Consider the following 122,332-nt stretch of genomic DNA (forward strand, 5'->3'; position numbering starts at 1 on the left):
CCGGTTCGCATGGTCTCAGTGGCAGTCGCCGGTTCGCATGGTCTTAGCGGGAGAGTTACTGGTTTGCATGGTCTCAGAGGCAGAGTTAATGGTTCACATGGTCTCAGCGACAAAGTTACTGCTTCACATGGTCTCAGCGGCAGAGTTACTGGTTCACATGGTCTCAGCGACAGAGTCACCGGTTCACATGGTCTCTCAGCGACACAGTCGCCGGTTCGCATGGTCTCGGTGGCAGTCGCCGGTTCACATGGTCTCAGTAGCAGTCGCAGGTTCGCATGGTCTCAGTGGCAGTCGCCGGTTCGCATGGTCTTAGCGGCAGAGTTACTTGTTCGCATGGTTTCAGAGGCAGAGTTAGTGGTTCACATGGTCTCAGCGGCAAAGTTACTGGTTCACATGGTCTCAGCGACAGAGTCACTGGTTCACATGGTCTCTCAGCGACACAGTCGCCGGTTCGCATGGTCTCGGTGGCAGTCGCCGGTTCACATGGTCTCAGTAGCAGTCGCCGGTTCGCATAGTCTCAGTGGCAGTCGCCGGTTCGCATGGTCTTAGCGGCAGAGTTACTGGTTCGCATGGTTTCAGAGGCAGAGTTACTGGTTCACATGGTCTCAGCGGCAAAGTTACTGGTTCACATGGTCTCAGCGACAGAGTTACTGGTTCACATGGTCTCAGCGACAGAGTCACCGGTTCACATGGTCTCTCAGCGACACAGTCGCCGGTTCGCATGGTCTCAGTGACAGTCGCCGGTTCACATGGTCTCAGTAGCAGTCGCAGGTTAGCATGGTCTCAGTGGCAGTCGCCGGTTCGCATGGTCTTAGCGGCAGAGTTACTGGTTCGCATGGTTTCAGAGGCAGAGTTAGTGGTTCACATGGTCTCAGCGGCAAAGTTACTGGTTCACATGGTCTCTCAGCGACACAGTCGCCGGTTCGCATGGTCTCGGTGGCAGTCGCCGGTTCACATGGTCTCAGTAGCAGTCGCAGGTTCGCATGGTCTCAGTGGCAGTCGCCGGTTCGCATGGTCTTAACGGCAGAGTTACTGGTTCGCATGGTTTCAGAGGCAGAGTTAGTGGTTCACATGGTCTCAGCGGCAAAGTTACTGGTTCACATGGTCTCAGCGACAGAGTCACCGGTTCACATGGTCTCTCAGCGACACAGTCGCCGGTTCGCATGGTCTCGGTGGCAGTCGCTGGTTCACATTGTCTCAGTAGCAGTCGCCGGTTCGCATGGTCTCAGTGGCAGTCGCCGGTTCGCATGGTCTTAGCGGGAGAGTTACTGGTTTGCATGGTCTCAGAGGCAGAGTTAATGGTTCACATGGTCTCAGCGACAAAGTTACTGCTTCACATGGTCTCAGCGGCAGAGTTACTGGTTCACATGGTCTCAGCGACAGAGTCACCGGTTCACATGGTCTCTCAGCGACACAGTCGCCGGTTCGCATGGTCTCGGTGGCAGTCGCCGGTTCACATGGTCTCAGTAGCAGTCGATGGTTCGCATGGTCTCAGTGGCAGTCGCCGGTTCGCATGGTCTTAGCGGCAGAGTTACTGGTTCGCATGGTTTCAGAGGCAGAGTTAGTGGTTCACATGGTCTCAGCGGCAAAGTTACTGGTTCACATGGTCTCAGCGACAGAGTCACCGGTTCACATGGTCTCTCAGCGACACAGTCACCGGTTCGCATGGTCTCTCAGCGACACAGTCGCCGGTTCGCATGGTCTCGGTGGCAGTCGCCGGTTCACATGGTCTCAGTAGCAGTCGCAGGTTCGCATGGTCTCAGTGGCAGTCGCCGTTTCGCATGGTCTTAGCGGCAGAGTTACTGGTTCGCATGGTTTCAGAGGCAGAGTTAGTGGTTCACATGGTCTCAGCGGCAAAGTTACTGGTTCACATGGTCTCAGCGACAGAGTCACCGGTTCACATGGTCTCTCAGCGACACAGTCGCCGGTTCGCATGGTCTCGATGGCAGTCGCTGGTTCACATTGTCTCAGTAGCAGTCGCCGGTTCGCATGGTCTCAGTGGCAGTCGCCGGTTCGCATGGTCTTAGCGGGAGAGTTACTGGTTTGCATGGTCTCAGAGGCAGAGTTAATGGTTCACATGGTCTCAGCGACAAAGTTACTGCTTAACATGGTCTCAGCGGCAGAGTTACTGGTTCACATGGTCTCAGCGACAGAGTCACCGGTTCACATGGTCTCTCAGCGACACAGTCACCGGTTCGCATGGTCTCGGTGGCAGTCACCGGTTCACATGGTCTCAGTAGCAGTCGCAGGTTCGCATGGTCTCAGTAGCAGTCGCCGGTTCGCATGGTCTAAGTGGCAGTCACCGGTTCGCATGGTCTTAGCGGGAGAGTTACTGGTTTGCATGGTCTCAGAGGCAGAGTTACTGGTTCACATGGTCTCAGCGACAAAGTTACTGCTTCACATGGTCTCAGCGGCAGAGTTACTGGTTCACATGGTCTCAGCGACAGAGTCACCGGTTCACATGGTCTCTCAGCGACACAGTCACCGGTTCGCATGGTCTCGGTGGCAGTCGCCGGTTCACATGGTCTCAGTAGCAGTCACCGGTTCGCATGGTCTCAGTGGCAGTCACCGGTTCGCATGGTCTTAGCGGGAGAGTTACTGGTTTGCATGGTCTCAGAGGCAGAGTTAATGGTTCGCATGGTCTCAGCGACAAAGTTGCTGCTTCACATGGTCTCAGCGGCAGAGTTACTGGTTCACATGGTCTCAGCGACAGAGTCACCGGTTCACATGGTCTCTCAGCGACACAGTCGCCGGTTCGCATGGTCTCGGTGGCAGTCGCCGGTTCGCATGGTCTCAGTAGCAGTCGCAGGTTTGCATGGTCTCAGTGGCAGTCGCCGGTTATCATGGTCTTTGCGGCAGAGTTACTGGTTCGCATGGTCTAAGAGGCAGAGTTACTGGTTCACATGGTCTCAGCGACAAAGTTACTGGTTCACATGGTCTCAGCGACAGAGTCACTGGTTCACTTGCTCTCTCAGCGACCGAGTCGCCGGTTTGCATGGTCTCGGTGGCAGTCGCCGGTTCGAATGTTCTCGGTGGCAGTCACTGGTTTGCATGGTCTCAGTAGCAGTCGCAGGTTCGCATGGAGTTACTGGTTCACATGGTATCAGCGGCAGAGTTACTGGTTCACATGGTCTCAGCTCTGTGCTGAATTGATGCGCCGTGCTCCATCGTCCGTCAAAAATAGAAGCTCTGCAAAAGTTTTGCCAGGGCTGATGGATGGCGGTGCGACGACGGACTCACCACGCAGCGGATCTGGAGTCGGTGGAACCTCACACAGTGATTATAATGAATGCGTATTCGCTCCGCCGACGGATCTGAAGCCATTATGCATGCAGTGGAATTTAGGGGTAACAGGATACATAATTTTGTTGGTAAGTGACTTGGACACCCTCTCTTCTGTAAAGTTCAACGGAATGGGTGTAATACTCCATAAATACAACAGAGTACACATTACCTCTGGTAGTCTATGGGAAAGAGCCCATGAAATCAAGGGTCTTTCTGAAGCTGCAATTTCCCTGCTTTTCTTAATTTGTATTATTAGCAGAGCTGAGCCCAATCAACACCATATACCAAAGCACTGTTTTATAGGTCTTGTATTTTTCGAAGATATCCTGATATTGAATTCTCATTAAACATTCCAGGACGGAGTTCTCAGAGACATCCTGGTATGTAGACTTGCTAGAATGTTTCATCTGAAGGAGTTCCAAGATGGCACAGTGGATGGCAGCTTCAAAACATGGATCACCTCGTTCCACGACGCTGGACTGCACTATGAGAGGGCACGAATATCAAGCCTTTGTGGGATCACTATGAACGCCCTAAGGCGAAAAGCTGGGACAGATCTTTCCGACAATATAGCGGGACATTTGCAGGATGGCACTATGAAAGAGGCTTCTTTGCCTTCTGTGATATCTGACTTCCAGCACCGACAAAGTGACCGATATCTGTAAGTAAATACCCCAATCCTCATGTCTTTGCACTGGCTCCCTGTTAATTTTCGTATTGATCTTAAGATTTTGTTGTGTGTTTTTAAAGCTTTGAATGGACTGACCCCATAGTACATCAAGGACCTCATCCAAATCTATACTCCATCGCTCAAATTGAGTCACCATCACATAAATAAATATCAATCAGAGCCATTGTGTTTGAGCGAACCTTTCATTCCCGGGGTCTGAAGAATTCAATATGTTCTTCTGGCTACCACCACAGGGAGCCTGTTGTCCAGGGCAGCTATTCTCAAACTTGGGGTCCCGACCCCAATTGGGGTCGCGAGATGATTTCTGGGGGTCGCCAAATCATTTTGGAAGTCAGCTCTGTCTCCACTGTGTTAAAGTGTTCATGTGTTTTAGTCTTTTTGGTAATTTTGTGTTTTTTTTAGTCATTTTGTGTCCTTTTTTTTGTCATTTTGTGTCTTTTTTGGTAATTTTGTGTCTTTTTTGGGGTAATTTTGTGTATTTTTTAGGTAATTTTGTGTCTATTTGTGGTCATTTTTTGTCATTTTGTAGTCAATTTGAGTCCCTTTTTGCTTAATTTTATGTAATTTTTTGGTCATTTTATGTCTTTTTTATGTCTTTTTTTTATCATTTTGTGTCATTTTGAGGTCAATTTGATTCTTTTTTGGGTAATTTTGTGACAAATCCCAAAGTAACAAGTTATTACTTTCCAAGGAGTCTCTGGCTTGAAGCTGACTGTTGCACACTCAGGAGGTCAGAATGGACCTTTAAACTTATAGCAAAGGACTTAGATTAAAACTAACAATAAAATATAAAAAAATATATAAATGCACAGACAGAGAGATGTTTTAGTTGTTCTCTGCTTCATTATTTGTCCAAAATTTGTAGCATCAACTGAGTTTGTATGATCTGAACTGTGAGATTCTGTTCAGTGAGGGGGGGTCACAGACAACATGCATGTTAAATTTGGGGTCGCGACTCAAAAAGGTTGAGAACTTCTGGTCCAGGGTATGGTAAATTACACAGCTATCTTTTTTTGCCGAGTATTTAAAGAAGAAAGTCAATGAATGCCAGATTCCTATTGGCTTAGCAAGGGAGAGTTGACTGGGGTGTGGATTTTGAACATTAAAATATAGACTCAAATAAAGCAGACAATTTTTATGGCAGATTGCCACACAACATGGGCTACTGCAAGCAAAAGTGGCCCAAATCTGTTTTGATTTTTTTTGCTTATATGTATCTGGTTTTGTTTTGTTTTGTACAGTATGCAGCACAGATCACATGGAATCAAATTTTTTTTCAAATCAGAACCGGGTCTCTTTGTGATCCTAAATCGGATATATTTCTGATGTTTTCCAATGCGACCTCAGGCTGAACAGTCATGTCGCATTTCACAGTGGTCACAATTCAGGACTGTAAGTTCACAAGCAGTCTGATATGAACGACATTTATAAAACAATGTGAACACGGCTGTGAACGGCTGGCGGCTCAATCTTAAACAGTACAAGTTAACACTGGCGTGAGACAACAGAAAGTCTAAAGGCCGGTGTTGTGTCCTTACTGGTTTCCACACTAACTGGTTGCCGTAGGCTATGATCTGCGCATTTTCTGTTACGCATGAGCTGTCCGTGGTACTGAAACCACTTGCTGTTAATGTGAGAATTGTGTCTGATGCAGGCCTATGTTATGCTGTGCGTTGACACCTTATCTACCGTTTAATACTGTAAGAAATAAAGCATGAAAATCATAAAAATCTAAGTGCAATCAGCACTTGTAGGAAGGTGGATGGCACGGCATTTCTGTGTCGTGCTATAGTTGAGCCGCAAATATAACGACCACCCATGTCCGACTGGTCCCTCCTCCGCCCTACATCATCATAAACAACGCAGAGTTCCAGGGTGTGGAGAGGCTCATCCCACATGGGCTGGGTTACAAATACAATTATACATTTATTTCCTTTGTTACATACATGTTTACATTTTTTTGTAATAAAATATGTTTTTATCATACTTGGCTGGGTGGGCCAGTGAGTAAAATGGGCGGGCCCTTTGCTGGCTACGTGTCTGGACTACAGATCTCCAGAAAATTATCTCGAGAAAACAAATGAAATTAACTCGTTATCATGAGAAAAAAATATATGAATGCATGGCCGTTCACCTAATAAGATAAGATATCTATCTACCCACCCTAGAAGAAGCAGCAAAAACTATGTAAGACAACCTGTTATTGTCTAGGGCAGGGATTCTGAAAGTGTGGTGCATGCACCCCTGGGGGTGCGCGAGCTGCCGCTAGGGGGTGTGTGAGATGAAAAATGTAATGGCGGTCTGATAACACAATTAAATTTTTTCCCCCTACACAATAAAGAAGTGAAAATTAACATTTCCTTTCTAAAATGTAAAATCAAAAACTGTAATATTAATAAATAAATAAATGCAGGCTATTCTAAATGCACTTCATCTTCAAATGAAGTGTAGAAGAAGTTATCTTCTTCCATTTTTCCAACCTGTGTTATGATTGATGATTATGATGATGATACGATTATGACGGGTTGTTCAGCTCCACGCTCATTTAAACTTGCTGCAATTTTTGTTCAACGCAGCTCAAAATATTATAACATTTTCCCCAACTTATGTGCTTTCTGCCTCTGATCCTGAGCCTGTCATCATCCTCTTTGCTCTTAAAAGTGTAAGCTTGCGCATAACTTTGTTGCATTATATTGAAACTGTGTTCAGGTTAATTCAAATGCGAGACCGCATTGTTGTGATGGTGATTATTTTATTATATGTGTTCTCATTTAAGCATGATTAAACATGCCGCCTTTAATATGGCTATGAAAAAGCTTATTGCATTTTGTTTTTTTTGAAGGTGTGGGGGATTGGGGGTGCGTCAACACGGTTGGGACATAGAAGGGGGTGCGCAGCTAAAAACGTTTGGGAACCGCTGAGTTAGAGTAAAGATGTCTGTGTTGGAGGAGGGGGGGGGGGCTTTGGTAGTTAAGCAACCAGGTGGCCAGGTGGAGTCGACCAATCAGAGCAGAGCAATCAACTGAAATTAACTGACGGTGGAGACAGTTCCGCCACACTGAGCAGCCAGAGGTCGACAAACTGGAAATTCTGGCCTCGAACAGAAAGCATTTTTGGCAAAACCATAATACCTATCATTGATTCGACTTCACTTTGAGCGTCCTGAGTTCTTCCTGAACATCTACATATGTTTTTTTTTATGAAAGATGAAAAAATAGCTTTGTTAGAGCGATCTAAAAAAACTGTTAGATCTCCTTTTTCAGAAATCTTCCTGCGTTTTTAATATGGAAGCCAATGAGGCAGTTGGTGCGTGTTGGTGGCGCTTTTGTGTGTCCTACGCCCAAACTATAACTCTGACAGCTTTACCAGAGGATTGTGAGTGAGATGACAAATTTTCCATCGTTTCTATGTATAAATTATTTCTGTAGAGTGAAATTTGCGGCCTGGAGCGCAGTTTTCAAATTTATTTTTTGACAAATCTTCCTCTCCCTCTACACTCTGCTTGATGACATCACCACTCTTGACTCTCCATAGGGCAGCTGTTCTCAACCTTGGGGTCCCGACCTCAATTGGGGTCGCGAGATGGTTTCTGGGGGTCGCCAAATCATTTTGGAAGTCAGCTCTGTCTCCACTGTGTTAAAGTGTTCATGTGTTAATGTGTTTTAGTCTTTTTGGTCAATTTGTGTCTTTTTTGATAATTGTGTGTCTTTTTTTGGTGATTTTGTGTCTTTTTTGGTGATTTTGTGTCTTTTTTGATCATTTGGTGGTCAATTTGTGTCTTTTTTTGGTCATTTTGTTTCCTCTTTTTTGTCATTTTGTGTCTTTTTTGGTCATTTTGTCTTTTTGGTCAATTTGTGTCTTTTTTGGTCATTTTGTTTTCTTTTTTTGGTCATTTTGTTTCTTTTTTGGGTGATCTGAACTGTGCGTGTGAGATTGTGTTCAGTGAGCGGGGGTCGCTGACAACATGCATGTTAAATTGGGGGTCGCGACTCAAAAAGGTTGAGAATAGCTGCCATAAGGTTACATTGGGGGAATTTTTTGACGTGTTTTTGCCCAATAATTTGCAAACCGTTTGTCAAAACCCTTAGAAAAGCCATAGCACACTTGTCATGGGTGAGCCGGTCGATTTGATACCTTTTTTGTGTATGTGCGGCCAAAACCATGGGAGGAGTAGTCGACCGAAAAATTACACGGAAGAATAATAAAAAGAAGAAGAATAAGCCCGGTGAATAGTAGTTAGTGTGCTTTTGCAAGCAAGCACACAAAATTAGTGTTGTCACCACAAAATAAAGTTTCAGTTAGTTTAGTTTTTCAAAAAACTTTTTTAATTTCTATTTCAGTTAACAAAAATGTTTTTTCAATTCTAGTTCTCGTTAACTACAATAACCTTGGTGTGCAGGTAGAATTGCAAAACTGTTATTCCCTTTTTGGGAGATTTCCTGTGGAGATTACATTATTAATTCATGACTCAACTGATGTCCTACTGTTTTTGAATACGTGATGTTGGTATAATAATCTGCCCTCTGTGATTGTTAATGCAGCCTCAGTTCCTGTCCTGGATTCAGAAAGGAGTTTCTGAGTTGAAACAATGTTCACAATGCACAACTCAACCCGCCTTTGTTGTATCCGAGAGTGTAAAACAACTGTTAAACAGACAGTCGTGGCCATACGTGACTGCAAGGAGTGTTTTTGGAGTGAAATTCAATGTTCTCTAAAGTCTTCCAAAGAAAGCAGTCACTGTTTCAAAGTTTGTTCCTGACAGACTTTATCATAAAGGCTGGGGAAGCTGCAAATCAAAGTCAGCTGTCAAACCTTTTTCAAAACATTCAGTCATGCATGGAATGAGTGTTCAGCCGAGGTCATTGATAGGCATTACAACACGTCTACGCCTTTTCAACATCGCTTCCTGTCACCTTCCACTGTCAAACTATTCCAGAAAAGTAGAATTCAAGTCTAAATACTTCTTTACAGCTTTGATTATACTGCCATACAAAGTCTAACTGCAGTAACTACGCGAAGGGTCAAACTGAGAAAAACGGCTTTAAAGTTTTTTAACCCTCTGGGCTCTGAGCCTATTTTGTCCATTTTTGAATAATTTTCATGTCTTTTTTTGTGTCTTTCTTGGTCATTTGTGTCTTTTTTGGTCATTATGTGTCTGTTGTGTCTTTTTTTTGTTATTTTGTGTCTTTTTTTGTTCATTTTATGTCTTTTTGTGTCCTCTCTGTCTTTTTTTTGTGGACATTCTGTCTTCTTATTTTGTCTTTTTTTGGTCATTTTGTGTCTTTTTAGTCATGTTGTGTCTTTTTTAGTCCTTTAGTCCAACATAAAATGTGATTTTGAATCTTTTTTTTTACTCATACTATCATGCTATCATACTATCATGCTCAACAAAGAATTTTAAATATTGCAAATGTGAACAAAGGTGTCAAATATAACATATAAGGAGGTTACATCCAGTTCTATCATTTTATACAAATTATATTCAACCTTGTCTCAAGTTTTACTTGGTATATCATCATCAAACTGAAACTGGTCTCTGAGCCTATTTTGGCCATTTTTGAATACTTTTGATTTGATTTGATTTGACCTTCGTGTACCACATAAAAAAATGTTTACTATACCCGTATTTGATATCCATTTTTTCTTCACCGATATGATCTGACAATTATTTTTTTGATTTAACCTAATTCATCAACATATTGAGCCCAAAAATACACAAAAATCATGAAATCCAAGGTGGAAAATGATACTATTTACTACAATAAAAACCACAAATATGCTCAATGAACTGTTTTGGAACTTGAAAGTGTAAACATAGGCTACATATATGAACATATAAAAAGGTAAAATTTAAATACAATAAAACTTTATACAAAAAATGTCCCATAAAAACATGTATATTTATCAGCTTTTTTTTCCCCTTTTTAGCTGCAACTCTTCAAAAACAAACTATGTGCAAAATTACATATTATCATTATTATCTTATCTTTTTATCATATCTTTGATTTTACATGAGCTGGGAATGTCAATGTTGAATGTTTTTTGTTAAACTTCACATGATCTGATCAGGACGACACCATCATAGACCCCAGAGGGTTAACTGGCCGGCAAATGGGTTATAGGTAGGTAAGTGATATGACACTTATTTCTACATGTATTGATGATGTAATTTTTATGCTCAAAAATCATGATTTATTTGACCTTTGACCCCAAAAACGTAGTTAATGCACTGCTGTAAAAGCTAATATAGTAAAAAAATAGTAGAGCACAGAGTGCATTTACTATAATGTTGTCGTCTTCTTTCAGCTTTTATATTTTGTTTTCAGTTAATAAACATTTTCAAATTGATTTTGTTATATTTTTAGCATTCAACATGCTTATTTCTAGATTAACTCTATGGAGTCTTGGGCTATTTTGTCCATTTTTGAATCCTTTTCATGTTTTTTTTGTGTCTTTCTTGGTCATTTGTGTTTTTTTTGGTCATTATGTGTCTGTTGTATCTTTTTTTTAGTAATTTTTTGTCTTTTTGGGTCCTCTGTTTTTTTGTGGTCATTCTGTCTTCTTATTTTGTGTCTTTTTTGGTCATTTTGTGTCTTTTTGGTCATTTTGTCTTTTTGCATCTTTTTGTGTCTTTTTAGTCATTTTGTGTCTTTTTTTAGTCCTTTAGTCCAACATAAAATGTGATTTTTGAATCTTTTTTTTAACTTTCAAAACACTATCATGTTCAATAAAGAATTTTAAATGTTGCAAATATAACATATAAGGAGGTTACATCCAGTTCTATAATTTTACACAAAATATATTTGACCTTGTCTCCAGTTTTACTTGGTATATAATCATCAAACTGAAACTGCTCTCGTGGAGTTTACAGCCAGAACTTTAGAGGTAAATTTACAGTAGGGCTCCACGCTGCTTTGTTTTCTAGTCTGGATGTCATGAAGAAGTCTGGATTTGGAGCTTTTTGGAGACTCCAGAGGGTTAAATTGTCAAGTGAAATTATCTGTCCATGCAGCAAGATCATTTCCCTCAGATTTAATGTTTTTAGTGTTTTGTTTTTAGACACACCTTTATTGCAGTGCAGACAACAACCAGCCACCCAGCAGCCATGCATATGCATTGCTATGCTTCTGTCCTGTTTGACCAGTCACTGTGGTTGCAACTTGTCGATTAAAAGGTGACCAGGCCCTACAGCACACTGCTTTATCGTCTATTTTAAATATCTAAATGGGTCCACTATTTACAAAATGAACATCATGCTGTATTGAAAAGATGTGAAACTAATTAATGAGACCATAAACTGAAGTGTGAAGTGTGAACTGAAATGTTTACTGAAGTATTCCTTCAGTTAAAAAAAGGGTCATTTTTTTCAATTACCAGTTCATTCGCCCCCTGCTGGCCAATACAGAGAATGCAGGTTTAAGGCTCCTTGGCATTGGCTTTGGGGCGGGACTATTTTGTGATTGACAGATCTCTACCAGAGTCTTCTGACATCTTTAATCTTTACACAGTGTGTGTTTCAGTTCTTTAAAGTTAATTTTAACATTGTTCAGTGTTTGTTTGAAACTAAAGCCATTCTAAGGAGCCAGCTGTTTTTTAATATTTTTCGGACCAAAATGATATAAGGAAATGCATAGTGAATATTAAGTTAACTGGTTCTTATATTTATTTTATTACTTAGACGGGGCAGATGCATGTATATGTATAGGGCTATATATACTGTATGTGTGTAAAAGTTTATGTACATCTGCATAATGGTGTCTATGTGAGTATGTATATGTATATGCATCTAGTCTACGCTGTTGTAGTTTATGTTGTTTTTTATTTTTCGGTTTGAAAATAAGAATTAATAAAATGGAATGAAAAATTAATAAAGATTGCACCTTGCTAATCTGGTCCACTGTCTGTGTATACAGTCTATGAACGACTGTAACAGCACAGTAGCACATGCATCACTCGTTCACAGTATTTATATATATATATATATATTTTTTTTTTTATATATATTTAGCACCTAGAACTACTTTTTATTTTTTTAAATTACATGGAAATTTTACTTTTTACAATATGGGACCTTTGAACTTATTTTTTTTATTCTTACAAACAAAAGAAATCAATAGGTTGTTAAAACATTATGGAAATATGTTTGAAAAATCCACAATATAAATTGCCTTCTTGTTATGCAAGGTATTTTATTTTTACTTATGAAGTTTATTATGAAGACGATTATCTTCTGTAAAATATTTATTTGTCTTTCATTTAAGGAATTCATTTAAAAATGTGTATTATATTCATTTTTATTCACTTTAATAAAAAATAAATAATACATTTGAATACAATGATTTTTAATTTGTCATCAGCACTGTATCATGTTTGTATTTTTTTTTTTTAAAGAAGTAATATACCAACCAAGGTTATTCTAGTTAACGGAAACTAACGAAAAAAACTCTTAAAAAAAAAAAAAAAGATAACTAACTGTAAACTGTATTGTGTGGTTACAAAACTAACTTAAACTATAATGTCCTTTGTTTTCGTTTTTGTTTGATATGAAATCTATTTCATCTATCTGGTTTTATGATTTAATAAACTTATTGGGGCTGAGATGGATCAGACAAAGGAAATAAAGGAAACATTTATTGTGACTTTTTTGAATCTCGCACCCAACAAATACCCCAATACAAAAAAACGAAAACTAATAAAAACTAAACGAAAACTAAACATTTTCCAAAAAATGAAAACTAATTAAAACTAGCAAACCCAATCTAAAAACTCATTAAAACTAACTGAATTTGAAAACAAAAAATCACAACGAAATTAAAACTAAAACTAATGAAAAGTCCAAAACTATTAGAACCTTGATACCAACCTATTCTAAAGTTAATTGTGTATATTGTGTTTTAATGTGTGCATAAATCATAATCATAATGATAGTCATCTGCATATAATTTGACCATGTGGTCCCAGTGGACGTGCATATAAACACTGTAGCTCTGGCCTCGTTGACCCAGCTCTGCCTCGGTGCATCACGTCTTCACCTGCTGTACAGAATCTACCTGTGATAGCAGATGGACATCGTCAGCTGTCTGAATGGCAAATTAAGATTTGGATCTGCAGTGTCGCGCAGAGGACGGTGGCTGTTTACAGAGCTGCAGATTGTTTATACTGTTGCAATGTGAGCCACTATCACTCCATCTGGCATACGTGTGCCCGCACAGAACAAGATGTGATGACAATCTATACTATAATGTGAAGAATGCCATCCAGTACAGGCATGCCGCTGGATTGCATTAAGAAATACACATGTTTAAAACAGGAGAAGGAATGTCTGGCAGTCTGGGTTGATTTCTGCAAGAAAAATGACTGACAGGCCATTTCCCCCTCTACTGTAAACTGTTAACCACTTTGAATGATTAGACTGCTGCTGCTTAATGAGGCTCACCTTTGAGCTCGGTGAGGAAGCATCCAGGAATGCAAGCTATTCAAAACAGCCATGTCACTGTTTATGACTCTGAGAGTTATCCATTTATGCAGTGAAACTCTCCCTCTGTCCCTGAGCGCGCCGGCTTCCTTCCTGCCGGTCCCGGCTGTTTGGTCATGACTAGACTTGATGTTTTGGTATCAGCGGGGCATGTTCGGACCGGCCGGTGCTGATAGGCCAGTCTGTCCCCAGTCTGTCCCCGAGCCGCTCTGGTCCCTGCAAACAAAACCAGGAAGAGAAGGAATGTACCAACGCCAGCTTTTACTGTAATCAGTTGCCAGTTTGGACTGGAACTGTACAACAGCAAGAGAAAACACAAAAACAGTTGATGTGACAGCAAAGTTTTTATAGTGTACAGATGACAGAACACATACCTGAATATATATATATATATATATATTTTAAGTCACTTCTCAAAACACATTTTTACAGACTTGCATTGATGTGTCCTTGAAACTTGTGTGGTATGTGTGTGTATATATACATGTTTGTGTATGTGTGCATGAGTGTGTGTGTGTGTGTGTGTGTGTGTACATATAGGTTTTATATATATATATATATGTATGTATATTTGTGTATGTATATATGTGTGTGTGTGTGTGTTTGTGTGTATGTTTATGTTCATGTATATATGTGCATATGTATGCATGTGCATTTTTTACTTTTTTTATTGCTTCTTCATTATTGTTTTTTTGCAGGAGTTTTCTCCAGTCAAAGTACTTTGTGAATACTGCTTTTAAAGGTGCTATATAAATAAAGGTATTTAGTTATTATTATATTTTCTGGTATTTCAATAGAGCAAGATGGAACACTTTATCTGAGTGAAGATGCCAGTGAGGGCAGAGAAAACCTTTTTCTTATGATTCAACACAAAAAAATAAGAATGCAGCATTCCCCTGCAGAAAAGCCGTCCATTCATTATCCTTAACCGCTTATCTGAAATCGGATCGCAGGGGACTGGAGCTGATCCAAGCTGAGATTGGACAGGTCTGCAGACTATCACAGTCTGACACACAGACAACCATTCATGCTCTCATTCACTCCTACGGGCATTTAGAGTCACCAATTAAACCTAAGCTGCATGTTTTTGGACTGACACAGAAAACCCACACTGACACAGGGACAACATTCAAACTCACCCTTGCAGGATTTTTAAAAATTAGACATATAATAGCAAATGGTTCTAGTGTGCACAGTTTCAGGGATTTTTTTAAATAAAAAATCAAATAGAAAATAATAATAATAAGAATGAATTTGAATAAAATAATTAAAATGATTCAAAGAAAATCTCCTCATACAAGAGATATAGTAAAAAAAAAAAACAACCACTAAATCTGAGGGAAGTTATCTTGCTGCACTGCACTTGACAAGATTTCTTAAATTAAGATGATCAAATCTAGAAATAAGCATGTTGTACGCTTAAAATAAGAAATTAACTCTTCAAACAAGATAAATTAAAGCTGCAAGCAGCGATGAACTGGCCCGAGCAGAGTGCACTGAAAATTATTTGTTTCTTACCAAGATAAAAAAAAACTTTAGATTTGGAAGTGTTACATAATTTATCTTGTTTTGTCCATGCAGCAAGATAATTTCCCTCAGATGTAGTGTTTTTATCTTGTTTTTGAAGTGTACATTTAATTTTAAAGCAAAGAAAAACTTTGTTTTACAATTTTTCTGTTGGTTGTCCGGTTGTCTAATATAAATGTAAAAAAGGCAATCTTAATGACAACAAGACTACCTGACTAAATAGAGATAATAAAATACAGTATTAAGCCCTCTCCACACCTTTATTATTTTCATACAGTCCCAAAACCAATGTATTTTATTGCTAAATACCCTCAGCCTTAATCTTCTGGAGTCCATCTATTTGTTGAAAATACACTGAGCATGTTTTATTTACAGTAATAACTTTATTTATATATGATATGTAGACAAGCTGAGAAAGCCAGGTGAAAGTTCAATCATATGAGCTCTCACAGTGTGCCATTTATGTTTCTAGACCATTTTTAAAATGTGAATTTTCTTTCTACAATGAAAGCTATTACTACTTTTAATTTATATGCAAATAGACTTGTTTTATAGTTTTATTATATCTTGTTTTTCCTGCTGTTTTTGTGTGTATAAATAGTATAAAAAAGGTACATTTCCAAAGACACCTGTGTCTTTTGTTTGTTCTTTGGGTTCCTGGCAGTTTTATACTTTGTCAATTAAAATAAAATGAAAAATCTGACTGATAGCCAAGTTTGTTTGGAGAAAAAGGAGCCATGCATGTGATGTAAGGACAGACTGAAAGATGCTAAACAGAGACAGAAATGAATGCATAGGAAGATGACAAATTTGAACCAAAATCTCCTGGACTTCAGAGGTTTAATGTACATATTTAAAAACAGGCAGGAGCCCAGTGAGACTTACACAAACAATCATAATCACACAATCATGATTTACCATCAGCCAGCCCAAAAATGAGGACAACAGCATGGACTAAGGACTAAAACAAAGCATAACAATGCATCTAGTGTTATGACAACAGAGTGATTAAGCAATCTGGATCCCCATCCAGCCCGTATCAGTTCCCTGCGCAAACAGCAGACGTGCTCCTGTTTTTCCTTTGTTTCTTTTCCTCTCCCGATTCTCTCCTGTGCTCAAGGAATTCGGCAGGAATGCAGAAAAAGCATCCTGTTTTCATTCCGCTTTCTTAGTCAGCTATTCACAGTGTGTAGCAGGCTGGGGGATCTGAGAGTTCTCACTGACGTCAGGGTAAATAACTAGGATGTCCCTACATGGAGGAATGGAGACACAGGTGCACATTATCACTGCATCGCCTACTTTGTTTTTGCAAGCCTTAACACCTAAATTCCTCGTGTGACACAAACACAATTCCACTGCACGGGAAATGAAAGCAAAACCCATCATTGCAAAGGCCAACTGACAAAAAATAAGAAATAAATAACTAGAATTAAGCAAATACATGCTCAAAACAAATAAAATGATCAGCCAGTGCAGGAAGTACATTTTTCTTTGTGAGAATGATTTTAACCCCCTCGAGTCCATCTATTTATTGAAAATACACATGTTTTATTTACAGTAATAACTTTATTTATATATGATATGTACACAAGCTGAGAAAGCCAGTTAAAGTTCAATCATAGGGGCTTTCATAGTGTGCCATTTATGTTTCTAGACCATTTTTAAAATGTGGATTTTCTTCCTACAATGAAAAGTATTACTATTTTTAATTTACATGCAAATAGACTGATTTATAGTTTTCTTATTTATTAATTTTCTGCTGTTTTTGTGTGTATAAATGGTAAAAAAAAATATTTTTTAAGTAAATTTCCATAGAAACCTGTGTCTTTTGTTTGTATTTTGGGTTCCTGGCAGCTTTATACTTTGTTAATTAAAATACAATGAAAAATCTGATGTGATGTAAGGACAGACTGAAAGATGCTAAACAGAGACAGAAATGAATGCATAGGAAGTTGACAAATTTGAACCAAAATCTCCTGGACTTCAGAGGTTTAATAAGTAAAAAATATCTAGGCCATGGAAAAACTTGTGATAGCTTAAAATAAATCCAAATATACTTATTTTGAGCAACTGTAACATTAGAATAAGCCAGCAATACTTGAAACTAGCACGTTTTGATGGTAAAAAAAAATGCTTTTAAAATAGCATTCAAGATACATGCAACTAAAACTCAATTGGAACCAATAATTTAGGTAAAAACTCACTTGAATAGCTTGAAAAGCATGAAAAAGCTCACAATGTCAATAATAATTAAGATACTATTGCTAGATATAAGAAGGAAATACTTGTTAACCCTCTGTCCAAGAAATCGCCGTGACACGACTTCTTCATGACGTCATGATGTGTCAACCCTTTTTCAGCAAAGGTAAAAATCACCACGACCAAGTGTAGTAATATGATTTTATTTTTTTTGCAGAGATTTTGAAAATTTTGCAGTTTTTATCTGTGTTTCTTTGTAATTTTTTCATTATTTTTTTTTTTGTGTGTGTTTTTTGTGGATTTTATGTTTTTTTGTATTTTTTTGTGTGTGTTTTAGTGTGTTCCTTGTGTGTTTTGATGTATGTTTTTTGTATCTTTTTTATTTGTGTTTTTTGTAATTTTACGTGTGTTTTTCTCTGTTTCAAAATGTTGATCCAGTAAGTCAAAATGAGTTGAGGTTGAGTTGAAAAAGATGATACCAGCATGGCATGGTGATCATTATATAAGTTGCATATACAGGCAGAATAAAAAAAGAGTCAAAAACGAACAAAATAGCCCCAAACTCCAGAGGGTTAAGCTTCATGTTTTTTGCAGTGCATATTAAGCTTTGATTGACTTTGATGACGCTAGTGCCTCACTTAATGTCGCCTGTCATTCCTTAAACACTCGACCTGTGGCCTGGGATGTCCTGTAGATAATCGGAAGTCTCCAACATCCTCTATAGTAAACAGTCTGCGCTCACGTCCCTCCTGCAGCACAGCATATCTAAAGTAAACATCAGTGTATGTGTGACAAGGGGACAGACTCAACACCATGAAGAGATAACCACTGCAGGTTACATTATGGACAAAGGAATACTATGTGTAGTAACCACATGCTTCAGCAGGCTACTGTGTGCCTGTTCTATAGTGTAATGTTCAACATGACTTTATGTAGAGTAGACACACCTTTGTTTCCTGCTGAGTAAGGCTTGGTAAAAGCTGGAAAGGGGTCAAGTGTTCATTACCAGCAGCAACATGGAGGTTGCAGTGGCTGTTTAATCTCTAATCTTAATTGATTTGTATATTGAGTCAGTCATAAAAAGGGCACCAGCCTGCAGAAATGTTCTAGTATGTAAGCCAGCATGCATGTTGTTATGTCAATTTGGTTTTGTGGAGGACCAGATCTCCAGTAGTGGAATGTAATTTAGTAAATTTACTTAAGTACTGTCAGGCCGGGCTCAAATCAGGACTCAGATGCAGTGCAGGTGAACTTAAAAATCTCTTTATTCAAAAAAGCAGCAAGGAAAACCACACAGGGTGAAAGAAAAGGGCTATGAAACTCCTGACTCTGAGTAGAAATCTAACAAAGAAAAGTCGCTCGAAAGGAGGACAAACACACTAATAAACTACATAAATAATCCTAATCTAAGATAAGAGGAAAACTCTCGAGGGGAAAAAATAAAATAAAAACTCCTACAAACAAAAAGCGCTCCAAAAGGGAGGTACAAAACCTGATAGGAAAAATAAAATATTCTACAAGAACACTATGAAGAACTGGGTCTGGACTAAAGGGGGAAAAATAATAAAGAACCCAAAATCAGTCCAAAAGGAGGAAAAACAAAACGGCTGACTCAAAAAACTATGAAACTAAGAACTGTGCTTAACTAATAAATTACAAAGAAAAAAGGGCGAAAAATAAGACAAGCTGTGGCAAGAAGGAGATAAGTGGCTGGTATGGTGACGGGGTCAAACACACTGGACCAAGACAAGGGAAAACACAGACTATTGGAACACATGGAGGGAAGGGAGCACCAGGTGAACACAATCGGTGATTGGGGGAGACAATCAGACAGATGACATATGGGGCAAGTGACCTGAAACGAGGAGAGTTACTATTTCAATGGTATAGTTTCCTCATTTTCCTCATGATCAATTAAAAATTATTGTGCTTTTAAAAAAATATAAATTAAAGCACATGAAAGTATATTAAGTAGTTCAAATTGGCCCTACCTTGACAGCATTACAATGCTGCTTACATAAATGCACCAATAATAATCATCCAATATTATTTCAAATATATAAAACAATATGAGCGTGAGCATTCTGGATAACGAGGACTTTACTTAAATTACACTTTGATGCTGATACTTTTGTACTATAACTTCAGTAAGTTTTGAATGCAGGACTTTTACTTGTAGTAAAGTAATTTCACAGTGTGGTATTAGTACTTTTACTTAAGTCAGGGATCTGAATATTTTTCCCACCACTGCAAATAACCACTTGTTACAACCAAGGTATGTAGAAGACCATCTCTGAATGCAAAACTCGAAGACCACACCACCACTTTATTAGGTACGGGCTCAGAATACTTTTTACTGCCCATTTCATACTGAAGTTATACTTTAATTGAACAAGATGCTTTTTATTTTCTCATGTTCAACTACTCCGAAATCCATCAATCCTTCACAGGTTGTTCTTTTAACCCAGTTTTGATGTTTCGTGTTGTTCTCTTTTAGACTTTATATAGTTCCTTGGAAACCAAGGACGATAAGAAAAGCATGGCTGCACCTTTCTATCTTGTTGACACACCACATTAATAGCCTATGGGTGCTTTCCCACCCATAGGCTGGTCCACTTCCTACTGTAGGTAATGCTGAAAATAGCTGAAAGGTATCTTGCTGATGGGACAGTTTTGTGATCCCAACAAGACTTCTAACCTAAACGACAGAATAGACCGTTTGTCAACACCACCCATAACGACACATATGAGCGTTTGTCAAGGTACAGCGGAGCATTCTAAAAATAGCACATACGTCATTATACACACATGAACGGTTCGCAGTTTCTACGAATTTAGGCTATAAAACCACTGACCTAGGTTAAGAGCAAAAATCTTTCTGGCAAGTCGTTATAAAAGACAGTTTAAGTTAAGAGGGTGACGTGAGCCACAAAGTCTTGCGTTAACCCTTAATAGGACACTCATTTAAATACTTGCAAATTCCAAATTTCAACCCTAGAGAATATTGGAGGATATTACATACTGCCAGAATGTGTAAAGAAACATATGGACCCGGGGGAGGGGGGTAATATTTTGAGAGAAAAGTTTACGAGATAAAGTGGCAAATCTACAAGAAAAAATTTCACAGATTTATGAGATTTAAAGTGGTGAATCTACAAGAAAAAATATGCTTTTCCCCCCACTTTTTTCTCGTAAAGCTGCAACTTTTTTCGCGCAGATTTGTCACTTTAAATAAGTAAATAGTAAATGGGGGGGGGTTGTTAATAATTTTTTTCTACATGTCCTAAAACCAGTCTAATGTCATGGGGTCCTTTTTCAACACGGGTGTGATTTTTTAAAACTTTTTTTGCTGTCATCTAAAAATGAACAATGCTTTCAAAACATAAGTTTCACTTAAAGTTGACATAACCTACTCTGTACATTCTCATCAAGAAATTATTATTTCACTCTAACTATTGAAAAAAATATTCAGGTTGTATTACTTTTTTTCTCCTGAAATGAGTCCCTAATTTTGTATATTTGACTAAAATTGACCAATAATAATGAAAAAATTATGAAAATTAAATATCAATTTGTTGGTCATGAGTTGCCGTAAAAGGTGAAAAAAAAAGTTGGTAATAATATTTTTCTAAATGTCCTAAAACAGTCTAATGTCATGGGGTCCTTTTTGACCCCTGAGGACCATGGGTGCTATAAAAATATATAAAACACGTTAAAAAAAAAATGTATGAAGAAAGTTGAAATGTATATTATCTATAAAGGATGCAGAGGGGCACATATGCTGAAAGTTTCAAGCAATTCTATGAAAGTTAACCTATATTAATCATATGTTGAAAATGATTTGGGGTCGAAAAGGACCCCAGGAGAGTACAGGAGGGTTAAACAGTCTAAACCAAAAATGTGACTTGTATTTTTCTGCATACACAAATGCGCTATATTAACGTTTTTGAGGGGAGACCAGTCCCATCACACCCAAAGACTTAAGAGGAATTCCATGTTTTTCCTTTGCATGAGTTCGGCAAGCTTTGGGCTATTAACAATTAAGGGTATGTTCATCAAACAAATGTGAATAAATTGCTATAGTGTGTTGTGTTCAGTGTCACTATTTATGTCCCAAGAATAACTTCAGTATGTCCTGCAAAAAAGAGAAGTCAACATGGATCAGTGGTGAGATCTCTAACAATGTTGTCACCATGTTAGTGCAAACTGTCAGTGAACGAGTTCAAACAGTCATTGAAATAATTCACTGTGTGTTTTGTGCTGAAGATCCAGGAAATTATAGATATCACATGTCTAATAATGAAATCACCATTCTGCTACAGAATATTTTCTTGCATTTTTATTTCCTCATTCACAAACCAGCACATCATTCATACAATATAAATACATCTCTGAATAAGTTAGAGAATAAATAAATTGTTCTATATACAATTCAGCATTTAACAGTAAACTTCTAACTTCTGCTGGTACACTATCCATTGCATACAGCGTTGGAGTATTGTTGATGAATATTTTCTGAGTGAGGTTTATATTTCCATGTGAGTTGGCTACAATCAAACAGTGCAGATAGACTGAATGGAATAGTGGCACAGAAAAAGTGCAGGCCACAGATAAATAGCTTTTGAAGTGCATAACACAAGTGGAGAGTCACCATTTCCCTGTGGCTAATTGCAGAGGAATTAGGTGAACATTTGTCAGGGGAGAAAATCAATTGTTTCATTTTTTGGCAAGCTGCAGGTCATTGAACCTCTCTGGCTTATCTTCAATCAAAACAGGAGCAAAGCAATAAACACTTGAGCCAACACAATAGACCTACTGTTGTTGTTATGCTAGCAGAAAGTTGACTGTATATGTATGTGTAGAGGAGCTGACAATGGAGCTAGCTAATTGTTTGTGAGATAAATCCTAAAGAGATGTCCTTCACTTCACTGAGTCCAAGAGTGAACAAGCTGCCATTTTCAAGTAGTGCCTGATCATTAAAAACCTCTTTGCCCTAAACATTAAGCAGATTCCAGCTCTGATACAGAGGAATATTAAACTGAACCAAGGTCAGCAACAACATGGTAGGTTCAAGGACTTTTGAGTAAACATTGACATAATTCCCAACTAAATACAGAGTGGATATGACTCTTGAATATGCAATGATCCTCTTATAATCTTCAGTGTAGGTGAGTTGTAGGTTTAACTCTATGGAGTCTTGGACTATTTGCCGCCATTTTAAAATCCTTTTCATGTCTTTTTGTGTCTTTTTTGTGTGTCCTTTTTGGTCATTTTGTGTCTGTTGTTGTGTCTGTTTTTTTGACATCATGAAGAAGTCGTGCTCCGGCGCTTTTGTGGACACCAGAGGGTTAAAACTGTCCAATAGACAAGTCACAAGAGTTCTTTGTCCATATAAACAAGAAGATCAGGGACTCATTCGTCACAGAAAATGTTCTTGATGTTGGATACCAGTTTCCATGTCCTTTTATGGGTTATTCCATTAAGTTCAAAGTTCAAAAGGAGTTCAAGACATAGATCTTGATCTCTCCACCCAGCATTGTTCCTGCCGTAGGGCTTCTGTCTTGGTGAGCTGCCAGTCCTCCGAAGCTCTGTTTTGTTGATCAAATGCTTGATCCACTTGCCTTCTGCCTCCAAATCCCAAGAGTTGGTGAGACTCTTGATTGCATTGAAGGCCCCTGGAGGAGTCTCCGGCCCATGGAAGTTGATTCCATTGGAGGTTGAACCATTTCTGGTATTCCGTTTCGTACTCTACTTCCTGGTTCTGCTCCTCAGCCTTTTCACTCCAGCTGGGTTCTCTCTCGATGACGAATTCTTCTTCTTTGCAATGTTGGACTTGATCACAGATCTGCAGGAAGACAAAAAGACATCAGGTAAGCTTCACATTTTGTATCTTTGTAAGTCATTTTATGTCTTTTTTAGGTCATCTTGTGTCTTTTTTAGTCCTTTAATCCAACATAAAATGTGATTTTGAATCTTTTTTTTACTTTCAAAACACTATAATGCTCAATAAAGAATTTAAAATTTTGAAAATGTGAACAAATGTTGCAAATATAACATATAAAAGGGTTACATCCAGTTCTATCATTTTATACTAAATATATTTGAGCTTGTCTCCAGTTTTACTTGGTATATCATCATCAAACTGAAACTGGCCTCATGGAGTTTACAGCCAGAACTTTAGAGGTAAATTTGCAGTAGGGCGGAAGGAAGAAGTCATGATTTGGAGCTTTTAGAGACTCCAGAGGGTTAAAGCTTGATCTTTGAATTCTTCATGTACCTGATAGATGCCAGCAGCTTGTTGCGGTTTGTGCTTGGAGAGTCTACCAATGGACGCACACCATCAGTCTTTGGGTTCTCAGAGCTGTGGACAGATACAGAAACAAGAACATTAAAACAAGGCCATGACCCTTCCCACTCCTTGTATAATTAAACCAACTGAGGATTTGTTTACTGGGGCAAAAGTAGTTCAGGGCCAACTAAGTAATTTCCTTAGCAACTAATGTATCTTTAGATAACTTATGGGCAGGAATGCAGGGTGTGCCTTTGAAAACAACACCTAGGATAACATCTAGAGACGTGACTAATCCGCACTGGTGGTTTCATGACCGCAATGCCTCAAAGACGCAACGATCAAAATCTAAACTCTCCAAAAATAGCAGCAGTGCTAATAAACATATGATTTCTTTAAAAGCCTTCAAGTAAATGCGGGTCATTCTCTGTTTAAAGACACTACCCCTATAATGTAGCAACATTATCAAAGACTTAATCATTTTGGTCACTCTGACAACATCAACATACTTCAGGCTCGTCACACATGGCTGACAGAGAAGCGCCTTTGATACTATCTGGCATTCAAAGAAGGGTACGTGATGGGACAGTCCTGCTTCGCTGTAGGTCTAGGTAGATGTAGAAGGAATGGAAGGGCGGTTACCTTTTATAGCAGAATCCAGAGCAGGTTTTATCGGCTGGGTTCAGGCATGTGCAACGTTCGGTTGAACGGCGGCGGCGGCGGGATGGGGGACTTCCAAGGCCATAAGGAAGGAGTTTACTGTGAAGAGAAACGAAACTCATAAGAACAGTGTTTTTTCAGGGGTTTTACCCATTTTTGTGGTCACCAAGGTTATTATAGTTAACGAAAAGTAACGAAATAACGAAAACTTAAACAAGAGCTTTTTTAAACATCGATAACTAACTGAAACTGTATTTTGTGGTTACAAAACGAACTAAAACTAACTAAAATTATAGTGAAAATGTCCTTAGTGTTCGTCTTTGTCAGCTTTTTTCATACGTAAACCTTTTTGGTTGATATGAAATCTATTTCATCAATCTGGTTTTATGACTTAATAACCTTATTGGGGCTGAGATGGATAAGACAAAGGAAATAAAGGCAACATTTATTGTGACTTTTTTGAATCTTGCACCCAACAAATACCCATTACAAAAAAACTAAAACTAATAAAAAATAAACTAAAACTAAGCATTTTTCCAAAAATAAAACTAATTAAAACTAGCAAACTCATTCTAAAACTAATTAAAACTAGCTGAATTAGAAAACAAAAAATTACAGCGAAATTAAAACCCTAACCCTAACCCTAAAACTAATGAAAAATCCGAAACTCTTATAACCTTGGTGGTCACCATTCTGAGTCTTTGTCTTAAGTGTTCTTCAGCCTCACCTTGGCGTATTGATCCAGATGATATCCAGGTGGCAGAAGTAGATGCATTCTTTATCATCCCAGCTGTTACAGGAGCAGCGTTTGGTCCTGACGCGGTGTGGATGTGGATTCTGCAGCTCTGCCCCGTCTGATAAGGGAAGTCCACAACCTAGAAAAACACAAAGAATCCCAAGATTAAAAAAGTGCCAACTAATACCTAAGTATGACTGTGCAGGTTTTGACTATCACATGTAAACACAAAGAAATCCACTTGGCAGGTTAACACCCAATTGTGCGGTTAGACAAATGAGATTGTGATTAATGGAACATATTTATTAACTTGTGAATTAATCCAAGTCAAACAATCCTGCAAGAAGCGGTTGTATAAATATTCTGTGGTTTAGATGTGATTACTTTTCAATTCAATATAGGTTACTTATTGTCGGAAAAGATTCCCTGGAAAGGCTGAGCCCAGATTTTGTATTGTACTTTGTGTGGTGACTGGCAGAAAGTCAAAGGCTGCTGTTTATGTCAGAGCAGCATCAAGTTCCTTTTTGCAAATTATTTGTTTTTTGGTTGTTTTTTCCGGCTATTTTGGAACATTGCTGATTAGGGTAAACCTCAAAACCTCACCCTAAAATCTTAAACACACTGCAAATTTTTTTTTTTCACTAAGATAAAAAAACAACTTAGATTTAGAAGTGTTAGATAATTTTAAAAATCTTTGTTTTAAGAGTTCAAGTTCTTTTTCAAGTTTTTTTTCATGCTTATTTCTAGATTTAACAATTGCAATTCAAGAAATCTTGTCAAGTGAAATTATCTGTCCATGCAACAAGATCATTTCCTTCAGATTTTGTGATTTTATCTTGTTCTTAGCCATCTCTTTTTGCAGTGCAGACAAGGACAAACTATTAATTTATTGACAGAACAGCCACAAGGAATGTATTATAGAAAGAAAAAAATACCTGATTTTGCCAATAAAAGTCTACAAATGCATTAAAATAACAATAAAACAAAATTAAGATACTCACCCTCTTGCAGAGCGATGCAGATGATGAACAAAGTGATGGTCTTGCACATGAAGGAAGCCATCATCCTGGTGTCTGATGTTCTGATGTGTAAAAGCAGCAGCAGTGAGAGGACTCTGAGAGGTGAAGACAAGTCTTTACTCTAGTGTAGAGTCAGAGTGTTGAGGCTGGAGAGCAGCAACAGGTGCTTTGTGTTCACGCTGCTGTCAGGACATCTACTTATACCCCCTCCTGTGGATCGCATCATCACGGCCCCTCCCACCTCTGTGTACTCGTCACAACACTATTGTTACTCAACACACACTTACTCCACCTGCCTCCTCACATTCCACCAGTGGCCTTAACATACAGTACTGTCAGCGCCCCCAACAGGCCAAGGAGGGCAAGGTGAACATGTTATTCTGTCTTTTTACAGTCATGAAAGAGCCACAGTGCAAAAAAAAGTGTGTTTGAATTTCAAAATATATCAAGAAAAAAATCCTTCTTCCAAAAATCACGTCATTTGCAGTATTACAGCCAAAATGATTGCCAAAACAAAAGTGAAAAATGACTGAAATGGCTGAAAATGTCCACAGTGGGCCCAGAGGGTTAAGATATTAACCCTTAATAGGGCACTCATTGAAATACTTGCAAATTCCAAATTTCAAATCCGTGGAATAGCCATGGAATCACTCAAATTTCCGTGAAACTGACACGGATTTCGCTACAATGCAAGTTAATGACAGTCATATCCCGTGGCTGTTCCAACATACAAAGTGATTATGTACATTCACTGAGTGAATATTTAGAAAATGAAACATATATTTCTCACTAGAAATGTGATCAAAATCCATTTTTATGCAGAAACTAAGTCAAAATATTGATTTTTTCACTAAAAATGAGAGAACTGTCTGCCATGTTTTTTGTTCTGACTGCCGGTACCTTAAAAGTTACGTGACTTGGAACAAACCAATAGGAAAAAATACTAACTTGCATTGTAGCGAAATCCGTGTCAGTTTCACGGAAATTTGAGTGATTCCGTGGCTATTCCACAGATTTTGAGTTAAGCGAATACGTGGCTATTTCACGGATTCCTGTGAGACCATGTTCCCAAATATAGTTCTTTGCCCAATTAAGGGTTAAGCCATTGAAGTTTTCTTAAGAAACTGAGAATAAAATCATTGATCATTAATGTTGATTGATAAAATCTGTTAAAACAGTCCTGCAGAATAACATGAAGACTTTAGTGAAGCTGTCAGATGAGAGTGGCAGCAGGGGATGATGGTGACAGAGGGCGGAGGTTAACGAGGCCGTGAGGTGTCTTGTGTTTGTTTCCAGAGGCGTTGGGCATGCAGGACGAGGCTGGAGGCGGCACAGGAAAAGATGAGCAGCGGCAGCAGAAACACACATGTGTGCCACACAGCTGATAGCAGGATGATGAAGTCAAGCCGAGCTGTCAGCACCCCCCGCAGGAAAGTGAGGTCATGGCACCGTCGCCAAACACACCCCTATACTGTCACACAGACACAATCTCAGCCTGTAACACCATCTGACCTTCATAAAGAGATACGCAGCCGCCTGCCACATCAGCTTTCTGTAACCCACAAACACTAACACGTAGTGCACTGACACACACACTCTGTCAGTTTACATTGCCTATGCTATCTCTACCAGTAACAAAAACAGACTTCATGAATTTGACCACAGTCTGGCAGCCCACACAGTCTAAACAGCTACAGTATGTCATGCAAACATTCTCAGGTATTCCCCGCTCTTATCGCTTGTAGAATGGGTTATATAAGTTAAATCCACATGTATGTAGAGCCCTAGGAATAACAGCATACCACAGAGAAGAATGGATGGATTAGAGTCATGTTAGAATGAAACTGACGATATGTTCTATGCAAAGAACAAAACACAAATGCATTGCTTTCTTGAATTTCATTGAATGGACCTTTTCTCAATAAATATTTTAAACAAAGAGTAAGAAGGATGCCCTAATATATCAGCCTAACATCAACACGTCTTTTTTAAAATAACAACCAAATCAGAATAATCAACATCGGTATCTGTATTTTAAATATTGGTATTGGTATTATACTTACATTAAGTGTTGTAACCTTTGTGTTAGAAATAGAATTAAAACATAACTCTTACATTGAATTGTATTTATTAATGTAAGCACTGCCAGGCTCTAAATCATGGGTCTCAAACTCACGGCCCCTGGGCCAATTGCGGCCCTCGTGGCGATATTTTGTGACCCTCACCTTAATTTTGTGTCTTTTTTTGCTAATTTTGTGTCTTTTTTGTGTCATTTTGTGTCATTTTTAAAGTAATTTTGTGTATTTTTTGGGTCATTTTGTGTCTTTTTTTGGTCATTTTGTGTCTTTTTTAAACTAATTTTGTGTTTTTTCAGTCATTTTGTGTATTTTTTTGTTGTAATTATGTTTTTTTTTTCAGTCATTTTGTGTATTTTGTTGGTCATTTTGATACTGCCTCCAGCGGCCCCCAGGTAATTTGAGTTTGAGACCCCTGATCTAAATCTTTTGAAATTGATGTTAAATGTGAAAATAACACATTATATTTTTTAGAAAAAAATTATTGGTTTTCCTATAAACAAACTGAAGAAAAAGAGCAATGTGCAGGAAAAGTCAGTATATAATTATATATCTCATCTGGAAGTCCAGTAGTTTTTGTGAATTTTCCATGAATCAATGTTCATTTATATAAATAATTAAATAGATCCACACACTCTTCACCATAAATGGTTTTAAGTCCAAGAAACCAGACCAAAAACAGACATTGAGAAAGAGAAGGGGAGAACAATTATTTAGGCCATGCAACTACAGATGGAAAATCCTGCAAATATTTAGGAAATGTACAGCAGGAATGCAGCAGATAGAAAGAGACACCTACACAGACAGGAAAAAACACTGTGGTGTGGTCATAGTTTATACGGGTTAAGTGGTGGGGGAAATACCAAACGATGTCACAATGCAGAAAGACTATTTGTAAGAGTGAAAAAAACCTCATCTAGAGCAAATATTTGTCTAGCGGTGCAGACTGGAGGAATGGGCTCAATCTAAAGGGACCCCTCGTCCTCTTCCTCTGCTGCTGCTCCTGACAAGGCAGCAGAGGAACACGGTGACTGCAGTCACAGTGAAGAAAATATGCCCTTATCTATTTCCCACTTCCGGCTGGTGCGGAGGGCGACTGAGGAATGTGAGGCAGCGATGACAAACAAATAGCGGAACCGTGATTGTAGAATCCTTTGAAATTCCTCGAGGATGAGATTCAACATATGGGCTGTGACACAATAACACACAAACAAGTCCACAGACTCAGGGCACAGAGAAAAAGTTACAAATGTGTGTTCTAAGGCCACTGTGAAGTTATAAAACCAACAGCAGAATAAAAGCTCATCAAACAGACACTGGGGAGTATGAGCAATATAGATTCACAGCAATTATAGCCCATAAAGTATTAAAAAAGCAAAGGAGAGTTTTTAGACACTTAATAGCGTGCTGCTCTCAGTGCTACGCTGCTAGGCAACGCTGATGTTCTCTTCTGGAGAATGAGGTCAGTGAGTTTGTAGTTGTTCTAACCTGTCTGGGCATCATTCTGTAGAGTGGTGTACTTAGAGTAAAACAGATGATAAACCAAGGTACTCCTTATGGCATGGCTACCAAGCGTTGACCCTTTCACAGTGTGATCTCACCTTATGAACATTAATTGTAATATTTTATCGCCTGAATAAGTTTTGTTCAAGTCAAATCAAAATGACTTTATTCATCCCTGAGGGTAAATTCATTTAGTCTGGTAGAATCTCTGTTAGAATGAGACAGCCTGATGGCTGTAGAAGAGAAGGATCTTTTCTATCTCTCCGTCCTGCAACAGAGAGAGAGGAGCCGTCCACTGCTGTTTTTTTGGTCCATAAAGGTTTTGTGTAGCGGATGATCTGGGTATTTCAGGATGGACTCTAACATCTTGACAGTGCATCTCTCCACCACCTCCTCCAGTGTGTCCAACCTGGCTCCAACCACAGAACCAGCTCTGTAGACCAGTCTGTCCAACCACCTTCATCTCTGTGTGTGATGCTGCCTCCCCAGCAGACTGCAGCATAAAACAACATGCTACCACCACAGACTGATAAAACATCTGCAGCATCTAACTACAGATGTCCAGAGATCTGAGCTTCAAGAAGAAAAAGAGGGGGCTCTGCCCCTTTTTGCAGAGAGCGTCAGTGTTTAGGGACCAGTCCAACTTATTATCCAGGTATAATAGGAGTCAGAGTTGTATTTGAAGTCCGCTGTGTACAGTGTGAACAGGAATGGAGCCAGAACAGTGCCTTGTGGAGCCCCTGTGCTGCTCATAAATGTCCCAGAAACACAGTTCCCCAACCTGACATACTGTGGTCTTCCTAATATTATTGATAGTACAGTTCTTCTAGGCTTACCAAATGTTATTGGACCAAATGCATCAAATTCTGCAAGGTAGCCTATCTGTTGATTTACAGACATCTCTTTTTCCAATGTAGGTCTACAGAAAAAAAACTTTTTGGACACCATTTGGCCTCCACGTCAACTTGGCTTCAAAAAATATAGTCAATTCTAGCTCATGTAATGATGTAATGGTGGTTACATCTACTTTTTTAACAATCTGTGCCCTGAAAATACAAAAGGCTTAAATTCGAACTATTTGAACCTTATACAGTCATAGTGAAGACAAGAAAAGAATGAATGATTCACCTGCATGCATAATTCAATTACACAATCTTGGGGAGTGGTAGCCAATTAGACACTGTCAAAAAGTAAACAAAAAACAACTTTATTACAGTAACAATTAAATATTGAACTGTGTTTAAGGTTGCCCCCTTAGCCTGCTTTTTCCTCCTTTTTCCTTTCCTGTTGTTTCCATTCAGCTGATATCGTATGAATGCAGAATGAATTGGATGTCGACACACTTCCTATGTGAGATCAGCAGGACTCAGTCAGCTTGGCTTTCATGTAAATCATTTAAATAAATCATTACCATCATCAGGAATGTGACACCATGAGTGAAAAATGCAGAAGTATCATCCTTCATACTAATGGGACGGGAAACAAACCGTTGAGTCTGAGGTAAAAGAGGAGCATGGAGCAGTGACTCAGACACACACACACACACACACACACACACACACACACACACACACACAGAACACCCTCATATGAGTGAGGTGGAGAATATGTAGACAGCCCTGATGGAGACTTTGATAGCATCAGTTACACAAGCCAAAACTACTAAAGAGAACACACTGAGACAGTTTCAGTGTTACACATGAGACATGAGGTTGTCTGCATTAATCACTCATCTGTAGCCAGAAAATAAATTACATGATGTCATGTCCCATATTAAAGACAACTATCACTAACATCTACAGATGAAATAATGATGTAAATAAAATTACGTAGTATGGAGGTAGTGTCTTCCCAGAATCCAACGGTGGAAGGTGAGGTGACTAGTGCTCAGGAACAGGGAACATATAACATATGGGTCTTGTACACTGCAAAAAAGGTGTGTCTAAAAACAAAATAATAATAATAATAATAATAATAATAATAATAATTAGACTTTCAATGTTTCATCAGCAGGACAAGTTGAGTCCTCAGCTCTGTACTTTCACAGTTTTACAAGGTGCAACTTTAGAGGCCTTAAAATCTTTTTATTTGTTATGTTTCCATATATTTTCAAAATTGCAGACCCCAATGTTTTATTTGTTTTGGAAATGCCAAAGAAGCAGACATCTATGAGCCTTGATCATAAAAGAGGATTCATGCGTGACCCGAGGCAACTGTGTATCAAAAAGAAGACATAATAGAGAAACAAAACATTGGGGAAAAATTTGATGACAGACAATTTGTTTTGATAATAAAAATAATAATAAAAAAGCAGAACCTCATGCATAAATAAAGGAAATCCATCTGCATGTACCCACACTGTTAAGCTTTCATATTTCACTGAACTGCAGCTGGCTCACAGAATGTTTCAGTCGGGGTCGGTATCTGATGAGCTGGGAGTGAGACCAGGTAGTGGTGGAAAAAGTATTCAGATCTTTTACTTCAGTAAAAGTACTCATACCACACTGTGAAATGACTCCACTACAAGTAAAAGTCCTGCATTCAAAACTTATTGAAATAAAAGTACAAAGGGATCAGCATCAAAATGTCCTTAACCCTTTGATGCACAACATATTGACCCCCCTTCTAATGCACAACATGAGTGTGCTCTATCTTTTGATCTCAACTTAATTTATAATTGAATATTCCAAGTATTCTTTACATATATTGTTTTTGATAACAACAGATCATCATTTCCATTTTGCCTCTCATACTTTATGAAAAAAAAAACGTTTTTGTGTTATTACATTGCTAACTACTTGGCTAAGTAGCTTGCTAAGCTAACTACTTAGCCAAGAAGTTAGCTAAGTAGTTAGCTTAGCAAGCTACTTAGCCAAGAAGTTAGCTAAGTAGTTCCTGAATACTGAATAATTAAAATAGTTTATTGCAAAGATATAGAACATAAAAACTCTGTCGGGTCACTTTAGACCCATGTTGTGCATCAACAACCTATAGTGTTGTACTGCCAGCGCCTAAGACGCTGCGCTCTTTGAAGCGCCACACCTTGAGGATTAATGTGATGATCTGTCATATTGTATCCTGCTGTAACACAAATTCCATTTGAACTGCCCATAGACGTAAAACCACCAGTGTTTCCTTATTGCTACTTGTTTCTCGTAGATTTGCCACTTTAAATCTCATAAAGCAGCTAGTTTTTTCCTCATAGATTTGCAACTTTAAATCTCATAAATCTGCAATTTTTTACTTGTAGATTTGCCACTTTTTTCCTCTATATTACCCCCCTCCCCTGGGTCCGCATTTTTTTTTTTGATACTTGGCCCTAATAGGCTCATATTTTTTTAAACTTTCAAAACACAATCATGATCAATGACGAACTTTAAATGTTGGTTACAAATATAACATGGGAATACAATCTAGTTCTATAGTTTTATACTAAATATATGTGACCTTATTGGCCTTATAAAAACTGGCCTCATGGAGTTTCCAGCCAGTACTTGGGAGTGAAGCTGACAGCAGGGCTAATACGTGACATCATGAAGAAGTCTGGCGACTCCAGAGGGTTACAGTCAAGGATATTTGTTTTTGTTAGTGACCTGTTTGTCTCGTTGCTATCCTGCTGATCCAAACCACTGATGTATGTTTCACTTTGCCCTCAGAGGAAGAAATCCCCTTGAAAAACTTCCCATTATTTTGTCCTGATCTGCTCTTCTAGTGAACCTTATCACAGTGCTGTTCCTCTGGAAATACGTCAAAGTATTCAATTAATAATTGGCTTTAGTCATATTATTGCTGCGTAAAGTTTATGGCTCTTGTTGTTGCTGTTGCTGTGGAGTACCTGGCATCCAGCAGGGACCGTTATTTGAAGAGTGCTGAAGAATTGAAGAACAATAAGTTGAATCATAAAATAATATAACTATAACTATGGAAATAAAACAGTGAAAGTTCCGTCTGTCTGATTTTTCCTGTGTGTTATCTCCCTGATGATTTATTACAGGGAGGGTTTTTACCTTCACAGTATGATGTCATCCCTTTCTGTTTGCAGGCAGCAGGAGCCAAGATGGACTTACAGTAGCTTTCTCCTGCCACCCAGTGGCCACATGTGACAGCTTCAGGTCTGGGAAACAAAGACCTGCTGCCTTTATGTCAGCACAGAGATGTCAAATACAACACAGCAAAATAAAAAGAAATGAATGAATCAAGGCTATATACAGATTTTGAGTAAAATGATTTGTTCACATTCAGAGAAGTGTAATTCTCACTGAGCCACAGGTTAGAGCTACATCCATCAGCACAGTTTCTGCAGAGTTCAGGAAAATAACATGAATGGATCATGTTGAACTACATGGATATGGAAGATTATTTTCTGTGTTTTTACTTATGAAATGCTTTTACTGCAGAATCACTAAATGAAGTAAAGTTTATTTACTATTCAAGCAAACACAGTATTTTATACATGAACACAGGGAACATACCAATAGTTTATTTATTACATCAGGGTTATTGAAACTTAGGGAATTAATAGAACTCCAGACACTGCTAATTATGTATAAAGCCAGAAACAGAGTTTTACCAGAAAACCTGCAAAAGCTGTTTGTGTTTACTTCAGAAGATGAAAATCATAGAAGAAGATTTGATTTTGAGCACCAAGTTGCTCGGACTACTTTGAAACAAATGAGTGTTTCGGTTGTCGGTGTAAAAATATGGAATTCCTAACTACAGGATTTAAAAGGTTGTACAGATATTAATAGATTTAAAAAAATGTACAAATGCAAAAAAAATTGTCAATATGTATTAGAAACTTAAACTGATTGTTTATGATCAGTTGTGTTTTGGTCTTTTGTTTTTGAGATGTAAACATGTACTTGTATGGGTTTTTTTTTTTTGTGTGTCTTGTTTGTTTGTTTTTGTTGTTTTAAGTGTTTTGTTATAATCAAAATTGTGTTGATGTAGGCTACTGAAAATCAATTGTATGTGATGTCAGACATCTTTTCATTTTTATTTTTATTGTTCGAGTAGGGGGCAGACAAATAAAAGAAATGTTTTCTTTCCAATCATGAAGGTGTAGAGTGTGTCTCTACACATTTTGTTGTCCACCTTCATGAAAGGAACAAAATAAATAAATATAAAATTATGTTCTGTTTAACTTTCTAACTCACCTATAAGAATGAATTATAACTACATGGTGGCCCATAAAGTTGGAATAATTTAGTTTTCAGACACAACCCTCTGTTAATTGTGGTTTCATTTTCATTATGATATGTTTGGAAGATATTGATTAATACATTTTTGAGAAGACATACACTTTATCAGTCAAGAATAAATCACATTGTCACAGTCATTTCATGGAAAAAGGTCAAAAATATTTTGAATGACACTATATGTCACCAGTGTAATCAGCCAAATAGGAATCAAAGCACGAGAGCATCCTAACTGATTTTATTTCTTGGGTTGACTGTAACTTTTTGGATTTAAATGTATCCAAAACCAAAGAATTGATTATTTATTTCAGACGTAAGAAGGGAATTCCTACTGAGTGCATCACACATAACAAAAAGTTGAAATTGTTTCATCATACAAGTACTTGGGGACTTTTTTTGACGACCATCTCAAATTTGATGTGAACACAGATTTTATAGTAAAGCGAGGACAACAGAGAATTCATCTTCTCAGGAAATTAAATTCTTTCTCTGTCAGGCCTGTTATTCTCCGTTTTTATCAAGCATTTATTGAGAGCCTTATGTGCTTTTCCTTCATCTGTTGGTTTCAATGTCTTTCAGTCAAAGACAGAAACAGCCTGACTAGTATTGTGAAGTCCTGTTCTAAGATTACCAGAGTAAAACTAAGAGACTTAAGTTCCTTTTGCAACCAGCAAATCCTCCGTAAAGCAGAGTGCATTTTAGCCTCCCCGAGCCATGCCCTGGTGGGTGAATTTTCTTTGTTACCTTCAGGGCACCACTGTAAAAATGTCCCGTTGTTTTTACAGAGAAAAACTGGCAGCTGTGGTTACCAGAATATTTCCGTAAAAAATACAGTACATGTTAACATCTTTACAGAACAACTTGTAAATTTTACATCCTAAAACTGTAGTAATTAAAAAAAAAATCATTATTATTTTTTTTGAGTTGAAGATCATACCGTCCTTTAATGCTAATTTAACAGGACGATGCTGCTTTTATACTTATTATTTATGCAAAATTTACATGCAGATTTTGCTTATTTTGCATCAAATGAATGAATGAAAGTTGTTCTTTAAAGTTGTTTACATTTGTATTGTATTTTTTGCAGAATTATTCTGGTAACCACAGCTGGCATTTTTTTTTCTGTAAAAGCAACAGAATTTTTTTTACAGGGTAGGTGTAAAACAAATCGCTTCTTCAAATCATTTGTCCCCCTTGCATTAAGACTTTTAAATTCTTCATAGGGTTTTTTATTTTTACTTATTTATTTTTTTCCTAATTTCTTAAAGCAATGTGGCTCATAAATAATCTCTATGCAGCAGGCTACCTTTTATAATGTAAAAAAAACAGATCTCTTCTCCAAATCATTCATCCCCCTTGCACTAAGACTTTTAAATTCTTCATAGGGCTTTTTATTTTATTTTACATTTTTTATTGAATTTAATTTTTTTTTTTCCCTTCTTATTTCTTAAAGCAATATCCATGTTAAGCTCCATGTTGTCTGATGTGTGTTGTGTCGACTATTTATGTACTGCCTATTTGTTGTGGGCTGTATGAACCACGACAACCTGCTGCTCAAAATGAATTGCCCCTTGTGGGATTAATAAAGTTGTTTGAATTGAATTGAACCTCTGTTTGCATCAAACTCAACTTGAATTATGTCTCATGTAGAAATATGCAGCACAGATAAAAGCTGTTTATCCATCAGTCAGTAGCTGTGTGTGTGTCGCTGTGGCAGGTTGACACATCCAGGGTTTATCAGTGTTACATTAGTTCTGTTACTAGTTTGTTTCTTTAAAGTGAGCAAGTCATTTTAAGGCCTTTAGTGCAATCAAATAATAGACAGCCTGTATGTTGGAATGGAGTCGATGAAAGCATCAGCACATTACTTCCTCATGACGTCAGCGTTGAGCCCTGCTGTCAGCTTCACTCTAAATACTGACTTGAAACCCCATGCCAGTTTATGTTTAATGGTGATAGGCCTGTGTTTGTATTTATAACGATTTCACGATTGTGAAAGTAAAAAACAAAACATCTTTTACCAAATTAGATTTTATGGGATTTTTGTGTCTTTTGGGGTGAAAATGTTGATCAATTTAGTCAAAATGAAAAAATAATTATCAGGTCATGCACTGTAAAGGATTTACTGTGATTTTTACTGTAACTTATTGGCAGCAATTACCAAGTAACTTACTGTAATTATTTACAGTAGAACTACTGTATTTTTATTTACAGTACTGTCTATACTGTAAAATAAAAAACAATCAAACATTGACTTTTTAGTTGTGTTTACAGTACTGATTTGTTTACTGTAAGAATAAAAAACAGTTAAACATTGTGATTTTAATGGTACTGTATATGACAATACAGCACAGTAAACAATGTTGTTAATTTGATAATACATTCATCATTACTTTGTATAGAAATTGCAAGTAATTACTCTATATACTAAAGAAAATAATATTAATATATTTACTGTTTTACAATTGATTTCCATCCTGTGTTTTGTATGAAAAACTTTAGGCTAATTATTTAAACAGCATTTGTATAGGACTGATTCTGATCAAAATTATGATAACAATAAACAGTAAAAACTTATTAAAACTTACTGAATTTAAAAAAAAAAAAATCACAACGAAATGAAAACTAAAACTAATAAAAAATCCAAAAATATTACAACCTTGGTTTAGCGTGCGGTAGTGGTGCTCTACAGCCTCTTGTGGCCAAAATGAGTATTACAACAATAAACTTTTATGAAAAATGATCCTAACTTACACAATTTTCACCTGATTTAACGTCATAAACACAGGAGAGAAAACAATTTAGATCAGACTTAGAAAAATTATCACCAAAAGTTGTTTTTTTCTCACTCTCATTCTTGCCTCCAAACATTCCCCTTCATTTCTACACATCAATTATCATTTGAACAACCTTATATTCCACTTGAAACAAGAGCAACAGCTAACTCAAAAACCACACGAGGAACACTTTTTTTAATATAAATCTGTAAAAATGAGAAGTTTAATGGTAAACATGAAAATGACAGAGTGATTGTATCATTTATAAAAGCAACAACACAAAAATACATGTATCTGTTTATGAAAAAAACTGTACCGTAGCTACCATGTACGTGAAACAGGTTTCCTCTGGATATCAAAGTATTTGTCAGTGCACTCCAAATGTCTTGATCTGAAACTTCTTTTCCTGAAGACATTAGAAAAGGAGGTGATCGTAAACCCTGCTTCTTGAAACACAAACAAAGACGACGACAACAACAACAACAACGAAAATAACCTGACAAATAATAAGAATCACAGCCTTTAAGAATGACAGTTCAAACCACAATCTTGACATAAAATTGCACTTCAAAATACTGGTCGGGTGAATAAATATTTGTAGTACCTTTCTATATCCATTTTGGTAATACAGTACATTAACACAGCAATCGTATATTAGAGCTGTCAAAGGGGTTAATAGGGAAACTGATTAAAACTTTGTCTATTTTCATTCCAGCTGCTTTTGCATATAGTACAGAATTTGCATAATAGCACATAAATAAATTAACACCGATGACATCGAACAAAAGGGTAAAAAAAGATTTACAAAACATACTGCATATCTAACATAGTGTCTATATATATTATTCATATAATTACATAATAGCGTCATTCAGAAGCGGTGCTGAAGTGCTCTTGCCTTTTCGTCTCCAAACCGGCCTGTGTTTTCACAACAGACCCTGGTTCAGTCTTTTGCACTGTCCCTTCAGACTCTCCCTCCTATCAGAGTTGTGTCTGGGAGGAAGGAGCCTTTTTTTGGCCTTGGGTGGTCTCGGGGTAAACACACCTCTCTGCAACGTGTGCGTCTGTGCCGATCTCAGGATGCTTCGCCTCTGTCCCGGGACTCGACCGTTGCCGGACGCTGAAGCATCCTCGAGTGTGTAATAAAGTGTCTGATCTGCCGCTCCCGGACCCAGACGTCCCCCCTGACGCCTCGGGGTCCTGGGGGCTGGCTCGGCTGCTGGGCGACGTCTCTTTGAGTGTGTCCTGGCGCTGCAGCAGAGGAAACCTGCCCTTCGGAGCGGCACTTCGTCTCCAGGATGTCCCCGCGGGGCTGGCTGTGGCTGCTATGGGGCTGCTCACCAGGCTGTACACGGGGAGGGTGGACCTGGGCTGAATCATGTGAATCCCCCCGATGGGAATCAGGAGGCTCGGAGACCTGCTGGGCTGCTGGGAGTGCAGAGGGAGGTGACTCAGGAGGTTGTGGGCTCCCCGAGGCCGTGTGGGATGTGGGGTGATGTGGGTCAGACCAACCTCGTCCACAGACTGCAACAGAACAAGATGAAGTGAATGGTTCTGCTGGAGGAACTAGGTCACTGTAGCAGCACAATGTGTAGGATACAGGAAGGAAAAACTCAATACCAATGAGGCAGATTTAACCCTTTGATGCACAACATATTGACATAAAAACTAAATTACTTAAAAAAGACACAAAATTATCAAAAAAAGACACAAAATGACAGAAAAAAACACCAAATTACCTAAAAAAAGACACAAAACCACCAAAAAAGACACAGAATTACCAAAAAAAGACAAAAATGCACAACAAAAAACAAAATGACAGGCATTCATTTCCCATGTTATTTAATGCTTGCTGTGTGTTTCTGTGCTCTATCTTTTGATATCAACTTATTTTAGGATTGAATATTCCAAGTATTCTTTAAATATCTTGTTTTTGATAACAACAGATCATTAGTTCCATTTTGCTTCTCATACTTTATGAAGAAAAAGTTTTTGTATTGTTACATAGCTCACTACTTGGCTAAGTATTTAGCTTAGCAAGCTACTTAGCTAAATACTTAGCCAAGAAGTTAACTAAGTATTTAGCTTAGCAAGCTACTTAGCTAAATACTTAGCCAAGAAGTTAACTAAGTAGCTTAGCAAGCTACTAAGCTAAATACTTAGCCAAGAAGTTAGCTAAGTAGTTAGCTTAGCAAGCTACTTAGCTAAATACTTAGCCAAGAAGTTAACTAAGTAGCTTAGCAAGCTACTTAGCTAAATACTTAGCCAAGAAGTTAACTAAGTAGCTTAGCAAGCTACTAAGCTAAATACTTAGCCAAGAAGTTAGCTAAGTAGTTAGCTTAGCAAGCTACTTAGCTAAATACTTAGCCAAGAAGTTAGCTAAGTAGTTAGCTTAGCAAGCTACTTAGCTAAAAAATGGATATGGGTCATTTTTGACCCATGTTGTGCATTAGAAGGATAGTGACACAAAAAGGGATTTTTATTAAAAATTGAATAAAGAAAAACATAAAATTAGGATGTATGATGATCAAAAACAAACTAATTGAGGAAAACCTGGAATACTGAATGATGAAAATAATTTATTGTAAAGATATAGAACGTAAAAACTCTATCGGGTCACTTTAGACCTATGTTGTGCATCAAAGGGTTATACTATCAGTTTTACTGTTCATGTTGCTGATTAATAGCAATGACTCAACCATTACTCGGCCTTGGTGCTGAGAAAACTGCTTTTAAAATCACAGTTCTGAGAGTAAGTGACCAGCAATGAAAGACATTTTATCAATTGTCTGCTGTGTTAATAAATATTGCATGCTTTTAGCAAGGTTCTTTTTTTAATACATTTTTTAAGTTTTCAGCTTATGAAGTCTAAAATAATATCCCAAATACAGACCCTTAAGGACAAAAGTATAACCCATTAATACCACAATTTTTGATCCCTCAGCTATTACATCATAAAATCCTGCATTCTATTATCGAGTTTAAATATTTTCCACCAGATTAAGCCATTTTCCCTAAGGAGCACACTGCAAAAAAGTTTGTCTAAAAAACAGATAAAAACACGAAATCTGATGGAAATGATCTTGCTGCATGGACAGATAATTTCACTTGACAAGATTTCTTAAATAAAGATTATTAAATCTAGAAATAAGCATGTTGTACGCTTAAAATAAGAAATTAACTCTTAAAACAAGATAAATTAAAGCTGGGCCTGAGCAGAGTGCACTGACAATTATTTGTTTCTTACCAAGATAAAAAAAAACCTTTAGATTTTGAAGTTTTAGATAATTTATCTTGTTTGATTTTGTTTAGCCTAAAAACTTTCATTAAAAGGAAATCACTGCTGCGGTCAGCAGTGTAGCAGTGGACTACTAAAACTATTTCATTTATACAGGTGCATCTCAATACATTAGAATATGATGGAAAAGTCAATTTCCAGTAGTTCAAGTCAAATAGCCCCAACCAAGTATTGAGTCATATAGATGGACATACTTTTCAGAGGCCAACATTTCTATATTAAACATACTTTTTAAAATTGGTCTTTTGTAATATGAACATTTTTTGAGACACTGAATTTTAGGTCTTCATTAAATGTAAGCCATAATCATTATAAGTAGGAGAAATTAAATAAATAAATAAATAAAGAAATTAAATGTTTCATTCTGTGTGTAATTGATCTATATAATGTGTTATTTTTCACTTTTTGAATAGAATTAATTACATAAATAAACTTTTCTATGATATTCTAATTTATTGAGATGCACCTGTACATATGTGTACAGCCTAGTAGTCTATATAGTATGTCATTAATATTATTATAATTGGGAGATAATAATATAAATTTCATATAAAAACTTGGCGCACTCTGACACACTGCCGATGTCAGAGCAAGATAACAGTAAATATCTATTAGCCTCAGCTAGTAGCCTGTTTAAAGAATTTCACGGTTGCAGGGTTTATTTATTTTTAATAGAGATGTTCCGATACCATTTTTTCCCTCCCGATACCGATTCCGATACTTGTGCTGTGGGTATCGGCCGATACAGAGTACCGATCCAATACCAGTATGTTATAAAAAAAAATATCAGCCTACACCTGCATGACTGTGATATGATTATCATTGTGGTAAGGCCTGGCTCCGGTTAAACCCTTTGTAAAACATGAATAAATACAGCAGATTCAAGCCATTTATTTTTAAATAAAACAGTAGACCTATACAAAACAGCAGTGCAACAGCAACTTAAATAAATCTGGGGGTCCAGGGGCATACTCCCCCAGAGAACATTTTTGCCCCAAAAGCCTAAATTTGGTGACTCTCGCACATTCTAATGCCACATTCCATCTTAATGATTGCATATTTTAGAGAATTATTGTAAATGAGAATAAGGGTTCTTCTATGCTTTATTTAAAGCATCTTATTTTGACAGTCTTCTTGTAAATTATGTGGTGGACTCTGCTAACACATCCATGTGCTCTTATTTTGAAAGCTACATGTGTTTGAGAACTTGAAAGTCGGAACTTGGAGCTCGGAACAACATAGAAAATTCTGACATTCGTGTAGACCTTGAACGCACCATTAGCCACCAGATTCTCTATGTGCGCTGCAATGTAAATAGTCTAACTAACAGAACATTAATCCTCTGTTTTACTGACGATGTTTGATGATAAATGATATAAACATGCTTTGGTTTTTCACTATTTAAAAAAGCAAATTGTTTCAGATGAATCACAGCAGGGCACCAGTATCCGCGCTGACTCAAACTTGCCCACTAAAATTCCATAATATTTGGTTATTGGAGGAATGTGACAAAGATGTTCTCTGGTGAACAAACTATCTCAGAGTACATATACAATTATAGCCTAATGTGGTCCAATATTGACATTAGCAAAAATAATACTGAAACATAATCAAATTACTAAAATTAGTGAGAAAAAGTGCATTACCAAAATCAATATTGTAAGATTATAAATAATGTGTTACTTTTACATATATTCACATATATGTACCCAACAAATATTTAGGCATATAAAAATGGCTCCTCTTACCCAAAACACCCAGTTTACAGGTGCAGAAATGTCTCTGTGTGCAGATGTGAACAACAACCCTGCAGTGACTGTGAATTAGTATAAGCAGCAGCACTATGAGACCTATATTAGTGTGAGGAGGAAGTGGGAAGGTTACACCATAACATAACCACCAGTTTGGAGCAGACATGTTTTCTTTATTTCATTAGGGTGAACTGAGATATTCACACACGTTGTTTTCGACATGTGGTTCCAATCTCTGGTGTTTAACGATCGGCCCGCGTCTCGTTTTATCAGCGGCTGCCCAGGGAAAACATGTTGCGTCTATTTGGGAGCGCTCCGGCATTATTTTAAGGTTGGGAGCTGCAGGCTCGGTTTGAGTGATATAAAACAAGAGAGTTGCCTTTCCTTCCTTTTCCAATAAACGTGCGACTTTAAAATAACCTCATATGTACCAGCCTATCTATATTTGTTCTAGATGTTGACTTACTGGGATTTAACTGAGCCACACAAGATTAGCTTTGTGAGCCGAAAGCTGATTTATTTTAAACTGTCGGCTAAGCTAACAGAGCTGGATCAAGTCACAGGTGAGTGAAGACTGCGGTTTGAACAAAAGCCACGCTTTGACCATCGTTAATTATACATGCGACGAAAACAGAGCGTCGTGACGGATTCAGAATAAGGAAGAAACACAATGGCTGGTTGGGTTATATGCAGGAAACTAATGCTGGGCTTACACCAAAAGATTTCCCCAGTCCCAGACTAAAAAGTGAACGTCTTTAGTAAATCTAGGAGTTTTACTGGAGTCACGGCGCTCCCGTCATCTCCATGGTTAAGTTTAAGGTAGTAATCTGCTCTGTTTCATATCAGTCTTTTCCTAGACTTGGGTTTGGATCATATCAAACGTGTTTGATGTTATCTCAAGTCTCAGTGATGTAACACAATCACCAACCAATAGATGAGTGGGGGAAAGGTCCCCGGTTCGAGAGCGGCCAGTAAAACCACTTCCACAGGAAAAAGGAACATCACAATAATGCCTCAATAAAAATATAGTGATGTCATATAGTTAGATTTTGGGGGCGCTGTTTCTTAGTAAAGAGAACAGTAAGGAGACCCAGTTAAAATGTATAAATAAATGTATACATATATAAGTAATAAATAATTGATGATTAATGTATGATTAACTAAATGAAAGTTGATAGAGCTGATAAATATAACTATTCAATTAAACACATTATAATTAAATTGGACATAAATATATATCGTGAATTTTTAAATGTTCCTTTCCTTTATTCTTCCTTATATCTATTTTTACTGTAAAATAGTCAACTTTTCAAAACAGAAACCCTTTTTCAGCTTTGTGAGAGGCATTTTGTGGTGTCTTCTCCTCTTCTTTTTGTTGTTGTTGGGTTTTTTTTTTTTTTTTTTTAACACAAACCACTGCACACACTAGAGCAGCTGGAGCCAAAAACTGCTTCTCCTCCATTTTGTAAGTTCTTACTAAGAGCATGATGGGAAAAACATTGCATGATGGTAAAAAAATGATTTAAAAAATCTAGGCATGTAAATAGTGACCCTGCAAGATTCACAGTCTGTCTAAAACAGGGGTCTCAAACTCAAATTACCTGGGGGCCGCTGGAGGCAGTATCAAAATGACCAAAAAAAGACACAAAATTACAAAAAAAAAAAGACACAAAATGACAGAAAAAAAAGAAATTACTTAAAAAGACACAAAATTACAAAAAGACACAAAATGATTAAAAAAAATACACAGAATTACCCAAAAAGACACAACATTATTTAAAAAAAGACACAAAATGACCCCAAAAAGACCAAAAAATATCACAAAATGACAGCTTTAAAAAGAAACACAATGACCAAAAAAGACACAGAATTACCAAAAAAAGACACAAAATTATTTAAAAAAGACACAAAATTACCAAAAAAAGTAATTAAAGGGACCTCCCACACACAACACGGCAAAGTGCAATTCATATAAAAGTCACATTAAACTTTCATATCAAGGTGGGGGCCACAAAATATCGTCACAAGGGCCGCAATTGGCCCGCAGGCCGCGAGTTTGAGACCCATGGTCTAAAATCTCAGCGTGAGACTAAAAACTCTAAACACTTGTCTTTAGATGTGAGCAGGTGTGAGCTGATAGTCTTCCAGGAGTCTTTTCCAAATCTTTTCAAAGTCATCTGATAAAAAACACTGCAAAAGATGTTATGTCACCATGTTTTTTGACTTACCAGTCTGGCTGTAGATGGCAGGTCTCTTGGATGAAGACACTGAGCATAGGTGTCTGCTAGGGAGCCAGGAGGCCCCGAGGACTCTGACCCATGGGAGTGGACTATAACAGGAGAAAGACCTCTTACAGGGGACATTGGTCTCAGAGTGGAGGTGGTGACGTGACAGCTAGATGGCGAGGGGGAGGAAGGGGACTGGTGGGGCCTGGGTGACGGGCTACGAGGTGGCGACGGCTCCCTCTGTGGCATCAGGGCCTGAGACACCGATGCAGACTCGTCGAATCGTCTGCGGGCGAACAGGGCCCTCCTGGTGCTGGCCGAACTCTTCTGGGTAAAAGAAGTCTTGGGGGGAAGCGGGGCGGACTGGCTGGGTGCAGGCTCCATCCCTCCTGTAGGAGGTTTCTCACTATCAGAAGAGGAGCTGTGAGAGTTTTCAGCCACTTTGCACCTTTTGTCTTCATCGCGTCCGCCATCTTTGTCCCTTGCATCCGCATCATGTCCACATTTCCCCAGATCCGAGTACTGGCGATGTTTTTGTTTATCTGTGTTAAGCGAGACTCCTAGGACAGAAAAAAGCCTCATTTAACACTTTAACAACCAACTCAATTATTGGTAACACTTTAGATTAGGGAACACATATTCAACATTAATTAGTTGCTTATTACAGGGGTTCTCAAACTTTTTGGGGCCAAGCAGTGGCGGTTCTAGACCAGTTTTACTGTGGGGGCCAAGCAGGGGCCAGTGTTTAATCAGAGGGGCACATTAAAAAACGCCAAAGATGATATTTAAGCATTCAAATCCTTTATTTTAGGTTATTCAAAAATTTAATTTAAGTATATTTGGAAGATACAAATACATTGATTGAAACAATGAGACTCACCAACAGTAACAACTATTTTTGTACGACAATGACATTTCTCATTTTTGTGCACAATTACTTTTTTTAATTTTGAAAGTGCAGTACGGTGAGAATGATCTTTTTTTATCTATACACAAGCTTTTATTTATCGCTTCTTCACAGGGGAGAACATTTTCCCCTTATAATTCTCATGCCGATTAAACATGTTTACTGACATTTGTACTCCTAGATGTCGTAGGAATTATTTATATTCTAAACTTTTTAACCTAGATACTTAAGGCGAGTTTCACAGAAATTAACTTAAACAAATTAAATTTGAATAAATAAATGTTAATACCATTTCTATACTTTTAAACACAGGGTCATTTTGATTCAGATTACATTTTGACCTCACAGCATTTTAATTTTCAAGTAACAGATCTTAAAGCTTTCAGAAAAATGAACAGTAACAAGACACAGTTAATTTTTCAAGTTTCATGGCTTAAGCGCTTTGTTTAGATTTTTAATGATATGGCATAACTTTAATAATTTATTGCAAATTATTTCGCAGACCTCCAAGCTATGGCTCGCGGACCCCAGTTTGAGAACTACTGGCTTATTAGCATGCAAATAAGTAACATATTGGCTCTTAATTGGTCATTATTAAATAGTTACTGCTGCCTTATTCTGCATGTCCTTATTATACAACCAGTAAGCCATTAACTAAGATTTTTCCCTCAATAACCTCAGAATTATTGCTTGTCTGTAGTAAGTAAGGAAGTTGTTGTATATGAGTTATGATCTTAATATGCTTTACTTTGTATGGGTGACTTTCCGCCAATGTTAGTCTACCAGTGACCCATTTTGTAGAGTAATGATTGACATTACAATCTACCAATCCTCATCCAATCATCCAAAAGGAGCCACCAGTCACGTCAAAGGTCTGGAGAAGGTGGCTATTTGCCGTTTCCATGGTTTCGTTCACCGCTATGTAGAGACTTATAAAGTCCATACAAAGTAAAGCATATTAAGATCATAACTCATATACAACAACTTCCTTACTTACTACTAATAAGCAATAATTCTTAGGTTATTGAGGGAAAACTCTTAGTTAATGTCTTACTGGTTGTATAATAAGGCCATGCAGAAAAAGGCATTAATAACTAATTAATAATGACTAGTTAAGAGCCAATGTGTTACTTATTTGCATGCTAATAAGCAACTAATTAATGTTGTGTGTTCCCTGATCTAAAGTGTTACCCAATTCTTTAGCTTTTATTATTGGTTAGAAGGTCACAAGCAGTCCTTTTATTGGTGACCACCAAGAAATATATGTGCTGTAACCTGATCCACATTCATTCAGCTATGAATTGATTAATGCCAGCGCACTAGTTCTGTTGGACTACATACTTTAACTTTGAGTTACTTTGAGCTTTCACATTTGTTTGAAGAGAAATGTAAACATTGGTTAGCAGCATATCAAGATCTTGGGCGTTTAAAATGGGAGATATGTGGGAGAGAAACATGGGAGAGGCTCTTCTACGTTACACCCAGAGAAAAAATGTACTTGGCTGGTACAAACTGGTCACAACACAGCACACTAACAACTATACATGCTGAAGTAGATGGATAATGTTATTCAAATTTGGAAATAATCTGTTTTATGACTAGCAACAGTCTTTCTGTCTGTCTGTTTATCTGTCTATAAAAGTACTTGTATTGCATAATAACCCCACTCAGATTGTTAGTTTTGTTCATTTTGATGTTGGTACTTTTACTTTTACTTCAGTGATGTTTGCCTGCAGGACTTTTTACTTGTAGTTGAGTAATTCACAGTGAGGTATAAGTACTTTTACTGAAGTAAAGGATCTGAATACTTCTTCCACTGCTGTATTTTACTCACTGTGGCTACAAGTAGGGAGAAGTCAGATATGTATATGTAAAGTTGGGGGGAAAAATCAATACAGCATAGTATCGCAATATTTTTCATGGCAATTTTATATCAAGTATAGATATTTAGTATTCAGACGGGCGGTGGGCCGGCAGTATTTTCACGTTTTTTGTTTTTTTTTGTGAGGCCATAACAGGCTCACATTTAGGATTTAACTGGAGATACTGGTGATTTTAAACCAGAAGATCTAAGGAATCTATAGGCACCATCTGCGTCAGGATATTGTGTTGAAATAACACTGCAAAGTTAGGCTTTTTTTAACCCTTTGATGCACAACATGGGCCTAAAACAGGGGTCTCAAACTCAAATTACCTGGGGGCCGCTGGAGGCAGTATCAAAATGACCAAAAAAGACAAAAAAAGACAAAAAAAAGACACAAAATGACAGAAAAAAACTAAATTACTTGAAAAAGACACAAAATTGCTAAAAATAATTTTAAAAAAGAAACAAAATGACATTACATAACATTTCCACTTCTTCCGGTAACAACAACACGGCGGATAATAAACGGTCCGGTAGCAGCTGCCTTTCTTCTTGTTAACTTCGTCATAGAAACAAGTGAAACAAAGCTACAGCTGGCGCAATAAAGGGACCTTCCACACACAACACGGTAAAGTGCCATTCATATAAAACTCACATTAAACCTTCATATCAAGGTGGGGGCCACAAAATATCATCACGAGGGCTGCGAGTTTGAGACCCCTGGTCTAAAGTGACCTGACTGAGTTTTTATGTTCTATATCTCTACAATATATTAATTTCATCATTCAGTATTCCAGGTTTTCCTCAATTAACTTGTTTTCGATCATTATACATCCTAATTTTTTGGTTTAATTCCTTACTGTTTGAATAAATAACCTTTTTTATCACTACGCTTCTAATGCACAACATGGGTAAAAAATGACTCATATCCATTTTCAATGTTATTTCATGTATGGCTGAGTGTTTCTATGATACATCTTTGAAATAAATGTATTTTATCATTTATTTTTCCAAATATTCAGTAAATATCTTGGTTTTTTTTAGCACAAATCAACATTTTTTTTCACATAATGATCTGTTGTAATCAAAAACAAGGTTTTCAAAGAATACTCGGACTATTCAATCATAAAATAAATTGATTTCAAAAGATGGAGCAAGGAAACATACAGCCAGACTGAAATAACATGGGAAATGAATTTTTGACCCATGTTGTGCATTAGAAGGCGTGTCCATATGTTGTGCATCAAAGGGTTAATATTTCATGGTGATTTTCAAAGCGGTCATGTGACCTCTAACATCATGCTCTCTCAATGAAAATAGACTCTCTGGGTTCCCACAAGTTGACTCTCATTGTGGAGAAATAAAGACTGAAGTGAGATGAATAGAATGAGAATTTTCTTTTATTCAAAACAATTCTTGATTGAATTTAATTTTGCGGACACAAAATGCAGTTAAACAGTTAAATTGCAATATATTGTATTGCAATACTCACCATATCGCAAAATGCTTAAAATCGCAATAATATTGTATTGTGACTTAAGTATTGGGATAAAATTGTATAGTGGGGCCTCTGGTGATTCCCACCTTTAGTATTATATGCTGTATAACACAGTAATAAGGCCATAAAGAAGAGAATAATAAGGAAAAAAAATACAATTCGAATTTCCTGATGATTTTTTTTAAATGACAAAGAAATTAAATCTTGATGTCCATGATTTTTCCATGTGCCCACAAATGTCACCAATATTGGAGCAGTATGGTGTGTGTCTGCTCTGTGTAAACAGCCTGAGTTCAGTCCAAGTTTCACTGAATGTTTGTCACGTGTCTGTTGGTCCCAGTAGATTTAATCGTGGCTTCCCAGTTTCCCTAGGGAGTGCAGAATTTCACTTTTTTTTTTTTTTTTTGCAGGATCCGGTTAGTGCATCTGCTTTATATTTGGAGACATTTTTAATGCGACATGTAAAATAAAGTGATTTTGATGAAAAATAAGCTTAATTTAAATTATTTTTCCTGACAGAAAAAATTGTCACACATGATTTTTTCAAGGACTGACAAAAACTTAAGTACCCAGCAATCCTTTCTGTTTTTACAGTGTCTGGCTGTGAAAACTTTGAATGATGTTTTTTAAAAGAAAACATGCTTTCAAACGCTATGGTGCTTGTATGTTATGTATGGACTCTTAATTTTACTGTAAAAGTGTTGCGTCATGTCTTGTGATACATGTATATGTGTTGTGACTGTATTGACGGTTGATGTTGGTTGTTTTTGTTTTGTTTATGATCTTGGAGAAGGGACAATTTGATTTAATGTTTGGACTCCAGGAAGAATAGCTATGCTAATGTGGTGGCGCTAATGGAGATCCAATAAATAAATAAATAAATAAATAAGCCTGTGGCTTGTGGGGTTAGAGAGTTAAGGACAGTAACTTCATCAACTCTTTCTCAAGTCTATTGTTTCTCCATTTGTAATATCCTTAATATTCCCACAATATTCCAGTCTAACTGAAATCTCTGTCTCTCTTTCTGTTAATATATTTGATTAAATAGGAAAATGCTGCATGGCCACTGTGCATGTTTTTATCTGAGCTACAACAGTACTGTATTAGCGCACTTTTGCTCTACAACACTCAGACAACTTCTGTTTTGATATCAAATTGTTATAAAGTCATAGTAAAACAAAAACAAACAGTGTGACCAGTTACCATGATCATAACAGTAAAATGACTGTGGACAGCTGATCCCGGTGCTGTGTGGGCAGAATCCTGATCTCATCAGTCAGACTGCTGTAAAAGTATGGTCTGAAATATGTAACACACAAAACTGGATTTTAATTATTTATATTTGAATTTGAACTGCTTAACTTGAATAATTGCATTAAAAAACTGAATTTGAATCACATAATTTGAATTTGTATTGTTCAATTTGAATCATTGTATTGAAAAAACGAATCTGAATTGTAATTGGAAATGTAATTTATTACTTTGGAACTGAACATTCACTTCTCACAATTCAAATTAAGTTCGCAAAATTAAATTTCCATTTTCTGCGACAAAGATACACAGAGCGCCTCTTCAGCCAATCAGCACCTCGTTTTTTTTGGTAACATTTGTTGCCACCCGGTTGCCATGCCACCTCTTTGGCCAATCAGCACTTCCGTTCCGTTCAAGCCTCAACCATCATCAAGCCAGTCTAACGTCTTCCTCCGTTTCGTGGACCAGGTGGCAACAAATGTTACCAAAAAAAACGAGGTGCTGATTGGCTGAAGAGGCGCTCTGTGTATCTTCGTCGCAGAAAATGCGTACTGAATTTGAATTGTGAGAACTGAATGTTCAGTTCCAAACTAATAAATTCAAATTACAATTCAGATTCAGTTTTTCAATGCAATGATTCAAATTGAACAAAACAAATTCAAATTATGTGATTCAAATTCAGGTTTTTAATGCAAGTATTCAAGTTAAGCAATTCAAATTCAAATATAAATAAGTCAAATTCAGTTTCTGGTGGCACATATTTCAGCCCATATAAAAGTCTCTAATGTTTTTCCTACTCTGTCATTATATGATGAAACTGCTCAGATAGTTGATTAAATGTAGGTGCAAGGGGGACACATTGTCACTTTGGATGTCGAGGGGAAGTTAAAGGGGACATATTATGCTCGTACTTATATTTTGGGTTTCTACCTAATCATCTCTTTTTCTTAAATATTCTAAGCTGTTGTTGTTTTAATCTGTACAGCACTTTGAATTACACTGGATTTGTTTGAAAGGTGCTTTATAAATACAATTTTATTGATTGATTGATGTTCACATGCTTTAATATTTAAAAAACAAAATATATACCTGTCTCAGTCTCTGTCTGAATTGCTCTGATTTAGTGCCTGTGTCTTTAAGAGCTATTCACAACCCAAAGTTTAGTCTGTTTTAGTCAAAATCTGGTGCATTTCAATCCTTGTTATGGTTCATTTGGTTGCTTGTGAATGCTTCAATCGTACTCTGGTGCTGACCAAAACAACCGGTCCGAGACCACTTAAGAGAGGGCCTCGATTTGTTTCCAAACGGACCCAAGTGCAGTTCAATTGTAACATAATCCGACCAGAATCCGACCCAGTAGAGAAAAGGAAATTAACCAAAACACAGTGGACTGTGAGCTACCAGCGTGGTGAGATGTACACAGATAATATCATAAAGATGAAATTTGTGTGATTCAGTTTGACTCTGTAGGCTACCACTGAGCTAAAGCTAATTTGTCTTTGCAGAATTATCAGCAAATTGCTCAAAATAACTTAATATTTACAGTGCCTTGCAAAAGTATTCATCCCCCTTGGATGTTTCACCCTTTTGTTGCTTTAACACATGAAATCATGGTCAATATAATTTGGCCTTTTTAAAAATAATTTGCAAAAAAAAACTCTTTAATATCAAAGTGAAAAAAAGATTTTTACAAAATAGTATCAATTCATTAAACATCTATAAGGTAAAATAAATGATTACATTTATTCATACCATTTAAAGTAACTGAACTAATTCAACAAAGTTCCAGCTAGTTGATGCAGCAGAGTCACAGTTAGTGAAATGGAGATCACTTTTTTGCAAATTCTTTTTAAAGAGGCCAAATTATATCGACCGTGATTTCATGTGTAAAAGCAACAAAAGGGTGAAACATCCAAGGGGGATGAATACTTTTGCAAGCCACTGTACCTTTGTGGTAGAAGCAGGTTCTGGTTAAAGCATCAAGGCTCGCCTTCTCTGATTATACAGCAGCACGTTGTAAATAATGGATCAACACATTATTGACGACCTGGAGCCTCAACAGGAGCTCGTTCTGAGCTTTTCTCTCTAAATTAGTTTGCTGGGAACACCAGAGCACATTACGGCTGATAGAATTAAAGGTACTTGGCTTTTGCTCGGTTCCATGTTGCTTTATTTACATTTTTCACCGTCAACTTTTCAAGCAATAAGAAATAATAGTGCAAGTAGATTTCCAGCCCTTCACCTTTGTACACTCCCTTTTTCAAATCTTTTTTTTTAAATTTGGTCCGCTTACATTTCTGCAATGTGAAAGCAAACCAGGCTACATACAATAAAAAACAAACCAAATGTATCAATTTCACTCGGATTCAGACTAACCAAACCGACTTGTGAAAGCACCCTCAGTCAACCTCCTGAAAAAGCCCAATCTGCTCTGATTGGCCAGTGTTTCTGGGTCCTCAGCATTTGTGCTAATGGTGACTCTGCACCATCATTGCAGCTAGGGAAGGACTGCAACGTAATAAAGCAGAACCTAACCTGAAAAATTACCAATAAATGCTCCTGAACCAAAAACTATCAAACATGTTGTAGTAGGAATCTGATCCAAACTTTGAAAGAACGTTACAAAACCGGCAACCAAGATTACATTTCCCTGACATTAGCATTTAGCTACATGTTGCCATGTATGTAACAGACACACTGCAGTAGTGTGAGCAAATTACTATATATAGAAATCTGTCGCAAGCTGACGTCAGCAAAAATGGATTAAACAGTTGGAAACTGTGTTTAGAGCAATCCGAAGCCTCACAGGGATTGGTTTTGTATTTCTATATTCATTCATCATCCATAACAGCTTATCCGAACGTCGCGGGGGCCGGAGCCAATCCCAGAGGTGGGGTCCACCCTGGATGGATCACCAGACTATCACAGGGCAGATATATACTCATATCACCATGTTTTAACCCCTTAAAATATAGATGTATATAAAAGGAATGCCACTTAGATGTGACATCTGCTGTTGACCTGCTATCTCCCCCTAAATATTCCCTCTCTCCCCTTAAAAAACACAAAAAAACAGGATAGGGTGGAGTAGAAAAAAGTTAAATCAAGAGTGCCATCTGGCGGGGTCAACCAAGACAGCTAATGGTTCATGAAGCTTCATTAGGACATCACTAGTGATTACATTAGTGCGTCATAGCATACCTTCATCTGGGTAACAACAGGTTTGTTTTCCATGTGCCTCGGATCTCAGGTGTTCGATGAGGCTTCCTGAAAAATACAAAAGACGGGCTGAGCTCATAATGGATGTAACATGAACACAGACATCACAAATGAAAATAAAAATGCTTTTCTTACCTTTGGCTTTGAGGGAAAGGGTACAGTGTTTGCAGTTGTATGATGGGGATTCTGCAATATGTTGGGTGCACGTCTGCAGTGTGGTATTCTTAAGATGGAATCCACAGTCATCACATTGGCACTTCCCTCCACCTCCACCTCCACCCTGCATGACAGCATACTTCTCATTTGATCTGTAGGTGTGAAGAGAGCAAAAGGTTTCAGTTTGGTCCTCAGAGCTTTCCCCTGTCCGTTGTCTATTGATGCTGCTCCTCTCAGGATGATAGTCACAATCAATATGAGTGTAACTGGAGCTGACAGACGCGCCGCGGGCCCTTTAGCACCTGTAAGCAGCTTTTTAGTGCCTGTATTTATCCAGTGTAAGTACGCTATCTGTTTGGCCTTTCCTGCACAGTGAGTTCACACTGTGGCAGCTGGGCCTGGGGTCCACCCCTCCATGTACACTGAGGGTCCCTCAGCGAGGCACCCACTTCAGCTTCAACAGAGCAGCTTTCATAAGCCAAAACCAGACCCCCACCTCCCCCTCCCACTGCCTTATAACCCCATCACAGCTCACACCACCACCGAGTCCAAACAAGGGGGAGCCTACGATGTGGCCCAAGGTCCGGGGTTTGCTGAAGCCAGCCAATAAAAACAGGCCAGAGAGGGAGGGAAACCCTGGCCCAGACCAGCTGCTGCTCCAAATAAGCATGAAAAAACACAGAAAGTGAAAACACATTCCTACGACAAACAATCATTTGGATTCTTATCGGCTGTTTTTTCTTCTATTTTCACTGCAGGCTTCATGGCTGGATAAACTCGGCAGGTATCATAAACGGTGGCTTTTACAGTCTTGAAAAAACTTAATGAAGTTAAAGTTAATGAAAGAGAAACACCAGGACACTATACTCCTACACTAAGGTATAAAGAGGCTATATTCATAGGCTTTTCATGCAACACCCAAGATTTAAGTTGATTTTCAAAGCAGTCATGTTACCTCTAACATCATACTATCTCAATAAAAATAGGCTCTCTGGGTTCCCACAAGTTGACTCTCATTGTGGAGAAATAAAAAGACTGAAGTGAGATGAATAGACTGAGAATTTTCTTTTATTTGACAAAACAATTCTTGATTGAATTGAATTTTGTGGACACAAAATGTAGTTAAACCTCTGAAGTCCAGGAGATTTTGGTCCAAATTTGTCAACTTCCTATGCATTAATTTCTGTCTCTGTTTAGCATCTTTCAGTCTGTCCTTATATCACATGCATGGCTCCTTTTTCTCCACACAAACTTGGCTATCAGTGAGAATTTTCATTTTATTTTAATTAACAAATATAAAGCTGTCAGGAACCCAAAATACAAGCAAAAGACACAGATGTCTATGGAAATGTACCATTTTTTAAAACCTTTGTAGAAAGTAAATTCACATTTTATAAATGGTCTAGAAACATAAATGGCACACTGTGAAAGCTCCTATGATTGAACTTTAACTGGCTTTCTCAGCTTGTCTACATATCATATATAAATAAAGTTATTACTGTAAATAAAGCGTGTGTATTTTCAATAAATAGATGGACTCCAGAGGGTTAAACAGTTACATCACAATATATTGTATCGCAATACTCACCATATCGCAAAATGCTTAAAATCACAATAATATCGTATCGTGACTCACGTATCGGGATGAAATTGTATCGTGAGGTCTCTGGGGATTCCCACCTTTAGAATTATATGCTGTATAACGCAGTAATAAGGCCATAAAGGAGAGAATAATAAGAAAAATTTTTATTTTTTATTATTACCTGCTGGATAAACTGAGCAGGTATCATAAACGGTGGCTTTTACAGTCTTGAAAAAATTTAATGAAGTTAAAATTAATGAAAGAGAAACACCGGGACACTATACTCCTACACTAAGGTATAAAGAGACTATATTCATAGGCTTTTCATGCAACACCCAAGGTTTAACCCTTTGATGCACAACATGGGTCTAAAGTGACCCAACAGAGTTTTTGCAATAAAAGATTTTCCTCATTCAGTATTCCAGGTTTTCCTCAATTAGTCTGTTTTTGATCATCATCGACTTAATTTATGTTTTCCTTTATTAATTTTTGAATAAAATCCCTTTTTGTGTCACTACTCTTCTAATGCAAAACATGGGGCAAAAATGACCCATATCCATTTTTTAGCTAAGTAGCTTGCTAAGCTAACTACTAAGCTAACTTCTTGGCTAAGTATTTAGCAAAGCAGCTTGCTAAGCTAACTACTTAGCTAACTTCTTGGCTAAGTAGTTAGCTTAGCAAGCTACTAAGTCAAGTAGTTAGCTATGTAATCATACAAAAACTTTTTTTCTTCATATAGTATGAGAAGCAAAATGGAAATAATGATCTGTTGTTATCAAAAACAAGATATTTAAATAATTATTGGAATATTCAATCATAAAATAAGTTCAAGTCAAAAGATAGAGTAGACCTACAGAAACACACAGCAGCATTAAATAACATGGGAAATGAATGTGGGTCATTTTTGACTCATGTTGTGCATTAGAAGGGGTGTCAATATGTTGTGCATCAAAGGGTTAAGTTGAGGTGCCCTTGCCTTTCCCCTTCCCAGAAACAAAAAACGGCAATGTTGGACTACCTTGCTGCCTCAGTTTGGTCTTTTTGTCCCTCAGACAGACTGAACAGACAGTGAAGGAGAAAGCGAGCAGGCGTGAGGATGACTCACTCCTTTAGGAAGGCTGTGAGGAGCGTCAACATGAGTCACAACAGGGATTTGTTCACAGACACACTCCCAAACCAAAAAGAGACACACAGATGGCACCTCTCTGCACTCGCCTGCATCGCAGCAGTGTTTATTTCTGATGGGTATCACAAGCAGTGAGCGTGTCTGGTTTAACCTCGACGCAAATTCATTTGAGAAGATGCGTGTGCGCTTCGATTTAAGACAAATCGATAACAGAACTGTGCCCCAATAAATTCACACCTTACATGTTTGCATTCTTTTTCCTATTTTCGCGTAATCTTTGTTGATATGGATTAAATGACTCCTTTCTGACATCTGACTGTTGTTTTACCCTTTGCAATTCACAAACAACACAAGTAGTCCATTATTTGCTACATCAGGACACCTCAGGCTGTGTTGTCATAGTTAATTTTAACACATCGTTGATGCATTACAGTGAGAGTTATAATCTGCAATACAGCATTAAGCAGAACTATGGTTGCTATGGTTACTTGCATTTTAAGATACCCTTTAAAATGATGTAATGTACTGATTTAAAACAGTGGTTAAACTGTAGATCGGCTGCTTGTTGGAGCTGTTTAGTTATGTAAGTTTTCTGGGGGAAACCCTGATATCTGTTTTTCTGCCCAACCCCATTCAGTGTGGCAGGCTCCTTTGATTGACTAATGCTATCTATGTTCCTGTACTGTATATATTCTAGCTGTATCATTGGTGTTGGTGTTAGAGAATGAAACGTGCTGCTGCTCCATGTGAATGGCTCTGATGCTTGGTGTAAATGAATCTCTGCAGGCGCAAAGGAAGCTAGGTAGTTTCCTGGCTTCAGCCCCTCAACAGACGGGCTCTGTTGCTGCAGACAGCCAACCCTTGGCCTCTCCAACATGGTGGACAGACAAACAGTTTCCACAACATACCACAATATGACGCAAGCCCCCAACACTGGAAGTAACGAGGGATTCAACAGTGTAAATACAGACAGTATGGATGTCATTAGCTTACAAAGTGCTGAGCTGTTCAGAAGTTCACACTCACCCTCTCTCAGAGATCCAGACTTTGGGAGGTTGTTTATTTCTGGAGCAGGACTGTACTTCCTCCTCCTCCTCGTTCTTCTTCTCTTCCTCCCTCTCCTCTTTTCTGTTTGAACCGTCGTCTTCTGCTGACTGCTGTTCTTTCCTCGTTCCCTCATGGTCTCTGCAGTACGACTGGCTGTTGTAGACCTACACTCGAAAGAGACATGGGCAAATTCACCAACTCTGCTCCAGCATGCCCAGGGAGACAAAAATTGGGAAGTCTCATTGAAAGTGTTTAATAGCATTTGTAACAGCACATATATATATATTTTCCTCTGGCTGTCATCATCGTACAGATTCATATACTCATGGCAACAACATAAATTTAGTGCTGGCAAAGTTTAGGGATTGAGCTACAAGATACAATAATGTAGGGCTGGGTGATATATCGATATAAAAAATATGTGGATATATTTTTAAATGGGATATGGAATTAGATCATATCACATATATCGATATAGTCCAATTTTTTATTTATTTCTTTATTATTTTAATGCTGCCCTTTGCTGCCCCTTTTGTCATATTTAGTTCTTTTGTAATGTTTGTTATTCTTTTCTCATATAAATATATTTACTTCAGAAAAAGATTGGCCTATTTTATTTCATAGGCTATTTTTTTAAGATATTTTTTTATTTAAATGTGCACTTTATGGAGCTTTAATTAAAAAAATGGTTCTCCTGTTGTTATACAGTATTTATGTTCACTTAAACAAATGGTTTCAATAAAACTACTTGTGACATGTCATATTTGGCTTTGACTGAACATTTGCTCTCACTTTGCCATAGAAATATCAGGATACATATCGTATATCGATATTCAGCCTAAATATATCAGGATATGACTTTTGGTCCATATCGCCCAGCCCTACAATAGTGCGCCGCTAACCCACCCTTTACTGCATCTTCTATACACAGGACGGATACTAAACTTTCTCTGCCCGGCGGGTCACTTTTACAAACTGATGAAGGGGCTACTTCAACAAACATTCATAATAAGGGCAGCACAATTTGGAAAAAGAAAATCTAATTGTGATTATTTTGACTGATTTTGCAATTACAGTAAGGTAATTATCAAATCAAAGAAAGATTTTTTTCTTCAGCCTGTAGAAACGATTTGTAGGCCCGAACATCTATGCTGCACCACAGACTTAGTTCAGAATGATATTTTGACACATATTTTGACTGTAACAAATAAAAGGCAATTTGGATATTACAATAGTCTAGACTACTCTTTTTAATTAATTCTGAAGCTATATTATTAATATTTACAAGGTAAAAATAATAAACATGAAAATGCCCATAATCCAGTTGGAGCAGGACCACACAAATCAAGTGCATTTAGGGGCATCTCTAAGATTAAAGGACCTCTGTTGGGGGGGTTGGGCAGATATTTTTCTTTAAATAAACTAGAGCTGCAACAATTATTCGATTAATCGAACAAAAATCGATTATTAAATTAATTTTAATATTCGAATAATTAGTTTGAGCAGTTTTTTAAAGACAATAAGTCCAAATTCTCTGATTTCAGCTTCTTCAATGTGAAAATATCTGGTTTCTTTGTTCCTTTATGACAATAAACTGAATATCTCTTTGGTTTGTGGACAAAACAAGAGATTTGAGGACGTCATCTTGCGGTAATCGTTAGTTGCAGCCGTAAGATAAACAAGCATGCTGTTTAATGCAGTCTTGCAACTTATTTAAAGTACATTGTTAATCTGCTTATTTTCATTGTAAATTACGAAATAGTCTGAGGGCCACCCGGCAGCTCATCACGGGTCAGTCTAACAAATGTGAAATTCCCAGGAATTCCCTTCCAGCAGCCTATTGTTTTGTTTTTTCACACATTTACAGATAACTGTAAAGAGTAATTAGTGTTTTAATTACCTCAGTGGAGCGAGGTCTTTTGTTGTCCTCCTGCTCCATTGACTCAGTTGTCCTGACTGACATGGGGGACACAGTGTAGATGGAGGGACTGAGCCTCTGCTTGCAGTGCAGCAGAGAGAGAGCTGTCTTGCTGGAAAGGCCAGGTGGGTTGGGGTCATAGCCGCTTGTAGTCCACGATGAATACACTGAGGGCTTCTGTTCATCCAGAGCAGAAGGGTTTGGTTTAATGTAGTTCAAATAGCACCAGCTATTACAGGTGCTGGACAGCAGACTGGGGTATGTTGGACCAACATGTGTGATGGGAGAACAAACACTGGGTGTCTGACTCTCCCTTTTCAGTTCCTGATTGCATGTGTCCACTGAGGCCTTGTCAACACACCCAGCCTCCCCCTCCTCTTCTTCTTTTACTCGTTTCTGCTGCTGCTGTGACTCAGGGGGGAGCTCAATGCTGTTTGAAGGGGAAAGCATGCGCTTGTTACCCCCTGAGCCTGATATCCTCAGGCCATCGTCAGACCACGACTGAGCATCTGGACTTATGTTCCTGTGGTTTCTGTATTCAGCTGTCGGGATACTTATATTGTATGAAACAGCATCAACCGCCTCCTGAGGCCTGGGGGAGGTGGACTGAGAAAATGTGGTGTATATGGCACATGCTAGGGTGAGGGTGTCTGTTTGTAGACGCACGGCTACTGCTGGAGATGCAGCTGGCCTCAGTAATTCCAGACTGGAAGTGATGTGAGGGACGGAGTGCTGCATGCTGGAGGGATTTACTCGAACCTCTGAATAATCATCGTGTAGTAAAGGAATCTCTAGCTTCAGCCCTGTAGACATGGGGAGGTAGCGAGCTCTGGCTGCCCCTGATGGTCCATGCGTAGGATAGGGCTGTGGTGCTTGAGGAGGTGGCTGCTCTGTACGGATATGTGAAGCCTCTTCTTTTACAGGATCTACAGGTGTAAGTTCTGTGCTGCCTGTTAACTGAATATTTTGACTGAGTTTCCAATGAGAGAAAATCTCTTTGCTTTGTAATCTTACTGGATTGCGCATGACTGTGTCAACTGATGAAGGAGATGTAGAGGACCTGCTGCAGTACAAAGAAGTCGGGCTTGCTTGAGAAGACGTGGTAGAGCTGACATGTTCGGGACTACGGCTCGGTGCAGTACACTGCTCCTCTTCTTCCTCATCCGGATCTCGGACAGCAGTGTGCCTCATAAGGAGACATTTTCTTCTTTCCCTCCAGCCAACTGCAGAGCGCTCAGGCGACAGACAACTGTAGTCAAAAGACTTACTGCGAGTCTCGGCCATTAGGACACTTGGTAGTGGGTCATGAGGCGCCTGCTCCGATGCTGAGCGCCTCATCTCTCTGTGCTGATGCACCCCAGGCACCGTCAACATGTGAGGAGCTCTTGATCTCCTCAGTGGGGCTGATCCTGCTATCTCCATATCTGGTCTATTTGACTCCTCAAAGGATGTGGAACGACTGGATGCATATGATGTGCTGCTGTCCTGACTCGGGCTGCGGGGCAGGGATATAGAGTCAAAACTGGAATCCCCAGAAGACTGGGCAGCCTCGGCTAGACGTAAGCGCTTCTTCTTTGGGGGAAGCTTTTCGATGGGGAGCTGGGCCAAAGAGGGACTTCTCTGTGGCCACTGAAATTCATCAGGTTTCTCTGAATGTTTTGCTGTCGAGCTTGGCTCTACCGAGGTCCCTGTGCTCATGTTGGAATCCTCTGTGACCAGGATTTCTGGAACCTGCACATTGTGTTGGCGGACCAGCTTTCGAGTTGCCAGTTTTGTCGACTGTTGGGATTGTTTCTGAGGCACGAGTTGATATTCCTCATGAGGTGGAGAGTTTTTTGTTGCCTCAGTGCCTTGACTCTCATTGCACAAAGATTCTTGTTTTTCAAATGAACTTGTGTGCTGAATCACTGAACAGGTTTGTAGTGTAGGTCTTCTGGGGCCCTCATAAACGGCATTGCTTTCGTCTTTACACTGTCCTGACAAAAGGGCTGGAGACGGTAATGAAGGAGAAGAGGGATCATCAAATTCAAAACTCTCTTCTTTCCTTCTTTTACGCATTGCTGAAGCTCCTGCTCTGACTGCATGGTTAATTAGTTGTGAGCACCCCATTTGACTAATTACCACCTCATTTCTGGGATGATGTGCTAAGCACAGGCTTTGCTTGTGTTTCTTATAACCTTCCCAATCTTTGCATCCAGTTCCACAGGCCTCACACTCATATGGCTGTGGTTGGCTTTGCTTGTGGTCAGGCACAGTGGTAACGCTGTCAGGGTAAAGTGAATGAGAACCCTCATGTTCCTCCTCTGTAAGTTCGGCACCAAGTGGGATTTCAATAGCTGGCTGCCGTTTTAGCATCCCATAACGACGGGAAGAAGGTCGTTCATCAAAGGACTGACTTAAGCGGAACTTACTGAGGCCGCCACTGGAGGCGTCAAATGAACTGGCTGCAGATGGCATTGAGTGACTTCTCACCAAAGGGGCGGTGGATGTTTGGCCAGCTGGCTGCTCCACATTTAGAGATGGATGATGAAATTTTTCACATGGAACTCCCATGGTGATGGAGCCACTGTTTTTATAGCCCAGATCTCCAGCTTTAGGGCTGTGAATAAGTGTTTCTTTCACAGATGAACTCTTTTGAGACTCTGAACTATTCTTCCTGGACAGTGAGAATCTCCTTGGTTTTACACTGTCAATTTTACTGGTGTCCACCACTGCCTCATTGATAGTGATGAGTTTGGTGATATGGTCAATGACCTGTTTCTTGGGGACCGTGAATGGGATGTTTTTGTCCTCCTGACCAGAGGGCTGCTGGTTCTGGTGCCGAGACATCCTCTGTAGGTGTCCGAGACGCCCATACTTGCCGAGGATGATCTCTGCGTAGCTTTTGGCACTTGTGTTCGGGGGGCTGTCCTGTGACTGCTCTGTACTTTCAGAGCGAGAGAAATAGCCTGATTCTGTACTGCCTTTACTCCCTAAAATTAGAGATGAGGTCTTTTCGTCCGATGAGTCTCGAGGACCATGTTTTCCTCTACTTAGACGCAGGGCCAGTCTTTTTTTCACTGCGTAGGAGTCATCATTTCCTCCAGTGCAATCTTTGGGCCTGTCTGTTTCAAGACTCTTGATTGAGGTGACACTGCCTCGTCTTTCTGTAAGGGAAGAGGCTGATGATAATTGTCTGGTTTCATCTTCCGACTCAGTGACTTGCTCCTCTAAAGATCTCGGCTCCCCAAGTGCCAGACCTGCCTTCACCCTGTGGGTGTGCGACTTGCGGTGTTTGTACAAGTTACTCTTGGTCTTAAAAGAGAAGCCACATGGGGCACAGGGATAGGGTCTTTCACCTGTATGGGAGCGAATATGTTTCTGTAGGACACTAGGCTTTGCACATGCACGGCCGCAGTAAGTGCAGACATATTTGCCTGGTCTCTGAGGCTTACGCTCACGTTTCTGTTTTGGGGTGCCCTCCTGGTTTTCTGGTTTGGATTGGTTTGCGCCACCTGCTGAGAAAGGTGGGTCTCCTGGCTGCAAACTAGAAACTGTGTTTGCTGTTGTTGCCTCATCTTTTTGTTCCAGTGCTGTCTCCGAGTCAATGCTCTGTCGCTGGTGCCTAAGACGTTTTCGTTCAGAATGCTGTCTTCTGGACTGTTTGGGTTGCTGTGGTGTGCCATGGGGCTTCGGGGAGCCAGTTTGCGGTTGCCGACGGGGCAGGGAGGGAGACTTAGGCTGCGGGCCTCGGTGAGGAGACTCTGGTTGACAATGTTCTTGACCTCCGGACTGCTCCCCAGTCGTCAGGCAACTATGCAAGGCCTCCATAAAATGGAAGGGCAGCCTCAGGTAGACACGTGTGATGCGTCTGCCTGTGCCAGGCTATGGAGTTCAGGCCAAAACATTAACTGGTCAATGGGTTTAATGTGAGTGAACTATATTAAATGATATCCACTTGACTTGACTTCATTATTTTCACTTGTTTTGCTTATACTTTATTGCTTGACAGCAGAATGATGCCATCAAATGTAGAACAGCGGCATCAGAGACTGCAGCCTTGATATGCCATGTGATGTGGAGGAAGTCCTCTGCCATGTTGACCTAAAGTATCCCATCATGAAGCACTCAGCCAGATTGCTGCCACAGTCTGACGCTCGGTTGACTCAGCTGAATATATAATTCTTCCGTCTTCTCAACATGAAGATCTGTGAAGACAAACAACTCATTATATAAAATAGTGCATACAATATAACTTTGAGACACAGATAACCCTCTCGCCCTCTGCTTGCCAAATATAGATATTTATGTTTCACATGTTACATAATCACTGTATGTGTCATAACGTTCAGCTTGCACTTTCCCGCGGCTGCTGAATACTTTTAAATTAGAATGGTTTATGTAATATTTTTGTGTGAAAATATATTAGAATCGAGCAAATAAAAATATGATCCTGTGAGCATTCCCAGAGAGAGACACTATGTCCAATGACTGTGACAGCAACATTTCACTAACAGCATTATTTCAAATTGTCACGGTCTTGAATGATTTCTCATCAGCCATGCATGCACCCTAGACCGCAATATTTTTTTGGTCAGACAGCCTTACACATTCTACTCAATCCAGTAAAATGAGTCACTGCTGCAAAAAAGAAAAAGTAAAGAAGAAGCCCAGTAAAGAGTTTGTCATTTTCAGATGCACTTACTCATACAAAACATGTAGTCATAAAAGCACCTTTTTCTTCTTCTTTCTTTCTAACTAAGGGTCTGTGGCATGTGAGCCGAGTGTCTCATCATGCTCTAATTCATGTTGATATGATGTGTGTCCAGTATCAGAACACACTGCTGTTGTCAAGATACTGGAACCTTAAAAAGTATTGATATTCAATACCATATTCAATACCACAGGATAACATCACCTTTAATGAGCTCACACCATAACTGCAAAAAATTACATTTAACTGGAGTGAATGACAGAGTTATGAGAAGACAGCACTGTGAGTGAGTGAGTGAGTGAGTGAGTGAGTGAATGAGTGAGTGAGTCAGTGGAGGCGGGACTATGGGGGCACTGGAACAAATTGTGTTTGTCAACTTGCTGAAAGAAGAGAGAGCAGAAAGTGCTGATGGTACCAATGTGTCGATACTACGCTTGGACCGATGGTCGTACCCCTTTTCAACCAAGGCAGTTCAAGGGCCAGTTCGGAGCCAGTGCCTAATCTCGAACCAGATCCGAGCATTTCAACTGCCAAAGAACCGGGTCTTGGCCAGGAAAACTGCTTCCAGAGCGGTCAACTCTTTGCTGGTCTTGAACCATGAACCACTTACAACATGGGCTGGGGACGGGATTATCATGACCAACAAGACAAATGTGTAAAATGTGTATCTTTAATTTATTTGATTTTTTTAACTGCAATGTGATCGATAACAGGTAGGGCTAGGTGATGTATCGATATAAAACATATATTGATATATTTTTAAATGTGATATGGAATTAGACCATATCGGATATATAAATATATAGTTACATTTTTTTGTATATATTTCAGATTTTTTTATTCCTATTTTCATTTAAGATATTTTTTTATATAAATGTGCACTTTATGGAGCTTTAATTTTTTTTAAAAAGTATTCATGTTCACTTAAATTAACGGTTTCAATAAAACTACCTGTGACATGTCATATTTGGTTTTGACTGAACATTTGCTCTCACTTTGCAATAAAAATATAGGTATATATATCGTATGGATATATGGATATTCAGCCTAAATATATCGGGATATGACTTTTGGTCCGTATCGCCCAGCCCTAACAACAGGTAGTCTGTGTTAGACAGCAAGTTAGACCAAGCTAGGGTTAGCTTACAACAAAGTTTATCATTAACATCTTCAATGTTAATAAGAATGTAATCGCTGTCCATAGAATTAAAGACGAGCAGAACAAATGTGTCTCACAAGGCCAGGAGCAACATTTGTAGAGAGACAATTGATTGTTGTTGTTCTTATGCTTTAAGTTGGCGCTAGCATTTTTCTGGGAAAGCAGCATCACGTGGCCTGTGCAAAGCAAACAGGTTCTTAGAAGGTTCGCAAGTTGAACCAACTGCCCTCAATGGGATGATGGAGTTCTGCACACAATGATCACCGACCCTAGACTATACTGCAGATAATAAGTACTGAAACTAGAGCAGCAAAAATGATTTGATTAATCGAACAATAATCGATTATTAAATTAATCGTCAACTATTTTGGTAATCGAATAATTGGTTTGAGCAGTTTTTGAGCAGCCAATAAGTCCAAATTCTCTGATTTCAGCTTCTTCAATGTGAATATTTCTGGTTTCTTTGTTCCTGGATGTCATCTTGTGGTTTGGGAAACACCGATTGATATTTTTCAACATTTTATTGACCAAACAACTAATCGATTAAACATTGAAATAATCGACAGATTAATCGATAATGAAAATAATCGTTAGTTGCAGCCCTGACTGAAACCATTTCAAATATTCAATTTTGATATGGATTGATACCTAGATGTTTCAGAACATTATCAGACAGTACTACAGTACAGTACAACCACATTATAGTAGGGCTACTCTTCAGTATATCGTCAAAATGATATAAAAATGTCTATTGTATATATTTAATCTAAAATCTATCGTTTACATAGTAATGTGGTAAAACTAGTGGCTGAACTGCGTTTTGGCAATATTTATATTATTTCATTAAATTATATTGTTTCATTAAATTTAAATGCCCTGCTTAGCCTGCTGCCCTTGCGACCCGGCCCCGGATAAGCGGAAGAAAATGGATGGATGGATGGAAATTTATATTTTATTTGGATGACACTATGTAAACAAAAATAGAATTTACAATGTGGTTATTTCATGTAGATTATTAAATTAATTGGATTACCAGAAATCATGCAACATTCTGATATATATTGTAATCAATATGAATTTACCGATATCCAAATAGAAGATGTTGGCCATATCACCAAGCTCTCTACATTAGAGCACATGTGTGCGGCTCCTTCATTACTTTATAGTGTATGATTGATTTTATCTGTGATTTTAAATTCCCTTAAAAAAGCCAGGTCAAATAAAAGTAGGGATGGCTGCTAGCTGTGAGTGCATAGACAAGGGGACTCAGTGGAGATACTGAAGAGAACTCCCAATGTTATTTTGTGCCAGCATACTGAAACAGTAAACAAGGCATCCCACGCACTGACCAGCTGGTTTCTACACCCACGTTCTGGTGGAAGACGGCAAAGCTGCTGGATTATATCCAAATTACTGATAACAGGTTGATAACCATCTTTGGTGTAACTTGTGGGAAGAGTATACATGCCAGAATTGGGTAAATATTAAACTAACATTACATTTCTTGATGATAAAAACATGTATAGGTATAACACTTTATCTGTGCTTTGAAAAAGACCTATAAGATATCACAGACCTAAATCTCTTGCAGTGAGACTAGTAAGTGGTAAATGTAGGTCAGACAGGTAGTGTAACTGGACTAAGAGCTTTTGGAGGAGAGTCAGAGACTCATTCGTCTTCTGAAAATAACACTTCAGAGGTTCAGAGTGTGAGACGTTCAAAGCCCCCGCACACTCTGCATGAGGGTGACAATGACTGGAATGAAATACATTTCAGATGGAGCACTTTCAGTACAGAACTGGCACCTAAAAACAAGTGACATTTTTTAAATCATGCACTGCATCTGCTCATTTACACTTGCATGGGTCACACTTGTTCTGGAGTTAACTAAAGACTGTTCATTTGCACCATGAGTGGTGCAAATTAACCTAGCAGGAAGGGAAAGCTTTTTTTTTCAACCCTTCTCTCCACACGGATCCTGTTTTCCCCCTGTCTTGGCTCTCAGCCTCGGTGGTTCTCTCTAGGTGAACAGTTGCAACGCTCTGCTAGAAAACAAATGTCTGTGTGTAATGTTTTCAGTGTTAAAGTCAGACAGATGTCTGCTATGGCAAACTACTACATATTTAGTGAGAACTAAATACCAATCCATCAAAAACCACTACATCTCCTCTAAGAGGGAAATCCACCAATTGTACACATTGAAAGTCTGTTTACAGGTGTTGGGAGCAACAAGACCTCCAAATTAAATGACAGAATAGACAGTTTATCAATACCACCCATAACGACACAATGAGCATTTGTCAAAAGCGCCCTGTGGTATAGCGGAGTGTTCTAAAAATAGCACACACGTCATTATACATACAGGCATGGTTGGTGGTTGTAAAAAAGGCTGCATTTTCTGTGAATTTATGCTACAAAACCACTGACCTAAGTGAAGGGCAAAAACCTCCATAAATACCAGAAGTTAAGTAATAATGGGGGTAACGTGACTACCATAAGTTCTGTGATTCACAAACCATGAGCCACAGAAGTTACGCAAATAACGTAAGTGACGTTAAAAACCTTAAAAATGACGTTTACTTCTGTTTTCACACTGGACACAAACCCGTTCTCCTGGGTGAAAGTCCACAGTTGTCCGACCAATCCGGCCCGAGTGTGACATTCGGTATTTAAACTGGGAATCGCCCTCAATCATTACTATGTTAGTGAGATGACAGCGGAGGTCAGTCTAAAACGTAAATATAGCAGTGTTTCCATTAGGGGGAAGAGTGGCCACCGGTAAAGTCTCAGGCCACACCCTCTCAAAAGTCTGCTCACTCTGCGTGTCTCCACTACAAAAAGGCCCCCAGAGGGATTTAGAGACTCCGGAGGTGACGTATGGTTTTCAATCGTCGTGACGGATTAAACACGGGAGACACAACTGTGGCCGCCGTCGCTAACTGTGTACAACGTCAGCAGCTGATCATAAGATCGCTAAGTGATCGCTAAGTGATCGCTAAGTGAACACCTCCTGCAGCAGCAGCACATACACACTGTACTGCTACAGAGCTAACTGTTAGCCGGCTCTGTGACTGCAGCTTGGAGAGACTGCTGCAGGAGGAATGTGCTGCTTCAACTCGTTCTCACTCTTCTTAACTAGCCGCCAGCCCCCACAGCTTGTTAAGAAGAGCCGAAAAGTTGCTAATTATGGCAACAAAGACGCTAAGTTACATCACATCCTGCTTAGCGACCTATCCAATCAGTAACCAGGCTGTTTTCAGGGGAGAAAAAAGACCCTGCTCTTCAACAGGGATGAAAAAAGTCCCGACAAAAGCCCGCTCTGGACTGCTCGTATTTAAATTAGGGGCGTTTCGGCGAGTGAGACCAGCCTCATTACGGGTATTGCCCGGTAGTGGAAACAGCCCTTATGAGTCGTATTTTGCTGCCTGTACAAACGCCCCATATTTACGTTTTTGAGGAGAGATCAGTCTAGTTGGGAGTACAACTGCATATGTGAAAAAAGTTACCTTGGCTAAAAGTCCACGTCCAGTTCTGACGTGTTTTGTGTCTGGAAAACTTTTGCAACATGGAGGGAAACTAAATACCACAAAGTATCACCCTAGGTCTTTTGTGGCTTTAGACTTTTTATGCGAAGATGTGCGCATTGTTTGGTGTACGGTTATTTTCCAAGATGAAGAGAGCATCCATCAAAGACTTTATTTGGTTTAAACAGCCTGCGCCTTGTTTCTGTTGGTTTTACTTACTTTATTTTTGTCATGAGTGCATTGGATTCTTCTCCATCTTTTTTTTTGACCGTAAAAACAAGTTGTTTTTTTTACAGTGTACAGTGTTATATTATGAATGTTATTTCCACTTAAAAATCGATTGCATGTCTACTTGCTTTGCGCGGAAAAGCATGTGTGTTGACAGGAATTTCATGGTGCATTCATGTGCACCCCCATTATATTTCTATATCTTGAATTGTCCCAATTTTGTGCTTTAATTTTCATAGTTTGGTGCATAAAAGGCTCAAATTGGTGAATAAAACATTACGCCCCCCTTTGCTAGAAACAATGGAGAGGAAACACTGAATCTTATGAGTGCAGAGCTAAATGGGTGGAGTACTTTTAAAGAATAGGACATCCCTTCTAAAAAACAATAGCAGATCTGATACAATTCATCACTTTTATTTTTATTTACCGTGTTCCAGTGAGTCAGAATGAACAACACCACGTTAATGCAATTTGCACAGCTTTATGTAATGCTGCCATTATGAATGTTTTTAATCACACTGGGTTTTCCTGCCAATCTCTGCCATGAACATTAGCATTTCACCAGCCAAGAGCCTATAGTGACAAAAAAGTGCATTATTATCAGGTGTTAGGTAGTGATATGAGCAATGTGTACATTAGAGATATATAATATATTTACTGCACATCCCAAAAATATGTACAGGCTACTAGAGTTTAAATTGTCAGACATAAAAAATATTTTTTCCATAGCAGTTACAGTTACAATCTGCAGAGTGAGCTCAAAATCTTCAGGTAGTGAAACACATCACATCAAGTTGAGTTAAAAAAAACCTCTTATATAAATTTGTGAAATACTGCATCCATTCACACACCACTCCGAAAGAGAATATTGTATAAATGGCTTTTTAAAAATCTTGTCAATTTCCTCCTCTCACACTAATGGGCACCCAGCGGTGGTTCCTATGGTAACGGCCCTAAACCATGTTGTAGCAGATGGAAGGAGAGCTGGAGGGCTAAATTTATCTTCCAGCATCCTCACCGACTACAGAGAGAGGGAGAGAGCGAGGCAGGCGAAGGTGCCTCCCTCCTCGAAGCTACGGCTTTTTTGGAGAGAAAATCAATACTTCGGGAGTCTTGAATTCGTAGTACACTGATACTCCTCCATTCTTTCAGGAAGAATCTGAAGGGAATTGCATACATGGGGATGACAAAGAACACTGGACTAGTCTCAGTTACAATATTCTAAAGAATTCAATGAATTGTGAATTTTAAGTGAATTGTGCAGTATTTCAAAAAGGCAAAAACAGCAGATTTATGTATCATTTTGGTTAACTGATATGGGATTTTTGAGGCCGATACCATATTTTTTTTTTATTCAGCGATTACCACCATTGTGGCAGCCAATCTAGTGAATTTCTGAGCTGAATTGAAAATATATCTTTCTATTTTTGCAATGATTTGCAACAATATGACTCTGCAAAGATCCTCAGAAGGCTGCTTCTTAAACAAATAATATTTAACATTTTTATACATTATTTTATATAGTACACTACCATCTTTGGGGATTTAGTGCTCCACATGCTTTTCAGTCATCTGTGGCTGACAGACGGAAGAACATTTTACTAAGAGATGACGACACTATTTTTAAATCAACCAAAGCATAACTTCCTGTTTTGTATGTTGTGTAAAAAAGTTTTAATCTCTGTGCATATTGGACAACATATACGCTGATGATAGGCCATTATGAGTTGCAAATATTAGGGCTGGGAGATATATCGAAACAAAAGATATATCGATATATTTTTAAATGTGCTATGGAATTAGACCATATCGCATATATATCGATGTTGTTCAAATTTGCACTGTGATCCTTGCTCCAGGCAAGCTGCAGCTTTTATTTAAGATATTTTTTATCTATATGTGCACTTTATGGAGCTTTGACTTTAAAAAAAAAAAGGTACTCCTGTTGAAATAGATTATTTATGTTCACTTAAATAAACGGTTTCAATAAAACTACTTGTGACATGTCATATTTGGCTTTGACTTTGAACATTTGCTCTCACTTTGCGATAAAAATATCGGGATATATATCGTATATCGATATTCAGCCTAAATATATCGTGATATGACTTTTGGTCCATATCGCCCAGCCCTAGCAAATATCAGCCGACAGATATATCAGTCTTGCCCTAGTTTAAACAACAAAAAAAAGAAATTCGACCGTCCGGATGTTAAAGCAAAAAGTGGTTACTTCATTGACAATTTTATGATGAAACACAGTGAAAACAGTATGATAATTTCGGAACTTGTTTCACCTTAATCCTAAATCTCCATCTGGCAAACTCATCAGAACTTAGCAACAAAAACCCTAATTTGTTATTGTGTTTCCAGCACAATGTCAGCTGAGCATTAGCAATACCGCCGAGTCAGGGAGCGCAGCCTCACCAGCAGCCTGATAGCGGTGATCTCCAGGGACGGAGGAGAGCCCTCGGGGAGTCAGTGCATGCATAGCCATTCCTCTGTGTGTGTGTGTGTGTGTGTGTGTGTATGTGTGTGTGTGTGTGTGTGCATGTGCGTGCGTGTGCACCTCGGGAGTGCTCCCCAGTCCACAGGGGGACATGCCAAGCATAGGAGGTTGGATGCACAACACAGGGAGCTCATTCACTCCCAGTCTGAGCTGTGAGCTTTAATACATACACAGCCCACGAACCACTCACTATATGCACTCTCCCTCTCCTTCATTCACACACGGGCACACTCACACACACACACACACACACACACACACAGGCAAAAACACTCTCACTGCAGAAGCTGCACTGTCTGCATATGTTTAAAACAGCAAAAATATTCAGCTCATTTTAAATGTCTCTGTTTGCTCTGATTCCACAAATGATTCTTGCTTTCTTCCACCTCTCACTGGCTCATTGATGTAGCTGCCTTTTGCAATAACAAAGACCTGAATGGAGACAATCCCCGAGTCCTCACATCATGTCACTCACATCACCTCACACACATTGAAATCACTGCAGATGACAGAATGGATATCAATGGGTTTTTTTTTTTTACCTGGTAGCAGGTGGTGTTGTCCTCCGATTGTGAATGACTGGAATCGGGGAGAGCAGAGAGAGCCAGAGGGAGGTGAAGGGAAGGAGAGAGAGAGAAAGGATGAATGAGAGTGACGGAGAAGAGAGAGGGGTAATCGAGTCTCCGCTCTACGTGCACTGGGCTGACAAACAGGTAGCGGAGTATATTATGCGTATGAATGAGGAGGAGGGGACACTCTCTCCCGGTCTATCTCCACCTCTTTCATACCCCCCCCCCCCCCCCCCCTTAGTGTCTCTCTTTCAGGTCAAAGTGAAGTAGCAACTCCTTATTTGGTAGTTGACGTAAGCCTGTGTTTTTTTTGGCAGCGGTCTTGGGCTGCACAGCTGGCAAAGCGGTGAGAGGTAGAGGGGCAGGGTGAGTGGTTGGTGTTTTAATTTGCCCGGGAAAAGGGGTGGAGGGGGTTACTTCATATTTATAAAACACAGTTTCCCCATTCAAGTCTCACTTTTCCAGCATAGGTGGAGAACTATTGCTGTGGCATTCTAAGAAAACCCTGGAAAAATTTGAAAACATATAAGAGCCTGCATGGAAAGAAAAGCAAAAAGCTCAAGGATCCAGTTTTTAAGAGCAGCTCTGGAGAATGTCCACACACCACAGCGCAGCGTTCATGCTCCTGCCAGGGGTCCGGCTGAAACGAGTCCAGGCAGCTCTGACATCACTCTCCGCTCTTTTATGCCATGGGTTTTCCCCCCCTCCGCCAAGTGACTTTTTTCAGCATGCTGAAAGCTTGCAGCATTGAGGGAATACCAGCCGGTGGGATGAAGGCAGGCGGTCAGCCGCTCATCTGGAAAAGGGGAAGCTGAGAGGGGAATGGAAGAGAGCCCGGGGTGTCCATCCTGCACCAGGCAACAGAGAGTCCTTGTAGTAGGGCTCCAAATTTGAAAATGGAACATGAAGGCCAGATCTGATACGGATATATCTGTATTAAGGCTGCTGATAGACAATTCTTTTTATCCAAGCGTTTGAAACAGCATTTAGACCATTACCTGAGCCTTAACGTTAGGGCTGCACAATTAATCACATTTTAATCATGATCACGATTATGGCCACCACGATTAAATTGACCTGATCGTCTGCGATATTTCCATTTTAAAATGTGGCTCTCCTGCATATCTAGTCAAGCACTTTCTACACCAGTAGTCCACCATCCACCAGGGGGCAGGGCGGTTTTTCTCCCCTGAAAAAGTCTGGTTGCTGATTGGATAGAACGCTAAGCAGGATGTGACGGAGTACTCGACGCCACAACAACACGGCCATTTGTAAAAGCAGCGTTGCCAACTTAGCAACTTTGTTGCTATATTTAGCGACTTTTCAGATCCCCTTAGCAACTATTTTTCAAAAAAGCGACTGGAGACAAATCCAGCGACTTTTTCTGGTGTTATTGGAGACTCCTTCTTACTCTTCTTAACGAGCTGCGGGGGCCGGCGGCTCGTTAAGAACAGTAAGGAGTTGAAGCAGCACTGTCCTCCTGCAGCAGTCTCTCCCAGCTGCAGAGCCAGAGGGGATGTTAACCCTTAGCGTCCAGTCTGCAAATTGCTAATAAGCTAACAGTTAGCTCTGTAGCAGTACAGTGTGTATGTGCTGCTGCTGTTCACTTAGCGATCTGTTTGTTTACAACAAGCACCATACACTCTGTGCACACACTAAAAACTGTTCATATTGTTTGTTTAAAAGTAGTGCAATAAAAATACAGATGTTTTCCCTAACATGATGAATAATAGTGATTAATAATCACGATTAAAATATTGATCAAAATAATCGTGATTATCATTTTGGCCACAATCGTGCAGCCCTACTTAACGTCATCTCTAAAGCTGCTCCATTAAAGTTTGCCAACATCAGTTTGGATATAATTTTAATCTACTATACAACACCACCTGCATTTTTTCTAACACACCCATTACTAATATTAAAATACAATTCTTTTAAACACACCGAAGACAATCTAACCAGGGAAATGGGGCTGGTATACTGTCCCCTCTAACTGTCTTAGGGTTGGGCAATTGTTTGTTTCATTGCTATTAACGCATGTAGAAGGTGAAGTGCATTTTCCGTTTTTGGAGGCAAGGCTTTGTGAATTGGAGGTGCAACTCCGCACCATAAAGATTAGCTGCTGTAGTTAGCTGGTGCGGTATAGGATGACTTACTGTAGCTCCAATTAGCTGTCTCCCAGCAGCTCCAGAGCAACCAGGAAGCCGGAGGCTTGGTGAAAGAGACAGCAAACTGGTATGTAATAAAGAATTTCACTCTGAACCTTCACTCTAAACTTTGGGGTGGTAAAGCGGCTTAGCGGACAGACATGTTGCTATTTTGGTGACAGAAAAAACAATTAATATGTGATCTGATCCAATTAATCAATCAGACCAGCACTGACATAGCAAGGAGCCTAAATTACATGTCCAGTTACAGTGAAAGCATGTCCTGGCCTAGTCTGACTGGCTCTCGTTGGTTGAATTAGCTAAGTTTAGGCATGAGGAGTAGGATTGGGTAGGGCTAGAGCTAGAGTGACTGGTAATGCAGAAAAGTCTGAGGGCGTCTGGTGAACAGGTTGAGAATTGCAATGAAGGGGCCGGGGGAAAGTGGGACTGTGGCTGCAGGGATGGACAGAGAGGCAGAATGTAACACAACCTCTGCAATGGTTTTGTTGCACCTGACGAGACAACTGGGTCAACCAACTGTTGATCTCGATGAACCAACTCCTAACATTTACACAACCATAGTGGATGGAAACTTGCACTTTCTTTTGCCACTTTTCTGGAATTTCTGTGCAACATTTGGATGGAAACCTTGCTTCACTGTAAAAAAAAAAACTTTGCCGTAATAAATATGTTGCAACTTTTTGTAATATTACGGTAAAATGATATTAGCACTGTTGATTTCCCGTTTAAGATTGCCATTTTAGTCCATATTTTACTGTAAAAAATAAATGTTTTGACAAGAAAATACTTTATAAATGCTGCATGAATTAAAGATTTTACCATTAAATATTACAGTATATTTCTGTTAGAGATATGGTGTTTAGTGCATTTAACAGTGAGAAAAAGTATTTTTTACAAAAAAGGAATGCAAAAATGATGGCTTGTATATATATTGCAGTATGTTTTTTGCTACAAACATGGTGCCAGTGTATTTTACAGTGGAGTAATGTATTTTTTTCTTTAATGTAAAAAATACTATTTTGGCTGATATATACATTTACGGTGTTTCATTGTTAATGAAACTGAATTAACCCATTTATCATTTTGTGGTCTTTTACTGTCATGATTTAGCATATTTTCACCGTAACATCTACAGACATTTTTTACAGTGTACTGGGCATGAAAAAGCCACCGTTTTTTGTGCCGTTGTGAAGTTCTAAATGTTTTTTAAACTTTTCCTACAATTCCCTATGTACATTGATAGAGTACATTTAAAGCCCAACCCCCCAATCTAATGCTTAATCAAACCAAAAACAAAACTGTACTTTTTATTTTTCACAACTTGGAAGTCTCCATTCATCATTCCAAGATAGGAACTGCCAGCCTTGTAGTCCCACCAGATAAGTGGAGGTCAGCAGAACAACCAGCTGTGGATAATATCCTAGCAAGCTACAGTAATACTTGTGTCAGAGAAATAACTGTTCCTTCATGTGTGCTGTGCAAACTGATTTTAGTTCAGTGTTATATACACAACAGCCAACGGGACATGTTGCGTTGCAGTTGAGATTAATGGTCTTTGTTTAGTCATGAGCTACTTAGTTACAGTTAAAAGCTGATGTTACATTAGCTATGTTTAGCAACCGTAGTAAATTACATTGCTGGCTGTATAGAAGAGACTGGCTTTTCTTGTATGACAAACATCCAAAACATTATTAAATAGAACAAATAAGTGAACAATGGCTACTTTTGTGTTGCAGGGACAGTGGAAACAGTAACGTCCCCACGTGCTGTAACTAAGCAGCTAATGTCACATTAGCTTTTACTGAGGAAATTACCCTATAAAGACAAATGAAATGACATATTTTTGTAGGCCAACATGAGAGTTAGCATCAACATGATGTCTGTTGAGAAATCGCCGATGGGAATTTTACATTGGATTTTGTTTCACTGTAGGAAAATAAGCTCTGTGGCAAGCACACGTTTCTGACGCTAACACGTTTTGTTCAGCAGGATAATCTTCATAAATGAACCTCATCTTTATTATGTTTGAAGTTTTAATGCAGCCGATGAAAGTAAAAAGCTAACGTAGAAAACTACACCACAGTCAATGGCACTACCGTTGTGCTTCAACTAACCAGCATTTTTGACAAGCTAGCAAAGCCTAGCAAAGCAATTGTTAAACATAATTTACAATCTACCAGAGTTTGCAAGAGCTCTGAAAAACACGACTAGAGGCTGTTAGGTGGACTAGTGAGAGAGTTCCTGTCCGTGTCCAGCGTGATGACGTTTAATGTCCCTGACAAGCACTGTAGTCTCATTTAGCCACTTGTTAGCAGCCGCCTTCTTAATGGGTTAATCCCTACGTTCCCCGGGACTTATGTTCCCCGTTTTTCCCAAAAAGTGTCCTATGTTCCCCTGTAGCAATACATACCGGGGAGCATAGGACCCTTTTCCTGAAAAAGGGTCCTATGTTCCCCACTGTTAAAGGGTTTGGGTTAGCTAGAGACCTGCAGGTTTGCCACCCCTGACCTAATCTTTCCTCGTCTAGGCCTATTTGCATATGCGCGTCAAACAGCCCATAGGCCTACATAGGCCTATTTGCCATGGAATTTGGCAGTAATGGTGGAAAAAGTAACAGACCGGGGAACGTAGGATCCTTTTTGGGAAAATCGGGGAAAAGGGTCCTATGTTCCCCAGTCTCATACAAAGAGGGGAACATAGGACCCAGGGAACATAGACACACTCCCTTTTTAGGGACACGTAAAGACTCCAAAAATAGCAAGTAGGGGTATTTACCAACGCATTTTATGTCATACAACAAAACGTGAACATCTCTTAAGCTTGTGACCACCCATTCAGAATCCTCATTGAGGTTGAGTGGATAGACCCCATGGCGCTAAAATGCTAACTTACATCCGGCTTTAAGGACTCATTCCTGTAGTGCCCTATTGTCAACCACACCTGTACTTCTTGTGTGTTTTTTTGCACCTGCAAGCCAACAGTGACGTCGTTGTGTGCTGTCTTGTCGAACCAAGAGTCCAAACCCAAAAGAAAGTCAGTTAGCGATCATAAACAGAGACAGCAGCAAGACCTCACAAATGAGAAGCTGGAACCAGACAATACTTGGCATTCCTACTTCAAACAATTGAAAAACAGTTGACAGCTCAGTGGCATAACTTCATTAACATTACAAACTCAATTCTGGGTGGCCAAGATCTGGATTAGTGTATAATAGTTTGAACAAAAGATTTTTGTATTTTGAATTTTGTATTGTAAAATTGTTAGTTTTTTTTTTGGCAGCATTTGGCAATACTTCCACATTGAATTTGTTTGTTCTCACATTTGCTATAATAACAAAAATAAACATGGTTTATCTGTGGAGGGAGGGTTGGGTCTTGAGAACTGGTTCTTAATATATAAAACTGATAAGTAAGTAGAGCCTGGTCGGCAGGCTCTACTTACTTACTACTAGTCTAATCAGACAATATTGGCGTATCGCAAACATATCTGTATATTGTCCAATATTTGCGGTTCTGAAAACTTTTTTTTTTTTTACAGAACATTTAATGCAGAAAATGATGCTTGGTTTGATTTAGAAATGGTGTTAGCTTTTTATTTTTTATTTCTTCCTTATACAATACCGATGCTTTATTCTTTTAATTTCTATTTCTTTTTCTCAGTTTGTATTTGGGTTGACAATTTAATACATTGTGCAAATAATGTATAATAATTGAATTAAATATTCTTAAATTTAAGTTAATTCACCTTATTAAGTTATTTGCATGGTTATTTTTGGTTCAAAATTAGGGCACAATTCACACAGAAAAGGTCTAGCTTCAATCTAGCGAAAAGAAAACCACTAAATCAGCCTACATATTGGTTATCTGTGTAATGTTCCCCTTTATCATAAATTATTATGCTTCCATAATCATGAAAATTGTTCAGTGTTGACAAATGCCTGCCTATGTATATCACCAGTAATGCATGCATCAACATGCATGCACTGTATTTTAACTTTTGCATTGGTAGATAGAGGATATTTTTGCCATTGTAAGTTTTCGACAAATAACGCCCTTAACATCTTGTCATTTATGATAAATGACTGTTTATTGAGGGCCAGATCTGCTGAAAATAAAGGTGGTTTTTGCTTTCAACATATTCTGGTTTGTTGTTTTATTATTTGAATATGACATGAAGACTAATATTGGCTCAGTAAATCGGTCTTACTCCACTTGTCAGCCTTTCTGGAGGTGACAGAGCTGCCAGTGTTGAGTTCTTTCACAGGGGAGGCTTGCCTCTGTGCAGCTGGGGCTTGTCTGGATGGCCTTGTCACAGTGTGAACATCATGCTACCAAACACATTTCCTCAACAGGAATATTTCTTTTTGTTAGGAATGTAGGGCGAGGGAAGGGACGGAAACAAAAAGATAAGGTCTCACAATACTGGCCTCTTTTTTGCTAACCTGAACGCTGTGAATTCATTTTGTACCTCAAGCTATACAATACATTAACATTTAGCAGGGGCTGAATAGAAATGATGGGCTATTTTTAAAGAGGCAGATGTAGAGGTTAAACCTGCTTAATTTCAGTTTAGCCACCATTTTATTTGCAGAATGGCATTTATCCTGCTTCTAAAGCTAACCTGTGGTGGAGAAGAAAAGGTCTTTTAAGGGAAAAAGCACACACCGATGCTTTGCTGAAATTGAAATAGTTTGTACTACTGTGAAAATTGCAACATGACAAAAGCATGTGTGCATGTAAAAATCACCATTTATGGAAGTTCACATTTAAGCAGGTCAAGCACTTTACCTTACTCGACACAATACTTTGAAGTAAAGCCTTGTTTTCATTGTGTACGGCCCATCTCATCAGTGGCATAATCTCTAACAGTGATCTACATCAGAACAGACTTAGCAGGACAAGGTAACCTTCAGCCTAACACAGCGCAGGATCCAAGTCAAAGCCTGGGGGCAAACAGGCTGTTAATGCCTCTGGCTGGATGAAGAAAAACGACATGCTAATGTACTTCTAGTTCCACTACTCATATATGACTGCTATAGGCTTAAGAAAGGCATCAAGGCTATCATTTGGTGGGGCACACTTTTACTGTAAGTAACATCACCTGAGTGCCAAGGTTTAGAAACCACATACTGTATTTCCTCAATTTAAAGCCGGGCCCCTATTAATGACCGGCCTCATTTAGTAACCAGGTGTAAAAACAATTTTTAGTAAATAAAAGCCGGCCTCTTTTATAAGCCGGGTGTCTTACCGATGTTATGTCAAAGTCTGTTCCCCCGTCGATATGTGTCCCCCTTACCTTAACCTGCACCAACCTGACCCCTGACCCCAACCAGTCCTCCTTTAAGTTGTTAACATGAGCCCAAGTTTACCTTAACCCCAAACAGTTCTCTCTACAAGGCCTAACCTTAAACTGAAATCCTAACTCCAGCCGCAGAGGTGATGCTACGGAGAACACCATTCAGGAAACATCATTTGACGGGTAACAGATTTCCACACAACACCTGTATTTTGAAGTTTGGCCACACGAGTTAGTACTGTAGGTAAATATGGTTGTTTCTCCCGCTGTCCTAGTCATTCTCTGTAAAGTCGAGCCGTTTACGCACGTTCTTCTGGGCTTTTTAGTAGTTTAGACATTTTAAATCCTGCTTGAAATGAACATTCAGCGTGCTGTTCATTGTTTGTTTACATCTGAGTACTTCCAATATGGCTGACATCCGGGTAACTGGCTACAATGCGCTGTGTAAAACACTCTAAAAAGTGCCGGTCAGAGCTGCTCTGATTTTCTTTTTTTAATAAAAGCCTCCTTCAAATAATAGCCTGCCCCTATTATTAGCCGGGTCACAAACTGAGTTTTTATTAATAGAAGCCCCGGCTACTATTTGAGGACATAAGGTATTTAAAACAGAAAGCCTGTGCCACAAACTTTAACACACAAGGATGGTCTGAAGTCTGACACTGTGGGCCTCCCCTCAGACAAAATCAAGATAATTTCCACATTTTGGCGAAATGGCAGGCACACTGTAAATAATGGCTGTGAAATCTACAGTTATTTACTGTATGATTTACATTGCATCACTGTGTTTGATTTTCACAGTATAGTGCTATATAATTTACAATAAAAATTGGTCCTTGTGACAAAATTACAGTAGTTAAAACATTACTGTATAAAAAACACAGTAGACAGTGTAGTACTGTGAAAAGTAAAGTAGTAGTAGTAGTAGACTACAGTATTTTTCCATTTTTATCATAATCAGTCCTTTATAAATGCTGTTTAAATAATTAACTTAAAGTAAAGTTTGTCATACAAAACACAGTATGGAAATCAATTGTAAAACAGTAAATGTATTAATATTATTTTCTTAAGTGTATAGAGTAATTACTTGCAATTACTAGTTATTTCTATTAAAAATAATGATGAAATTATTATCCAATAAACAGCATTGTTTACTGTGCCATATTGCCATATATAGTACTTAACTTAACATTAAAATTACAATGTTTAACTGTTTCTTTTTTATTCTTACAGTAAAAAAATCAGTACTGTAAACACAACTAAAAAAATCAGTTTTTCATTTTATTTTTTACAGTAAAGAAACCAGTATTGTAAATAAAACTAAAATCAGTGTTTAATTTTTTTATTTTATTTTACAGTACAAAAAAACAGTACTGTAAATAAAAATACAGTTCTACTGTAAATAATAATTATCGTAAAGTTACTTGTTAATTGCTGCCATTAAGTTACTGTAAGTCACCACTGGCACAAGTATGCTGAATAAGCCATTAGTAGTTCCTGTTTGCAGGATACCCATGTAAAGACGAGTGTCGCTGGATTAGTTTGACAATGAAGAAAACCTATTAAAAAAAACATGATGATTCATGATGAGGCAAATTCTGGAATTATAAGGTATGCTTTCTGATTTCTAAGTGGATTTATGGACATTTATATATATGGATATCAGATAATGATATCCTCAGAAACTGTAAGTCACACTGAATGTTAAAATATAAAAGAATTAGGTATTACTTTAAGTGCCTCTATGCGCTGTGTATCCAACATATGGTGCTGTAACTGCTGTCAACACCATGGACTCCATTTTAGAGCTTGATCTGAAATGTGTGAAATATGCGCAGATATGAACACTTTTTTTTTTAGAATGTAATTTAGATTTAGAAAGATGCCATGGCAAGAAGCACAGAGTGAGAGACAAAAAGCAACTTTTGACGATGTCAGTCCTGTGTGTCATTAAACAGGCAACAAGAGCTTAAAGTCACTGTAGCAAAATGCAGCTAGCATCAAGTGAAGGAACATTTGCATGTTGGAACTTATAACAGCAAACTTAAGGTGCTACTTAGCCCATTCTACCACAAAAACATATGAAGAGGAAATTCCCATATTGTTACATTTATATATCAGTCAATATTTACCGATACCATAGTATTTTACTCCCTAATATTATCCTATAATAATGGCATCTGCCCCAAAAATCCAGTATTAGTCGGGCTGTAATTTGTGTTATTGTGTGACTTTGGTGAATCCGATGAAACCCTTTGAAACACCAAAGTCACACAATTTAAAAAACAAAATAACTGAACAAGACAGCAGTGTTTCACAAGGTAAAATGACTGTTTTTGTCAATGGAGTCTGGTGGCTTTGGAGAGAACATAAATACAACTTTGACTAACAGACACTCCAAGGAGTCACTGAACATCCCAGTTAATGCTCCAGTCAATGCTAACATGAATTAGCAGTGGCTTCTCTCAGTCAGGTTGAGGTGTAGAGAGGCTGTAGTCAGTGATCAGATCCCTCTCGCTCCTCCACAGTCCAAATATGGTCTGCTCCCCGTTTCCGGAAACAAGATGGCGACACAAGATGGCGACGAGTGTAACGCTGAACTCGATGCCTCAAATGGGCTACAAACCAACGGGTGACGTCACAGTCACTACGTCCATTATTATTATTATACAGTCTACGGGTAAACAACCCATACAACCCATACAACCTTTCAAACAACCTCACTTGAGAAGATCCAACTGCTGACTGACTTGCTATAGTCAGGGACAAACCACCATCAAATTTCTGGAGGGTGGCAGTGACTTGTCAATATCTTTACTTAAAAGGCCAATATCGGCAAACACATATATCGGTCCAACCTTGGTTGATTTTGCGGTGGAGTGTCAGCAGCAGCATCCAAGCTTTGGACAGCGCTGGCTCCATCCTGCAGTGCCACAGAGGCAGTTTCTGGGCATTGTGCCACCTGTCAGAGGAGAGAAAACACAGGCAGTGTCCTCCTCAGCATCCCAGCTGTCCACAGCTTCATGTATGGCCCTTAAACACCACGGAGACAGCAGAATCTGTCGCCGCCGCTGCCTCGTACAGTACAGGGTGGTCTTTTCCGAGTCAGCCTGTAGTGCTTAATGATCCCTGAAATGCATTATCACTGTCTGTTGAAGATGTGGGACTGCATGTTTGATTCACAGTACGTCTGTGGGAGTGCATACAGTAAGTCCATAGTCTAGCAAAAAAGAAGAAGGCCTTTTTCATGTACGATGTGTGTACCTGGCTATAAAAATAACAGTGTGTCTGGATCTAGAAGTTTGATGTGTACCTTTTCAAGTATGCATATGTGTGTAAACCCAGCCAATAACTCCCAACAAATAACCAGAACCACAGGTCCCCTTGCCTCCCTTCAGACTCCCAGCCACAGACAGACCAGACCCCCCCTCCACCATACAACCGCCAACCAGAACGGAACAGATGCCCCTCTCAACCTCAACCTACCCTGATGACCACAGAAAACAGCAGCATGACCAACACATGGTAGGCTGCGTTGCCACAATTTAAAGAGTCCTCGGAGAGAAATAGCCACCTGAGCTCTAAAAAGTGTCTGAACAAAATAAAGAAAAGTCTGCTTGCTGGACCCGACTTCCCAACAGTAGACCATGTTGACAGATGTTGTGCAGAGCTCAGCTGTGGTGGGTGGTGCTGCTTCAAACCCTACTACCAAATGTTCCAATAACATACTAATTCCATGTATGTACAAATGTACCTTTATGGACCAAAGAGGCGTGTGTGTACTCAAGGAGCAATAATTAAGATTTTTACTGTGCACCGCAACCATAATACACCTACCAGCCCACTGCCTTTTCAAGACACACCCATTCTACATACCATGCTTTAAAATATATTTTATAGGTCAAGTACTTTATTATGTTTTTATTTTCTTTGTTTTTTCATGTCACAGCCAGGAAATTAATCCCTGAGGGTGGGGGACAGGAGATTTTTAGGGGGAGATAGCAGGTCAACTGTAGATACCACAAAGAAGTGGTGTAAATCGTCGGAAAGCTGGGGATCTGAAGATTAATTTAAGCTCAGCAATGTGTGTTCTAGTCATTAATCTGTAATAACTATTAACTAATCAATTAATTATTATGAATTAAAATGATTAACATGAAAAACACCCATACACCTGCCCATCCCATAAGAGTCAATCAAAGCTGTTAATCATGACGTGATTTATAGCATCAAATAGCTGATTAAAACCAAACATAAAAATAAAACATACATCAGTATGATAAGAACTCCCTAAAATGACAGTAACAATCTTTGGGAAAAGTTCATCTGACGATAACATTGAGCGGGACGGATTTATTACCTATACTGCATGCATGAATCCCTGCCCCTGGATTCACCACGCCTTGGAATTTGCAGTCAATTACCTCTTCTGTTCTTCAGTGTGTGGACCTGCCTTGCATGGACCGAGGTGACCACATCCAACCAGTAAAAACAATTTTGCACATATAACATTCATCAGCAGGATGCTAACTCCAAGCTGCTGTGAATATATTCTATTTTCTTCTAATTGGGGCCATTATTTGAACTATTAACATCAAATTGTCTTGAAGAATATTTTTTACTAGTGATTGAGACCATAGTGTTGTCCTGAAAACAATTCTGAGGTAATAAATCAAGTGAGAAGTTTCGTCATTTTGCACTGAAATGAATGGATCTTTTTTTTTTGCAGCCAAACTTAGCGCCCCCTGCTGGAATGTTCGGTAGAATTCAGCTTAAGGCACTTCCTGGTTTGCCTCCATGCTCAGACACAAAGATTGACGACTGATCCGATGGCAGGGATTCACAAATCTTGTGCAGACTTACACAGTGATTTTTTTTTCCTACCATGTGACCCAGAGGGGCTCTGAACGTTTGTAATTGTACCTGTACCTGACGTTGGATTGCTTTTGATTCTTCAAAAGTATGAGGCTGTGGGGAATTGTTAATAGAAATTAGTTTAATACTCAACTCCATTATATACACTCCTCTGTCTATACTCTGAAACAAGTATCCTGTAGAAATAATATACTTTATCATGTGTCAATATCCGGATGGATGAAGGAAAATTCAAATTGGCTTCTATTACTCTCTAAAACACAATGTTGAGCTTGGTAGTCGATGACTGTTGTGTCCATTTACAATGCATGATGGTCAACCCTAATTGAAGGGCCAGATATAAAAAGTGGTATTGATCTCTTATGTAAGTGAGTAAGCACATGTTTTGTGTAGTTCAAAAACAATACAGATATTAAAAAGCAGTTTAGTACTGAAGGTTGGGCCATAGCAAATAATATTCAGAGTCTCTCAGTCATACTTTAAGCATCTTAATCACCTTGTGTAAGATTTTTTTTTAGGCCTGAGCTGCAGTTTGTTCTGTGAAACAGTAACAGCCAAAGTGAACACTGAGAGCTGTCAACACAATCAATTTAGAATAGCTCAAATATTTTATTGTATTGTCCTAAATGTCAGACGTACAATATAATTTATCATAATTTTTAAATGTGTGTTTTCATTTTTGAATGCCTGCTCACCTGGGCAGGAATTTTTTGCCAAGTGTCAAAGCAAAAACATAATAGTAGCAATTAGCAATTCATAATCGTTGTTTTCGCAAATCTAGCACTTATTTCATCTTGTTTTTCAATTAGATCATCTGAGTGTTCATGCCACACATCGGCAATACTGCCATTGACTCATAGTCTGTAGACTTAGCAAAGCCTGAGAACTGCCGGCTAATCATCTGCCAGTGAACTTGTGACCAGTTGTCTGATGTGACTCAGAGTTCTGTCAATAATATGTTGTTCTAGGGCTGGGCGATATATCCATATAAAATATATATTTCTAAACGCAATATGGAATTAAACCATATCGCATATATCGATATAGTTAAAAAAATTTCTTTCTTTAAATAGAAACGTTGCCCTTACTAGGGTTTGTCATATTTATTTATTCATAGGCTATTTTTATTTAAGATATTTTTTTAAGTAAATGTGCACTTTATGGAGCTTTGATTTAAAAAAATAAAATAAATAATAAAAGGTACTCCTGTTGTTATACAGTATTTATGGTCACTTAAATAAACGATTTCAATAAAACTACTTGTGACATGTCATATTTGACTTTGACTGAACATTTACTCTCACTTTGCGATAAAATATCAGGATATATATCGTATATCGATATTCAACCTAAATATATCGGGATATGACTTTTGGTCCATATCGCCCATCCCTATGTTGTTGTTTTTTTTTACGTTATATATTGTAGTGTGGTGTGTATTTTTTTCAACAATGTGTCATTATCGGAAAACAATACTGATATCTGCTCCGTTATCAAAATGTACAGGAAGCTGATGTGCACTGAGAGATGTGCAGCATGGACCACCAAAGCGTTGAGCAATCCCATAACAGTTTTAGTCAATCATGCTCTGCATACTGATCTGCACGGGTGGTCCACCACCAAAGCCCTATTTAGAGCCAGAAAAAACCATGCTTACAGGCCGCAGGAAGCTGTGCCAGACACTGGCTGATGCTTCTGCAGTTCCTTGGTCAGCATCAGCAGACTGATTGAAGTCGATACTTTATGGCCTTAAATTATTTTTTTGAAAAGCCTGGAATAACAAGCCATATAATGTACTTGTGACTTCCAAATAGGGACAGTGATCATTGTGATATTTCTATTAAAGCCAGAGTTAGTCTAAATACTGGAGATTCCTTTCCTTTCTCTCTAGACTTCACTAAACCCAGGGCCTTCCCTATAATTACAGGCCAGCGGGAACCTCCGCCAGGCCAAAATAAAAAAAACGTTATGCAAAAAATAAAGCCAGATATCCATTCTAGTAGGGAAGAGCGATATGGCCAAAATCTTCTATTAAGGTGTGTATAGTTTAGGGCTGGGCGATATGTCGATATAAAAAATATATCTATTTTCATATATATATAAAAATATTGGGATATGTATCGTATATCGATATTCAGCCTAAATAAATTAGGATGTGACTTTTGGTCCATATCGCCCAGCCCTACCCGGTCATATGGTAACTTAACTGACTTAACTATGTGTTGTGTGGTGGATCTAATCTATGCTAATGTGATAAATCTATAACATAAATATCAGGAAATGTAATGTTTTGTATTAAGAAAGTGTTAAGTAGTTAAGAAAGTGTTCCATTTTATAAGGGGCTTTGGTTTGGTAGAATGAGAGCTGTCCCATGTGGAGGCCCATCCGCCAGGCCAAATCAGTCCCCCAAGGGGAAACACTAAAAATCTATGTGTATGTATATGTAATATATATCCCATAGCTAAACCAAAGGTCATTACTCTATGAATAAAAACAGTGTTGTATTGATATTTACAGACGGAGATTCACTGACAAAAGGCTCATTTACAGAAAAGTGGGAAACATATATTTAGAGAAGCGGCAAACCAAATCAGGAACAAGGCGAGAGGCACAAAGAGCCATAGAATGGGAGACATTGTGCAAGTGAAGAGAAAACAAGTTGAAAATATTATTAGAGGAAGTGCTATATATAGGACAAATGACCAGCTACTCGCTATATTTGTCCCCACATCTAAGTTAGGCTGTTCCTGCGTGTGTTTGTGGTTTCAGGGAGTGAGTGTGGGTTTCGGTAAGGCCGCCGACTGAAACTGTGACAATGTTTGCATACACTCATCACCATCATGATGACAAAGGCATACTGCTGAAGGCTACCTCTGCAGAAAAAATAATCACCGGCATGACCGTGAGAAACAATATTTCTGGGCAAACACATAAGATCTGTATCCTCTGGTGACATAAGGAATAGGGCTGGCCGATATGGACCAAAAGTCATATCCCGATATATTTAGGCTGAATATAGATATATCCCGATATTTTTATCCCAAAGTGAGAGCAAATGTTCAGTCAAAGCCAAAGCCTAATATGACATGTCACAAGTAGTTTTATTGAAACCGTTTATTTAAGTGAACATACTGTATAACAACAGGAGTACCTTTTTAAGAATCAAAGCTCCACAAAGAAATAACTATGAGCAAGCGTGTATACCGGGCATCCCTCAACAATCAGGAACTGATTTAAGAATACAAGAAGACAAGTTCCACGATTCAGAATAAACAGTGATTTGGCCTGAGTAAAAGTGACAGTGACTGAGGCTGATATGCCATAAAGATGTTTCAAACCAAATCAGTACCAATATCAGGTGAGGAGAGAGCATCAGTGCATTAAAGGAGCTGGGGAGAAAAGTGAAACCAGGAAGCTAATGGAAACCAGTGACTAGCTGATAACTACCACATGCAAAGTCTTCACATTTTGGAGCTCTGACATGTGCAGCAGGCGCTAACTCTGCATGATGTGATATAACTCAGATGGATCAATACTAACACTGTTGAGCCTGATGCATCTGGCTGGGCTGTGTGCTGGGTTAAGCAGGATACAGAGTACAAAACAGTACATCCCAACCTGCTTTTATTTCAAGCAACAAAAAAAGCGCATGCCAATTTTTGGTGGAAAACACAGCTCGGATACCACCCATCCAAATACAATGAGCTTTTTTTTTTTCCTGGAGCTGGGCTGTAAATGCAAAAGCAATCTGCTTGGATCTCAAGGTGATGTAATGCAGGGAGAGAGCAGCCATATGTTCTCTTATTTCACCAACAGTGAATCAACAGACAGGAGAGGCAGTCTGCCAAAGAGGCTGCCTGTCCAAGAATCTATATCTTCTACACAGAGAGACGGGCTAGTGTTACTGTAGGCAGCCGTAATATTGTGACATACACTCGCGATGCAAAGCAATAATTGGGATGTGGCTGCCAGTGATACTGAGGTCTACCTGTAGGTACCAGCTGAGTCAGCAGTAGCTCTGTGTGCCAGGCTACCAGTGCTGCAGTCTCTACCACAGGAGCATCATGGACACAAGACCTACTGTGGGACCACAGACTGTGTAAATCAGGGGTGGGCAACTTGAGGCCTGGGGGCCACATATGGCCCCCACCCTCACTTGAAGTGGCCCTCAGTACAACTACATGCATTTGAGCATGAAATCTTAAAAGTGCAGTGTAAAAATGCGCAAAATTACTTCTTGCAATGAATGTTGGTCTGCTGTTCTTGCACTGAAAAAACAAAGGAATCACAGTAAGTGGTTATTTTTTATTTATAAAGTCTTGATAGGTGGACAAATACTGAATTTGGAAGAACTGCTTTCAGTTTTTCTGCTGCATCTACCTGGAACATCTTACAACATTCACTCAAACTCAACACAAATATAACTATGGGCCGGTTTAAAAAATAAACAATAACTCTGCCTTTAACTGTAACTGTTGTGTAATGTTTTTGCATGTTTTGTCTGTGCTGTTTTGTGTTTTCTCTGTACTCTCGACATTGATGACTGCTTGCATGGTCAGTGACCTGTCAATCAAAGGTAGCCACGCCCCAAATCTTTTGATACTTCATCTTCTATTGTCTTCAAAATAGGGCCATTATTTACACTATTAACATCAAATTGTCTTGATGAAGATTTTATCCTTGTGATTGAGACCATAGTCTTGTCCTAAAAAAAAAATCTGAGGTAATAAATCAAGTGACAAATTTTCTTATTTTGTATTGAAATGAATGGACCAACATGCTTTTGCAGCAGCCGTCAGCGCCCCCTGTTTGAATTTTCAGTAGAATGCAGCTTAAGGCACTTCCTGGTTTGCCTCCCTGCTCATACCTGGAGCTTGCCACTTGTGTGGGACACATCCAGAAAAATACACACAACTACTGTTACATAACAAAAAAAGCCTGCGGTCGAGTGCTACATAGTGTTCAGAGGAAACACAACCTTGATCGGCGATGACAATGTCAACAGGAGTAAGCAGAGGACAGGAGGGGACGCACGGTGTGTTGTTCACACCACTGTGATGCACTCAGTCAGTTTTTCCTGAGAAAGTAGTAGAGCTGCTATGATCAATATTTTTATGTAAACAGTGGATCATATGACAACGTGTAATGTGACACATGTCAGTCTTAGTGACTAACCTACAGAGAGTTATCACCTGACTGAGCCATTCCCCTCTAGGGCTGTCACTGACCAATAGCCAACCCTACTTTATCAATTATTAACCTCTCACAGACAAGCAGAAAACTGGGTTCTAGTTCAACCGTCCAGCCGAGTTAAGACTTCCACATTGCCCGAGCCCAGAAAACTGCAGACTTATAGCGTCCGTGCAGCCACAGAGATGTCGGACATGAGAGCCACAAACTGGCAACAAGAGTCTAGGGCTGGGCGATATGGACCAAAAGTCAAATCCCGATATATTTAGGCTGAATTTCGATTTACGATATATATCCTGATATTTTTATTGCAAAGTGAGAGCAAATGTTCAGTCAATTTCAAAGTCAAATATGACATATCACAAATAGTTTTATTGAAACCGTTTATTTAAGTGAACATAAATACTGTACAACCACAGGAGTTTTATTTAATCAAAGCTCCATTAAGTGCACATTTAAATTTAAAAAAATCTTAAATAAAATTAGCCTTTGAAATTAAATAGGCCAATTTTTTCCGAACAAATATATTTAAGAAAAGAATAATCAACATTACTAAAGAACTAAATATACAAACCCTAGTAAGGGTTTGTATATTTATTTATAATGAAAGAAAAAAAATTGAACTATATCGATATATATGCGATATGGTCTAATTCCATATCACATTTAAATCACTTTTATATCGATTTATCTTTTATATCAATATATCTTTTATATCGATATATCGCCCAGCCCTAGCCTGTATTAATAATTAATAATGAATTCATACATCATCAGTTAAACCTGTGTATTTTTAATACATGTCAAAATGTCTGTTGTCAAAAAAAGTTTAGTGGAAACTAATATCAATGAAACCTATGGTATTTCCAACAACAAAAAAAGATTACGTAAACACTTAACATTGTATGAATTACATGTTTTGAGAGCGCAGGGGTGGCTTTTGGGCATAAACGTGGGCACATTTTGTGGTTCATGAGTGTGTGTGTGTGTGTGTGTGTGTGCGTCCACTAGGTGATTTGTGAATGAGAACTGCAGCTGACAGGCCTTCTGCCTAACAGGCTGCTCTCTCTGCGGGGGTCGCAGAAACCAGAGGCCCTTCCACCTCGCGGAGCAACCCAAGCTGGGTCCATACGCTCGCCTCCAGGGTCACTGACGGCATCCAACCCCTTCCAGCAGAGGGCTGCAGCTCAGCCAAGGGCCTAACAACTCGCAGCGAGTGCACACATGCTCCGATTCCCATACACCTCCACACACACACACACACACACACACACACACACACACACACACACACTCCATGTAAACACGACACTTAACACCCGAGCATACGGTGTCCACAAAGCACACGTGCAAGCTTTTCTGCCAACACGTTTCCCTGTGCACAAGCACATGGGCAAGCAAATGCGTAGGCGAGGATGTAAACACACACAGAAACACACACGTGAGTGTATCTTTTCATTAACAAGGACGAGAGTCAATTTCCGCTCCCGTCGTCTTAGGCCGGTTGCCGACGGGGAGGAAATCTGTTCGCTTACGGCAGTTTTGACATTTAAGCTTGTGTCTCTGCTGCTGGGGGAAGTCCTAATGATTGATGTTCCAGGGCCACCCGAGGGTCCCCTGCTGCACGACTAGCTGCAATGTTTTCACCCTTATCTACGTGTGGATGTATGTGTGTGTGCGTTACACATCCTTACTCGCATGTGAGTGCCGGTTACATGACACATCTTAAATCATGAACACAAGGTTCTGCGCAAGTACTCGATGATTTATTACTGCTGTAGTCACTTAGAGTTAAAAAAAAATTGTATTTTCCAGGTTCGAAGGCAAGAGCTTGGAGTTTGATGATATATTGCATCGGGAAGAGATTTGTTTCAATAAGAGTAATGCAAGTTCAGCATTATGTACAGTAAGCACTGTAGGAAATGGTGAATGGTCATTTCCTACTTCAAACTTGAAACTGTGGTGGATAAAGTCAGAATTAATGTTGGGATGTCCTGAACTGGGTTCTTCTGGACACACTTGACCCGTTTACTCATATGAACATTAGAACATATATGTTAACTAAGACTATTGAACCTCCATAGTGTTCATAGAGAAGAGCTGAAATTGAATAATCATTAAAAAAAGTTAAAAATCTGCAAAAAATGTGTTAATCGATTCATTGTTTAATTAATCTAATCTAAAAAGTTTATAGATAAACAAATGTGCATATTTTCATGAATGCTTTATAGTAATAAAACTTATTTATTTGAGTTTGGGCCTTTTAGCCTTTTATTGTAAAAAATTGAAATACCATTAATTTGAGCTTTTGAATCTTAAATTGGTCATATTTCACTATTTTATTATTAGGTATTTCGTAATTTTAGAGAGATTGTGGTTTTCTAAAGAGGTATAAAAATGTCGGACACTGTCTCCATAATTCGAAATTCAAAAAAGGTGCAAATAGTCTTCAACCATCTATTGACTATCGAATTGACAATCAATGATGGTTTGAATCAGTTGGCAAAGCTGTTGATGCTTTGCTGATTTTTTCTATTGCCAGAAAAACACTTTCTTTTCAACAAAGACAGTTCGAGGGCCGGTTCAGTGCCTGCGCCTAATCTCAAACCAGTTCGTCGCGTTTCGACAGCCAGAAAGCCGGCTCTCGGCCAGGAAAACTGGTTCCAGAGCGGCACCAACTCTTTGCTGGTCTGGAACCATGAACCACTTACATCAGGGGCTGGGGGCGGGGTTACCGTGACCAACAATGTCAACTAAAACATGTATCGTTCATTTTATTTGACTGTTTAACTGCAATGTGATTGATACCACATGCTAGGTAATAATATAATAAGAACGAAATCGGCATCCATATCGCATCCATAATCGCGTTCAAGACAAGTAGCACAAATGGATGCCAATTAGGCTCTCAAAGCCAGGAGCAACATTTGTAGAAAGATGTTGTAAATGGTAAATTGGGTGCACTTATATAGCGGTTTTATCCAAAGCACTTTTTCACTACACACTACGCTCATTCACCCATTCACACAAACATTCATACTGGTGGCAGAGGCTACCAGGGCACACTGGTGCCACCTGCCACCATTGGGAATTCATTCACACACTGATGAACGCAACATCGGGAGCAATTTGGGGTTCAGTATCTTGCTCAAGGATACTTCAACATGTAGGCTGCCATGGTCAGGGATCGAACCACCAACCTTCCAATCACTGGACGAACGCTCTATCAACTGAGCCACAGCTGCCCTTGTTGTTATTTTGCTTGGCGCTAGCGTTTCTGAGAAAGACAGATACAGAGATGAAATTGAAATGAAATGTAGGACACATAGCTGTAACACCGACCTGATTTATAGTAAAATTAGACACATTTTTCGTGTATTTCCTGTCAATATATTTACTTTTACAGTTTTACGGTTGTGAAGGATGTTTTCACATTTTCTCCAGGGTGGATAGATTTCTCCTCTCCCACCAGGAAGACTGTTCACTTTATATTTCAATTAAATATGTCTGCTTGGCATGTTCTGCCTTCACTAAGTGCCTGGAAGAGTGATATGGACAACATGTGTGAAGCTCTGGAGATACAAGTGCCCTCACATTTCACCTGCTACCAAGGACACTGCAATGACTGACATTTGAGGGATGAAGCGCCCGCTGGTGACTCCATAAGAACGAGCTGCATGAATATCAATGTTGTCCTCTCCAACTCTGCTGCCCTTGGCTGAACAGAGGGACCTTTGACAGGGCCGTAGCAAGAAACCAAGAGTGTATGCCATTTCATAATGCGAGAGCATGCCGTGGGACTTCAGGACACGCTCTGAGACTCCGCACACCGCATAAATGTTTACCATACCACCACTGTATGTGTCCTGAGCCGGGCAGGGTTAAGTCTGAGACTGGTTGGCCTTTGAGCCAGGCTGCTCATGTCTAATGTCAAAAAAACCCACACAGACCATTCTGGCTCCAGTGGAAAGCGCAGTGAAAGCCATTTGGGCTCTGGGCCTATCAGTGCCACAAGAAGGCCATTATGCTCCCACTTTAGCACCCATGAAACATCAGGATTGATAGTGGCTAGGGCTGGGCGATATGGACCTAAAGTCATATCCCGATATATATTCAGGCTGAATATCGAATACCAATATTTTTATCGCAAAGTGAGAGCAAATGTTCTGTCAAAGTCAAATATGACATGTCACAAGTAGTTTTATTGAAACTGTTTATTTAAGTGAACATAAATACTGTATAACAACAGGAGTACCTTTTTAAAAAATCAAAGCTCCATAAAGTGCACATTTAAATAAAAATATCTTAAATAAAAATAGCCTATGAAATAAAATAGGCCAATCTTTTTCTGAAATAAATATATTTATATGAGAAAAGAATACTGAACATTACAAAAGAACTACTATTTTTGCGTTTTTTACTTGTATCAGCATCGGTCGATACGTGCGTGCGTTCGCCGATCAATTAGCTCATTTCACTGAAAAGAAGAGAGACTTGTGTAACATTTGTTACCATTGTGTCATTTTTATCATGTAAATGGAGGGAGAAAAGGCAATATCGGCTTCAAGAATCGGCCCAAAAAAATCGGCAGCACACATCGGGGATCGGTTAGACTGATGTCAAAATAATCGGTATCAGCATAGGCCTTAAAAAACCTGTATCGGTCGACCACTAGACTGAACAAATCCCACAATGCAACTGTATGGCATCTTTTGTCAGAACCTCCTCGGTGACATCATCAGGGTTAGTTTACAGATTTTGAAAGCTTCCTTGGGAGCCATAGAAAACAGGCCGAGTAGTACTCCTCACACTCCTTTAAATGTGTCTATTCATGGCACAACTGACACATTTATGACATAAAGAAAATATTATGTGCTTTGAATAGACACATGAGGTCAATGTTGCTCTGACCAGCCAGCCTACAACAACAAATGACAGGCCTCCTGTTCATCATCGGGGTGAGTGATTGATGCAGGTACACAGCATCAAACCGGACTGCTGGAACATCGTGGATTGTTGTGTCCCTTGTGCGTTCTTCCTGAGGTGAAGGACAGCTCCAGGGGAAGAAAAATGATAATAAACAACCGCAGTCACAGCCACTGGCTTTTCCATGGAGCCTTTGAGAAAAGAAATTCCCTGTGGAGGACACAGTCTGACAACAGAATGCCAAAAATCTGACCCCTTCACTTCGGAGTAAGACAGCAAGACCACATGACAGACTGAGAGGAAGGATGAGAGTGCTGCAAGTACTGCAAACACTAAGACTTTACTATAACAGTGCAGTGATAGATAAAGCACTTTACTCTGGCCTGACTCATCATCTGTCTGTATCTGCCATGTACAGCAGTGTATTGCTGCCACCATGACAACTAAAGCTCAGAAGCCTTTCTTGTTCCAACAAGATGTCTTTAACATTATAAATACACTCACCAGTGTAACTCAATGCATTTAGGCATACACACATGGTGAAGACGACCTGTTAAAGTTCAAACTGAGCATCGGAATGGGGAAGAAGGGTAATTCAAGTGACTTTGGCTATGTTTTTAACCATTCTTTGGGTATCACTCCTGTCAGCTAAGAACAGGAAACTGAGGCTAAAATTTGCACATGCAGGCTCACTAAAAATGGACAACAGAAGATTGGAAACCGTTGCCTGGTCTGATGAGTCTTGATTTCTGCTGCAACATTCAGACGGTAGGGTCAGATTTAGGTGTAAACAACATGAAAGCATGGATCCATCCAGCTTGTATCTACTGTTCAGGCTGCTGGTGGTGCAATGGAGGATATTTTATTGACACACTTTGGGCCCCTTAGTACCGATACCCCTTTTTGACCAAAGCAGTTCCGGAGCCGGTGCCTAATCTTGAACCAGTTCCTCAATTTCTGAGAGCCAAAGAGCCATCTCTCGGTCAGGAAAACTGGTTCCAGAGCGCCACCAACTCTTTGCTGTCTAGAAAAGTCATGTTCCACTTACATCAGGGGCTGCCAACAACTAATACATGTATTATTTATTTTATTTTATTTGTTTAACTGCAATGTGATTGATACAGGCTCGCGTTAGTGTAAGCAGGCTAGCATTAGCTTACAACAAAGTCTAAAATTTAACATCATACATTCAGTGTAGGGCTGGGCGATATGGACCAAAAGTCATATCCCTATAAATTTAGGCTGAATATTGATATACGATATATATCCCGATATTTTTATCGCAAAGTGAGAGCAAATGTTCAGACGTCAAAGTCACATGTAGTTTTATTGAAACCGTTTATTTAACTGAACATAAATACTGTATAACAACAGGAGTACCCTTATTTTCAAATCAAAGCTCCATAAAGTGCACATTTAAATGAAAAAATATCTTAAATAAAAATAGCCTATGAAATAAAATAGGCCAATCTTTTTAAGAAATAAATATATTTATATGAGAAAAGAATAAAGAACCTGACAAATCCTAGTAAGGGCAGCATTTATATAGAAAGAAATAATTTTTGTTTAAACTATATTGATATGTATCCAATATGGTCTAAATCCATATCACATTTAAAAATATATCGATATGGTAAAGGTAAATGGACTTATATATCGCTTTTCTAGTCGCTTTGCGACCACTCAAAGCGCTTTACACTACAGACTGCGCTCATTCACCCATTCAAACACACATTCATACTGGTGGCAGAGGTTACCCTAAATGGTGCCACCTGCCACCATTGGGATTCATTCACACACCGATGAACACAGCATCGGGAGCAATTTGGGGTTCAGTATCTTGCTCAAGGATACTTCGACATGTAGGCTGCCATGGTCGGGGATCGAACCACCAACCCTCCGATCAGAAGATGACCACTCTACCAACTGAGCCACAGCAGCCCCATATATCTTTTCTTTCGATATATCACCCAGCCCTAATTCAGTGTTAATAAAAACGTAATCACCGTCCATAGAATTCCCGGTGAGCAGAACAAATGTGTTGTACTTGTCGTGTTTGGATGCCAATGTAGGTTCACAAAGCCAGAAGCAACATTTGAAAAGAGACGATGTAGTCCGATATTGTTGTTGTAATAGTCACGGAGAGTGGAGACTTTTCCACACGTACAGTGACGTAATGATGTGGCTCTAAGGCCTGTGGAAAAGCAACCAGCACCAGCACCAGCCCAGCAAAAGAACAAAAGGGGTACAACTGAGCATGGTTTAAACACCACAGCCTACCTGAGTATTGCTGCTGACCATGTCTATTCCTGTATGACCACAGTGTACCATCTTCTGATGGCTACTTCCAGCAGGATAATGCACAATGTCACAAAGCTCAAATCATCTCAAACTGGTTTGGCACCTTTGGGATGTGGTGGAACGGGAGATATGCATCATGATGATATCATGTCGATATGGACCAAAAAATGTTTGCAACACCTTGTTAAAACTCTCTTCGACCCAGAAGATTCTGAACTTGACATTTGTGCTAAAGATGCTAGCGCAACATTAGCAAACTATCTTCTCAACAGCTGTTTAAAAAAATAATAGAAATATCAACATTCGTTCCATTGTATTAATATCCCAAATTTTGTCTCACCACTTGTGTTCACAGACATCAGCTATGTACAGAATATAGCACACTAAACAAGCCAAAAATGAACAATGAAAACTAATATCAACTCAATTAGAGCAGCAACAATTATTCGATTAATCGAACAATAATCGATTATTAAATTAATTGCAACTATTTTGATAATCGAATAATTAGTTTGAGCAGTTTTTTAAAGACAATAAGTCCAAATTCTCTGATTTCAGCTTCTTCAATGTGAATATTTCTGGTTTCTTTGTTCCTTTATGACAATAAACTGAATAACTCTTTGCTTTGTTGACAAAACAAGAGATTAGAGGACGTCATCTTGTGGTTTGGGAAACACTGATTGATATTTTTTTAACTTTTATTGACCAAACAACTAATCAATCAATCGATCAACTCAATAAATCAGTTAATAGAGAAATTAAGTGACATCTGAATCAGTTACCAGTCATAGAATAATGTGAAATACTAGCCAGTTCTAGCTTCATTAATGTAAGTAAGGCTTGCTGCTTTATTCCGTTTCATATTATTGTAAATAAAATATAATAATGCAATGGAAATGTAATGGGATACATTTGGGCTTGAGAATGTATTTATTATGTATGTATGTATTTATTTATTTATGTACATTTTATAGAATTAATAAAATAAATAATCAATGACTAAATCAATCATTTAAAATGATGAATTGCAGTATCATGCTCCCTCCCATTCAAAGCCAGTAGCACGACAATAGACAATTCATCATAATGATCAAATACTGTTTACCCAGACAGATATAGCTCGGAAGATGATGTAAACCTTTGGAGAATCACCATCATATTTAAATCTTGTGATAAACCAATCACATTCACATGGAGGAAATGAAAAAAGCTTTGTTGTATCAAGTGTTTTTGCAGCAGAGTAATGTTGCAAGCTGGAGCTGTCCTCAGATGCCCTCTAATCCAGCAGGCACCATTGCAATGAGGAGTGTTTTTAAGGCTGCAGAGTTGATCTGTACAGTAGGTCATTGTCTTACTCTTTGTACGCACACCATCATGCATATTGGTTTTTTAGAATAGAAATAGTAAAACCTCAAGGGTTGCAGAAATCTACTGCAACTTGGGACGTAAAAGCTTATTCACTTGGCAACTACACTGACATCCAAATCTACACCAATTTAAGCTCAGTTGTGATTATGTAATATTATCGGCGATTTGATCCTGCGGCCACAAAAAAAAAAAAAAAAAAAAAAATCCGCCCCGAACGGTGCTGTTTCTCACGCATGATGTCATGTTGGATTCCTTACAAGCAGGTTATGCAGAAATGTCCGAGCAGCAGGGAGGCATTATGCAGGCAGCGTTTTCTGTTGCATGTGGGAAACAGCAATGCAAAACTCCCTTAAAGGAATCACACATTTTAAGCAAAACATGCTTCTCAACAAAACGCAGATATCAAATATCGTGAAAACAGCATTTTATACTAATTTGAGGTCTACTTTTTTAATCGGCATTGATAAATTCAATAATTGACCTTTATTACTGTGAGACCCAGTACCAAATCTACTAAAATAATAGTAGACAGGAGCGCCTCGATTCAATAAAAATGGGAGACAAAGAAGTGATAGTTGCTGGGTGACATTTATATTTGCCCAACAGTTTATAAAACGTCATGATCTGAACGGACATGCGCGCTTACACGAATTAATAAAATAAATTAAAGTGCCAGATTTTTTGAATGGAGGTTGGCGTGCTACAAACGGGGTGATGTAGCCGGGTGCAACACTACGCTGCCGAATGATTACTACCCCAATGCCAGGACCAAATATGATACACACCTGTGTTAAACACTCTCGTTTGGGGTTTTTTAAATGGTCTAACAGGCGGTGGGTGAAATTATTTGAGACACAAATACCTGCACCCGTGTTTTAAAGCAACAGCAGGCAATATCGACTAACAAATCACTTGGGTAATGTAGAGACAGACAGTTTTTCTACATAGTACCACAGACAGAACCATGCAGTTCTGCTACTACTACCAGCGTCAAGCCACTGGGATTAAGAAAGCCTCTGAATAATGACTTTTCAAAATTAAAGTGCCTCACAAATCCCAGCACTTCTACTCATGCCAGTGGTTCATCAAGAGGTCTTGTGTGTACTTTAAGGACAATGTTTTAACATCACCTCAGCTCTTCTAAACGACCAACTGTTTACGGAGCTATTTTACTACATGAGATAAATACAAGACGTTTATTTTGAACTTGAAATCAGTATACTTCCTGTCTCGTTATGTCTAATTCTGGCAGACTTGCCGCAGCTCACCACCTCCTCCCTCTCACAGACAATGAATGGAGCCAGTTTGGGGAATGGACAAGCCCAGGACCACTTCAGGTAGCTTAACAGCCTAATAACATGTTATCTAAAAATTCTACAGAAACAGGACAACACACCCTCTTATCATCTTCACATTAGCTTCCTCTGTCACCATTCTGGACAAAAAGCGAGAAGAAAAACATGCTGAATAATCATATCCGCCCTGTCACGCTATGCAAAATGTCACGATAGAACAAAGCTACAAAATACAAGGTAAAATGTCCAACAACGGCTCACTGACACCACGTAGGAGCTTACATTACCTGCAGGATGCTCAACTTCACTTCTCTGCGGTGCGGCCACGGCTTCGCAAGCTGCGTCAAGTCAGCAGAGGTTTGGCATGACGAAACAGGAAATGTTCAGATATGGCGTTCAAAATAAAAGCGGAAAAGTACAGGGCTTGGGGCGTTGACAAAAAGGCGCAACGCTGTCTCACTGACACATTGTTCCCTGGCAGACAAAACTAAAATAATATCTTACATAAATTTGATAATCAATCAATTGATAAACTAAGAATGATGTACCTAAAATGTCCTATACCCCCCAAAATGAAAGAAACACACTTTAAATTAATTATACATTTATCCCTCTAAATCAGGGGTCTCAAACTCAAAATATTTGGGGGCTGCTGGAGGCAGTATCAAAATGACCAAAAAAAGACACAAAAGTACAAAAAAAGACACAAAATAACAGAAAAAACTAAATTACTTTAAAAAGACACAAATTACTAAAAAAAGACACAAAATTATTTTAAAAAGACCCAAAATGACCCAAAAAGACACAAAATGACCCAAAAAAGACCCAAAAGTATTTAAAGACACAAAATTACAAAAAAAGGCACAAAATTACAAATAAAAGACACAAAATGACTGAAAAATACACAGAATTACCAAAAGACACAACATGATTTAAAAAAGACACAAAATGACCAAAAAAGACACAAAATTCTTTTAAAAAGACACAAAATTACCAAAAAAGGCAAAAAGTTACCCAAAAAAAGACACAAAATTACAATATTGATGTTATTATTATAAGTTTTACTGTTGATTGATGTTCACCTAGCACTCTTTCTACACTTATGCAAGGTATGTACTGTGAAAAACGTGCCAGAAATGTTTATTTTTGTAATTTTCAAGAAAGCATTGAAAAATAAAATGTGCAACACTCATTGGAGCTGAAATGCTGTGTCCGAGTCCACATGTAAAGTTATATGTAGCTTAAAATTCTGTTTATACAACCGCATACAGCTGTTTTTACGGTCAGAGGTGCGTCGTGTTGTGATAACTAAGTGTTTTAATTTTAGACCGGAAGCGCCGTATTTCATTTCAGCTAGCTTAACACTATCGTGCTGCTGGCATCTTCAGCAACACCTCAGGACCTTGTAATTATGCTAATTTACCACAACACCCCCAGCTGCTGAAACCTGGCTCCCGAACCTGTCAACACAGATCTAACGCTAGAGTTGTTTCGTTTCATATGAGAGTGTTTTAGCTGAGTTGTTACCGGTTGATAAAGTGAGCAGTCCAGTCCAGATGCAGGTGGTAACGGGACGGAATGATCCTCCTCAAAGTTGATGCTGCAATTCCCAGCCACGCTAGCATCATCATTGTCAATGTACTGTAAACACAAAACAGAGCACTTCCGGGCACATGTTTTTCAACAAAATCCAGTGAACATAGCCTTCAGTGGTGAGAACAGGAGGTAATTATTATTCTCAATAAAAACGTAATTTAGATAGATAGATAGATAGATAGATAGATAGATAGATAGATAGATAGATAGATAGATTACTTTAGTAAATTGGTAGGTAACATACAGTGGCAAGATGATGGTAATAATGTAATTGTGACTAGACAGTATATAATAATGGTACAGTATAATAATAATAATAATGATAATAATAATAATATGATGATGATAAAATAATATAAAATAATAATAAAGCCAGTATAATAATAATAGTAGTATATCACAGTATATAGTAATAATAGTAATGACAGCAACAGTATGTATATAATAATAGTAGTTGTAAGAATAATAATAAAAACATAGCAATGTGTCATATATTTAGCCTGTGCAGGGTGTGCATACATACATAACATAATTTATATATATATATATATATATATATATATATATATATATATATATATTTTTTTTTTTTTTTTTTTTTTTAATATATATATATATATATATATATATATATAAATATATATACATATATACATATTTTAATATATATATATATATATATTGTACCATTATATATGCATATAAATACTTGACTTGACTATACAAGATGTACATACAATAATATACTAAGAGTATAAGAATATGTAAATAAGTAGAATGTGCAAAAGGACAAGAATATTGTATAAATATGATATATAATGAATATGATTAATATTAACACATATCACATATGTAAAGTATATGTTCCAGTATTTGGAGTGGAGTGTTGTACAGTTGCACAGTGCAAAAAGTGACAGTAGATTAGTGCAGTTCAGTAATGTTGGCTCTGACAGAGGTAGATGAGTTATAAAGTCTTTCGACTTTCTGTATCATTCCTTGGAGCAGCAGGGTTGGAGTCTGTTGCTGAAGCTGCTCTTTAACTTACTGCTATATTAAAATACGTGGAGCATCATACATACATTTTCATCACTTAAATAGATTATCAACATTATGTGTAATTTGTTGTATAATGTCAGGAATCATATGAGAATGAATGTGCTGTTAATGAAATAAAAGTGAGGAAAACCTGTCCATTGTCACTTCGTGTTCAATTATTCTGAAGGGAAAATCGGCACACTTCCGGTTTGTATGTGTCTTATTCCGGTTAACTTGATGATGCCAACATCCCGCCACAGCTGGAGCGCGAGCAAGACAGACATGCTGCTGCCCACGCGCACCACCGCGAGACCCCGCCCCCTTACTGTCACATTAGAAAAATATAACATTAAAAAATCAAATAAAAGCTTCCAATTTAGCGCTAAATTAAGACTCTAAAAGGTAAAATAAATAAATAAATAATAGAAACGAAGTATTTACTTAGTCAATAATACATTGTATTGCTCTTCTTCTTCTTCTTCTTCTTCTTCTTATTATTATTATTATTGTTATTATTATTATTAACATTAGGTTTTCTGTAGGGGGTTGTTTTTACATAGAATCTGGACTTTGTCAGAGCGGAAAAGTCTCTTCACCGTTCTCAGGATATGCAAAACATATAATGTGAAAAACAAATTAACGATGAATCATCTGAACATCATCTGGTTCTTAATGTGGCTGCATTAGATTCAACAAGAGGTATACTCATTAAATATTCAACAAATATTAGATCATATCATTCATTTTATTGATTTATACATTACATTTAAAATGTAAAAATATTTCCTTGTAATATCTAAATCACATCCATGTCATATTCTGGGAACATGCGATGTATCCTGACATTATTATGTCCTCACACTCTCAAACCTGCGATAACAAGTGTGATATGAAAATCGTCTAATGAAGACTACTGGGGCTCTCCATAAAAAAAAACTCCTCTATTTAGCTTGTTTTTCTACCTGGCTGCCAGGTGCTCCGAACCCCCCGAGGAGAAAGGGTGCGGTTGCTGTTGATGATGGTGCAGGCTCCCCAGGGCCGGGCCCAGAATACCACACCACAGCAGGCCGAGGAGCACTGTGAGCCCCCAATGACAGCATGATCCTATAACTGACTTATGTAACTGATCAGAGCCTCATTCAGCATTATATAACAGCATTAGGTCAGCCTGCTGCTCACAGCTGGGCCCGGGACTACCGCTGCCTCTGTCACCTAGAACAATGTGGGTCAAATCACAACTTTAGGCATTTATCTAATGTGTATACATGGTCTGAGTGTGCAGCTGGGGTGTTAATGTCTCTGCATCTACTGTTTTTGCCACTAAATGTTAAAAGCAAGATGCATGAGTGGGCTGGATTTCCTCACGCAAATTGGACCAAGAGATTACTGACATAACTGCTAAATTAGCCGGCTTGATGTTTTGTATGTCAACAATCAGCTAAGAGGAAATACAAATTGTATATTTGGGCTGTTTGTCTGGCATGTCCCGGGGCTTGTGGGAAAATATGATATATTTTAATTATTTATTTTTATTTATTTATTTTCTGATATTTTTCTTTCCCATTTAATTTCAAAATAAACCACAGATTGATTGATGATGCAATTCGGGATTTATTTTCAATTCTTTTTCCATTTAATTTCAAAATAAACCACAGATTGATTGCTGGTGAAATTAGGGTTTTATTTTAATTTTTTTTTCCATTTCATTTCAAAATAAAACACTGATTGATCGATGATGAAATTAGGGATTTATTTTCTAATATTTTTTTCCATCTCATTTCAAAATAAACCACAGATTGATCAATTGATGATGAAATTAGGGATTTATTTCCTAATATTGTTTTTCCATTTCATTTCAGAATAAACCACAGATTGATCGATGATGAAATAAGGGATTTATTTATTTTTTCCCATTTAATTTCAAAATAAACCACAGATTGATCGATGATGAAGTTAGGGGTCCCAGTTAGTCATTTCTGTGAGTGATCGCACACAATACCAGCACTCTGCAACCAATTCAGCTGTATGGAATGGAGCCTGTATTAATAATGAATTCATTTGCATCAGTTAAACCTGAGTACTTTTAGTACATGTCAAAATGTCTGTTGTCACTAAATGTTAAAACATATTTTAACATTTGAGACTTATTAGAGCTACCAAATAATAATTCCCATTGGAAAAACACCAATTTAACAAAATAGGTTAGTTAATATTTGTCTCTTCTTTGTCAGGTTTTAAATTGGTGATTGGTGAATTGGTGACAACATATAAACACCTTCTAATGCACAACATGGGTCTAAAATAACCTCGTGCATTAGAAGCGTAGTGATTAAAAAAGGGTTTTTATTCAAAAAGTAAGAAATGAAAACTAAAATGAGGATGTATGATGATCAAAAACAAGTTATTTGAGGAAAACCTGTAATACTGAATGAATAAATTAATTGCAAAGATATAGAATATAAAAACTTAGTCGGGTCACTTTAGACCCATGTTGTGCATCAAAGGGTTAAAAAGCATGGTTGATCTGCTTTGTCATGACTGTGTGGGTGTGGTGAGATCAGCTTTGATTGATAAAATAACCAGCTGTCATCAGGTTGTGATTCAAATGTTGCTCCATTTTATTTCTTTATCATGTTTGTTGGTTTGTTTTCTATCAGCAGGATTACAGAAAAACTCCTGGCCCATTTCATTTTTCATGAAACTCGGTGGAAGAGTGTAGCATGGGCCAAAGAAGAACCCAGAACATGTTGGAGCAGAAAATCACAGGATGATGAGACACATTTTTTTAAAAGTGCTAAAAAAAAAAAACCCTAATAACTTACTCCTTGAGGCTTCAAAAAGATATATTTGTTAACAGATGGAGACCTGCCATGACCATATTAATGCAATAAAAGTAATGTTTTCTTTATTTTATTTGACTTTATTTCACTTCATTTATTTTTTTATTTATTTCCATTTACACACTTTATTATTTAATTACTTATATTTTGTTTGTGTTACTTTTGTTTAACCATATCATTTATACAAATTTGTATGATGTATATACTTTAATGCTGTATTAAGCAGATCACAAATGAAAAAATTTGTGTGTGAGTGTGTGTGTGTAAGCTGCGAAAATTGAATTTAAGTTTTTTTGCTGATGTAGCAACAGCTTTTGCTACCGATTAGTTAGGGCAAAACTCCAAACAGGAATTGATTGTAACTGATTATTTGCTAACCCTATTTTGAAAAATATTGAATTGACAACAACACAGATAAATAAATATTATATTCAAACTGATAAACTTTTGTTTTTGTAAATATACAATCTTTTAAATTTGATGCATTCTGCTTTTATTTATGTTTATTCTGTGTGACAACTTTTTTGACATGAGGATTGCAGAAATTCAGACTATTATTGGGCCAACGAAAGGATAAATCTGTGGGGAAAAACCCCCGATGATTTCATCAAGCTTATGATTTGTTGATATTTTTCTATTTAAATCTTTATCTTGTGTGAGTCCCCAAACATTAACCCAACACTGTGGTTTATGTGATGCATTAGAAGTACTGCAATGCATTTCATTCAGATTATGGTATAAATAACTGCAAAATGTGTAACGTCACAGATTTGTCACCAGATGTCCAAGCTGGACTTCAGAGACTGAATATTGTGAAGTATAATGACATTTTGTGTTCAGCTCCCACTGCTCATGCTGATCTTGTGATAGGGGAAAACACATTCCCTCTACATTACTTGCCAGTGTGTGTGTGTGTGTGTGTGTGTGTGTGTGTGTGTGTGTGTGTGTGTGTGTGTGTGTGTGTGTGTGTGTGTGTGTGTGTGTGTGTGTGTGTGTGTGTGTGTGTGCACTAGGGAATCCTGCATCAGGAGCGCAATAAATCACATTTTAGCAGGGTCATGTGATTAATGGAGGGAGGGCAGGGAAGCATTTGGAAATCCCTGCTGCAGACTTGATGACATTGTGTTTGCCATTTCTGAAGAAAACTTTTATAAAAAGGTTCGGTAACACTTTAGCTTAGGGAACACATATTCAACTTTAATTAGTTGCTTATTAGCATGCAAATAAGTAACATATTGACTATTAATTAGTCATTATTAAGTAGTTATTAATGCCTTATTCTGCATGGCCTTATTATCCAAGCAGTAAGACATTAACTAAGAGTTTACCCTCAATAACCTCAGAATTATTGCTTATTAGTAGTAAGTAAGGAAGTTGTTTTATACGAGTTATGATCTTAACATGCTAGATTAATGATTGACATTACAATCTACCAATCCTCATCCAAAAGGAGCCACCAGTTACGTCAAAGGTCTGGAGAAGGTGGCTATTTGCCATTTCCATGGTTTCATTCATCGCTATGTAGAGACTTATAAAGTCCATACAAAGTAAAGCATATTAAGATCATAACTCATATACAACAACTTCCTTACTTACTACTAATAAGCAATAATTCTGAGGTTATTGAGGGCAAACTCTTAGTTAATGTCTTACTGGTTGTATAATAAGGCCATGCAGAATAAGGCATTAATAACTACTTAATAATGACTAATTAAGAGCCAATATGTTACTTATTTGCATGCTAATAAGCAACTAATTCATGTTGAATATGTGTTCCCTAATCTAAAGTGTTACCAAAGGTTCTTAATAAGGCTCAGAATTCTTAAAACACAGAACACCAAATAGATTGTGCATAATGAAATCTATTCTATGTACAAAGTGTAATTGAATGGACAACAGCCCCATCTACAGGTCAGACACGAGACCTTCACTCTGATTTAAGACACAATGTCAACTTTATTGATTGTAATAAAAGTGAATATACAGTATATAGAGGAAGCAACCTTACATTGAAGACTTAAGCCATTCAGAAGAGCCATTCTGTATATCTGTGTGTGCAGAATATAATAAGGCACTCTTGTTATAAAATGGTGAATTAGAACAAAACTGTGTCATAAAAATGCAAAAAAGTAAATCTAAAAAAAGTCAACATCTCATTAAAACCGATTGAAGGGAATGATTATTTTTTTTAAAAGAACAAACAATTACGTTAATTGGTGTAGTGAAACAAACCCAAAACATCAATGGCCCAAAGGATCATTGGTCATTTTATTTGGTCACATCCTATAAAAGGCATGTAGTGCTCTCAATTCGTAACAGTGAAGTAAAAAAAATAAAGAAATAGAAAAAAGACCTGAGCTGGTTAAACTGGAATGTGTGATAAAGCTCAAACAATCAATGTTCCGACAACTGCTCATTTTAACTTGAGCCACAAAAACTAACATTTAATGGCTTCGGGTCAAAAACAAAGCTTCATTCTCCAATTTTAAATGTGGAGTTGCGAGGAAACCAACTAATCAGTTTGAAGCTAAAGTATTTTTCTGAAAAGGTGCAAATAACAAGAGGATAGCGACCACATGTTGACTGACGTCACCGTGTTCAGCTGAAGTCTCTGTCGCTGAGCACCAGCGGGGCCACCAGGGTCCACAGGTAGATGCCCAGGCCCAGCCAGCTGGAGCAGATCTTCACCCACACAGCCGGCATGGTGGTCTGCATGGTCTGGTAGTCGGTGTCGGGCCTGAAAAATACAAAAAAAACAACAACACATAAGAAACACAAAAAAATACAAAAAACACAAAAAAAACACAAACACAAACACAAAATTACAAAAAACACACATAACAACACACAAAAATACGAAAAAAACACCCAAAATTACAAAAAACACAAAAACAACCCACCCAAAAACACACCCAAAATTACAAAAACACACATAAAAACACACACAAAATTACAAAATACACACAAAAATGCACAAAAAAACCACCAAAAACACACAAAAAAACCCATAACACACAAAATGACAAAAAACACATGAAAACACACAGAACACATAAAAACACACACAAAATTACAAAAAACACCCCAAAACACACACAAATTACAAAAAACACGCAAAAAACAGTAAACACAAACGATTGCATTAAAAATGCTGAATGCACACTGCAAAATTAGAAAAATCTCTGTAACTAAAAAAATCATGTTACTACACTTGGTCGAGGTGTTTTTTTAGCTTGGCTGAAAAAGAATTGATGCATTAAATTGAACATGGAAGCCTCTGGAAAGGCCAAAACTTTAGAGAAAAGCTGACAGCAGGGCTCCATGCTGCTTGGTTTTTGGAAGAGCAGAGAAAACCAGTGAGAATGTGTCTGAAGGATGTTAGCCCACAACAACAACCAGCAGATACTCACTTGTACCAGTTGGTGAGGGTCATCATGATGTAGAGAGAGGCCAGGAAGAGGCTGAAGTGGAAGAAGGAGTAGCTGTAGGTGACCGCCTCCTCCTCGTTGTCCACAGCGCGGCGGACTCCGTCCTCCCCTGCCGTCACCTCGTTGGTGGTCAGACCCTGGCCCTCCTCCGTCTGCATCAGCTTGTTCACCTGGGTGTTGTTGGAGGAGCGGATGCTGCAGAGGGACACAGGGACAGAACATGACTTGACAGCATCTCAAGTGAACAAATAAACAACCATGTCTTTGTTATTCTGCCGCTGATTATTTGGATAGTTTGGATTTTTTATGTAATAATGATACTGTTACCAAGTCGAACTCATGGACCTTCTTTGTGTTGGACAACTGCAGTTTTATTTTTTTGGTTCATTTACTGGATGTCTCAGGGGGCATTTACACCTGAGCTGTTTGGTTGCCTGTCGGATAATTTGATGGTTTTTGCTGGTGTGAGAGCTCAAATGAACTCTGGGTGCTTTCACACCGCTAGTTCGATTATTTGGTCCGCACCAGGCAGTAAAATTGTTACATTGTAGCATACAGACTACGTGTGGTCCGCGTTCACACATGCAAACGAACCACATTGGTCTGAATGATGTTTCGTCATCTTCCGGTGGAAATAACGGCAATTTCAACTTTCACAATGGAGAGACACGTTCACACACTGTTTCGTGCGCTGGACCTTGCTTTTTATATCATCAACATTACCCATTTCTGGCAAAATATCCAGTTCTAGAATGAGTCGCGGCTGCAGCTGGAGAACAATCATCGGAAATAATGGATCCGGCGAAGGCACATATCACGTCATTTCAGGCAGAGGAGACGCGCTATTTTCACCAATGCTGTCCTGCTGATGTGGATGATATTGTTATCAGTATGCGTACTCTGAGAAGTATTTTGAAATGTATGGGGTTGGATCGAATGAAACATGTATATTACAGATTAAATTAATTTCATACCAGTGTTTCCCCAACATTCTTTCAGCAGCTGCGCAACACATGGCAAATTTGAATATTCAAATTAGCCATGTGTTGGTAGGTCATGACATGAATGAATGTAGGAGAATATACAGGCAGCACGCAAATTAAGCATTGGTGCATTTCGAATAGTTAGTTTAGACCTGAGTTGGTCCAGGTTTGCGTTCTCACCAGAGGGACCGCACCAGAGGTTGGCATTTGGTGCGGAATCAAGCGGACCGAGACCACCTCTTTTTGGAGGACTCGGTCCGCTTGATTTAGTGCGCACCCGAGTGCGATTGATGCTTTCACACCGACGAAAACGAACCGAACTAAGGGCTTTTGGTTCGAATGGACTGTTTAGTGCGCACCAACTGCTGTTGGTGTGAAAGCACCCTAAGAACCAAACTCTGGTCCACTACATAATGGGGGTCTTGGTTTGCTTCCAAGTGAGCCACAGTTCAGTTGGCTGCAGGTGAGAACGCAGTCTGAACCAAAGGAAGTAACAAACCAAATCAGTGATTGTGGGTTGAATTTGGGCAGTAATTTGAGAATCAACGCCAGACAAGGTAGAAGCAGGCTTGAAAAATGGACAGATCTCATGTAGGGCTGGGCTGGACGAAAGATATATTGATATATTTTTAATTTAATTTTTCTTTATATATAAATGCTGCCCTTACTAGGGTTTGTCATATTTAGTACTTTTGTAATGTTCGTTATTCTTTTCTCATATAAATATATTTCTTTCGGAAAAAGAATGGCCTATTTTATTTCATAGGCTAGTTTTATTTAAGATTTTTTTATTTATTTAAATGTTGACTTTATGGAGCTTTGGTTTTAAAAAAAGGTACTCCTGTTATTATACAGTATTTATGTTCACTAAAATAAATGATTTCAATAAAACTACTTGTGACATGTCATATTTGACTTTGACTGAACATTTGCTCTCACTTTGTGATAAAAATATCGGGGATTTATATCGTATATTGATATTCAGCCTAAATATATCGGGTAAGACTTTTGGTCCATATCGCCCAGCCCTAATTTCGTGGACAGACACGGTCTGATGATGAAGTAATGGTTCTTATCCAAATATGGTCAGATGATCACAGAACACACACACAGAAACAACAAAGTCTTCAAATTATTTAGCCAAATCAATCAATCGCACAGCGGATCAATGGCACATAAAAGTGAAACAGCTCAGCTAACAATACATTCTTTGAAAAAGTGTCAGCTCGTTCCCTCACATAGTCTGGCCAATAGAGGAAACACATCAATTTGACGTCATTTGTTTACAATGCTTGGTGAGCTTGATAAAGCAGTGTGGATCCAAACCAAATGGAAAATGAAACAATGCTGCAACTTCACCACTGAATCACAGCGAGTCCACCAGACTTCTTATGTGAAAGTGTTTGTGTTATCCAACTACAATCCAATCTCAAGTTGCAAATACCTGGCATAAAGAGTACAGAAGAGGAAAATAATCAATCCCACGATGCCCTGTGCGTCCCACCACTGCACGTTCCCGGGGTGTGCGGTAGGAGCGGGTCCTGGTGGGGGGGTAGGGCTGACGGGCTGGACCAGACTCAACAGGCTGGGGTTACACTTCCTGTCTGAGGTCAGAAACACACACAAAAACAGAAAATATTAGTCATGATTACAGTCAGGTTTTTTAAACTCTTCCCAAAGTCAGTTCTCCTGGTTGAAGTTGTGAATGAAAAGACAGTTACTGTGACTCACTGGGGTTGTTGCTCATGGCTGACCAGGTGACATACATGGTGTAGAGTGAGATGAAGGAGGCCTGGAGCAGGCCTGAGCTAGGCTGAGCCTCCTGTGGACACATGGAGGCAAAAAATTAATAATTGTAGGCGTGTCTTCACCAAAGGTTATAATAGTTTTGGATTTTTCATTAGTTTTCGTTTTAATTTCGTTGTGAATTTTTGTTTTCAAATGCAGTTAGTTTTCATTTGTTTTTAGAGCGACTTTGCTAGTTTTAATTATTTTTTATTTTTTGGAAAATGCTTAGTTTTAGTTTAGTTTTTATTACTTTTAGTTTTTTTTGTAATGGGGTATTTGTTGGGTGCCAGATTCAATAAGGTCACAATAAATGTTGCCTTTATTTCCTTTGTCTGATCCATCTCAGCCCCAATAAGGGTATTAAGTCATAAAACCAGATAAATTAAATAGATTTCATATCAACCAAAAACCTTTACGTATGAAAAAAGTTGACAAAGATGAAAACGAAGGACATTTTTACGATCATTTTAGTTAGTTTTGTAACCACACAATACAGTTTCAGTTAGTTATCGTTTTTTAAAAAACTCTTGTTTTTATTTCGGTTAACGGAAATGTTTTTTCAATTCTAGTTTTCATTATTCCGTTAGTTTTCGTTAACTATAATAACCTTGGTGTTCACTCTTGCTCAAGTCATTTTGGCCACATGCACAGAGATAACAAAGGATACCATCGAGGACAAAAGTTAATTCCATATTAGCTCGTCTTGTTATCCTCATTTCTTGCTAATGAGCATACATCCTTGGTAGAGTGTTATACACTAAGGATTAGCGCACGAAACATCAACATTTAGTCCACTTCAGTCCATAAAGATTATTATTATATGACCATCTGTGTTCTATTACCTGGACTTTGGGCAGAATGGCCACGATGGACACGGCGATGCAGAACAAGAAGTTGAGGCTGATGAAGACCTTGTGCTCGGTGCAGTCGTCAGGTTGGGTGTAGAACACGTAGAAAAGCACGATGGCGGTGAAAGCCAACGCGTAGAAGAGGAAGGTAAAGGTCAGCAGAGCTGTGGGAAAAAACACAAGCCAACAAAACAGTCGTCAGAGAGCCACATGAAAACTGATCCAAAAGACATATACCTCTGACATGTCAGTAGATTGACTGATTCAAGTTTGTAACTTCATCACTGTCAACAGACCTGTACAGGCTTTGTAAAAGGAAAATTCAAGCACTTTTTAAGCACTTCTTTTTGTGCTTGTTTTGGGTTTACATGTATGATTGTGTCGATGATTATCTTGAAAGCATTTTAAGGAGCTTATTAAAATTCAAGATATTCCTCACCTTTAAAACATAACAGGTAAAATGAAGCATTTTCCCTTCATTCATTCCAATGCAATGCTTGAGTAGAATTGAGTAGTATGATTTATTTAGTTTGACTTTTGTTTTTTTTTATACAAATTTGCAGATAGAATGGCTTATATATTTTATATATATATTTATATTATATTTATATATTATATATATTTATATATATATTATATATATATATATATATATATTATTTATATATTATATTTTATATATATATATATATTTTATATATTTTTTACACACACACACACACACACACACACTTATGGTTTTTGATCGTCGCAACGGATTAAACACAACAGACGCAACTGTGGCTGCCGTCGCTAACTGTGCACAACGTCAGCAGCTGATCATAAACAAAGCAGCATGGCTAATTAAGCACAGCTTCTCTGCTGATCATAAACATAGTGATTGTGAATTAACCGGCATTGCTAACTGTGCTAACTGAGTGCCTGGTGCTTGTTGCTGCAGCTGGGAGAGACTGCTGCAGGAGGAATGTGCCGCTTTGACTTGTTCTTACTCTTCTTAACGAGCCGCCGGCCCCCGCAGCTCGTTAAGAAGACCTGAAAAAAGTTGCTAATTATAGCAACAAAGTCGCTAAGTTGGCAACACTGCTTTGCCGGCTTTTAAAAATCCTGAACAGACAAAAGTCCGCTCCGGACTGCTCGTATTCAAATTAGGGGCGTTTCGGCGAGTGAGACCCGCCTCATCCCGGGTATTGCCCGGTAGTGGAAACAGCCCTATTAAACGTTTCATCTTGCACTAAAGGCTTTATTGGGGTGAACTGACAGTGTGTTGTTGTTGTTCTACCTGCAAACCAGCACTTGGAGTTTCCCTCCTCTGCCTTCTCCAGCCAGGCCTGGTTCCAGGAATGGGCGAAGTCCACCAGCAGGATGAGCTGGATGATGATGAAGAAGAAAGAGCCCACCACGCCAAAGTAATACCACACTGAAACCAGAGAGAAAGAGTATTCAGGACATTTGTTAAGAAGGTTATAGGCTGTGTTTTCATTTACAGTAGTAAACCATAAAACAGGAGACTATCAGTACAGTATGTGCCATTGTACACCAACATTGATCAGTTCTGATATTGAGATATATATATATATATATATATATATAAACTCATGTTGTATATATATAAACTCACATTGAGTAATCAGAAATTTTACTTGACAAATCTTCACAAAAACACTATTCAAAAAACACACTCAGGCAAAAACTTTACCTGAATAAAATATTCTAAATATGAAGGTTAAGAAACATGTAATAAGAGGCTCATAACAGCTCTGGGCTCCATACCTGTATTAAAGATACCATCTGGAATGAAGAACGCTCCCACAGTGATGCCAACCAGCACCAGGAACTTGAAGAACCAGAAACTAGGAAGAAAAAACAAAGTATTTTAAGTATGTTTTCTCTAAATTTAACCCCTTAAAGTTCTGACAGCTGACTTTTTTATCTAAATGAAAAGACATGTAATACTAATTAATCTATCTATCTATCTATCTATCTATCCATCTAATGTGTGGATTAAATGAGGCCAATTTTATTAATGTGTGATGATGTTGGTTAGGGATTTTTTTAACCTTTCAAATAAATTATTAAATTGTCAAAAATGATTACATTAAGCACAAAATCTGTGTAATTAATAGTATCAACCAAAACATTTATGAGACTTATGAGACATAATTCAGCAGGGGAATGGCCTTTATATATTTCCATGATCATGTTTAAGACCTAATACACTCACACAGTTTATTTTAATTAACTAACCTCCTGTTTTTTATTACAGATTTATGACTTGAACATTTTGAATCACACTGTTGAGCTGCATCTCAATGTAATCTCCAGGTCCCCAGCTTTTAGATGGTGTATACTGCCCTACAAAATCTAACTGCAGTAACTACGCAAAGGGTAAAACTGAGAAAAACTGCTTAAAAGGTTTTTAACTGGCCAGTCAAACAGGTTATAGGTAGGTAAGTGATATGACACTTATTTCTACTTTTATTGATGATGTCAGTTTTATGCTCAAAAAGCATGACGATTTATTTGACATTTGACCCCAAAAACGTAGTTACTGCACTCTGGTTTTGCTGTAAAAAGTCCTAATAGTGATGCAGAAACAGAGTGCAGTAACAACAATGTTGTTGTCTTCTTTCAGCTTTTATATTTTGTTTTCAGTGAATAAACATTTTCAAATTGATTTTGTTATAAATGTATTTAACAACTCTATTGAAAGGTTTGTGTATTTTAGACTTAATATTATAAAGTAATGTTATATTTTAGTCTTAATATAATTTTATCTCACTTTTTTGCTTCATCACTATCTAGATAATAATTTCCCTTTCAAATAAACTTATAATTAAATTTTTTTTTATGTTTAAATCAGTATATATATCCAAAGCAGACTGTGGTAAGTGCAATTACTGCTTGGTTTTGAGTTGGATTTTGTGGTTTTTATATCATTATTTCTCTGAAATAAAGCAAAATTGAAATCTAAAACTTCGTCAAAAGAAAAAACAGATATGAAGGAGTTAATGTTTAATTATAACTCAATTTTGACCAAAAATGTAGTTACTGCAGTTAGGCTTTGTAGGGCAGTACACCACTTCTATGTGGCATCTACTGGTGAGCTGCTACCTTCCTAAACCCCCTGTCCTCTGACCCTACCCCCCTGTAAAAAGGTGTTGGAATGCCTTGATTGTTAGACACAATCTGAGAGGTGCAGTCCCCATGTTTGGCCAGCAGAGTGCAACATGCCGTCATCATACCAGCCTGTGGTGCTGAGGCTGCAGTGCACAGTACCAACCCATTTTGGACGGCGGCTCGGGGGTCCTTGCTGCTGCGCACTCGGATCATGATGATGGAGAAGAGGAAGAAGAAGCAGGCCATGGCGAAGCACATGCGGTACACCGACTTGTAGCCAACAATGATGTCACAGTTCACCTTGTTCTCTATGCCGGGTATAGACGTCCCACCGAGACAGAAACCCGGAATCTGATGAAGGAAACAGAGGGTTGGTAACAGACTGGGATTAAAACGGGCTTTTTGGTATTCGATGAGCCTACAACAGAGGACCCATTAAGCCATTAGCAAGCTTAGCTTGTTTGGTGAAAGTCAACGGGAGACAACAAGAAAATATCACAATTGGATTGTTTCATTTCAAAGATTAAAGGTTTTGGGTTTACATGTATGGTTGTGTCGATGAAACACCAGATTATCTGAAAGCATTTTAAGAAGCATATTAAAATGCAAGATATTCCTCACCTTTAAAACATAACAGGTAAAATGAAGCATTTTCACTTCAAGACTTTGGATGAACACTGCCTGCATTCATTCCAATGCAATGCTGGAGTAGAAATGCAATAGTATGATTTATTTAGTTTGACTTTTTCACAAAATTTTGAGGTGATCTTAGTTTTTTTAAATAAAAATTTGCAGATAGAATGACTTATAAATTAACGTATTGACTATATAGGCTTATATATATATATATATATATATATATATATATATATATCTCCATCCATCCATCCATCAATTTTCCTCGGCTTATCCGAGACTAGCTTCTGAAAACTAGCAAACACATAGCCCAAGCATCCTGTCCAGCTTCTCCACAGCATCACTGTTGCTGGGTTACAGCCTGATGAAGGAGGTTGAATTATTTTCCATTTTTTTCTTGAATTAGAAATGACATGTGGGTTGAGGAAACTCAAAGACACTTGGGCCTTATGAAACGACTAAATGCGCTTTATGCAACGGACCAATCTGATGTAATTTAGTCTCATCTATTGTACCTTTTTAAGATGCTCCTCCATGCCCGGGAGAATCATGATGATAGACACCAGAGTCCCGAGCAGCAGCAGGAAGGAGAAGGCCAGCCGGCTCACGGTGGAGTTGACCGCTGACGGGCAGCATGATGACAGGAGGCAGGAGGCCGAGCCGCACAAACAGGACGCCTGGAGAGGAGACCAGGGAGAGCATTAGCTGGGCATTCATACAGATTCATATTTGATGACAGTCAGGGACAGGGCTCTGGGGTGTGGGATAATCACGGTAATGCATGCATGGCTTGCAACGACTGCGGTTGGGAGAAAAAAAACAAAAACAAACAACACTGTGTCTGCTGTCAGGGCAACCATCTTTCTTCTTGTTCTGCACGCTTCAACAAAAGCAAAGACAAATGATGATTTACAGAGGCAGCAATAATCAGGCCTGTGATTAGAGCTGCCATCATAACAAAGCTCCCCCTCTCTGTGTGTTTGTCATCCAGCACCGTGGACGGGATCACTGAGGATTCCTGCATGATTCAGACGCACACTGCTGAGAGGTGTTTGAAGCGCTGAGGCGGAGACTGTAGCTGAGATCAGCCATCCCTCCCTAAATAGGAGTATGCACCAGAGCACACAGGCCTTTGGTGTAAACAAAGTAGCCTTGACGAGAAAAATCCAGTTTCCATGGTAGACTGGCCCATGCCTTACTGCCTTAGCAACAAATAACTCCCATCAAAAAACCGGCAAGTGGAAAAAGACACAAATACCAAAACAAAACGCATGAATATTACAAAGAAGTCAGCGTGAGAACTAACTAAACGATCACAGTTCATTTACATTATTGAACGTTTGTGGCAAACTTTCTTGAATCTTTTATTTGTGACCTTAATAAATTAAGGAGTAGAGCTCAAAAGATACATCAGTTGACAGTAGAGCTGCAACAATTAGTCGATTAATCGAACAATAATCGATTATTAAATTAATCGATAACTATTTTGATAATTGAATCAAATCAAACTTTATTTATATAGCGCTTTTCATACATATAAATGCAACACAAAGTGCTTTACAAAAAATAACTTTTGATTGATGGTTGACCAAGCAGCAGTTAGAGCTTCAAGATATGGATGTATTTCACCTAAAAATCATCTTTCACACAGTGTTTTCATCAGTGTCAAAAATGTCAAATATATGTACTGGAATTATGTGACGTGAAAGAGTACAACAAGAGTATTAAATTATCATGGCAAGAATTACTTCTTTTTTTTTTAACCTTTGTTTCACATTCATTTATAGAACAAATATAGCAGTAGTGCAGTAACAGAAGTAGCAGGGTAAACATTACATTAATAATATTTGAGAAACATCTACATAATTAAAATTAAATACATAAATAGAAAATGAAAATAATAACAATAGTAGTAAAATAATAATGTATATATATATAGTGGGAGCATAATCTCACAGTTTTGATAGTTTTCTTGTTTTTAGCATTAGATATTGACTTGAAGTACATCTCAAGTTCTTTCATAAAAACACAAAAGAAAGGTTTCACTTTGGCAAATTTACATTTATGGATGCAAAACTTTGCAAGGATTATAATTACATTAATTAAATAATATTCTTTTTCAACTGAAATGTTACTCATTTTAAACCCAAAAAGTACATCTTGCAAGAGGAGCTTGAAGTCACAGGTGATATTATATGAATTTAATCTGAAAATATCTTATAACCACAGACAAGAATTACTATGATGGATACAACAAGGACAGAGAAGCAAAACAGTGACGTCATAGTCCAAAGGGGGCTGGTCTAGTCTAAGTAAAACCCGGAAATTGCGCCTTTCTGGAAAACACCTTGCATACATAACAGACATGTTATAGTTCGTTAATATGACTCGTTGACTGCATTTATTCTTTAAGATTTACAAGAAACTCTTTTCAGAAATCAGACGATTGACTGCCACCTTCACGTCACTTTGATAAAACATTATTTTAATCCGTCTAAAAGTTAGTTTAAGTTGGATATAACATTCAACTTTAAATGTTAGGGTCGCTTATTTTCACAACTTTCCACCAGGGGAAAAACGAAACTAGTCACTATGTTTATGTGTTTGGTTAGCTGGCCTTTAAGGTGAATAGTATTAAACTGGTAACTAGCCCTACAGTAGTATTGGAATATTCGCAATAAATACAATAAATGTCACATGAGACATTATGTGTGTCGATAGGCAGCAGTAAAATATCAGGTTTTATTATCTCACTTGAATATAGTTTCACATGACGCTGAGCCCGTAATGTTTTCCTGCTAAACAACACGCACTCACTAGTCAAAAAACTTACAGAAACACTAAGAATACATATATCATGTCACAACACCACAACCGGTAAATGTTTACTTACACAACTGGCAAGAGAACCCAGAGCCAAACAAGCTCCCATGTTGATTTAATTCACAATTCCGACGAAACTCGTAAAATCTTGAAAAGTTCAGGAAGAAACCAACCGAGTCAAAATGGCGAAGTCAAGTACATCAAAAAGACCTGACGGAAATCCCTTTATTCCCTTCAAAATAAAGGTAGAGGCGCGGGCCATCTATAGGGTTGCCACATTAACGGGATTTAAATTATTTCTGTTTTTATATTTATGCATTTTGACGGACATGGAGCACAAATATGCCATGAATGCTATGAAATGTGTTGCTGTGGTATTAAACGCCGCCTTCGTTGATGTTCTCGGTTTTATTTTAACGGCACATCACATCTATTTCCGGCATTGTTCCGGTAAATTCAGCAAAAAAAATGTAATTGACTTCAAGGGGCGTTGCTGTTAATGTGTGTTAGTGCTGCCAGTTGGACTCAACATCCTTACTGTGACTGGATCTAGATCTAAATTGTCCCTTTTGTGACTCCCATACTGAGACTATTATTTGGTTTTAAAATGAGTAACATTTCAGTTGAAAAATAATATTATTTAATTAATTTAATTAATTTAATTATAATCCTTGCAAAATTTACATCCATAAATGTAAGTTTGCCAAAGTGAAAACTTTCTTTTGTGTTTTTATGAAAGAACTGGAGATGTACTTCAAGTCAATATCTCATGCTAAAAACAAGAAAACTGTGAGATTATGCTCCCAATTCACTATTTTTGATTCAATTTAATTGTCTTTGCTTGTGATCCCTGGCAATTTTTATTATATATATATATATATATATATATATAGATAAAAATTGCCAGGGATATATTCACAAAAAAAACAAAAACATTTAGGGTGTTTCATTGTTACTGAAACTGAATTAACTCATTTATCATTTTACGGTCTCTTTACTGTCATGGTTTAGCAGTTTTTCACCATAAAATCTACAGACATTTTTTACAGTGTATGTTATGTGGTTTAATTTATAGACGCCTGTAATCATTTTAAATTGATATATTTCTTCATGTTAAATCTCAACCTGAAAAGTAACTAAAGCTGTCACCTAAATGTAATGGAGTAGAAGTATAAAATTACATAAAATGGAAATACCCAAGTAAAGTACACCTCCAAATTGTAATTAAGTACAATACTTGAGTAAATGTACTTAGTTACATTACACCACTGGTTCGCTGATGTGTAAATAAGGATGTGTTAAATGCAGAGTTTGAATCTTATCCATCCTTGAACATAATTATTTTCACTGTACACTATGTGAAGAGGGTGAAGTCTTATTAACTTACTAACTTACTAACTTATTATACATAGGAATTGTGCACAGATCACAGCATATCACAGCATATATATTATTATATATACATATTTATATTTTCTATTAACCCTCTGGAGTCCATCTATTTATTGAAAATATGCTGAACATGTTTTATTTACAGTAATAACTTTATTTATATATGGTATGTAGATAAGCTGAGAAAGCCAGTTGAAAGTTCAATCATAGGAGCTTTCACAGTGTGCCATTTATGTTTCTATTATTTATTATCTATATTTTTAAAATTCATTTCTACAATGAAAACTATTACTATTTTTAATTTACATGCAAATAGACTGTTTTATAGTTTTCTTATTTATTATTTTTCTGCCGTATAAATAGTAAAAAAAAAACAAAAAAAAACAAAGGTACATTTCCATAGGTACCTGTGTCTTTTCTTTGTATTTTCGGTTCCTGGCAGCTTTATATTTTGTTAATTAAAATAAAATGAAAAATCTGACTGAGTTTGTGTGGAGAAAAAGGAGCCATGCATGTGATGTAATGACAGCCTGAAAGATGCTAAACAGAGATAAAAATGAATGCATAAGAAGTTGACAAATTCAAACCAAAATCTCCTGGACTTCAGATGTTTAAAGACAGATAATAGGGAGATGCACTAATAGCCCACATACACTTTAATAAAGCCATTGCAGAGTCACTGTATAGCCTAACGTGGCCATACTGGAGTGAGTAGGAAGTAAAAGTGATTTAGTTAGTTCACAGTGAGTATGACAGCTGAGGTGAGGACAGCAACAGGGGGTTCACCTCCATCTGTTAGTGTCTGACCTTCTGAGATACAGTGAAGGTGTTCACCTGTCAGTGATCCAGTCTGAAGAGCACCATGGTTGTTATATACTCTACAGAAAGCAGAATCATGGTTCACAGTAATGCTAATGAGCCGTCTACTGAATGTGACGTTAATCTGATAACAGCTTCATTATAATAATATGCCAATGTTCCTCACAGGGCTGATTAAAGTCTCCACGGTTCTCTTCTGTACAATGTGTTCCTCATGACTGTCCTGTGGCTCTGGAGCCTGTTGGAGGCAGGGAGTTCACTCTGACACATTTCACACAATCAGAGCTTCAATGCTACATTATAATAGTTTTTGTTGAATGTCATTTATCCCAGTTTTTTAGTTTTGTTTTTAAAAGAAAAATGAAGTTTACATCATCTCACATTCCAACCTACAAATTAATTTGAATGCCATATATATACTTTTATACTATAGCAATAAAGATAGGAAAATTCAATACTTAATTAACTTGATTTTTCTTATGGCGAAATTCCACATACTTTTCCAATTTTCCAAAGGTCGACCTTTCTTTCCTGTTTTTGAAATTGAATTCGACAACTACCTTGAATGTATCAAAATAATTGACAATAACAAATGTATACATAATTCAAGAAATATTTGGAGGAATGTAATATGTCATGCCTTTTTCTTTTTTCCCTCCTTCCTTTTTAATTATTTTATTATTCTGTTTAATTTACACCTGTACTGACTTATGCACTTCATTCACTTTGTCTCATATTTATTTATTTTCTCAATTTGTGATGCCAGATTTTGTTTTGTTCTACCCAAAATTAATGTTCTGACTGTAATCGGAACTTCTCAATAACGTTTTGGGAAAAAAGGGGGGTTCATGATAATGGTTTTCGTTATTTATTAAATGTAAAAAACAAAATATTGAGAATGTAAAAGGGCCTTTTGACTGTGATCATTTCAGCCTTTGGTGAAAACACTGCTGACTTTACTGAACCACTGTTTTCTGTTACTACTTACAGTGGTAGTGTCTACAATACAAGTACCCATTTATTATCTGCATCATACAAAAGAGACAAGGAAAGATGCAATAAATTATCCAAATAACTCAGGAGTAAGGACAAATAAGGGAATAACTGGATTCTATCAGAAGACAGGTGAAAAGGAGATTTCATTTCTTCATATCTGGATGTTTAGACACGGTGCACCCCTTACTAAAAGACAATGGTACAAACCTTTGAGCAGCAGCGGCAGGATACAAAAGCAAGAGTTACACAGGAAACTGTACTACCTTCAAAATAAAACAAATGGAAAAAGCCTTCACCCCATCAATCACTACTATTACTATAACAACTTCTACTAATTTTATAATAACTATAATAACTTATCAATTGCATATTATAATAATTATGTAAATACAGTAATAAATAATAATAATAATTGAACTATTTAATATGCTACAAAATATTATATTGAGTAACTGAGTTATGGAAAATTAAGTAAAATGGGGTTGTCAATCCTTAGATAGTATATATTTATAGCCTATTACCAAACAAATTTATTTAGAAAACAATCTATTTTATATATGTCTGTGGGTCTGAACAAAATATTGTCATCATAATTCACTTGATTTAGACAATTACATGCTTTTTTGCTGTAAAAATTATATTTGTGGTATAATACTCC

The 122,332-nt window shown here is 38.2% G+C and overlaps 3 protein-coding genes and 1 long non-coding RNA gene across 6 annotated transcripts; 1 reads left to right on the forward strand and 3 right to left on the reverse strand.

Annotated features, from left to right (window-relative positions):
• The first annotated feature begins 3,117 nt into the window (after positions 1–3,117).
• LOC131984295 (uncharacterized) lies at positions 3,118–4,135 on the forward strand. Its single transcript, XR_009395561.1, has 2 exons — positions 3,118–3,946; positions 4,036–4,135. It is a non-coding gene; the product is annotated as an uncharacterized LOC131984295 (long non-coding RNA).
• Positions 4,136–22,925: 18,790 nt separating this feature from the next.
• On the reverse strand, positions 22,926–26,025 carry edn2 (endothelin 2). Its single transcript, XM_059349153.1, has 5 exons — positions 25,864–26,025; positions 24,854–25,001; positions 24,109–24,225; positions 23,455–23,538; positions 22,926–23,022 (listed from the first exon to the last, which is right to left on the reverse strand). Exons 1-5 carry the CDS (start codon positions 25,925–25,927, stop codon positions 22,926–22,928), a joined length of 510 nt encoding a protein of 169 aa, XP_059205136.1. The 5' UTR covers positions 25,928–26,025.
• An 11,612-nt stretch (positions 26,026–37,637) lies between these two features.
• hivep3a (HIVEP zinc finger 3a) lies at positions 37,638–101,005 on the reverse strand. 3 transcript variants are annotated; one of them, XM_059349150.1, is made up of 7 exons: positions 100,901–101,005; positions 59,259–63,463; positions 57,338–57,522; positions 53,583–53,755; positions 53,430–53,495; positions 44,712–45,268; positions 37,638–38,958 (listed from the first exon to the last, which is right to left on the reverse strand). In XM_059349150.1, the coding sequence occupies exons 2-7, from the start codon at positions 63,084–63,086 to the stop codon at positions 38,416–38,418; spliced, it is 5,352 nt and encodes a 1,783-aa protein (XP_059205133.1). In that variant the 5' UTR covers positions 63,087–63,463; positions 100,901–101,005; the 3' UTR covers positions 37,638–38,415. The 3 variants fall into 3 exon arrangements, with proteins under 3 accessions (XP_059205133.1, XP_059205134.1, XP_059205132.1); XM_059349151.1 differs by lacking the exon at positions 100,901–101,005 and adding an exon at positions 99,661–99,724; XM_059349149.1 differs by lacking the exon at positions 100,901–101,005 and adding an exon at positions 71,929–72,070.
• Positions 101,006–106,775: 5,770 nt separating this feature from the next.
• serinc2 (serine incorporator 2) lies at positions 106,776–118,736 on the reverse strand. The gene is made up of 10 exons (XM_059349152.1): positions 118,538–118,736; positions 116,160–116,321; positions 115,172–115,359; positions 113,662–113,741; positions 113,171–113,308; positions 111,886–112,055; positions 110,987–111,077; positions 110,700–110,859; positions 108,255–108,467; positions 106,776–107,581 (listed from the first exon to the last, which is right to left on the reverse strand). The coding sequence occupies exons 1-10, from the start codon at positions 118,574–118,576 to the stop codon at positions 107,443–107,445; spliced, it is 1,380 nt and encodes a 459-aa protein (XP_059205135.1). The 5' UTR covers positions 118,577–118,736; the 3' UTR covers positions 106,776–107,442.
• Positions 118,737–122,332: the final 3,596 nt, after the last annotated feature.

The sequence above is a fragment of the Centropristis striata genome, chromosome 14 (genome assembly GCF_030273125.1).
Source record: "Centropristis striata isolate RG_2023a ecotype Rhode Island chromosome 14, C.striata_1.0, whole genome shotgun sequence".
NCBI lineage: Eukaryota > Metazoa > Chordata > Actinopteri > Perciformes > Serranidae > Centropristis > Centropristis striata.

What these genes read in the sequence shown, in the direction of transcription:
- edn2 (XM_059349153.1), bottom strand. Translation starts at nt 25,927, where the DNA reads ATGATGGCTTCCTTCATGTGCAAGACCATCACTTTGTTCATCATCTGC. An exon ending in CTGCATCGCTCTGCAAGAGG is followed by an intron (nt 25,002 to 25,863) that starts GTGAGTATCTTA and finishes GTGTTTTTCTAG; the next exon opens with GTTGTGGACTTCCCTTATCA. An exon ending in AAGCTGCTGGCATCTATCAG is followed by an intron (nt 23,023 to 23,454) that starts GTACATGAAGAA and finishes GTCTTCCTGCAG; the next exon opens with ATCTGTGATCAAGTCCAACA.
- hivep3a (XM_059349150.1), bottom strand. Translation starts at nt 63,086, where the DNA reads ATGGAGGCCTTGCATAGTTGCCTGACGACTGGGGAGCAGTCCGGAGGT. An exon ending in CTGTTGTTACCCAGATGAAG is followed by an intron (nt 45,269 to 53,429) that starts GTATGCTATGAC and finishes TTTCTGTCCTAG; the next exon opens with GAGTCTCGCTTAACACAGAT. An exon ending in TGCCATCTACAGCCAGACTG is followed by an intron (nt 38,959 to 44,711) that starts GTAAGTCAAAAA and finishes GTTCTGTTGCAG; the next exon opens with TCTGTGGACGAGGTTGGTCT.
- serinc2 (XM_059349152.1), bottom strand. Translation starts at nt 118,576, where the DNA reads ATGGGAGCTTGTTTGGCTCTGGGTTCTCTTGCCAGTTGT. An exon ending in CGAGCCGCCGTCCAAAATGG is followed by an intron (nt 113,742 to 115,171) that starts GTTGGTACTGTG and finishes TTTTCTTCCTAG; the next exon opens with TTTCTGGTTCTTCAAGTTCC. An exon ending in AGCCATGAGCAACAACCCCA is followed by an intron (nt 110,860 to 110,986) that starts GTGAGTCACAGT and finishes TTCTGACCTCAG; the next exon opens with ACAGGAAGTGTAACCCCAGC.